The following is a 144179-nucleotide window of genomic DNA, read 5'->3' on the forward strand; positions in this document are numbered from 1 at the left end:
TGGATTAGGTGAAGAGGCAGGTGGTGACAACATGCTCTCCACCTCATTTAATAAAATAATACCTTGAATTCATTGAGAAAAATGCAACAATTTATGTTCACAATGCAGCAGGGCAGCTGCCTGGCAGAGAACCCAGAAGACAGCAATGATCGCTGTAGTAGTAGTGACCAATACAGTGATTTCCCCAGGTATCCCATATGTATGGCATATGCATACCTACATTGGTTTAAGCTGTAATGCTATAACTATGCAAAAAATCCATTCAGCTTTAATAGCATTTGTGCTTCTCCTAAAAACTTTGAGAATTGATTGATTAACAGTGCTCATGCCACAAAGGTCAGTGACTGCTTGTTTTAAAGTTCAATTACTGTTTGTTAAGGATACGAGAATACATCTTTTTTAATGGCCATAGCCCAACCACAGGTTTCAGCATATACTGTATCCTTCCTTGGCCTACATTACATGCTATCTAATGACCACTTATACTGCTAGGTTCAAATCCTTCCAAGGGTTTGTAATTGTTTTATTGTGTATGTTCTCTGGCAGGTCTCACTTCCCTGTCATGTCGGGATTAAACATGATAAATAACCATTGTAATTCTTAATGTGAAATCCATGAGAGCATTTTGAATCCCAATGCCTTATACTATGACACTCAAAATGTTGCTTTCCACTGCTATTAATTAAAGTGTAATTAATATTTTTTTCTGTTTTGGATAGAATCAAGAAGGTTAAGAGCACCTGTCAGATTTTATTGCTATCTGGAGCTCCGGTAGAGAGATTTTCCCCTGGTGGACAATATTTTACCATTTAGGAATAAGGGAAAACAAACATGGAACCCTTTACAGTGCCTGTTAGAGTCCTCAGGTGCAGAATCTTAACCACCTCAATATGGGAAACGTTTAACTCCTTCCTACCAAGGCCATTTTTAAAGCATTGTCACATTTTGAATTACATTTTTTTAAAAAACAGATAGAGCTTCCTTTTGGGCATATTTAATCACCACTTGCTATATAAATGAAAAAAAAAACTGGGAAAAAAAATGTTTTTTTTAGTTTCTGTTTTAAAATGTTGCAAATAAATCATCTTTCTATATTTTTTAGTCTGTGTGAAAGTTATATTATTGTATTGTATTGTAAAATTGTATTATAACTAATGTATTGTAATGGTCGCCCCGATACAAGTGGTCAGGGAACATACAGTACAATAGCTTAGTCATGTGTATCGTCACCTGTAGCAGTCCCTGTTTCTTTAAACCAAGCAAGCCTAGGCTACTGATATGGGAATGCCCATAAGAATGCCAGGGTTAATGGCAAGGAAGCTTAGGAGGCTAAAGAAAGAGAGAACAAAACAGTTCATGTGGTTTCAGGAGTAGAGTTGTGTGTGCAGGGAATGGCTGGGACTGGTGTCTTACAGGAACATAGTAAGTCGGACGAGGAGATCAGTCAGTTCAGGTGCAGGCAGAGACATGGTCAGCAAACAAGCAAAAGATCAGTCCAGGCAACAGGCAGAAAAAAAGTCAATAAACGGGTCAGGGTTAGTATAGGTGTCAGGCAAAAGGCAACATTCTAATGATGTGGTGGTGATCAGGAACATTGTTATTGGCTTACACTAGTCTAGCGACACTGGGGACTAGTGTGGCAGCAATCAGGAACACTTCTGCTGACTTACACTGGTCATATGACACTGGGACTCGTGTGGTGACAATCAAAGACACCATTGCTGGGTTACACTGGTTTGGTGACACTATGACTGGTGTGGTGGTGGTCAGGAAAACGGTTGCTTGCTGCACTGGTTTGGTGTGGTGGCAATCAGGAACACTGATACTAGCTACACTGGTCTGACAGCATTGTGGCTGATGTGGTGGTGATCTGAGACTGACTACACTATTAGGGCTCATTCACATGTTTAAAAGGGATCAATGTCTTTACCGAGAAACTATAGACCTGTTAGTTTAACTTCTATAGTTGGGAAGATACTAGAGAGTTTAAAAAAAGGCCACATAAATAAGTTATTGCTGGAAAAAAATATTTTAAGCAATGGATTAATGAAAGACAGAAGTTGTCAGACAAATCTTCTTCTTATGAGGAGATAAGTAAAACCTTACAGAGGGATGGCTGTGGACGTGGCATACTTGGATTTTGCAAAAGCGTTTGACACAGTTCCCCACACATGGCTAATGTGTAAGGTAAAGTCTGCAGGCTTGGAAAAATCAGTTTGTAAATGGATAGAAAACTGGCAAAAAGATAGAATTCAGAGACTAGTGGTTAATGATTCTTACTCTGAATGGTCTAGGGTTGTCGTCGGTGATGTTCCCCAAGGTTCAGTGTTGGGACACTTACTTTTAATATATTTATAAATGATTTAGGGCCTGGGATTAAGAGTACCATTTCAGTCTTTGCAGATGACCTAAGTATGCAGTGGAATAACGTCCTTCTAGAATGTCTCCAATTTACAAACTAATCACAATGCACTGGGCAACTATGTGTCAAATTAGGTTAAATGTTGATAAATGTATGCACTTGGGGGCTAAGAATATGCATGCATCATACATTCTAGGTGGAGTACAACTGGAGGAATCAATGGTGGACCTGGATCTGGGTGTTCTGGTAAATCATAACCTTAATAATAGCATGCAATGCCAAGCTGCAGTTTCCAAAGCAAGCATAATCCTTTTTTTGTATTAAGAGAGGTATGAACAGCAGAGAGAGAGAGATATATAATTTTGCCCCTGTACAAATCATTAGTGAGACCTCATCTGGAATATGCAGTTCAGTTTTGGGCATCAGTTCAAAAAAAAGATATCGGGGAACTGCAGAAAGTGCAGAGAAGGGCAAACAAACTGATAAGAGGCATGGAGGAGCTCAGCTATGAGGAAAAATTAGAGGAACTTAATGTGTTCTCTCTTGAGAAGGGGAGACTAAGGAGAAATATGATCAATATGTATAAATATTTAGGTGGTCCATATAGTGAACTCGGAGTTATTCACTTTAGGTCATCACAGAGTACAAGGGGGCACTCTATACATCCAGAGGAAAAAAATATTTAATCTCCAAATATGGAAAGGCTTCTTTACAGTAAGAAATGTGAAAATGTGGACTAGACTCCCTCAAGAGGTAGTTCTGTCCAGCTAAGTAGATTGCTTTAGAAATGGCCTGAATTCCTTCCTAAATGTAAATAACATAACTAGATACTAATATCTATAGGTAAAGTTGATTCAGGGAATATCTAAATGTCTCTTGGGAGATCAGGAAGGTTTTTTCTGCTGCTGGAGCAAATTGGATCATGCTTTGCTGTTTTTTTTTTCCCGCCTTCCTCTGGATTAACTGTGGGTATAGGATTGTGTATATAGAATTGTAAAATGTACTTTTTTCCCCTTTTATTGGTTGAACTAGATGGACTTGTGCCTTTTTTGAACTAGACTATCTATGTGACTATGTGAGGTTGGATTGAAAAAACCTTTAGCTGTAGAGGCAGTGGCTGGGGGTGTACACACGCCGCATGTGTCAGGAATTATATCTCCTATATGCCTGCCAATCATGACCCATTCCAGTGAATGAGGTTGCTTGTGTAGGGTCCAAGGGGCTAATGCAAGTGGTGAGGAGGCGATACAATGCCTCCACACTGCCTGTCTAATGCTCTCCGAAGAGCGATCTGATCATGAATGGCTCTTTAGAAATCATTGTACATGTGAAGAAGTCCTTATATTGACACTATGACTTCTGTGGCGATGATCAGGAACACTGTGGCGGTGATCAGGGACACTGTGCCTGGTGTGGCAGTCATCGAGGCCACTGTAACTGGTGTGGCAGTTATCAGGGACATTATGACTAGTGTGGCAGTGATCACGGACACTGTAACTGGTGTGGCAGTGATCAGTGACGCTGTAAATAGTGTGGCAGTGATCAGTGACACCTTAACTGGGGTGGCGGTGATCAGAGACACTGTAACTGGTGTGACGGTGATCAGTGACACTGTAACTGGTGTGACGTGATCAATGACACTGTAACTGGTGTGACGATGATTGAGGACACTGTAACTGGGGTGGCGGTGATCAGAGACACTGTAACTGGTGGGGCATTGATCAGTGACACTGTAACTGGTGTGGCAGTGATCAGTGACACTGTAACTGGTGTGGCGGTGATCAGTGACACTGTAACTAGTGTGGTGGTGATCAGTGACACTGTAACTGGAGTGGTGGTAATCAGTGACACTGTAACCGGATTGGGGTGATCAGTGACACTGTAACTGGAGTGGCGGTGATCAGTGACACTGTAACTGGAGTGGCGGTGATCAGTGACACTGTAACTGGTGTGGTGGTGATCAGTGACACTGTAACTGGAGTGGCGGTGATCAGTGACTCTGTAACTGGTGTGGTGGTGATCAGTGACACTGTAAATGGTGTGGCAGTGATCAGTGACACTGTAACTGGTGTGGCAGTGATCAGTGACACTGTAAATGGTGTGGCGGTGATCAGTGACTCTGTAACTGATGTGGGTAGTGATCAGAGACTCTGTAACTGTTGTGGCAATGATCAGTGAAACTGTAACTGGTGTGGCGGTAATCAGTGACACTGTAACTGGAGTGGTGGTGATCAGTGACACTGTAACTAGAGTGGTGGTGATCAGTGACACTGTATCTAATGTGACAGTGATCAGTGACACTGTAACTGGTGAGGTGGTGATTAGTGACACTGTATCTAATGTGACAGTGATCAGTGACACTGTAACTGGTGTGGTGGTGATCAGTGACACTGTAACTGGAGTGGTGGTGATCAGTGACACTATAACTGGTGTGGTGGTGATCAGTGACACTGTAACTGGTGTGGCGGTGATCAGTGACACTGTAACTGGAGTGGTGGTGATCATTGACACTGTAACTGGAGTGGTGGTGATCAGTGACACTGTATCTAATGTGACAGTGATCAGTGACACTGTAACTGGTGTGGTGGTGATTAGTGACACTGTATCTAATGTGACAGTGATTAGTGACACTGTAACTGGTGTGGTGGTGATCAGTGACACTGTAACTGGAGTGGTGGTGATCAGTGACACTATAACTGGTGTGGTGGTGATCAGTGACACTGTAACTGGTGTGGCGGTGATCAGTGACACTGTAAATGGTGTGGCGGTGATCAGTGACACTATAACTGGTGTGGCGGTGATCAGTGACACTGTAACTGGTTTGGCGGTGATCAGTGACACTGTAACTGGTTTGGCGGTGATCAGTGACACTGTAAATGGTGTGGCGGTGATCAGTGACTCTGTAACTGGTGTGGGCAGTGATCAGTGAAAATGTAACTGGTGTGGCGGTGATCAGTGACACTGTAACTTGAGTGGCGGTGATCAGTGACACTGTATCTAATGTGACAGTGATCAGTGACACTCTAACTTGTGTGGTGGTGATCAGTGAAACTGCAACTGGTGTGGTGGTGATCAGTGACACTGTAACTGGAGTGGCGGTGATCAGTGACACTGTAGCTAATGTGGCGGTGATCAGTGACACTGTAACTGGTGTGGTGGTGATCAGTGACACTGTAACTGGAGTGGCGGTGATCAGTGACACTGTAGCTAATGTGGCGGTGATCAGTGACACTGTAACTGGTGTGGCGGTGATCAGTGACACTGTAACTGCAGTGGCGGTGATCAGTGACACTGTAACTGGAGTGGCGGTGATCAGTGACACTGTAGCTAATGTGGCGGTGATCAGAGAAACTGTAACTGGTGTGGTGGTGATTAGTGACTCTGTAACTGGAGTGGTGGTGATCAGTGACACTATAACTGGTGTGGTGGTGATCAGTGACACTATAAATGGTGTGGTGGTGATCAGTGACACTGTAACTGGAGTGGTGGTGATCAGTGATACTGTAAATAGTGTGGCAGTGATCAGTGACTTTGTAACTGGTGTGGCAGTGATCAGTGACACTGTAACTGGTGTGACGGTGATCAGTGACACTGTAACTGGTGTGACGTGATCAATGACACTGTAACTGGTGTGACGATGATTGAGGACACTGTAACTGGGGTGGCGGTGATTGGGGATGGTTACCAAGGATCAATGTAGTGCCAGGAAAGGTCACACAATGAAGATCTTAGGGCTGGAACTGCAATATTTTCCCTTGGGAGTAGTGGGCTATCCATAAAGGACAACTTCACTAAACATGAAGCTGTCCGTTACTATGTACCTTTCTGATTACACAGCAAATATTTCTTTACAAACAACTCATCAACACTTTATTTTCCGTCCATTCTTAGTCACCACCCAGGCAATCTCTGGCCTCATTCCAGCAATTCTTATTGTAGATAAATATGCAAATCATTCTCAGCAATTCTCATCAGCAAACCAGTGATCACAGAATGCGGCACTTAGCCATATTGATGCGTAAAACATACAAGCCATTCAGCAGCAATCTCTCCACATTATTGTTCCACACAACGCCTAGTAACGTCAGCCCTCGGTTTTTATTTTCCACGTATTATCCAAGTTTGAAGATAAGTACAAATAAATCCGACACAGTTGCATTTTTCAGCAGCTGTGGAGCCCTTTTCATAATTCCTCTTCCGGCAATAATGTGAGTCGCCAGCAAAAGATCCTGAGTACAACTAATTGTCATTGGCTATATCCCTCATTCCAATGCCTTTATCTCCTTTCAGTTTAAGGGTATTCAATCTGCTTCTGCAGAAACAATTTGGATAAACAGGCAGTTATGTAGTCACTTCTGCGTGTTTCCTTTTTAATATCGAGTAAAAGCAGCTGAGCTAGAAGTTTGCAGTACACCCTTATGATAAAGGTTGTATTGGCCTAGCAGGAAGCAAGACAGTTTATGTGGAAAGCACTGACAGCCTAATTACCATCTGTTATGTGGAAATGTAAATAACCACAGCCCTTCTATTTAATTTAGAATAAAATATATATATATATAAAAAAAAAACTGTGCTGAAAACTCAATTACCTTAACCCCTTTAACCGCTTAAGCCCCGGAAGATTTTACCCCCTTCCTGACCATGGCCTATTTTGCGATTCGGCACTGCGTGACTTTAACGGAGAATTGCGTGGTCGTGCGACGCTGCACCTAAGCGAATTTGACGTCCTTTTTTTCCCACAAACACAGCTTTTTTTTGGTGGTATTTGATCACCTGTGCGATTTTTTGATCATGCGCTATAAACAAAAAAAGAGCGTCAATTTTGCAAAAATAACAATATTTTTCACATTTTTTTATATGAAATTCCCCAAAAAAAAATGTAAAAATCAAAATTTTTTAACATTTTCAGCCAATTTGTTTTATGCTACATATGTTTGGTAAAATAAATCACAAAAAGCGTATTTTGATTGGTTTGCGCAAAAGTTTACTAACAAAGGGAAAGATTTTTGTCATTTTTGTTGTTTTTTTTTTAACGCGTAATGGCAGCGATCTGCGATTTTTTTTTTTGCGGTACTGCGACATTGCGGCGGACAGATCAGACCCTTGACTGACATTTTTGGGGTTACCAGTGACATTTCTACAGTAATCAGTGCTATACATATGCACTGTTACTGTAAAATTACACTGGCAGTGAAGAGGTTAACTTTTTTTGAGAGGGCGGGGTTATGTGTGTCCCTAGGGGCGTGATTCTAACTGTGATTGGCTGTGGCTACTAGTGTAGGAACAGTGATCAATGGTCCTACATAGTAGAACCGTATGATCATTGTTTCTACACAGGGGAGAATGACAGGCGGCTTGTTTACATCAGCCGCCTGCCTTTCTCCCTCTGCACCGACGATCGCCAAGTGACCGGCGGACATCGGGTCCGCCGGTCAAACGCGCGGGGGGGGGGGGGTCCGTGACCGCGTGGGAGAGGGAGCGCGCCTCCGGGGGCGCGGGCTCGCTCCCTAGACCCTCACAGGCTAGCGACGTAGTACTACGTCGCTCTGCCTGTGAGGGGCTGACCGCCGCAGAAAATAGTCGTGCGGCGGTCGGCAAGCGGTTAACTTCGGATGAGGCCATTTTTTGCCACACGGCACTGCGCTACTTTAACTGACAATTGTGCAGTCGTGTGACGCTGTACCCAAATAAAATGTATGTCCTTTTTTTCCCCACAAATAGAGATTTCTTCTTTTGGTATTTGATCACCTCTACAGGTTTTATTTTTGGCGCTATAAGCAAAAAAAGACCAACAATTTAAAAAAAAAAAAACATTTTTTACTTTATGCTATAAAACCTATTCAATAAAAAAAATGTAAAAAAATCTAATTTCTTCATCAGTTTAGGCCAATATGTATTCTGCTACATGTCTTTGGAAAATAAAATCCCAATAAGCGTATACTGATTGGTTTGGGAAAAAGTTATAGCATCGACAAACTTTGGAATAGATTTATGGAATTTACATTTTTTTTTTTTTGTAATGGTGGCGATCAGCAATTTTTAGCAGGACTGCGACATTGCGGCGGACAAATCTGGCAATAAGTGACCCTTATGGGGAACCAGTGACACCAATATACAAAAAAATGCACTGTCACTGTACTAATGACACTGGCAGGGAAGGGGTTAACATCAGGGCGATCAAAGGGTTAAATGTGTCCCTAGGGAGTGTTTTCTAACTGTTGGGAAGATGCTTTGACTGGAGGAAGGCAGAGATGCATGTTCATCTTCCCCTGTGACAGAACGGCGATCTGCCTTGTTTACATAGGCAGAACATCGTCTTGCCTCTCTCAGAAACTATCGCCGGGTGCCGGATCTGCTGTGTCCAATCACAACGGAAGTGGGTCTCTGGAGGAAGAAAAAAAAGATGAACAGGTATGTGATATATATATGTGTGGGGCGGTTAAAGGAAACCCATGGTTAGGGACAAAGACTTTGACAAAGTCGGATGTAACTAAACACGTGTCAGGGCGCGGCTACATGGCATACCGGAAAATAGTGATCAGGTGAGCGGAGGCACTTTCTGAAGGTCCGTTGCGCCATCCTGGAGGTGCTGAGAGAGGAAGAGGTGACGCGCAAGAGCAGTCTGAGGAGGATTCCTTGATTTTGCTACATTGATTTATTATGCGCATTGGGCCCTAACCATGAGGATTGTGGGCAGTAGTATGGGGTGAGTGTGGATTCACAGCGGTGGTAGATTTTGCGGTGACCCATTACTCAGCACGGGACTCTAACACCAAAGATCACTTAATTCTCTGATTACACTGTGGACTTTTTGGCACTAATTGATTGATTTATTTCAGTGCACGTTTTTGGACTTTTGTTCATTTATACATAGTTATATGTTTATGACACTGATTCATTTATATTTTAATATGTTTGTTTTGGGTTAACCTCACTGGCAGGATGATTCTTTTGGATTTTTGGTGCTGAAAGCGGTACCATTATTTTGCATGTAATTCTTGTGAATGAGCAGCCCAAACCAACTGTATACATTTATTATATATATTATATATATATATGTATGTATACATATATTATGTATACATATTATATATATATATATACGTATATATATATATATATATATATATATATATATATATATATATATATATATATATATATATATATATATATATATATATATATATATATATATATATATATATATGTATATAATGTATACAGTTGGTTTGGGCTGCTCATTCACAAGAATTACGTATATATATATATATATGTATATATATATATATATATATACACATATATATAACGGAATTTTTGTAAAATCTTACCTGTAAAATTCCTTTCTCTGAGTCCTCCGACAGTCGCCGCCTCTTCATATTCGTCACATATGGGGTATTAGACTTTGCTCCGAAGGAGTAGCTAGGCAACAGAATATGTTAACAATAAAGCTTTAACATATCCCACCCTCAAGGGGTGGTCCCCTCAGTCAATACCCTCCTACTTCCTGCAACCATATCTCAGTTTTAGTGGAATAGCAGTAGAGTATACATTCAAACCCCAAAAGAGGGGCGGGGGCGGCGACTGTCGGAGGACTCAGAGAAAGGAATTTTACAGGTAAGATTTTACAAAAATTCAGTTTTCTCTTACGTCCTCCGACAGTCGCCGCCTCTTCATATTCGTCACATATGGGGACGTCCCAAAGCAGTGCAAACATGAGGGGTGGGAAACGCATCCGCGCCGAAAGGCAACGCAGTCTCCACATCAAAGAAAGGAACCTTACCAAAGGAAGGAAACCAGCTGGGCAACAGCAAAAATAAGTGCTCAACAGGAGCAACAACCCAGGAAAAGACAAAAAACCAGGGGATACAAAACTTATCCCAACAGCCAGGAGTCCCCAACAAGGGACCCTAGGGAACAGCCGCACTAAGAACCTTGCGGCCAAAGGAAGCATCCGCCGATGCCTGAACATCTACTTTGTAGAATTTTGTGAAAGTGTGTACGGTCGACCAAGTCGCCGCCTTACACACCTGGGCTACAGAAGCCCCATGACGACAGGCCCAAGACGTACTCAGAGATCTAGTAGAGTGCGCCTTCACAGGAACCTTCCCCTGCAAGGCATAGGCCTGTTCAATGGTCTGCCTGATCCATTTGGCAATGGTAGAGGCGGAAGCCGCCATGCCCTTCCGAGGACCCTCTGGAAGAACAAACAAGGAGTCCGTCTTTCGAAAAGACTCAGTCGATTTAAGGTAAACCCTAATCGCCCGAACAACATCCAGAGAATGCAATCTCACCTCCTTTGGATGTTTAGGCTTCGTGCACAACGAAGGCAAAACAATATCCTCGTTAAGATGGAATTCCGAAACTCGTTTCGGCAGAAAAGAAGGATTAGGTCGCAAGACCACCTTATCCAAATGAACAACCAGGTACGGAGACTTGCAGGACAAAGCCGCCAGTTCCGACACTCTGCGAGCCGAAGTGATCGCCACCAAAAAGGCGACCTTTTTGGACAACATAGACAACGAGATCTCCCTGATCTGTTCAAAAGGAGCACGTTGTAACACAGATAGGACTAGATTCAAGTCCCAAGGGGGCAAAGGATCCCTCCTAGGAGGAACCAGATGCCGCACACCCTGAATAAAAGTGCCAACCAAGGAGTTGGAAGCCACGGGACGTTGAAACAGAACGGCCAGCGCAGACACCTGACCCTTTATCGTAGCCAGCGCCAAACGCTGATCGACACCCGTCTGAAGGAAAGACAGCACACGGGAAACCGAGTACGTGCGGGGTGAAAACCCCCTGGACTCACACCAGGCAAAATAGGCCTTCCAAGTACGGTAATAAACCTTTCCCGAGGAAGACTTCCTCGCGTTGATCAAGGTATGAACAACCTCTGGAGAGAGACCCTTCTCCTTCAGGACCTCGGTCTCAACAGCCAGGCCGTCAAAGCCAGCGACTGTAAAGCAGGATGGTAAATCGGTCCTTGAGACAGTAGATCGTCCCGAAGAGGCAGACGCCAGGGGGCGTCGACCGCCAGATTCACGAGGTCTGCGTACCAGGACCGGCGAGGCCAGTCCGGTGCCACAAGAATCACCGTGCTGCGTTCCGAGTGTAACCTGCGAAGGAACCGGGACAGCAACTGAATCGGTGGAAACGCGTACATCAGCCTGTACTGATGCCACGGGGCCACTAACGCGTCCGACGCGTCTGCCCGAGGGTCGCGCATCCTTGCCACGAACCTCTTCACCTTGTAGTTGAGGCGAGACGCGAACAGGTCCACATCTGGAAGACCCCACTTCGCGCACAACATCTGGAAGACAGCCGGATGGAGAGACCATTCCCCCTGATCCAGGGTCTGGCGACTCAGATAGTCCGCCTGCCAGTTCTCCACTCCCGGAATGTGAACCGCCGTTATCGCCGGGACATGAGTCTCGGCCCAAGACAGAATGTCGGCCACTTCTCGAGCCGCTCGGGCACTCCTGGTGCCCCCTTGGTGGTTGATGTAGGCCACCGCCGTGGCATTGTCCGTCTGCACCCGAACCGGGCAGCCCTGCAGCCGGTCCGTCCAGCGATGAAGACAGAGCCTTATCACACGCAATTCCAGAATGTTGATCGGGAGGGAAGACTCCCCCTCCGACCAGGTCCCCTGGGCGGACAGAACGCCCAGAACACCACCCCAGCCCGACAGGCTGGCATCCGTGGTGATTATCGTCCACGAGATCGGACGAAACGACTTGCCCCCGGACACCAACGGGGACTGGAGCCACCACAGAAGGTTTTCCCTGGTGCGATGACTCAACGAGATCTGAAGATCCAGAGATTGAGGTCGCCCGTCCCACTTGGACAAGATCTCCGCCTGGAGACCCCGCGTGTGAAACTGCGCGAAAGGAATCGCCTCGAAAGCCGAGACCATCAATCCCAGACATCTCATACACGTCCGCAGAGACGAGTTCGGAACGTCCCTGAGGGACCTGACTTCCTCCTGAAGAGTCCTGAGTTTGTCTTCCGGCAGGAAGACCTTCGCCTGCACCGAGTCCAGTATCATTCCCAGATAGGGAAGACGAACCGACGGACTCAGTGTCGACTTTGGAACATTTATCGTCCAACCGAACTCCTGCAGAGTTTGCATCGTGACAGACAGGTCCTTCTCCAGACCCTGACTGGTCGCAGACCGAATCAGAATGTCGTCCAGATACCCCAGGACAGAAATGCCCTGGGCTCTCAATAATGCCAGAACCGGTGCAAGCACCTTGGTGAAGACCCGCGGAGCCGAGGCGAGCCCAAAGGGCAACGCCACGAACTGGTAGTGATCCTCCGCAATGGCAAATCGAAGGTATCTCTGATGACCCTCGAATATGGGGATGTGAAGATACGCATCCTTCAAATCGATGGAGGCCATGAATTCCCCCGGAACCAGGGCAGCCACCACCGAGCGCAGGGATTCCATGCGGAACTTGCGAACCCGCACAGAGCGGTTCAGAGCTTTCAAGTCCAGAATTGGACGAACCTTGCCCTCCTTTCTGGGCACGGTGAACAGATTGGAATAAAACCCCCGAAATCTGTCCCGATGAGGCACCGGAACCACCACTCCCTGAGCCCTCAGGTCCCGCACCGCCAGGTGCAGATCCCGCAGGCGCTCTGGAGACAGTTGTAGATTTGAGGGAAAAAATCTGCTCTCTGGCCGAGAGAGAAACTCGATCTTGTAACCAGATCGAACGATTTCCAGAACCCATCTGTCTCGCACACGGGCCAACCAGGGCTGAAGAAAACCGAGCAAGCGTCCCCCCACCCCAAAACTGGGTGAGGGCGCCCCTTCAGGCCGAACTGTTATGGGCCGCAGGTCCGGATTGGCCGGACTTCTGTTTCCCAGACCAGGGTTTCTTCTGAGAGCCCTGGCCCTTGAACGGTTTGCCCTTGTAGTGCGGCCGAAAGGCACAAAAGGACCCCTGAGGGGGCCGAAAATTCGCATGCTTCTTCCCAGAAGCCCCCTTAGCCTTGGGGAAATGGGGCAAGAGAGTGCTCTTACCCCCGGTGATCCCCTTAATCAACACATCCAGAGACTCCCCAAAAAGGCGAGACCCATCATAAGGCAGATTGGCTAAGGTTTTACGTGAAGATTGGTCCACCGACCAACATTTCAACCAAACCAGGCGGCGAGACAACACCGCCACGCTGTGCACACGTGCAGCCAACGGAATCAGGTCCAGGTCCGCATCACACAGATACATGACACCCTGGTGGATCTGATCCACCATGTCCAGGGTCGCCGCCGAGGCCGAATCGGCCACTAGGACGCGCCTAAGCATCTGCGTCCAACTTGCGATCGCCTGGGCCGCCATGAGAGAAGCAAATAGAGCTTTAAGCATAGAACCCGTAACAGAATAAGTATGACGGGCAAGAGACTCCAGTCTCCTATCCGTGGCATCACGGAAAACAGGGGATCCCTCTGCAGGAATCGCAGTGGCTTTGTTCAAAACCGCAATTGCATGATCCACTGGTGGAGGCACACACCACCGTTCATCAGTGGCAGGGGAGAAAGGATAACGCAGCTTGAATTTACTTGGTACCGCAAAAGGTTTGCGCAGATCGCGCCATTGATCCTTTACCGCGCGCTGAAAATCAGCATTGCAGGGAAAAACCTGCGGCGTCCTGCGTTTTCTCTGCGTCCCATAAGCCGCCAAGGCAGCGGGGGGACACACTTCGTCCTGCAAACGTAGCGTCTGCTTAATGGAAGCAATCAACTCATCCATGATTGCAAGCTCTTCAGGCGAGCCAGGGGGAGAATTATCAACCCCCTCAACCTCAGCCTCTACCTCAGACCCCACTAGATCAAGAGAGGAGCGGGACCCCGATAGGGAGGTCCCTGCCAGAACAGCCCCATCACCTTCACCCTCAGAATCGGAGGACAGAGTAACTCTGGGCCGTTTAGTAGATTGAGCAGCCACCAGCATTTGCACCTGGGCAGCAAGGCCAGCCACAATAGTGGCTAAATCCCCCCCTGGGGGGGAAACAGCGGTCCCCTGGCTTTCCACCAATACTGTGGGAAACTTGCCCTCCTGAGAATCCATTGCCCCTGTACGCCAGACAACCAAGGGTTAACTGTCCCCTTTCAGCAAGCGCGGTAAGCGCAGCCCACCGCACACACTCAGGCACAATGAGACCCCCACAGGGAATATACAGACTGAATACAGGCAATGGACAACAGGAATAGAAGGATAAAACCTGAGGAGACCCCGCTGCTGCTGCTGCCTCGACCGGTGTTCCAGGAAAAAGGAAGTGATGCAGCCAGGGCGCTCTATGTAAGCCTATGGAGGCTACAAGAAAATGGCCGCCGTGCATGTAAACCATGCGGCCGGAGCGGGCGCCGGTAAAATGGCGTCGTTTGGCGCCGAAACCGCCGCTCCACAGTGCATAAAAACACACACAATTTCATCCCATTATATGGATACATGTTAGATCGCTGTATATGCCCCAACATGCCATTAAAAACATGCCCCACAGCACACAGCTTCCCACACTGCCCAGCCTGACACACACAGTGTCATACAGCTCCCCCCCCCCTTGCAGCCCACAGCATGCAGCCGAGAGATAGGGAGACAAGCAGTGTGATTTAAAGGCAGGTTACACAGTCCCAGACTGAGACCCCCCCCAGACAGACAGGTCCCCACATAGACACACTTACCTCATATGGCGTGGGGAACCCGCACAGGCGAACAAGCCGCTGCACATGAGGCAGGGAGAGTCGCAATTCAAGACGCACACAATGGCGGTTAAGAAACCGCACAGCGTCCGGTGAGGTAGCCACCTCACCAAACATCCCTGCACCGAACAGGGATGGGTCGTTCACCGTGCCAGGAGCGTTACCTGGCTGAACGCTCGATGGCAGACTGGGAAGCCACTGACCCACGACCTGCGATCAGGGGGATCAGCCCGAGACCCAGTCCGCATGATCCTCTTCGTCCGAAGAACTAACTAATGCTGACAAAAACAACAGCTAAGTAAAGGTAGAGAAAAAACTCAAATAAAATATTAAAAAGAAGAAAGAGTCTGGGACAAAAAGTCCCAGCACAGAGAGAGCCAGCCACTCCTGACAAGCTAGACATTAAAACTGAGATATGGTTGCAGGAAGTAGGAGGGTATTGACTGAGGGGACCACCCCTTGAGGGTGGGATATGTTAAAGCTTTATTGTTAACATATTCTGTTGCCTAGCTACTCCTTCGGAGCAAAGTCTAATACCCCATATGTGACGAATATGAAGAGGCGGCGACTGTCGGAGGACGTAAGAGAAATATATATATATATATATATATATACATATATATGTATATATATATATATATATATATATATATATGTATGTGTGTGTATATATATATATATATATATATATATATATGTATATGTGTATATATACATATATTTACATAAAAAGTACAGTAAAACTGCAGGAAGGGGCACTGGGGGCAATGTAATGGGGTTTTTTTTTGAACGGTATCAGTGTGTTTGGTGCATTTTACATTTGAATTTGCCGCCGGTTCCACCCCCCGGCGGACGTCACGTCGCCGGAGACGGAAGCCGGGGCTCGCAGACGATCGGGAGGAAGCTCCGCCGCCGCACACCGCTCGCAGTCTTTGCTGGATCCCGGAGAAAAGGTAAGTAAAACCTCCTCCAGCATCCAGCGATCTTCTTAGCGCTACCCCGAGTGTGACTCGGGGTTACCGCTTTTGGCAATAAAATCTTACCCCGAGTCACACTCGGGAATACCGCTAGGAAGGTTAATGCACGGTTAGTGGGAATATAATTAATTAATTTAATTAATTGTTGATCTGGTTTAAAGCCGCAGCACTGTATGTGTGTGTTTATAATATTTGAGCACCATTTATTGGAGTACACTTTTTTTTCTCACTGTGGTGTCCTCATAATTATTAGCGCAAGAATTTTCCTTCTTTACATTTGTTTAATCATAAATAAATGTTTGATAAATAAAATGGCTGTTCCCTTTTCCCCCTCACCACTCACAAACAGTTAGGGCCCTTTCACACGGGCGCTCCGTATGTCCGCAAATCATCCTATTTTTTTGTGGATGATTTGCGGACATAATGTAAGTCTATGGCATTGCCGATGTCAGCGGAATACCATCCGCTGACATCCGATTTTCTTCCTTTCAGTTCTGTTCCGTTTTTTGGAACGGAACAGAACCCTATTTTTCCTCTATTCTAAAAACGGAAAGGAAGCAAAATCGGATGTCAGCGGTGTCATCCACTGATATCCGCAATGCCCATAGACTTACATTATGTCCGTATATCATCCGCAAACGGATGGGATGATATGCGGACATACGGAACAGATGACACAAGTGTCATCCGCTCCGTGAAAAAAAAAAAAAAGTGCCGGAGCGGATCGCAATGCGGTCCGCTCCATGTGAAAGAGCCCTTAGGGTCCGTTCACACGGCGGTCCGTATGTCCGTTATTCCTCCCATCCGTTTGCGGATGAAAAACTGCCATTATGCATGTCAATAGGATTGCAGATGTCAGCGGATGACCATCCGCTGACATCCGATTTGCATCCTTTCCGATCAGTTCAGTTTTTTCGAACGGAAGAGAACCCTATTTTTCTTCCGTTTAAAAAAACGTAACAGACGCAAAAACGGATGTCAGCGGTGTCATTCGCTGACATCCGCAATCCCATAGACATACATTATCTCCGTTTATCATCCGCAAATGGATGGGATGATAAACGGAAATACGGACCGGATGACACAAGCGTCATCCGTGTCCGTAAAAAAAAAAGGTGCCGGAGCGGATCAAAAAATGGTCCGCTCCATGTGAAAGGACCCTTAGAGTAACAAAGCTGTCAGTAGGGAAAATAAATTAAACAAAAAGTGGGACTTCTAGAAGAGGGTGTCAACTGTGCTAGAGTGGCATGTTTCTAAAGGGATAAAATTACTCTTGGCTATAGAGGTGGGAATGCAAAGGCACAAGTCTCAAACTTTGCAACTAATTCTAAATAGCCAAGAAGATTGCTCTAGGCCAATGATGGCAAACCTTGGCAACCCAGATGTTTTGGAACTACATTTCCCATGATGCTCAGCTACACCGCAGAATGCATGAGCATCATGGGAAATGTAGTTCCAAAACTTCTGGGGTGCCAAGGTTTGCCATCACTGCGGAGTCAAGGCTTTAGTGGGCTCTGCCAACTTCAGCCAAATTCTGGTAGGGCTCAGGGGATGTAAAAGCCCATATGTCTCAATAGCCTAAAACTCATGTCTTCCTATTCCTGGCTAGTCTAACTACAAAATATGTTTTTCTATTTTGTTTTTCTGTTCGGCACTCAGCACTCTATCACCTGAGTAGCTTTTCTTTGCTGAAAGAGGTTTCAAGATTCTTTGATTTCATCAAGCGACACAATCAATTCTGCCTGTGACCGTTTCTGTTTGTCCAGAATAAATTTCATTAGTTCCAGGAGAAAAAAGTACATTGTATCAGCTAAAACTTTCATTAAAACTCAGTTTCAACTTTAAATTTCCCTAAGTAAAAAAAACATAAAAAAAAAAAATCTTTGAGTTCACTGTAACAAAACCAAATATTTGTGTGCAAGCACTTGCAGCTTATATCTATTTTAAAAGCTTAATCAAAATTTACTTTTATAAAAATACCTTTGAGCCGGAGTTATATGGGAATTTGATTTTTATTTGAAAGCATATTTCCAGCAAAAACCTTTTTTACTTTTGGATAGAATTAGGAGGGATTAAAGCCCTTGCTGGGTTTATAATGCTGTTCGGGGCTTAGTCGGAGAGATTAAACATTAGAGAGAAAACTGTGCATGCTGTTTTTAAATATGTAATTATTGCTATATAATTGTACTATAGGAAAAAAAAATAAAAAGACAACTATAATGGTTGTGAGCTAACTAAAGACAAGTATCAAATACAGATACTATGTCATGCACAAGCCCAATAAAACAAACAAAAGTATGTACCCTCCCTGGCTGACCCAGACCCTCCTTTATTTGTGGCTCACATGCTCCCCCTCTCAGACACTGCAGCTCACAGTGGTTTCAACAACAGAAGTAATGCTGTCAATCTAGAAAGCGGTGAGCAGAATTCAATGTGGTTAGGTTCGGAATGACAAGCTACAGTATCTCACAAAAATGAGTACACCCCTCACATTTTTTTTTTTATATGCAGACCAATTTGATGCAGTGTGTGGCGTATGGTAAGCACTGACAGACTGACCCCCCACCCCTTCAACCTCCACAGCAATTTAACACACCTGCTCCCCATTCACACCTGAAACCTGGGAACACTAATGAGTCACATGACACCGGGGAGGGGAAATTGCTAATTGGGTATAATTTGGACATTTTCACTTAGGGGTGTACTCACTTTTGTTGCCAGTGGTTTAGACATTAATGGCTGTGTGTTGAGTTACGTTGAGGGGACATCACATTTACACTGCTATACAAGCCGCACACTCACTACTTTACATTGTAGCAAAGTGTTATTTCTTCAGTGTTGTCACATGAAAAGATATAATAAAATATTTACAAAAATGTGAGGGATGTACTCACTTTTGTGACATATTGTACAAGCTGGTAAATCAGCAGTGACATTGCTAATAGCCATGCGCTCTGCAACATTTTTTCATCAGACTGTACTGAAAGAAGGCACAGCTTACATGAGATTGGCAACTCCGGTCTGAATTCAGGAGCAGTGCAGCATTGTTGCCACTCCATCACAGGAAGCTGTATTGTGTGTGCTTCACTAGCAGGTATTTGTCGGACTTTGCAGGGGGGCTTAAAGCAAACTTTCCAAACATTACTATACTTGAAGTGCTACTAAACTCAGAACCTGCATTCACTATATCTGGTCTCCCATAGTACACAATGTGACAGGAGTCACTTGGATTGGGGGGCCCATGGAACCCAGACTACCTTAGAGAGGTTAGGAAATCCCTGTCTCCCCAGACCCCTCTTATGTGTAAGTCAACCTGTGTCTATTAGGGGCACAGGGTGACTGAGAAAATGATGGATAACTACTTAATGGACACTGAGAATATGGGACAGTAAAATATATGCACAAAATTCCCTTAAGAAATCTATGATACATTAATTCCACTGTATCAGAATGATGGCACATTGTATGAGCTTTGCCTCATTTACTATTGTAAGTAGGAGCTGGACAGTCTGCTACCGGGGTCTCCTGCTATTGTCTGTTTATAAGGTGTTCTGTGTTTATACTTATGATAATGTGTATTGTACTTTGAGTTTGATGCTGGCAAGTTTGACCTCGAATGAGATCCCTGTTTGTCCAGGTAGTTAGTTTAATTAACCTAATGTTTATATATTATATTCCTGTGTGCAGTTTGTATTGTTAGGGTAATATGATGAGAAGGGGGATGTCCTCCTGTAGGATATATATTCTGTGTGAGTTTGTTCAGTAAAGTGTTCCAGATCTCATACAAGCTATTTTTCGGCTAGTTTTGTATGTTATGCATCTATGATATCTGATATCTATGTTCAAGACTGGAGGAAGTGGTATATTGACGGAAGCACTCTGTAAGATTCTGGTACCTCTAGTACCCTTATTTACTACTTTCTTTTCAATGCGTCCCACCTTTCCCTTTAGGTGGTACGCATATACCTTTAAGAGCGATGAGGTCACTGCTGAGCGCCGCAGAGCGGCTATTTCAACCGCCGGCGGTCTCACTCACATCGTTCGTTCAACCTGCTTGGCTGTCCACATGCTTGCTAGTGTGTCTCACTGTCGGAACCTCCAGTTGCTTTCCTTTGCCTTGAACAGACCGGAACCTCGCTCCTGATCCCTGTATCTCGCTACCGGATCACTCCTCATTACCGGACCCCGCTACTAACCTACTCTCTAGTGATAAGTACCCCGCAGGGGAAACCTCCATAAAACCTACTTACACTATATCTATTGCTCACTAAAGACTGTCACTCTCTATGCAATACTAAACCTATCATCTGCACTGTTATTTAGATTGCTAGCTCTTGAGCCTACTAACATCTATCCTTGCACTGGGTTAGTCTCTCCTGTATGTCATCTGCTATCCTACCACCTACTACCATACATGATTGCTAACCTATCTGCATCCTACCTGTTACCATCTATACTCTCGTGAACATTTCTCTCAAGTGCTTGCCATCTACTGTCACTGTTCATACCTGTCCCTTCAGCACATCACCACTATACTGCTATATACATCTATCACTCCAGGAACATCTTATTGAGTGTGTATATTTGTATGCTGAATCAGGCAGGCCACAGTGATGAGTCTTGGGAGTTGGAATTGGTATTTCAACACATCTCTACATGACTGCTGAGTGGAGATTTCTGCAGCTGCAAATCCATCTTGTTACAAAAACGCAGGAGCGTTACACACTCAAGCACAGTGTGGATCTGTTCAGTCACACACAGAACATGGAAATGCAATTATTTTAGTAAATATAAACTGATAAATACCTTTTCTCGACTTTATAACTTAACTTCAAGCTCAAGCTTATGCGATGGAAACAATGTGTCATTATTATGCTGTTGATATGAATAAGATACGATACACACAATGTTGATGTATGTATTCTATGTTCTGCACATTCTGCTGAAATGTATGTATGTATTAAATGAAAACTTTAATAAAAAAATTGTATTGAGAAAAAAATGTATACCTTTTCTCATCAGCAGTATATAGCAGTATTGTGACATCTATCAGTTCCTAGTAAAGCTTGTAGGAGGAGTTTTCATCCTCCTCTGACCCTCTGTCTGGACAGTGCTGATTGGCCCTGTGCTGATTACATGCACTCCCCCAAGAAAAAAACAAAAACTCTTTAGCAACACATACCAAACTGAGCATGTGCAGCCTGACTCCTAATGCTTTATTCTATCACGAGATGGGTTGGAGTCAGTTAGAGGGTAACTTTATTTTTGTGGGGGAAAAAAATAGCAAATAAAGAAAAAATAATATAGTGAATACAATTGTGACACAAGTCATATTGAAATTGAATGTTATTAAAAACTACCTTTCCTTTTCAATCTGCAGCCGTTGTCATTTTCTGAAAATGCAATGCAATATGGCTACCTGGAGTTGTTCTGGACGCAGGATGTGTACTGACCACACCCCAGAGACATAATTTCCTGCTTGTGTGATTGGCTCACTGATTTTCCCAGAAGTGTGCACTAAGATCCAAGTTAGATTTCAGGCATCTCCTGCAACAAAAATTTTATTTTTGGTGAGATACACTCAAAAGAAACATGTCTAAAGGGAGCAGATTTCCTCATTAGTGCTCTGCAGGTGCTACAGCTGATTGATAATTATGAAACCACTCCCAATAGACCCACTCAGCACAGCGGCACAGAGGAACAAACAGTGATTTCTTCAGAATAACAAAAGGTAGGAATCTGCAATAAATGTTTGCAATGTACATAAATCACCCAGAGGGGAATATTGTTTTCTCAACAAAAGTGGAGTTACGCTTTAAAGAAGAGAAGGATCAGTGAGACAGGATCACACAGCCTTTACACAAAATGCAGAGGATTACCTCCTTAGGTTCCATAGTGAGTATACCATGCATGCTTTACTGCATATACAGACTGATATTACTGTTGTGGGCTTAGTAACACTGTAACTACTTCCAGCCCTGGCTGTTCTGACATTCCTCTCCTACATGTAAAAATCATAGTTTTTTTTTGCTAGGAAATTACTCAGAACCCCAAAACCTTGTATATATTTTTTTAGGAGAGACCTCGGGGGGATAAAATAGGGGTCGTTGCAATTTTTATGTCACGCAGTAATTGTGCACCAATTTTTCAAATGCATTTCGTTTGGAAAAAAAAAACACTTTCATGAATTGAAAAAAACATTTTTTGTATAATGTGAAAGATGATATGCTGAGTAAATAGATATTTAACATGTCACACTTTACAATTGGGCACATTCGTCTCCATAGTCTACGCTTTAAAACATTTCCAGGTTACCATTTGGAAGTTACAGAGGAGATCTTATGCTAAAATTGCTCTCACTCTAACGTTCACAGTGGTACCTCACATGTGTGATTTGAATGTCGTTTACATATGCGAGCAGGACCTATGTATGCGTTTGCTTCTACGTGAGAGCATGGGGGACGGGGGCACTTTCCTTTTTTTTTTTAATGTTTATTTTATTTTTTTATTTTGTTATTTTCCCTTTAAATCTTTTTGATCACTTTCATTCCTATTACAAGGAATGGGGACTTATAGACCCCAGATCTCTCCATAAAGAAGACCTTTCATGCCCTATTCCTATTACAAGAGATGTTTACATTCCTTGTATTAGGAATAAAATTGATAAAAAAAATGTAGAGGGAAAGTATCAAAATAAAAAAATTAAAATAAAATAAACAATAAAAAAATCTCTCCTCTATGCTAGAAAGTAGGGATCGACCGATTATCGGCAAAGCCGATATATTGAGGGCTGATATGCACTTTCCCCAATATATCGGAATCGGCCCAGAGGTTTCCGATATTGCCGATATTTTAGGAAAGTGCTTGTATCGGAGTGATGCCTGCAGCTATAGCTAAGGTTCGGCTGTCTTGTAATGACAACTGATGCGGCTGAGAAGCCGCTCGGCTGTCATTACAAGGAGCGGTAGGGGACATCCCCCCCTCCTGCCACCTTCCGCAGCTGGCCTGGGTCTCCCATCTCACCGGGAGACCTGGGCAACCAGCCTGCATGGCTCTGATCGGGTCTCTATGCAAAAACTCAGAAGTGATGTCATGACATCACTTCTGGGTACTGGCGCCAGATTAAAAAACAAAATTACAGCATTCAAAACAGCGTTTTGGCATTTTGAATGCTTGTAAGTGCAGAGGAGGGGTTTGGGGTCTTTTAGACCCCTAGATCCCTGATCCCTCCACAAGAGTACCTGTCAAGAAAATAAAATTTAAAAAAAAATGTAAATGTATAAAAATATTGGCGCATATCGGCCGATACTGATATGCATTGGCCAAAATATCGGTATCGGCAACGAAAAAACGATATCGGTCGATCACTACTAGAAAGCCTGAGATTTAAAAAAAAAAAAAAAGATCTCAGGCTTTCCAGCTAAAAAAAGGAATTGTGTGCATCTGCCGATGCCGGAAGTGACGTCATGATGTCGCTTGCGGCCTTTGAGTAATGGATCATAGAGATGGTCGGGGACCATCTGGTCCATGGTCAGCTTTAAGGTAAATGGCTGTGGCTGGCCGATTCATTCTCTGGTTCCCTGATCGCACGGACTAGCTGGAAGTAGCACCGGAGGTCGGCAGGAGGGGGGGGGGCATCCCCTTTCACCGCCTGTAAAATCAATCAAGTGGCTGAACAGCTGCAGGCATAATTCAGATATCTCCACTTCAACCTAAGGACGTCATATGACATCCACCTAAGGATAGGTGGATAAAAAGTGTCCATATATACAGTGATCTTGTGCTCCTGTTTTATCCCCTTCTGGTCCTCAGGCAATTAATAAAGCGACCGTGCAGTTCTTTCATGCAAAGTGTCTCTGCGTGTTATTCTTTAACTACCAAAAATATGATAGTGATTATGTGCTTCAATTATCATCCACCACAAACACAGAGAACTCACCAGAAATATATGATCACCCACTTCAGGTAAGTCATTCTACACTTTTGTATACAGGGTCTATTGGCACCATCCACTTCAAGGATACACCACTCAACAAACACATTTGATTTTATTTTTCTAAAATGATTTTAATCAACTAAAATGTACTGGATATTTTAGTCGACTAAAATACGACTAAAACAAAAATAATTGCAGATGACTAAAATTAGACTATGGCTAAAATGGATTTTTAGTCACAGACTGTCACTAAAACTAAATCAACATTTGATGTCAAAATGAACACTGGGGCTGTATATAGATTAGCAAAAAAATTGGGGGAGCAAACCCTGAACATGTATATCTAAAGCCTGTGCATCTATGGACCAAGCAACATGTATATTAAAAAAAATAGTGCACACATGCAAAAGAAATGACTATCAAATATGGAGACAATCCATAAATAAAAATGGGGATTTGGTCCCACCATATGGCCATATCGTGCTCAAGCCCACCACTGCGTCAAAGTACCCCATTTTCAGTGGGTCCTACACTATCCATAAAAAAGGGGTGAATCCAGCCTCTCTAACCCTTGGAGACAACACTCCTTGCTGGGATAGATGTGCTAATGCACTACAAAGGACTCCTCCTATATCTACTTGATAGTGGACTCTGATAGAGTACAGGTGTGTGTGGGGGGTGGGATGCTCAACCCCAGAAGTCTGGTCAGACCGAATACATAATAAACAAGCAAAAAAATTGGGGGAGCAAACCCTGAACATGTATATCTAAAGCCGGTGCAGCTATGGACCAAGCAACATGTATATTAAAAAAGAATAGCGCACACATGCAAAAGAAATGACTATCAAATATGGAAACAATCCATAAATAAAAATGGGGATTTAGTCCCACCATATGGCCATATCGTGCTCAAGCCCACCACTGCGTCAAAGTACCCCATTATCAGTGGGTCCCCTGTAGTGCATTTGCACATCTCTCCCAGCAAGGAGTATTATCTCCAAGGGTTAGAAAGGCTGGATTCATCTCTTTTTCATGGATAGTGTAGGACCCACTGATAATGGGGTACTTTGACGTAGTGGTGGGCTTGAGCACTATATGGCCATATGGTGGGACCAAATCCCCATTTTTATTTGTGGATTGTCTTCAAATTTGGTAATTTCTTTTGTATGTGTGCGCTATTCTTTTTTAATATACTGTATATAGATTGTTGTAAATAGTAGAGAGTGGTTGGGTATCACTTTGAACACAGCAGCTGTTATGGCACATTATATTTATATATATATATATATATATATTTTTTTTTTTTGCGTATACTTAGAATTAAGTGCTGCAACACATATTTTTATTGGGAGGCTACAGATCTACTTTAAAGTAATTGTAAAGGCAGAAGGTTTTTTTTATCTTAATGTACTCTATGCTCAGGCCTTATCAGTTCAAAAGTGGTGCCAGGGTACCAAACGAGCAGGAGGGCTAGCAGTACTGCCTTATTGCTGACACTTGTGCAGTACTGGTGACTTCTACTTTTCTTTTTTTCCTCCGGCTGCACTACAGGGAGATCGCTTCTAGTATCTGTGCCCCCTTCCCCCTGCTTACCCACAGTGGACCCCTGTGTGCCTCTTTCTGCCGCAGTGCTGGCGTTTTCCCTGAGGGCACACAAGTTCCTGAATTAACACAGTGAGTTATCAGTACTGATCAGTACACACTGAGGGGGTGCAGATATTGCCTCCCTGCACGCTATTCCCTTGAATGGGTCTAGTTTGACGGAGGTATAATTTCTGCCATTCCTGCAAAGTATAGAATTATAGACTGCATTTGAGCAAAAATATCATTTAAGTAGGGGAGCCCTATCAGGTATACTGTACGCGGGGCCTCATGATCTCTATCAACATCCCTGAGCATAGACAAGGGAGCATACAAAAAGGACACTGGAGCTCCATCTGGTTTGGAAATGTCAACATGTAATATCCCTATAAGGATGGGCCGAACACCAACATGGAGACAAGGTGCTTTGGGGTGGGGAGGCATGCGGGGCAGAGCACCCCCCTGCCTCAATCACCCCCCTTTTCTGACCTGCCAAGCTGCATGCCCAGATAAGGGTCTGGTACAGATTTTCGGGGGGACCACACCCCATTTTTTAAAAATATTTTGGAGTGGAGTTCCTCTCCAAATTAATTCCAGACCCAAAGGGCCTAGTATGGATGGGAGGGGGGCTTTATTTTTTATATGCCACTTTTTTTTTATTGTTCAGCTTTCAGTAGGGAAACCCATTGATAGCCGATGACTCATCGGTTGTTAAGGATGCCACGGCGGGCTTCCGCTGCCATAACAATCAGCGTACACTGCACCCTGAGTGGGCAAAGTTTTGCCCACTCGGGGTGCAGAATGCACAGTGCATTGCAGGGTGTCCAGAACTTATGCTCGGGCCGAATTGTTCACCAATCCCTATATATAAAGGTTTTTTTCAGCAGAAACGCGGGGGAACGCAGTTCAGGCACCTCCAGCTCTGAATGTATGTAATGACAAGGGGTTCATGGTCTACTGATGCTAGCTGCTGGGGGATCTATTGTTGCTGGAAGGGATCTATTTTTGGGGGGGGGCTATTGTTGCTAAGGGGGTCTATTGTTACTGGTAGGGGATCTACTGTTGCTGGGGATGAGTCTTATGTTACTGTAGGTCAGTTATTGCTTTGGAGGGATCTAGTGATGCTGGCTGAAGAGAAATCTGTTGTTGTTGCTGGGAGACTATTGTTACTGAAGGAGGGCATTTTGTCGCGGGTGATTGATTGTTGCTGGGGGGGGGGTCTATTGTTGCTTGCTGCTGGAGAGTCAGTTGGTGCTGGCTGCAGGGAGATCTGTTATTGCTGCTGGGAATCTTTTCTTGCTTGGGGAGGGGGTATTTTGTTGTGGGAGGGGGTATTTTGTTGTGGGTGGTCCATTGTTGCTGGGGGGATCTATTGTTGCTGGCTTCTTACTTGTTATTAACAAATTCCATACACATTAATTAGCACAACACTTGTTACTTGGTTCTGTATTCTGTAAAGGGGCAGTACTGGGAGATGGGTAAGGGGTGGAACCTAGGAATGGTATAAGAGGTGGGTAGGGGGTGGAGACAAGGGGGTGACTCGCAAAGGGGAAGTTCCTGTACCTATTGTCTGAGAAAAAAAGCCATGTATGTATGTATATATATATATATATATATATCCTATTTTATATTGACTTTTAATCATTTTTTTTTAGTCCTGGCTATAATAAATAAATAAAGCAAAAAAGTACATGCAAAACCATAGTATATTTTCATAAAAAAACATGACTAATAAATGACAACCATCTTCCCTTTGCACAAGAGAGGCCTAAAGAAATGGTTCCAGCTTTGTTCTATTAAAGCAGTGTATTTTAGGAAAACACAATAACTTTTTATTATTTTTGTTGTGAATCAGCATGCACAATGTAGGCTTTAAGTATTGTAACATTTCCATTGGGTTTGGCTGTAATCTTCATGGATTATAATAACCTTGTCATCCAGATGGCTCCACAGCACGTAACTCAGCATGGTAACAACTGTAAAAGAACAGACTTGATGAAACAATATTGTCACATATTGTTGTTGTATTAGTATCATGATTATTTTCCTTTTAAAACTTTGAAATGTGAATTGTACTTAATGTGAAAAAATAACATGTATTTAAACTTAAAAAAGATGTTGTATTTATCATAGGCTGGCAGATGGAAGAAAACAAGCTAGATAAATGCAGTCTTGGTTTGCTTGTTTTCTGCCTCTGGATTCATTCAATCCTCTTTTGAGCCTCTCAATAAATAAAGAATTTGGAGTTTTTTTTAGCTAGCCCTAAATCCTAAATCTGTATTATCACTTACATTTCAACTGTGAGCTGCGGCCCCCCTTCCCCCCAGTGAAGCAGGTATACCACCTAAAAAAAGTCTGGTCAGGTCATCGTTTCTTTTTGCCTCTTCTTCCTCAGGCAGTGATCAGGTCTTAAAGCAGAACTCCACTTTTGTTGAGAAAAAAAACATTCCCCTCTGGGTAATCTATGTACATTGCAGGCATTTTAACAAACGTTGTTGCAAATTCCTCCCTTTTGTTATTCAGAAGAAATCATTGTTTATTCCTCTGTGCCTCTGTGCTGAGTGGGTCAAATGGGAGTGTTTTCATAATTATCTATCTGCTGTGACAGCTGCAGGGCTCTAATGAGGAAATCTGCTGGGCCTGCATCCCTTTAGACGTGTTCCTATTTGGAGTCTCTCACCAAAAATGACATTTTTGCTGCAGGGATGCCAGAAATCTGACTTGTATCTTAGTGCAGACTTCTGTGAAAATTGGTGAGCCAATCACACAAGCAGGAAATTATGTTTCTGGGATGTGGTCAGTAGGGATGAACGAACTTTTGAAAAGTTCGGTTCGACCAGAACATCCGAATTTCCCGAAAGTTCGGTTCGGATTCCAGAACCCAATTGAAATCGATGGGACCCGAACTTTGGTAATAAAAAAACACAATTTTGAAGCTCTAAAACCCAATAAATGCCCCTAAAAAGTGCCTAGGGTTCTGGGTCATGCCCCAGGGACTATGAATCAGGCAAAAAAAAGTTCTTAAAAATTGTCGTTTTTGATAGAGAGTCAATTATTGAAAAAATTATTGAAAAAAAAAAAAAAAAGATTTTCAATTTGGATTTAGAGATTTCTTTGGATTTAGTGTCTGGGGGGTCTAAAAAGAGTACCTGTGAAGTTTCACCTCTCTAGCATGTCCAGAACCAGAAAAAAAAAAAAAAGATTGTTACAGGTGTTACCCTCCTTTCACACCTGGGCATTTTTGTTTCAGGTGTTTTTCAGGCATTTTTTGGGTGTTTGGAGGCAGGCATGACATCTAAACTTCTGTATAGGGGTATATATATATATATATATATATATATATATATATATATATTATATATATATATATATATACATACATATGTATATATATATATATATATATACTGTATATGTGTGTGTATGTGTATATATATACATATATATATATGTATATGTATACCCCTAACCCAAAATCTGCATAGTGGGGTCATCCTGACATGGAAGAGTTCGGTCACCCTGGTATGGCATTGGCAGGCAGAGTCAGCTAAACTACACTACGGGGTCACCCTGACATGGAAGAGTTCGGTCACTCTGGCATGGCAGGCAGAGTCAGCTAAAATACACTACGGTCACCCTGACATGGCAGAGTTCGGTCACCCAGGCATGGCAGAGTTAGGTCAACCTAAACTCCGGTCACCCTGACACTTAAAAGTATCCCTACAGAAACTAAATTATTGAATCTAACTATAGTGGTATATAGTACCCTAACTACATTGCATATCCCTTTCCTCACACTAAAAGAACAGCTCCATACAGCAGAAGAAACACACAACCACTCTCTTCAAAAGCCTCTGTATTACAGTGCTAGAGGTTAGGCGGGGCTATATTATATACTGGGGGGCTTATTTACTCCTGATTTGCCTCTGGACCCCGTAGTCACTCCAATCACATTCCTAGCAGACTCCTGCCCCCTTCATTGGCTTTTACTCACGTTTCTGGTCCATTCACGGGCTTTTAAAGCCCGATTCCTGTCCCATTGCATTTTGGGTGGTTCTGGTGCCAAATACCGAACTTTTACCGCAAAAAGTTCGGAATTCGGCCGATTTTCAAACAGCCAATGTTCGGGTTGAACCAGTGTTTGACCCGAGCCGTTCGATCATCCCTACCCGCCAGCAGTACCAGCCAGCAGTACCCACCAGTAGTACCCACCAGTAGTACCAGCCCTGGAGGACAGCCAGCAGCAGCCACCAGCCATATCCGCCTGGGGGACAGCGATACCTGCAGCAATCCTGAGGAAGAAGTGAAGATTGAGGTCAGTTAAGGTGCAGGTAAACTGCAGTGCATCCATGTGAAAGCAGCCTTAGGCCCCTTTCACACAATCGGTCCCATCGGGTCCCTCTGTCTGTTTTTTAGGTAGACCCAATCGGACCCTCCATTCACCTCTAAAGAACGGCAGATGTAAAAGAACTTGTGTCTGTTTACACCTACCTATCTCCAATCCGATCCACTTAAAAAAACAGAAGGGGATCCGCCCCTTCTGTCTGGGTGGATCTGTTGAGAGGGTCCATAGAGTCTGCTCTGCATATGCTGGGTGAACACGGACCTGTCATCTGCCGGCTCCACTCATTGTGGCCCACAACCAGTTTCCAAGTCGCTCACTCCTCAAAAGGTTGGGCACCCCTGCAGTACGGGCATGAGTCCTGGGTGGAGAAGTGCGCTGTAGCAGCCTTTCCCCTTGGTTTTAACGCGGTGTGTGGCGGAGGGAAGGAGTCCTGGATGGAGGGGTGTGCTGTACTGTAGCGCATCAGGAGACCCGCGGGGAAATCATAAAGATCTCCCATGAAGTTGATAAAAGTGTTAAGACCGCCGCCACTGTCATGGCTGGCCCTAACACTTTCATCACTGTGGCTGGAAAGTCTCACTATTCTTCCCTACCTCCTCCATGCTGAGAGCATGGCATCAATACTAGACTTTCTTATATGTATGGGTGGTTCCTGCGCTATCCGAGGTCGTATATGTTTCCCTTCCTGCTGCTGCACCACAATACTGGTACCAGGAACCAGTCAATACAATAGTGCAATTTGGGTGGGTGGTGCGCTTCAGAAGTGGAAATGTAACTTATAAGGGTGTGGCTTAAAACATGGCTTAAAATGGTGAATATATAAAATAAAGACGTGTTCCTGTGATAAAATTGTGTATTCGTTAAATTATGCCGTGGTGATCAAACAAATTAAAATGTAAATAAACCATTACAATATATCTTCTATACAAAAAAAGTGCTGAGTACTTCAATTTCATAAAAAATCAGTAAATAAATAATCCGTTAATAAAGTATAAATATATAGATGGAGTTTCAAAACCAATTAAAGGTGCTTTGTGCTTTCTGAAATAAATAAATAAAGTGCACTGTTCAAGGTGTCCATTTATAAAAATCCAAAAATCAGGTACAATTCCCTTCAATAGCTTCAAAGAATAGTAAACGTGCTCTCATGCAAGAAATAAGGGTGTTGTGACTTGCTGCCTCCACCAGGTGTCACATCTAGGTGTTCTATATTCTCACCTCAATAAGGTGTATATTGCGCCTGTATGTAAAGCTTAGCCTCCGGGTAACATGTAGGCTTTTGCTAATTCCAGTCTCCTGTTTCGACCTCCGGGTGTTTTCCTGTCCTGTCCTTTCAGCTTTTGGGGTGTAATCTGTAATCTGGCTATCCCGGGCCGGATTTACATTTTAATTTGTTTGATCACCACGGCATAATTTAACGAATACACAATTTTATCACAGGAACACGTCTTTATTTTATATATTCACCATTTTAAGCCATGTTTTAAGCCACACCCTTATAAGTTACATTTCCACTTCTGAAGCGCACCACCCACCCAAATTGCACAATACTAGACTTTATTACTGCGTAAACTGGCACCAATACTGTGGTAGGAGTCACTTCGGGTGGAGGGCTTGTGGGACCCAGATTACTTTAGAGAGGTCGGGAAACTCCTTATCCAGTTTCCCCAGCCCCTCTTGTGTAAGTCACCCTGTGTCTATTAGGGGCACAGGGAGACCAAGAACCCCAGTCGGGTCTGCACTAATCAGACTTGCTGTACAACCACACCGCATTTTGTGTTACCCCGGTTATCCTGGCTTCTATATGTGTGGTTTGTATTGAAAGAATGAAGAGCCTCTTTCACTTTGGGACAATAATATTTCTGAACAATATCTCTCAAGAAATATATAAATATAAACAATTTGACTTTTCAGATTGCTTGAATATTGTTGGAGTCTCTCATAGACCCTTGCTGGATAGTGAGGTGGGGTGGGGTTTGTTATCGGTAAGTGCCTGTGTCCAATTGTCCTATTGTTCCTGTCTGCCTTAAGATCAACCTATTATGGGATGTATATGTGGATTGGCTGCTAAGGGGGGGGGGGGGTTATCCCACAGTGTATATCTCTTTGTGCCTGTGTTTGAATAAACAGTTCTTTTTCTGGAAGGTTCCAAAACTTATACAAGCTAAGTTGTCGGCTAGCTTTGCATGGGGGCGGCTGGGAAAATCTGATATCTACAGTATGTTCACGACTGGGAGGAAGCTGTATACTGACGGAAGTCCACAAGTACAGTGTGGGTTGCGGTTTCATTACAAAGTCTAGGCTTTATTACTGCAGAAACTGGCACCAATAATAGGGGTTATTTTTGCATAAACTGGCACCAGTACTAGGGACTATTACTGCCTAAACTGACACCAATACTATGGACTATTACTGCATAAACTGGCACCAATACTAGGGGTTGATACTGCATAAAATGCCACCAATTTTAGGGGCTATTACTGCTTAAACTGCCATCATTAGTAGGGGTTATAACTACATAAACTCGCACCATTACTAGGGGCTAATACTGTGCAAACTGGCACCAATACTAGGGGTTATTACTGCAAAAACTGGCACCAATACTAGGGGTTATTACTGCATAAACTGGCACAAATACTAGGGGCTATTACTGCATCAACTGGCACCATTACTAGGTGTTAATACTGTGTAAACTGGCACCAATACTATGGGCTATTACTGTGTAAACTGGCACCAATACTATGGGCTATTACTGTGTAAACAGGCAGCAATACTATGGGCTATTGCTGTGTAAACTGGAACCAATATTAGGGGCTAGAAATGCATAAACTGGCACCAATACTAGGGGTTATTACTGGGTAAACTGTTTGCTGAAATTGCTTTAAACTATAAAGATAAGCTTTTAAGGGTTTTCCTCTTTTTCAGGTCTGAAGCAATACCTGAGGAAGAAAGGGAAACTCTTGAAAGCTTCTATTTAAGGTGATAGGTTAGTACAATAAAAATGTATAATTGCATAATGAATTGCTCTCGTATGTTCACGACTGGGAGGAAGCTGTATACTAATGGAAGTCCACAAGTACAGTGTGGGTTGCAGTTTTGTTACAACGTCTAGGCTTTATTACTACAGAAACCGGCACCAATAATAGGGGTTATTTTTGCGTAAACTGGCACCAGTACTAGGGACTATTACTGCCTAAACTGGCACCAATACTGCATAAACTGGCACCAATACTAGGGGTTGGTACTGCATAAAATGCCACCAATACTAGGGGCTATTACTGCTTAAACTGCCATCATTAGTAGGGGTTATAACTACATAAACTGGCACCATTACTAGGGGCTAATACTGTGTAAACTGGCACCAATACTAGGGGTTATTACTGCAAAAACTGGAACCAATACTAGGGGTTATTACTGCATAAACTGGCACAAATACTAGGGGCTATTACTGCATAAACTGGCACCCTTACTAGGTGTTATTACGGTGTAAACTGGCACCAATACTAGGGGCTATTACTGCATAAACTGGCACCAATACTAGGGTATATTACGACATCAACTGGCACCATTACTAGGTGTTAATACTGTGTAAACTGGCACCAATACTATGGGCTATTACTGTGTAAACTGGCACCAATACTATGGGCTATTGCTGTGTAAACTGGAACCAATACTGGGGGCTATAAATGCATAAACTGGCACCAATACTAGGGGTTTTTACTGGGTAAACTGTTTGCTGAAATTGCTTTAAACTATAAAGATAAGCTTTTAAGAGTTTTCCTCTTTTTCAGGTCTGAAGCAATACCTGAGGAAGAAAGGAAAACTCTTGAAAGCTTCTATTTAAGGTGATAGGTAGTACAATAAAAATGTATCATCGCATAACCATATTTATATATACCTATTTAGTTTTTGTCAGTGCTATGATTGATATAGTGGTGAAAATTATGAGTGCCCCCCTAGTTTTGACTGTGGTATTTCATGTGCCCCCCCCCTATATATTGTTCCTAGAGTTGCCACTGGTCTCCAGTGAGTTTGTCTATAACTGGCTGCCTCAAGAGCAGTAAACCGATAGAGGAAGTTAGATGCTTGCTGAATTTGAGTTCTGAAATCTGAATGGGGGGAATGAAAGTGTTGCAAAATGCAAGGGGTTCTGTGAATGGACAAGGGAAAAGGATTTTATTATAACTTTTATTATACAGTAGTATAATGGTTGTATTATCCAGCATATACTAATGAATGAATTATATAGTAGATGAAACAGATCTGAACATTTAACATAACTGACAAGATAAAACTTTTTCTCGTAAGAATTCATGTCTAAGCTGAGGTTCCACTTCAAGTTATATGAGTATTTATGAATATTAGCATACATTTATGGACATGGACTTTCAAAAAATAGCAATAATCTCTTTTCTGCAGCAAACATACATTTTCTGTCTAGAATATAAGGTTAAATTTCAGCTAGAAAAGGTCCTAGTAAAAATAAATAACTATATTTCAGTGATCCAATTCCATTTCTCTATCACCATCGAAAGTGAAGACACTTGATGAAAAGCTGACAGGTGGCTACATAGCAATTTATTTTTTAGAACAGAAATGCCCCATTTTTGACAGATTATCATCCAGCAAGCAATAATACCTATTTCATTTAGAGAACCATCTAAATCTGCAAGTGTATAACCTGATGACATACTGATGATGTCACATGACATTAAAAACCATTATTGTGATGGTTATTTAACATGAGCCTGTTATAAAGGAAATATGTTCATTGTGAACGTCTTCTTCAATTCTGTGTTTGAAATGATTATGACATTCTTACATTAATTCCTATCTTAACATTTAACTGTCTTAACAATGGCATTGCTTGGTAAGTGTTGCCAGTGGCATTAAATGATATTCTAGGAGAATTTCAGAGCTCTGGCTGGGATTCTTTTGACAATACAATTCACCTAAAATATTAAAGGGAACCTGTCATAAAGAAATGACACATGTGAGATTAATATAACAACAGGTAGAAGTAGCTATTTTTAATAGTATTTTTATTATATGTTGCTGTTGGGCCAAAGGGGCAAATTTGAATGTTTGCCTAAATGTTAATATTGGTTCATGTACAAATGGAAAACAAATGCTGTTAGATAACATCTCATAGGCAGTCAGTGATACCTGAAAATTTAATTAGTCCTTTTTGCGAGATACTTGGTGGTCAAATGTCCTTAGATGTTTGCCAGATTTGCATGACAGGTCTGCATGACAAAGGGGGCCACTATCATTCATCAGTTGGGTGAATGTTCTTTGATATTTAATGATATTCAATGATTCAGAAATGTAATAATTAGGACATACATCGTTGAATGTTTTCAGATTTTATATGGTGTACATTACTGTTTCTATTGTACAATTCTTGAATTTTGGGTAATCCTGTTTAAGAAGGTCACAAATCCAATTAGGGTATGCTTTGTTTTTAGGATATTTTCTATTAGAAAAAATGTTTTTCGAATAAGTTGCATCCTGTACCGCTTATATTTGAAGAGAACTCATACAATAGCATGCCTAATAAATGATGGCAAACAGGATGCACCACACAACTGTTACATTTGCCTGTTTAAAAGAACACTTAGAAACATTAAAAAAAGATGGCAGAAAATGACCGAGTAGTCCATTGAGTCTGGCCATTTTTGTTTTGTTTTTTTCATTAACTTTATTGTCTAAAGATTTAAAGGTATGTTTGTCCCAAGAATGTTTGAGGCCATTTACTGTTGACTGTCTCACTACCTCTGCTGGTAGTTTATTCTAAGCATTACCTACCCTTTCACTAAAATAATACTTTCCAAGATTAGTTTTGAACTTTCATCCAGTTAGTTTGAGGTTATGTCCCCGTGATCTTGATTTTGGTTTCATATTGAAAAAACTGCCCTCCTGAACCTTATTCACCCCCTTGATGTATTTAAAGGTTTCAATCATGTCTTCCCTGTGCCTTCTTTCTTCCCGACTGTACCTATTAAGTTCCTAAAGTCGTTCCAAATATGTTTTATCCCCCAGACCTTTCACTATTTTTGTTATACTTCTCTGGACTTGTTCTATCTTATCAATATCTTTCTGTAAGTGAGGTCTCCAGAACTGGACACAGTATTCTAAATGAGGTCTCACTAAAGATCTATATAGGAGAATCAGGACCTCCTTCTTTCTGTTGGTGACCCCTCTATTTAAATATCAAATATAACATTTTGCACATAATAAAAACATTAGTAATAGAGTAATTATTTGTGATTTTTTTTATGAATTATGATGCATTTGTACAGCCAGTATTAAAGCCTGGGCTTAAAGTATATAAAATGTATATACAGTACAAATAAGATAGCAGGGTAGCATGGAGATGACACATCCCAACTCCAAATGTAGCCGAAAACAATGAAAATAGTACTGGTTGAATGCCCCCCAAACCTGTGCCAGTGGGATACATGTTTTGTGGATCTCTCAAGTAGGCGAGGGATAAGAATAATACAAAGCACGATATATTATGTTTCACGTAGACAGTCTATAAGGGTAGGGAAGGGAAAAGGGGGAGGGGAAAGACCGTGTTGGTCAAGAGAGATAGGTTAATCACTACATTAGTTTTTGGAGGGAGCAATTCCGGGCATTATTTTTAATTTTCACTAGTAATGGCGGCGATATGCAATTTTTAGCAGGACTGCGACATTGCGGCGGACAGATTGGACCCCTAACTGACATTTTTGACACTTTTGGGGGGACCAGTGACATTACTATAGTAATCAGTGCTAAAAATATGCACTGTTACTGTAATATTGACACTGGCAGGGAAGGTGTTAACCTAGGGGTGATCAAAGAGTTAATTGTGAGCCTAGGGGGTGTATTCTAACTGTATGGGGGATGGGCTTGTGAAATGACCATAGAGACCTGTGATCCTTTATAGAAGGATCACAGGCGCTCTGTGATCATTTCAGAGGACAACGGTCTGCTGTGTTTACAACAGCTGACCTGTGTTCCCTGTCAGCGGGGAGCGATCGCGGGTGCCTGACGGCAATCGTGGCTGCAGGCCCTGTGAATCAGCTTTCCCGCTGGCGAATGGGAGCACGCGCCAAGCCAGCCTGCCGCAGTATATATGCGGCGGGCAGTCGGCAAGTGGTTAAATATAATAAGGGTGTGAATATAATTTAGGAGGACAGTATTTTCAAAACGGTCTGCAGTGTTTACAACAGCTGACCGGTGTTCTCTCTCAGCGGGGAGCGATCGCAGGTGCCCGGCGGCAATCGTGGATCAGCATCCTCGCTGCCTAGTGGGGGCAGGAGCGCACTGGCGGCGGTGCGTGCTCACCCCCAACACCGCTCCTGCGGACTGATGTAGCCATATGTCGATTCGCGCAGCCGAGCCAGCCTGCCGCAGTATATATGGGGCGGGCAGGGGGCAAGTGTTTAAAGTATCTCTGTCACAAAAGTCAAACTTTGAATAAAGGCCTTCTTTATAAATAAGATAGCAAATACTTACCTGTCCTGCTGCCCATGCGGCCAAACACTGCTCTAATCAAGATAACTCATTGCCTGAAGTCTGTTCAGAAACCAATACTTCCAGGAGCATTGATCGTTTTTTTGCAATATAAACAACACCATGAAGAATAAGTTTGTCTTACATTTTGTTCTCTTTCCCAACATGGTGCTGCCATAGGGAGCGGATGGCTCACAAACACTTCCTAACACTCTGCAGCATAATCGAACAAAACCCTTTGATTTCCCAAATCAGCCACCCAGCATGTTATTTGTCATTTAAGTTAAAAGTGAAAATGTATGTGGGCACCAATTTGAACCCGCTGGCCCTTATCAATCCCACAGGTTGAAAACTATCCTCAATACTTCCAATAATTTCAAAAAAGAACTGTCTTTTACACATTGTATATGATGAATAGATATTTCTCCACGATGCATTACTGCAACCAATTTACTATCTGATGAGAAAATTTAAGCATTTGGTAAATTTGATCCATGCTTCACGCAGAGTTATCTAGGTAACTCTGACTTGTATTGACAGAAACTAGCAACCTGTGAAATCAGTGAGTCTCTGAATGATTTCTGCACGACCAGTGAATGACATTTTCATGAATTTCTGGCTCAAAAGCAAAAGCCAGATAAGAACTTAAAGCATATTATGTTCCTCCAGAGGATTGAACTGCATTGGTTCAATATCATTGCTGTTTTAGACATTTAATTATCTTTTAAAATAGAAGGGCTGCTGCACAGATCAGTAAAGAATTGATTAAATTATTGTGTTTCGTTCATGTCTTTTGCCAGTGCGAGGAATATATTAAACCTAAAATTTTATTCAAATAAGAAAGTAAAGGTTGAGTTGAATCTGATTGTTTATTTAGAAGAAAGTTATATAGCAGTCGCCTTTGATATTTTATTTGCAATGCATTGCATTATGGCGATGTTATTACATATAAAATCTCTTTGCTGTTTTGGCAAAATATGACTAGGAAATAAATATATTTATCTGTATCTTGTCTGGACAATAAATGTTGTAAGTCATAAAAATGCACATTAGGTATACCCATGGGCTGCTACTATAACATATTTAGAGGCATCAACAACGCAGCATTTAAAGAGGGGAAGAAAGTTAGACACTCCAACAGAGCTGGCAGGGCAGCTACTAATAAAAAAGAAATATAGAATATATCATAAATAAAAAAATGATTAATGGACAAAAAAAGTACTGCTGATCATTTAAAAAACCCAGTGAGCTCTGGTACTGACAGAGGCGCCGCTCCCCCATCCATGAATCCGGCCTCCTAATCTACATGCAAGGCGCCAAATGCATGGATTCCAATGTTTTGGTTTTTTTTTTAACACCTGATTAGAGCAAGAGGCTCTAATAGGCTTCAAAAAAGGGTGGGCTTGGGGCACAAAGCACTGTGCTCCCAGCCCACCCAGTTGTATGACAATAGCAAATGATTATTCGCTATTATCACACTGACTCTCCTCCAAGCAGTGCTGTATTTTGGCCTAGGCCGACAAGGCCCAGGCCTAGGGCGGCACTTTGCAGGGGGGCAGCAAAAAAGCAGCCCCCCCTCCACCTGAGACTCTATTGGCCACTGGTTGCTAGAGCCGCCTCTCTCACCCCTCTCTCTCTCTCACCCCCCCTCCTCTCTCTCCCGCTCACCCCCCCTCTCTCTCACCCCCCTCTCTCTCTCCCTCCTTTACCCACCCCCTCTCTCTCTCTCTCTCACAACCCCCCCCCCTCTCGTGAGATCTCAGGGGTTCATGCTGGGACTTGACTTCAATTTTGGAGGGAGTCACATCCCTTAAGGAAGGAGTGGGGCAAATTTACTTTGGAGGGGGAGGGGGCGCCCGATTTTAGTCTTGCCTAGGGCAGCACAAAACCAAAATACACCACGGCCTCCAAGCCAATCAGGAAGGGGGTCGTGAGACCCCTTTCCCGCTTGGCTGAAAAGAGAAGCGATTTTACTGGCCATTGGCCAGGAAGAGGTAGGAGACACACGGCCGGCCAGAGGAGAATCACAGCCACTCAGCCATCCGGGAAGGAGGTAAGAATGCTGGCTGTCCAGCTGGCCGTCTGTCCGCCCCGCGGGGGTGTGGGTTTTGCCGCCTCCCCCAAATTATCATGCACCAGTCGCCACTGGGTAGGGAGTGGACAGCGCTGCACCTTCTGCACTGAAATATCAAGCAGTATTGTCAGCCTGCTCTGACCGCTGCCCTCTGGACTACAGAACAATTTTCCTTTATGTTTTGAAGATGAAGAAAAGGGGAGGTGTTCTACAGTCCAGCAGGAGAGAACTTCAGCAAGGCTGATTTCTTTTCTGATTTGAAAGCGGTGTTCCAGCCTCTCCTCTCCCCCTCCAAAAATTTATATACACAGACAGATCTATCTGTGTATGTACTCCAGATATATCTTCTGTATGATGTATATGTATATTACTTACTTGTTTTCTGTACTATGCATGCAGATGTGCGTTAAAGGAGCTGCGGACCAATATACCCGCTGAGGAAGATTTTATTAAGTTGAAACGCGTAGGGTTTGGGGTCCTATACAAAATTTACTCCTTGCCTTTACATATATGTTTATGTGATATCTGCCTTCTCACCTCTTTTTTGACCGTGTACTGAGGTTTTTTACTAATATATGTTGTTTTTAAAAAAGTTGTGTTTGGAAGTCATATATAAGATTATTTTTGTAATTGTGAAATAAAGTTATTTTTTATATATATGTTTTGCTTCATACATTTCATACAGATTTCCACTTTCCAGACATCTAAAACATCCCCTTTCCCCCGTCTTCTTGGGGAAATCCCTTAGAGGGATTTATTTCCTGTTTTTCTATAAATAATTTGGGATAGATGCCACCAGTAATTATACCATATTTTTTGTGAGTGTAATTGAGCAGTTTTTCATATTAAAGAATATATTCTGCGCTTATCCCCCTCTTAGTATCCAAAATTTGGGTGACCAATTACCATATCGAATGACATAAATATCTCTTATTATGAGAGCCGCACACAATGAGTCCGAACACAAGACCAATGCTGCATCTCTTGGATACATACACTATGTTGCCAAAAGTATTGGGACGCCTGCCTTTACACGCACATGAATTTTAGTGGCATCCCGATCTTAGTCCATAGGGTTCAATATTGAGTTGGCCCACCCTTTGCAGCTATAACAGCTTCAAATCTTCTGTCAAGGCTGTCCACAAGGTTTAAGAGAATGTCTATGGGAATGTTTGACCATTCTTGCAGAAGCGCATTTGTGAGGTCAGGCACTGATGTTGGACGAGAAGGCCTGTTTCGCAGTTTCCACTCTAATTTATCCCAAAGGTGTTCTATCCCGCAAACTCTCTCATCCATGTCTTTATTGACATTGATTTGTGCACTGGTGCCTAGTCATGTTGGAACAGGAAGGGTCTATCTCCAAACTGTTCCCACAAAATTGGGCACAGGAAATTGTCCAAAATGTTTTGGTATGCTGACACCTAAAACATTTTCTTTACTGGAACTAAGGGGTCAAGCCAAACCCTTAAAAAACAACCCCACACCATAATCCCCCCTCCACCAAATAACTTAGACCAGTGCACAAAGCAAGGTCCATAAAGACATGAATGAGCAATATGGGGTGGGGGAACTTGACTGGTCTGCACAGAGACCTGACCTCACCCCCAAAGAACACCTTTGGGATGAATTAGAGCGGAGACTGCGAGCTAGGCCTTATTGTCCAACATCAGTGCCTGACCTCACAAGTGCGCTTCTGGAGGAATGGTCAAAAGTTCCCATAGACACACTCCTAAACCTTGTGGACTGCCTTCCCAGAAGAACTGAAGCTGCAAAAGGGGGGGGGAACTCGATATTGAACCTTACAGCTAAGACTGGGGTGCCATCAAAGTTCATGTGAGTGTAAAGGCAGGAGGCATCACAAAACTTTCGACAATGTAGTGTATATATATATATATATATATATATACCTATTTTAAAGCCAATGACCCTTTAAAAAGTCAGAAGAAAAAACTCTAGCTTGAGACTTATTCCTTCGAAGCAAAGTAACATTGTTTGTTTAAAGCTGCTTTTCATCCTACTGATACCTTTCGAGCAATCCCCTTTCTCTGTAATAGCTGGTGCAAAATAAGGCAGTCATATTGGATAGTTTCCTCTTATGAAAAACCTTGGAGGCCTTGGATCACCCACTACCTGCCTCCTGATCTTGATATGACTCACTCTTACTACCATGATTTGCTAGTTACACTGGCCATGGTCCTCTCTAGACAAGAGAAGATAGGAGCCCCATAGGGATTTTTTAGGTATAGGCCAACCAGATAGAGTAGACAGAAGAGTAACAACAGTACAAAATCAACAATTTTATTAAGAAAATATATTTCCAACAATCGTAAAAGGTGAAAAATTCACCAAGGGTAATATAAAAATAGCAAAGGAATATGGTTACAAGTACAGTGTATAACGTATAAATTGTCAGATATGCTCTAATTCTGGAACATAGGTCTTTGCACAGTAGAAGGCCAACCTAGTTCATAGTGTACATACATCCCAACATGTTTCGAAATTTACAATAATTTCTTCTTCAGGAGAAGGAGGAAGGTACAGAATAGTCTCTTTTCTACAAATGTAATGTAAATATATGTTAACATACAATAAAATATATATATATATATATATATATATATATATATATATATATATAGCATCCAATAGAGATAGAGTCAGTCTGCCATACTCCCACTGTACGGATATCTCAAATGCGTAGCTGTATATGATAGCTTGCAGTACCTAGATGTACCTCTATTTATATTGAGGGGGCAGGGGATGCCCAGGCTTTTTTTGTTGGATACCACTGGGCCGATCAGGTAGATTATGCAAGATATAGGCACACCGTATGGTCCCAAAAGTGCACCAACTAGAAAGAAGGGGAGAGGAGACCCACAAAGGGGGTTATCTATTATACTAGTAGATTTATATTCATTCTGGTGGCTCCTCCTCCCTTTTTTTTTTCTCCCCAGGACAGCTCACCCTTTGTGGTGATCCATGTGAGCAGCCTCCCCTCCCCTCCTTTCTAGTTGGTACGCTTTTGGGACCATACGGTGTGCCTATATCTTGTATAATCTACCTAATCACCCCACTGGTATACAACAAAAAAATCCTCGGCATTCCCCTGCCCCCTCAAAATAGAGGTACATCTACATTTACATCTACATTTGTAGAAAAGAGACTTTGGTCTACCTTTCTCCTACTCCTGAAGAAGAAATTATTGTACATTTCGAAAACATGTTGTGATGTATGTACACTATGAACTAGGTTAACCTTCTACTGTACAAAGACCAATCCTATGCTCCAGAATCAGAGCATATCTGACAATTTATACTTATATACTGTACTTGTAACCATATTTATTTGATGTTTTAATATTACCTTTGGTGAATGTTTCACATTTTACGATTGTTGGAAATATATTTTCTTCAAAATTTTTTTGATTTTATACTGTTGCTACTCTTCTGTCTACTCTATCTGGTTGGCCTATACCTAAAAAATCCCTATGGGGCTCCTATCTTCTCTTGTCTTCTGAATAGTTTTGGGATGTGCTACTGTGCCTACAGTAATTCATGACACCCACCTCAGTGTAACTATTTCATGTTCCTCTCTAGGGGTCCCTTACCCCTCTGTTCTCCCCTCCCTACTCTATACCCCCTCTCCCGCCACCCCTCTTGATGTTCCTAGGTCCCCTTGCCTTATTTCCTTTTCCCTATTTGTTACTGTCTTCTACTTCTTTTTCCTCCAAACTACTGTGCACTCTTTCTGTATTTGGCCTAGATATAATAAGGCCACATCCTTCCCCCCCTTTCTCCTTTTTGGGACTGATCTTAGTACCAATCCACTGGTATTTCCCTCCTGCATTATCGAAAAATCAGTCTGGAGAAACACACAGAATTATATCTCCATCATCATATGCTGAGACTCCTATCTGAACCATTGTTTGTGAATGTCCCTCCCCAACTGGTTTATTTGATGTCAATTTAAATATGAAGCCTCGTCTGTAACCTACGGTACTTCTTCTGTGTGGGGTCTGTTCTCTTTTGTCATATATTTTATAGCTCTGCATATCTGGAAACCGCTTCTTCTTTGGTGTTTTTCCAGTAAGGTATATGTTGATAGCTTGTACTCTGAATTTCCTTGACTTGGTTTTTTGTCAATTACTTTGTCATGTACTTTTTTATACTTCAATAAAACATTTGAACAGGAAAATAACAGGTGCTTCTGGGTATGGGGAAGCATGTGGCCTTCTCCCATGATACGGTTTTTACACCTACTGGCCTATCACTCAGCCGGGCACTATTTCTAGAATCTGTCACCATCCAGACAGTGCTCTGGGACCTTGTTGATAGAGGACACACAGAAAACAAGTTTAACTCTCTATTGTTTTCAGTTTTGCTTCTTGACTAACTAACAGACCTAAATGTACAAAATGCAACTGGCTCTAAATAATTGTAAGCATAGGCATGTGCAGGGGTTATGCCAAGTGTGCCTGAGTACATCCTCAATCTGTGTGATGCCAACTCCCTGTACTGCCGAGGCTTCCCCCCATGTTAAACCCCCCCCCCCCCCCACAGTGATGCTTCCCTTCTCTTCACTCTTTTTTTCTCCCAATTATTACAAAACACCATAGTCTGACTCATTCTGTGTCCAGGAATCCTGTGTTTAGAGTTACTACATTTATGGAAATATATTGTATTAATTAGCACTCACATTTCAGAAGCCAACAATCTGAATGCAGTTTAATAGAATTTTCAGAAAAATCCCTTGAAGAAAAATATTAAAGCATAGAACAGCGGGAATCTGCTCAGGAAAGGTCACCATTAGCTTGCTAATCAATAATAGTACACAACACATAATCCACACTTGAACTTATTCTTGTCATATATTTTAGCCCTGAGTGTTGTCATGCTTAATTACTAATCCATATTCATCTGAAGAGTACAAATGAGGACACAGAGTAGATTATTCCTGCAATGTAAGTTTTTTTTTTCTTGTCTGTATTTTCTTTGAACTAATAATGTTCTTCTTTGAACTTTGTATTGTTAACAGTACTGTTTTAACAGTGAAATAATTAGATGAGCTATTGCAGTTTTAAGGTGTTTATTTCTCACAGAAATATAGGGACAAAAAAGACAGTTGGTGCCTTGAATATGAGAAGCTGGTTTTTGGACTTTTGAGGTGCCTGCATCAGTTAGAGATGTAAAATAAGGGGTGCTGTTCGATACAAGTTCTAGTCATAACATATACGAACATTTAATGATCCAGGCAACAGCCGGGGGAGATGGTAAGAGAGAAGACAAAAACTGGAGGATATGGTAAGAGAGAGGCAAACCGCTGGAGAAGATGATAAAAGATAAGACAACAGCTGGAAGGGATGGTAAGAGAGAAAACAACACTTGGAGGAGATCATAAGAAGGAAAGAAACAGTTGAAGGAGATGTTTGGAGAGAAGAAAACAGTTGGAGGAGATGGTAAGAAGGAAGACAACAGTTGGAGGAGATGGTAAGAGAGAAGGAAAGAAAAGAGAAGACAACAGTTGGAGGAGATGGTAAGAGAGAAGGAAACAGTTGGAGATGTTTGGAGAAAAGAAAACAGTTGGAAGAGATGGTAAGAGAGAAGAAAAGAAAAGAGAAGACAACAGTTGGAGAAGATGGTAATGCCATGTGCACACGTTCCGATAATCGTGCGATAAAACTCGCTTTCGACCTGATCGTACGATAATCTGATCGTTAGTACACAGCTTTCGACAGCCGATCACGACAGTTTATCCAGCAAAATCTGAAGGGACAAACAGGAAAACTTCTGTTGTACGATAGCCCCACAAACGACAATCGTTTCATCAGTACACTATGCGTCCGCTAAAAATCGTTCGACAAAGACCGTGCATGATCAAAAACACTGAAATAGCACGGAAAAAGCCTGGCTGCCATTGTTTTTGTTTTGCACCATCTGATACGTAGCTAAGCAACCAGGAAGCTTATCCCGAATCGTACGACAAAAATCTTACGGTTTGTACGCATTGTTGAATTTGATGTTAGTATCATGCAACAAAATGCGAATGATAAGTAGTCCGATTATCTGAACGTGTGTACGGGGCTTAAGAGAGAGGGAAACAGTTGGAAGAGATGTTTGGAGAGAAGAAAACAGTTGGAGATGGTAAGAGAGAATGAAACAGTTGGAGGAGATGGTAAGAGAGAAGGAAACAGTTGGAGGAGATGGTAAGAGAGAAGGAAACAGTTGGAAGAGATGTTTGGAGAGAAGAAAAGTTGGAGGAGATGGTAAGAGAGAAGATAACAACTGAAGGAGATGATTGGAGAGAAGACAATAGCCACAGAAGAATAAAGTTTATTACCCCAATATGTTTTTTTAGTCTCTAAAGCCCAAAAAAGTCACCAGATTTCTGTGTTTTGTGATCCTTTGTGACAATGACATCCACCCCTCATCATGATTTATTGTTGAAATGCTTTAGGACTCAGTGACTGACACTTTTGGCAGTCAATAAGCAGTGTTAATGTCACCAAAAAGGGAAGAAAGAAGATCAGGGACCCAGTTTCTCACGTAACAGTTTATTGGACAATTTAAAGGGGTTGTAAGGTCAGAAGTTTTTTTAACCACTTACCGACCGCCCACTGCAGTTTTACATCGGTCCTTTGACGCTAAATACTGGGGTTATGGCTGCAGATAGCTGCCATAACCCTAGTATTTTTTAAAACGGTAGGCGATCGGCTTTCAGGTAAGGGTGGTCCCAGCGATGGACTCACTGCGGGATCACACTTATGGTGTGATGGAAAAGGTGCCCCCCCTCCCGCCACGTCCCAGCCATTTTCCCCACTTACCGGACCTGCCGTCAGTGGGGAAAATGATCCCGTCCCGGATCCTCTGAAACAGGAAGTCGAGTAAGGGGAAGATGGCCCTCACTCAACTCTATGGAGGACCGGAGCGACGTCAAACGTTGTTGCCTAGCAACCGGTTTAAAGGGTTGATTTTTTTTTTCAATGTTTTTTTTTTTTCTTTTTTAGTGTAGTTGTGAGGACTTTTTGACCCCAGATCTTACAATAAAGGGTACCTGTCATGCCTATTGCTATTACTAGGGATGTTTACATTCCTTGTAATAGGAATAAAAATGATCAATGATCAGTTCCACATCACTGCTATGCGCCATCCCTCCTTCCAGTTCCTTTACCCAATGCATTCCATCCTGTGCTAAGGGTTTTGGCAGCACTGTGTGTGGCAACCATTAGCTACAATTTCTTTATTACCTCTATCAATTACCTATTGAGGGTATGGCTCCAGTTCTTCTATAGGAGGTTGTCCGGAGGTCAAGCACCAGGACTTTTTTGGTTGTTTTCAGATAGATAGATAGATAAAGAAAAAATAAACCTAAACAAAATTAAACTACTCTGAACCAAACCCTTCAATGGGACCAAATTATTTTTGTGCATTTACGTCCTTCTTCTTATTGGTTCTCCTTGGGAGTCACAGTTTTGTAGTCGATTTACCATAAGATTTTGACAGTTGGCAGTATTGCAAGTAAGATCCAAAACTGCACACATGTCAAGGATGACCAGGAACTGCTCTGTGTGCAGAAGCCCCCTCAGCCTCCCTTAGGCCCATGCACACTGGATGTTATTAAAACACCAATAGCTTTATCTCTGGAATGTAAAGGTAAAAACATGGCTTTGCCACATTATACAGTGCTTTTTTTTAGCAAAACCATATACCCACAAATGCCCATGGCTCAAAAACTCTCATAAAAGGAGACTAGCCATGTTTTTCAGAGTTAGAGCATTCTTAGAGCTGAAAAACTCCTCTTCAAATCCCCTAGTTCTGACGTTTTTTTCAGCCACAAAATGCACCTACCAAAAAACACTGATAAAAGCCTATGTGTGCACGGACACATATGATAACATGCTAGAGATTTTCCTGGCAGCAGAAAAAAAAATGCCTGCAGCCAAAAACAGCAGCTGTAAAAATGTCCAGAGTGCATGAGGCCTAATACTTACCTGAGCCTTATCTCGCTTTAGCGTCATCCTTGGCTGTCTGGGACTCTCCCTCCTCATTGGCTGAGACAGCAGCGGGTGCCATTGTCTCCTGTTGCTGTCAATCAAAGTCAGTGAGCTAATGAGAAGAGGGAAAGGATGGAAGGGCTGTGGGGGCACTCGGCAGGAGGGATGGAGCACAGGCGAGGGACCCGAGAAGAGGAGGATCTGGGCTTCTCTGTGCAAAACCACTGCACAGAGCAGGTAAGTATAAAGTTTGTTATTTAAAAAAAAAAACAGAAAAAGCCTTTACCAGTTTTTCCAGTCTTTGAACTATTTCAAGCACTGGAAAAGAAAGATTGTTTTGGTCATTGGTTTCAAAATCTTAAAAATTGGAAACTAATTAAAAAAAAAGCATTTGCAGCTGTTGTAAAAAAGAAGAGGCTTGTAAGATATGAGGAATATCAGATCACGGCTGAATATATTCAAGAAATAATGAATTCACAGTCCTGAGGAGCAGTAGCAAAAATTAACTTGCTGAATTGCAATTATCTTGACTGCAACTTGAATTGAAATATTATTTTTCCCGTAATTGCGCACACCTGTTTGTTAGCCAGGAATGCGCCCTGCATTCAATATCTTAAAGCTAAAAGTACCTTTCTTATGTTTGCCTTAACATTATTTCTAGATGTTAAAGTGTAAATGAGGGAACTCATTATATTTTATGTAGCAAATCAACATTTACAAAAAAAAGTTATTATTCTTAGAGTCTGTGCACCTTATCCTTTACTCCCCCCATACCATTCAATTTATAATGAGGGAGATAAATAATTCAGTACTGTAAGTATCCTGGCTGTTGATTTGGAGGTAGACTAGGTCCAGTAGACTAAGTAGAGGATATTCGGTGCAGGGGACCCAGTCTCTTGGCAATATACAGTCTCTAAAAGTTTCTTATTTTCAACAGAACCCCTGATGGCAGGGCTTGAGATGTTAGTGGAGTGATCAGCCACAGAGGTTAGTCATTGTGAAGGCCTCAACTGGGGAAACTGTCAGCTAGACCAGACCTAAGCAGACTACCAGTTGTTGGCCAAGTTAGTATTTGGAATCTTCAAGGGTTGAGACTGGGGTCATCAAGCGTCATTTACAGCTGGATGGTGGCAGTACCATACGGTTTAAGCATAGTCAGGGAGTGAACAGTTTACATATTAAAGGGATCAGTTTTGGCCAGTGGTTCGAGAAACAGTCATGGATATATACTGCAGCTATATCTTAACATCCTAACAGTTTGTGAAAATTCTAGTTTTAGTGAATTAATTCACTCATATTTTTTTAAAACATAGGCATTTTGGGTACCTGAATTTTATTCATGAGTGGTAGAAAGAAGGGAGATTGACATCAAAGGATAAAAAAACCCAGGACAAAAATGTTACATATTGCAGCTTACTAGTCATTAGATGTGATGGCTGCATTCATTTTATTAAGGCCAAGAACATTTTCAGCAAGTAAAGAAATTAGCTGCAGAATGAAAAATAATGCAGCCACATCTAGGGACTGGTTAGCTGCAATATGCAGTAATAAATGTTAGTTTTGGGGGTTTACACTTTAAGGGGATCTTCCCTTGCCACACCGTCCCCTCCTTCCCACTTAGCAAGTTGTCTATTGCTTCCATAACCGATACTCACACGTCCAAAGGATCCAGCGTTGTACAGCTTAGACCCTCTGGCTCCCTGCTGCCTCTCGGTCCAGCGATGCCATATTGATTATGACATTATTAAAAGTCCATCTGGCTCTTCCTGGTTCAGTTGGTTGGTACCCCCCCCCCCCACACTCCTCCTTTGTGAATGAAGCTCTTTGCTTCTGGGATATATGACATACAGTGCATATTCCAAAAAGCAGAGGTAGGACATTGCCCGTCCTTTGCCCCGACGTGCAAAGGGGTCGGGTTCTGCATTTTGTAATTTAAAAAAAATTCTAAATACAGCTCTAATCAGAAATCAAAGGGTTGAATAGGATGGAAGTATTTTTTTTTTCCATTAAATTTTTATTAAAAAGGTTTTCAAGGTACAACATCAGTATAACAGAACAGATTTTCTGGGCCATGAAGAAGTGCTGTAATTGCCGCGGTTGTCCGCCTTCCTTCTTATTTTTAGCCATCGTGGGGGTAGCAGGGAGTGAGAGAGGTGCCGTTGGGGAAAAAATATCTGTGACAAGCTGTGCTGGGGTGTCGATGGATTCGGATGTACTCCCTGGTCTGGCGGAGCTGTGAGCTTGAGCATCCATGCGGCTACGCGGCGACCATGCCCTCCTCCCTCCCCCGGAAGTCCTTTTTAAGGGTGAAGATCTGCATTAGGTTAAGTAGTCTCGGATATTGTACAAGTATTTGGAGGTGTGAGCTGAAGGGAAAAACTAAAGTTTAGAACAAGAATGCCAAATACAAATACCATAATCAAAATAAGGAACAAATATATTGTAAGGAAACTCAGTAAGTGTCAGGTAGAGCTAATATGAGTTCAGGACAAACAAGGTAAATTAAGCCAATCTTAAACTCAATAAAGACCATTAAAAAAACAACTGTCAATTTGAGAGAGGAACAAGTTGCTTTGAACAGTGAGCTTGAATAATCAGTTATACCCAGCTTGTGTTTGTGGCCTACCACACTTCAGAAGGACAGAATATATAAGGGCATAAAGGGAATGCTGAAACAGCTATCTGGAATCTGAGTAGGAGTCTGCAATGAAGGAGAACACAGCAGGAGAACCTGAAGAGACTAGTACATTGATGAGGGGGAAAGAGCGCATAGGAAGTAAAGAGGAGGCATCTGGAGGATAAAGTGGAGTAACTGAACTCACTGTTATCTGATCAACACCAGTAACAGCAAAGAGGCTGACTGCAACATAGACAACCAACATAGACTGCAACATAGACAACCATCTACTGTATAATCCTGATGGATGGCCCACAGTAGGCAAGTTCATGACAAATACTATATTATTATGCACAAAATTGCACTACAATAGTGTATAGTTATCATGTAAAATTAGCATTCCTTAAGAATCCTTCCTCCTTTAGGGCAAAGTTATTTGCATAAATCATTGTCTAAAGTACTTTTACATTCTATTCATATGTTGATCCCTTTGTGGTGTATCATTGCTGTCTAGAACCAACATCCCTGTACTAATAGGGCTAAAAGGCTAAATGGTGCTGTATAGGTATTCCAGTCCAGCAAAGGTCATGGATCGCATTAAAAAGCTAGGGTATTGATTATTTACCTACAATGTTATGTGTATATGGTTCAATGTGTTCCTTCTTCTTTTGGAGATGATCTTTGCAAAGTATTATTACTAGTAGTAGTAGTAGCCAGTGCTGGGAGGGACAAGGTCATCTAGAGCCCAGGGCGAACATGCCAAACTGTGCACCCCTCCCAAGCTGTATTATGTGTCAGCAAAATTTCTCCCCAGAAAAACACTAAACACTAATCTGAATGCTTATTCTCTAAGCAGAAACCCTCCCTCCCCCCCAGTACAAACCCGCCCCCCTGCTGAAATCCCCCCTCTAAGCACAAATATTTGCCCCCCATCCCTCAAATCCCCCCAGCTCAAATGTCCCCACCCCCAAAATAAAAATTCACCCCTCCTAGCACAAATCCTCTACCCCTAAAATTTTACCCTCAAGTAAACATCTTCACCCCCTCACTTCAAATCCCTTCCTAGCACAAATTCCCTCTCCTACCAGAAATATTCTCCCCCTCAATCTACTTGTGCCCAGGGCAGCCGCCCCTCCTGCCGTCCCCTTGGTCCTGGCCCTGGTGGTAGTTTTACTATTAGCAGTGCACTGCTGATCATGATGAAGAGCATCAAAGAACTTAACAACAGCAAAAAAAGGCAACAAACCCCAGCATCTCTTATACGAGTCCTGGGTAGGTGGAATAATTCTATCATGTACCTGGTGGAGATCAAGCTGTAAAGGGGGCTTCTCTTGCACCTCCTGTCCAACACCCCTGATAGAGATGACAGGGGGTGTGGGGCACAGAGTGGCACGAGGGCAGTTATAGCAGGTGGCACTGGCTGCGCCTTGGCAGGAGACTGGTGGCCGTGGATCACCGGATGAGCACCTGGAGCTGGAACTCTGTAATGCTGGATGAGAAGGCAGGAGCGTAGCCAGAACACAAGACAAGGAGTCATCAACAGCCGGGCAGTATGGGTACAAGAAAATGAGACAGAAGTGGAGTCAAGATACAAGCCGAAGTCGGTACGCAGTCTGGCAGCGAGGTACAAAGTCATAAGACAGGAGCAGGGTCAATCACAGGCCGGGGTCACAGGTAGGCAGGTATGAATCCAAAAGAGAGTCAAAGACAAGCCGAGTCAGCACAGGTAAACCAGAAGCAGGTCAGGGCACAGGTGAACAGGAACAAGCTGAAAGACCACTCACCAATGTGCTCCTGTCATTGCTTAGTTTAAATAGGCCGTTTAGCGTCAATGCATGCGCGTGTGCATTTCTTCCGGTGCACACACTAATGTGCCTGGGTATGTGCGCCAACACCTGTTTGGGTCCAGCTGAACGTCTCTTACAAATTCCATTTGTGAGCAGCAGAATTATGGGAAACATTCCACTGGTCAGGATACTTAGTACTAGGTTGTTTTGTCTTTTTTGTGTTTATATTCCATTAGTTATGGTGGCCTCTACATTTAGAAGCCTATAATACTTATGCCACACAGGATAATTTGTTCTCTCAGCATTGGATGATTCTGTTTCGATCCTTTGGTCACATTTATGGACATTTTAATGTGGATATCTGTTTCATACTTTTTTATAGGAAAGAATTCATACATTCATACAACATAAGAACATATTATACTTCACATTGAGGTATAATTATTTCAGCATAATTATTTCAGATTATATCACAAACTGCAGGTGCAAGATAATCAGATGATCAAAAGCAAAGTTCCTCCAAACCAGCAACTGTTTCACATTGTAGCATCCTTCATCAGGGAATTTAAACATGCAACATTGATTATCTATATAGTATTACCATGGTTGGAGATGAATAAATTATTCAAAGTGTAAGCCACCTGTGATCTGTTCTTGCATTCCAATCCCCTGGTGAATATACGTCAATCTACCAAAATTTATTTGTACATAAAAAAAAACACTTTTCCACCCAATTTGAATTATTATTGGGTTTCTTTGGACCTCTGATTTTGTTGATATGTTGCCTAAGGGATTTATTTTCTTAAGTGTAAACTAAGTGAATTCGCTTTCTGGTCAGAATTTGAAAGACCATTTCATTATTTTGTTTGAGAATTTGTTAATAAATTCAGAAGGGTTGCAGTATTCATAATTAAAAAAAGGAATTCAACTAAAGGGCTGTCAGGAGCTCTCATCAAGAGAGCTTGACTATGCCCACCATTTCCTGCCAAATAGTAAAAGGCTATTGTGATAGACTCACCCGGGAAAAAGGCTTTAGGAGGGGACTGCAGGCTAGCCTCTTGCCGAATGACTATGGGCCCTGGCTTTTAAAGGGACACTACTCTTTTTTAGGTGTATGCTGGGGGGGGGGGGGCCTTGGAGTAATGTTATTTTGGATTTAAGTCCATGTCTCCCCAAGACACATAGACTCTGGGAGTCTAGGCCAGGGGTCCCTGTTAAGGCCTAGCTTCCCATTACCAATAAGGACGGCTCCACACAGTTAGGTTCATATCAGATGCTAATATCTTCAGCTCAACCACCTGTCTTCCACACATTGTTAATTACCTCACCTTTTGCCTGCTAGGGGATGTGTTTACACTTATAATAATGCATATTGTTCTTTGGGAGCTTGATGCCGGCAAGTCTGACCTGGAATGAGATCCCTGATTGCCCAGGTGGTTAATTGTGTCAACTATTGTTTGCCTGCTAGTATTCTGTGTACTCCACCTAGGCTGGTTTGAGTGCTGAGTTAGTTAGCCTGTTAATTATATCATTGTCAGCTAGTAGTTGCTAGAGGGGGATTAGCCATGAGTCAGCCCTACCTTGTTATCTAAACCATTATCTGATGTTTTGGGTGAACATTTGGGTGGTCAGTGACATTCTTTTCAAGTGTATAAAAAGCCTGTATTCTTGTTCAATAAAGAGTTCCAGATTTGCAGCTTTTTTGAATATGGTTATTATTCAGTTTCACTGTGCTACATCCTTTCCTATCTATAATATGTGCTAGAAGACATGGATAACTTCCTTTAGAGCTCTATAAAGTTCTTTATAGTTGATACTCATTCCTATGAAATGAATTCTTAGATTCACAGTATCTTGCACAGCTACTACTGGCAGGAGTACTGTGATTTCTGCTCGTTATTATGGCATAAGTCGCTTCTACTACTGTATATTTTTTAGTGATTATTAACTTGTGGTTTTCTGTACCTTCCTAGGTTGTTCCGTGCGTCCTCAATTTGTTACCCTCGGTGGCCTCTCCCTTTCAGAGACTACTGACGGTAGCTATTTAGCCTTTGTTGGGGGATTTCCATCTCCCATCAACGGCATACGTTCCTATTGGTTGTGCCTTAACTATTTGTTTTATATATTACCTTCTATGCTAAGCACACAATTGTCCCTTCTGTTTAGTTCTTCCTTTTTCTCTATACATTTCCTCCCCCTTCCCACATCGAGTATGAAACAATCAACAAATTCCACAATGGTAGGGTATGCTAGACATCGTTTATATACAATCTTATGGCCCCCCTAAACATAATGTCCTTGAATGTTCAGGGACTAAATAACCCAAACAAAAGTACTAAAGCTTTTCGCAACTTTGCATCATTAAAAGCACACATTTTGTGTCTTCCAGAGACACACTTCACCTTACAATCCACTCCCAAATATTTTAGTCCTAAATATCCTCAAATTTCACTGCCTCTGCCTCTACAAAACAACGAGGTGTGCTAGTGGCCTTTCATCGGTCTACTCCATTTACTCTTGTACATGAAATCAAGGACCCTGAGGGCAGGTATCTGATTCTCACGGGATACCTTATTGACTCCGCTATCACTATAGTGTCATATTATGCTCCCAACAAAAATCCTATTCCATTTCTTTCGCATCTTTTTCAGGTTGTGGATTCTCAGAGAATGGGTGTAGTTATGATTTGTGGTGATTCAAATCAAGTTATTTTCCCATTTCTGGATAAATCCCCTATATCTTCTTCGAGCAGCCCTAATAAACTCTCATTCTCACAACTGCTTGCAAAACATAATATGGTAGATTCTTGGAGAGAGGTGAATCCAAACAAGCGTAGATACACATATTATTCACACCCTCATAAAAATTTCTCCCGCATAGACCATATATTTCTCACTATAGGTCTCATACCTGAAACGATTGCATCTATGGTCATACCAATCACATGGTCTGACCATAATGCAGCATGCACAGTTATTGCTTCAATTATTCCTAAAGCACATGACACTACGTGGTGCCTTAATGACTCTTCATTAAAAAATACATCTCACTGTCTGGATATTAAAAATGCTCTCTCTGAATATCTATTACATAATTCAACGCCAGATGTGTCTCCCCTTACTTTATGGGAGGCACACAAACCAGTTATTCGTGGTATTTGTTTGAGACAGGCTGCACTCTTTAGACGTGAACGTAAAACACTTAGCCAGAAATTAGAAACAAACTGTAATACATGCTACACAGTATATCAAAATAATCCTACTTCTTCTAATAAAACCAATCTTGATAAAGTTAGGCTTGAATTTGATCTATTTCTTACAGAATCTGCAGATAAGAGACTTCGGAGATCGCGTCACAATTTTTACATTAAAGCAAATAAACCAGATTCACCCATGGCCCGTATGCTCGCGTCACTCCATAAACCATTTAAGCCCATACGTCTTAAAATCTCGAGAGATACATTTTCCAACAACCCTATAAAAATTCTTAAGAAATTTAAAACACACCTAGCTACTCTATATTCATCTGAAAACAATTTGAATTTTTCTGCGGCAAATTAATTTTTTGCTCAACTATCACTACCGACTCTTTCTCAGTCTCAGATGGAAATTATGGAAAAATCAATAACACCAGATGAAGTGTCCCAAGTTATAAAATCACTAAAATTAAATAAAAGACCAGGCCCTGATGTTTTTTCGGCATTATACTACCGGGTTTTTCCGATTCCCTTTCGCCTATCCTAGCTAATGCTTTCAATACACTTCTTAATGGCCAATCCTTTAAACAGGAAACTTTAACAGCAATCATCTGTATGCTCCCGAAGCCTCAAACTGATGAGACGATTTGGTCGAACTATCGACCCATTTCCTTATTAAATTTAGATATTAAAATTTTAGCCAAAATTATAGCTTCCAGACTAAATAACTTCATAGGACAACTCATTCATAGGGATCAAGTAGGTTTCATACCTATTCGCCAAGCTATTGGCAACATCAGACGTGCAACTCTGTTATCTCATATAGCTAAAACACGCAGCATCCCCTCGTGCTTCCTATCACTAGACATTAAAAAAGCCTTTGATACCATATCCTGGCCATATATGCAATATACTCTTAGTAAATGGGGTTTTGGCCCAAATTTTTTAAAATGGATCTCTGCGCTTTATAACAAACCTAAAGCATATATTAAATATGCAGGCTATAAATCAGACTTGTTTAACATAGAGAGAGGCACGCGTAAGGGGTGCCCTCTCTCCCCTCTCTTATTTGCCCTTCTCATAGAACCTCTAGCACACAGTATTAGAAGTAATCCCTCAATTTCTGGTATAGAACTAGGTGGTCACCATCATAAGTTGTGTTTATTTGCAGATGACATTCTTCTTTTTCTATCATCTCCCCATATATCAGCCCCTAATCTCATTGCTACCCTTAATAAATTTGCTGCTATTTCAGGACTAAATATAAATTTTCAAAAATCCACGGCCCTTAATATCTCATTGAGTGAATTTGAGTTAAATTTAGCACAGAATGCGTTACCATTTTCATGGTCTTTGAAGCACATTCCATATTTGGGTATAAAATTTACTCCCAACCATTCTGATCTTTATGCAGCCAATTTTACTCCATTATTGAAAAAAGTTACTGAACTACTGACGAAATGGGCATCGCTTCCATTGTCGTGGTTTGGGAAGATAAATGCAATCAAAATGGTTATTCTACCCAAATTTTTATATTTATTTAGGGTCCTGCCAATTCATATACCTGCACATTTTCTTCGAATCTTACAACGTAAAATAATTAAATTCACCTGGGGTTCAATCAAACCTAGATTGCCCGAATCCACATTGATTCTCCCCGAAACAAGGGGTGGACTGGGTCTCCCCAATTTTGCCACATATTACAAAGCTGCGCAATTGGCACAATTAACTAAGTATCATGCCACTACTGAAATTTCCTTATGGGTCACGATAGAATCTGTCGAATGTGACCCCATCTCAATTTCCAATCTCTTATGGTTACAACCATCAGATCGAAAACATATTACTAATCCAATTACAAAGCATTCTCTCTCTTTATGGGATAGACTAAAGACTAATTATAATTTACAGTCTAAACACAATCCACTACAATCTTTTCTGAGAAATCCAGCCTTTTATCCAGCTTGGGAATTCCCAAATTCATTTCGGGCATGGTCTAGGTCAGGCCTGTCAAGGCTATTTAATCTGGTCTCTAGCTCTTCTATCTTAAGTTTTCCTGAACTTTGTGAATCACATCATTTACCACATTCAGAACTTTTTCGATATCTCCAAATTAAAAATTTCTATACCCCATTTATAACAAATGGTACCATTCTGAATCAGCTCTCTCAATCTGAGCGTATCTGTATCAACAACCCACACTCCAGAGGTCTAATTTCTAGCCTATATTCTCAATTGCTTAACAATCCAGACGTAGAGATACCCCAAACTATGTCAGGAAATGGGAAACAGACCTTGGCCGTACACTTAACCAATCAGAATGGTCTGAAATCTGGTCTGTAACAAAATCTTCTTCAAATATTATCGCAATTGAATCATCATACAAGGTTCTTTCATGATGGTACTTGGTACCAGCTAGAATCGCCAAGTTCACACCAAACTATCCGGCCTTTTGTTTTAGAGGTTGTACGGAAATAGGTACGCATGTTCATATATGGTGGAATTGCTCAATTGCTACAGTTTTTTGGAAATAAATAGTCTCTCTAGCATCTAAAATGTTTGAAATAGATATTACTCCAGATCCGGTAATTGCCATTTTAAATTTACAACCTGCATGCCTGACACGAAAACAATTCAAATTATTCCTTCAGCTTCTTAATGCCGCTAAACAAACCATAGCCAAAGCTTGGAAGACTACAACTTTGAATCTTGTAGAAGTTAAACATAGGATGAATAATGCATTATTACATGCAAAAATGGAAGCCATGGATTGCGATAAATTTTGTACTTTTGTAAGCATTTGGGACCCTTGGATTAAACATGGCCTATCACCGGGTTTTGAGGAACAGGTTCTGAATGCTTGGTAGTTAAGACTTATATTTTATTTACTTTGTATTAACTTTTGTGGTACAAGTTCTATTCTCGATGCCCTCTCCTTTACCCACTTTACCCTACCCACACCCTGCTGACTTCTTCCTTTTCCCTTTTTTTTTTTTCCCCCACAGCCATGTTCTGAAAACCTTCTCAAAATCTTAATATCTCAGAATATCATATTAATAATTCTACCTTTTTCTTTTGTTCCTTCCTTTTGTGCAAACTTCACTATACAGTATAACATTTATAATACTTCTGTAACAATAACAGTATTTCTGCTTCTGTTTTTGTTTTGTTACTTGCTTTATGGCTGTTTTATAAAACTCAATAAAAGTATTGAACGAGAAATAACAAGATTAGACCACCATAATATTCAGTGGGGTTCACTGCAATGTTTGTGAACTTCAAGCAAGATTTACCAAACTGTTCTACAAACATCCCTAGCCTTCATACTATTCATTTACATATTTACAAAATAAGGAGATAAGTTTACCCAGTCAACAGAGACTATACTTTCTGTTAAAATGAGCTTAGCAATTTGAAGGTAAACAGCCTGTGCTTTGAAGTCAAGAGCAACCAGGTGAGATGGCTAGAGAATTTTATTTGAACTTCATCTCAAAATCTGCATCTGGGGCTGTTCTTGGCATATCCAAATAAGAAGAAGCTCAGTTGAAGAACAAAATCAACGCTCAAATGCACCAGTAAGCCCTTTCAGGAAGTTCTGTTTCTTGCTGATATGCTTTTTTTGTACATTTAGAAACACATTCAGCCTCTTTTTGAAGCAATTGACTTAGTTGGCAGGAAAAGGCTTCTTAAGAGCATTATAGGCCCCCGGGCAATGCAGTGCACTGGGGCCCTGCCTACAGAATCACCCACGAGAATAAAAATGCAAATCATCGATAAGGCGATATTTATTGGTACAGCAGTGTCAGGCTAATGAGAGCTTCCAAGTTGGGCGGCTGGGTCTGGTGAACACGCACACGGACGGGGGTCAGACTCGACTGTCCTCTGTGTGCCTGTTCCCGTGGAGGTGGACAGGCATTTCTGTAGTTGTGGGCTCCCCCTCCACGGGCCAAGTGGCCTGGCAGCAGCACATGGCCGACAGGCGCTTGCCACCTGCTAAGTTTGGTGGCGGAATGCACACAGGAATCGGGAATAAATGCTTGACTGGGGCTGGGCCCCCCGGGCAAGTGGGGCCCCCGTGCAACTGCCCAGCATGCCCATTCGGTAAGATGGCCCTGAATCAAACACCGCTGATCGATTAGTTCTTTCTCTCCACAACACAGGTACTCACTCTCACAAGCCTTCCTATGTTTACTTCCTTGAAACACCACGTGACAATCAACATCAAAGGGGTTTGTGCAATCACTCTCATTATCAGCTGAAAGATGGCTACAGCGTGGTCTTCCTTTGCCGGGAGGACGTCCTCCCGTGATGCCGCTGCATGCTCTGTGATCGTGGAGTACTTCAAACTCAGATGACCATAGATCGGGGTAAAGGGCCAATCACAGTAGCCCCTTACCACGTGATCAGCTGTCAGCCAATGACAGCTGATCATGGAAGTAAACACAAGGCGGTTATCTGCTTTATTTTCTCCTTACGCTGTCAGAAGAAGACAAAGAAGAAAGCCGATAACCGGCTTCTGTTACAGGGACATCAGTCCCAACAGTGCCCACCAGTGCTGCCAGTCAGTGCCCACCAGTGCTGCCAGTCAGTGCCACCTATCATTGCCCTGGCTGTTTCCCATTCCTTGTGTATATTAGGCGGCCGGCCGAACGGTTTGGCCATCCGCCTGCTGTTCCTGCGGGTCCCCACACATACACTGGCGTGACTTTGGGTGCACTACTGCCGGCGGCCTTGGCGAATACGGGACACATTTGCACTGGAGTCTGGGATTTACTTCTCTGGTATTGCCTTCTTACTACTTCCACTCTGGTTACCCTTAGTGCACATCTTTTTTCATTATAGCTTACACCATCTGGTAATATTCCTGCCATTGCGGTCATTTGGATGCATGTATCTACCTTCTTTTCTTTCTGAGGTATTATTCACTTGGTTTACCTTTCCACCATCATGATTTCTCCACACTTGGCTTTCAAGCCTACCTTCTTTATTTCCCTCATTCTTCACTCCCCTCATCTCTCAGTCACTTGGATTAATTAGAATACTTTATCCTCTCACTTTCCACTTATACCATTTCAGTAGTACGATGTTTTTCCATATACTACATACTCATTTACTACTTAATATTACTTATCTTTTATAGATACCTTTCTATGGTGCTATCAGTACTACTCCAATCACTCCAACCCCCACTCTCTTTTGTGTGTGGCATCTTTGGCCAAATCCGTGGGCCTTCTGCGCCCTCAGCTCCCGTGGGAGACATCTGGGCCCCTGCCTCTACCTCCGTTACCAGTTACTGCCAGAGTTCTATGTAAGTCTTGGGATGTGGTATTCTGTCTCCCCTTCCCTCCCCTGTCCAGTTCTTATTTACCAACATTATTGCAATTCCTTATACGTATGTTTTTTATCAGACACAGATCATACATCTACTCTTGAAGAAGTGGCGAGATTTAGTCCACGAAATGCGTCAGTTTATGGATGTTATGACCTTACTGAATCATTTTCTTACTCATGTTGATTGCCATGCTGGTCTTTATTAACTTAGATTGGGTCCATGTATTGACTTTTAAATCTTCCTTTCTACACTATTGAATATCATGTTTGTAATCATTTCATCATGTTTGGATTTTTGTTGTATCAATAAATACGGTATTTTTGTCCTGTCAGTTTTGGGTTGTCGTGTCTCTCATGCTAAGTCCCAAACCTTTTCTTTATTTTCAGTGCCACCTATCATTGCCTAGCCGTGCCTCACCAGTGTCACTCATCGGTGATGCCTACCAGTGCCACCCATCAGTGCCCATAAGTGCCACCTATCAGTGCAGCTTCATCAGTGAAGGAGAAAAAAATTACCTGTTTTTTATAAGAAACTCTGAAATTGTTTGTTTTTCAAAATGTTCAGTCTTTTTTTTTTTAGCAAACAATAAAAAACCCAGTAGTGATTAACCGCTTTCTGACCAGCCGCCGCAGATGTACTGCGCTCGCTCTGGGGAGAATAGGGGGTGAGCGCGTCCCGCACCCGCTCCTCAGCCGGGAAGCCAGTGCATGTGTCAAGCGGCTCCGATTGCCGCCTGACACCGGCGATCTCTCCCTGCTGACAGAGAAGGACGGTCGGCTGATGTAAACAAAGCCGTCCGTCCTTCTTCCTGGGATGATCACAGAGACCATGTGATCCTGTTATATAGGATCACATGTCTCTGTGATCATCTCACAAGCCCCGCCCCCCACAGTTAGAATCACTCCCCTAGGCTTACATTTAACCCCTTGACAACCAACAGTATTAACCCCTTCCCTGCCAGTGTCATTATTACAGTAACAGTGCATATTTTTAGCACTGATTACTGTAGTAATGTCACTGGTCCCCCCAAAAGTGTCAAAAATGTCAGTAAGGTGTCTGATCTGCCCGCCGCAATGTCGCAGTCCCGCACAATTTCGCAGTAAAAAAAAAACAATAAAAATTACATAAATCTTTCCCGTAGTTAGTAGATGCAATAACTTTTGCGCAAACCAATCAAAATACGCTTATTGCGATTTTTTTTTTTTTTACCAAAATATGTAGCAGAAAACAAATTGTCCTAAAATGTTAAAACATTTTGATTTTTACATTTATTTTTTTGAGAATGTCATTTAAAAGAATGTGAAAAATATTGGTTTTTTTTTTTTTTTTCAAAATTGTCACTCATTTTTTGTTAATAGCGCATAAAAAAAAAAAAAAAAAAAAAAAAAAAAAATCGCACAGGTGATTAAATACCACCAAAAGAAAGCTCTATTTTTAGAAAAAAAGGATGGAAATTTCGTTTGGGTACAGCGTCGCACGGCTGCACAATTGTCCGTTAAAGTAATGCAGTGCCGAATCACAAAATAGGTCCTGGTTATTAAGGGGGAAAATCCTTCCGGGGCTGAAGTAGTTAAATGCCACTAAAAGAAAGTTCTATTTGTGTGAGAAAAATGATAAACATTTTGTTTGGGTACAGAGTTGCACAACTGTGCAATTGTCATTCAAAGTGTGACAATGCTGAAAGTTGAAAATTGGCCTGGGCAGGAAGGGGGTAAAAGTGCCCAGCAGACAAGTGGTTAAAGCGGTATTAAACTCTTTAAAAAAAATTCCAAGCAGCCCCCTGCAGGTTTATACCATAATGTAGTGTATGCATTGCACATGTATACAGGGGTCCTTTATGACAGAAGAGACCGATAACATCTCTTCTCTCATTAATAATCTGACTGTCAGTTTTTATTATAAATAAATGTGAGATAAATAGAAGTTTAATTAGCGCCTCCTTTCTGTATTTGCAGTGCTGGATATAAAGTGTAATGCTGGAGGGATCAGCCGGTGAAAAGAAGAAAAAATCCGGCACTTCCGCCGAGCAGCACGAGGGTTGTCGGTTCAAATCCCAACCACTGCACTACCTGCCTGGAGTTTCCATGTTCTCCCTGTGCCTGCGTGCGTTTCCTCCGGGTCTCCGGTTTCCTCCAACACTCCAAAGACATGCTGGTAGGTTGATTGGTTCATGTCTTAGTTGGCCCTAATATGTGTTTGTATGAATGGGAATTAGATTGTAAGCTCTTTGAGGGCAGGGACTGATGTGAATGTAGAATATGTAAAGCGCTGTGTAAAGTGATGGCGATCTATAAGCACCTGCAGTAAATAACCACTTCAGCTCCGGGAGGTTTTACCCCCTTAATGACCAGGCCATTTTTTGCGATTCGGCACTGCGTTACTTTGAAAATTGTGCGGTCGTGCGACGCTGTACCCAAATACAATTCATGCCCTTTTTTTCCCACAAATAGAGATTTATTTTGGTGATATTTGATCACCTCTGCGGTTTTTAGATTTTGCGCTATAAACAAAAAAAGAGCGATAATTTTGAAAAAAAAAAAGCCATATTTTTTACTTTCTGCTATAAAACATGCCCAATAAAATATATTTTTTAAAAATTAAATTTTTTTATCAGTTTAGGCCAATTTGTTTTCTGCTACATATTTTTGGTAAAAAAAATCCCAAAAAGCGTATTTTGATTGGTTTGCGCAAAAGTTATAGCGTTTACAAACTGCGGGATAGATTTTTGGACTTTTTATTTATTTATTTATTTTTTTAATTAGTAATGACAGCGATCAGCGATTTTTATCGGGACTGCAACATCGCGGCGGATAGATTGAACCCCTAACTGACATTTTTGACACTTTTTGGGGACCAGTGACACTAATACAGTGATCAGTGCTAAATATTATGCACTGTTACTGTATAAATGACACTGGCAGGGAAGGGGTTAATACTGGGGGTGATCGAAGGGGTTAAATGTATGCCTAAAGTGCTTGCTCACTGTGGGGGGGGGGGGGGGTTCAGTGACAGGCACAGAGAGATTAGGGTTTCAGCTTAGCTCTCCCTGCCTGTCTGACAGAAGATCCGCCTGCATTGTTTACATAAGCAGACGGATCTTCTCTCAGTTTCTCCGACGATCGCAGGAGGGCAGCGGCAATGGCCACCGTTCCTCCCGCGGCCCGCCTCCCGCTGTGTCTAAACACAGCAGGAGCGAGGCCCCCAGCGGCGTGCGCCACTGAAACCACGTGCACATAGTCATGTAGTACTACGTGACTGAGCACCATGAGTAATATTACGGCGGCGGTCAGCAAGTGGTTAAATAAAAAAGCCCAACATGAAATGTAATGCAGCCACCAGATGTGAGGATCGGCGATAATCTAAAGGTTGGGATTGCCGTTCACTATTAGGGCTTCCAGCCACCTCTTATCCAGCAAGTGGCACATGAGAGTCAGGAAAGGAGAGCAATGCATACAATCATTACCCCAGCAGAGCGTTCCTCCGCTCTTCATAAACTCCTCTGTGTAATTCATTCAATCACCTTAAAAATATAAAATAAAACAACAATAATGACCAAATAGTTTCAAAGTTCTGCAGAATAATCCGATTCACATCAAAGTGCTCCAACTTGTATCAGCCCCGGTTCACACTGATGAGGTGCAATTTCTATGCGTCTTCTTCTGTGATTTCAGGAGCACTTGCCGTGCGATTCTGTAGCAATTCTGATGCAAATTTAAACAGCTGCGATTTCTGTTCTAGCCAATTATGTGACATTACAAATCGGTGCATCTTGCACTGATTCATTGCGGATTCCATGTAGGTCTATGGGGTTTAAAAATCGCACAGCACCCATTTAAAAAAATCGCATTGCGTTTGGAGTGCATAGCTGTGAACGACCTCCATAGAAAGCCATGTTATCTCCCTTGACAGGCAAATCTGTGCGTTCTGGAACGCATCAGAACCGCATCAGTGTGAAAAAGGGGTTAACGTGCTCCAATATTCAGACTTCAATCCATAAACAAAGTGCTGCACAACACTCTTCCCTTGTCCTGTACCCCCCTGTGCTCACCAGCCTGGAGCCGGCGTCTGTACACCAAGTGCCGCTTCCCACCGCCCCCGCAGCTCTGCGTTCCTGTGCGGCTCTGTGCCAGACATTTCAAACCCATTCACTTTGATTGGGCTACAACTGCACTGCGCCAAAAGTACTGCATGCACTCCATACTGCGACCAAATCGCATGGTACAAAAGTATTATGTGATCTGGTGTGGGCAGCTATGGGAAAACGCACTGCGTATGTGACCTGTGTTTGGGGTGTCGTTTAATTCTTAGGACACTCGCTGCAGATCACAAATCTGTGTGTTTTGCATGCGGGATGAATCGCAGAGGAACGCATGGCACATTTCTGTGCGATTCAGATGCTGGCATGGTGTGAGCGGCCCTAAAGGCACCGACTAATGTGCGGGAAATTGCTTTAAGCTGTCTCCATAAAAAGGTTTCCCGCTATGACCCCCCTCTGTTTTCTGGGTAGGAGAGAATAAAGGAGGCGGTTGTTGTAGTGGCGGGGAGGAACGGAGGTCATCACTGCGGGGACATTAGTTAGGGGGGGTCACACCCACATGAAATAAAGGCCTTTAATATGTGGGGGGGTTCCTCTGCATTGGGGAGAGGTTCCTTCACCAACACGTGTGAGGTACAGGACAAGGGAAGAGTGTTGTGGAGCGCTTTGTTTATGGATGAAACCCTTCTGGAAGAAGTGTGAATATTGGAGCCAGTGACGGCTGGAGCCCGGGGGGGTTTAGCATCAGACGGACCACACCAGCCCGCACATCATACACCACCAAACCCCCCCCCCCCCCCCGGTCCCTGGCTCACTCACCCTGGACATGTGGTGGACAGTTGGCAGCAGCGGGGGCTTCCCCATCGGTCTCCTGCGTCTCCTCGGACAATGGCATGGCTTCTCCTTTTGGCCAATTGGGAAAAGGGTCTCAGGACCCGCTTCCTGATTGGCCAGGAGAAGAATCCATGTGACAATAGTGAATATCCATTCATATATATATATTTTTTTTTTTTTTTTAGCAGAGGCCCTCTAGAATAAAATAGTGGGTGTTGAAATTCTTTATGTCACAAAGTATTCGCGCAGCATTTTTTTAAACACAATGTTTTGGGTTAAAAAACATATTTTCATGAATTGAAAAAAAAAAAAAAAGTCAGCCCAATATTTAGTATGATGGGAAAGATGAAGTCACGCTGGATAAATAGATACCTAACATGTCACACTTTACTATTCTGTCTGCCTGTGGAATGGCGGAAAACTCCGGTGCTTAGAATTCTCCATAGGTGACACTTAAATGCCCTGACAGGTTACCAGTGTGGAGTTACACAGGAAGTACTGGGAAATGGGGGCACATGGGGGGGGGGGGATCAGTGCTGGAGAAGAAATTACCGGAACGATGCCCTATGTCTGTCTCTCTTCTCCCGCAGCAGCTGAAAGTTGGCAGGAGGGGGAGAAACTGGCTTTCAGCTGCTGCAGAGAGCTGCACAGGGTTTCCTTCTGTAATTTCCCCGGCCGACCGCACCGATTCCCCGTGTTATTGGGGTCACCCCGGTCAGATTATTTTCTGTGTCCCATAATTCCCTTCACTTCCTGTCCCCATAGCCAAAACAGGAAGAGGAAATCCCTGCAAATAAGGGGATTCCTTAGGGACCCCCCAGGTGACCAGAACTAGTGTCCCCATTGGACGATTTCTCCTCTATGACTTTTCTGGGGACACTTTGGATGATAATGGTAAACAGGATAAATAGAGGATGAATCCCCCTCACGGGGACACAGACAGCGATAAAAACCTGACAGAGGCTCCAATCCTCTCTACTCCGTCCAAAGATAAAAAATACGTTTTTCCTTTAGAGCCGCTTCACACAACATGCGGTCCAGTGCGCTTCTTTTTCTGCATCAAAAACGCATGTAAAGTAGATTCTATGGTTTTCAATGGCATGGATCTCACCAGTGCATTCCAGTTCCAGAAAATAAAGTAGAACATGCGGCATTTTGTCTGCACTAAACTGGAAAGCAGTAAAACGCATCGGAATACACAATGTCCTTATTTAAGGTGAAGGGAAAAAATGCACCAGAATGCATCAAAAACGCATCCGGAACGCATCCAGACTGCATTTCTATGGTGAGAACCGGCCCGGAGTTATCATTTTATTCTTCAGGCCCCGGTCACACCCGGCTGTCTGCGATCCGGGGAAGAATCACCGCAATTCTGCCGCCATTCCAAACACGCTCTGCAAAGCTGACAAATCTTTTTTTTTTTTTACAAATTCGTTTTCAATGTCACCTAAACATGGGCGCGGTTCTGCCGCCATTGTTGTGTGATAAATCGTGCGAAGCGCGTCACTGAGAAAGGGGCAGGGCTTTTTCTGGGTGTCAAACCTTGCATGATGCGGATTTGCAGAATGTTTTGGGGTGGCGGAAGAACTGCGGCGATTCTGCCTGCGATTGCAAACGCCCGGATGTGACCTCACTGATTGGATGACACGGATCACAATCTGAGCAGTGGGGGATGGGGGGGGGGGTCATTATTGTATATACAGGGGGGGGGGGTCATTATTGTATATACAGGAGGGGAGGGGATTATTATATATACAGGAGGGGGGGATTATTGTATAAATAGGGGGGGGGGTTATTGTATATATATATATATGGAGGGAGGGGGTTGGCAGATGAGAGAACAATAAGGGAGGGGGGGTAATAGGGGGGTCCAGACATCACCTCTCTATCTATCAGGCCTTTCTATACCCCCCCCCCCCCCAGTCTTTCCATAAAGCCCCCGACCTCCATCACCCTTCTCCTTCCCTCTCCTCCTCACCTGCTCAGCTCTGCTCCCCCCGGCTGCCATTTTCTCCCCCCTCACAATCTTTCATCCGACCTCCTCACATCCACATGTCTGATAGAAATAACACATCGTTCTCTATTCTCTCTGATTTCTATTCAGGTAATCAGGAAGGGTGACCTCTATGGCGAGGATCGGTATTACATTGTAGAATGACATCGCCATCTTCTGGCCGATTTGAAAAATAACCATTCAAATAACCCATTACTGTATAATTCAATGTAAAATCTATAAAATGATATAAAATTTATATGGTTACTGTGTTGTATGACCGACATATCGCCAATCAAAATATAGGCCTGAAATGTAGGCCTGAAAGTGACAGTTGGTGTGAGGCTCTGTTGTTTACCTGCAGCCTGAGGTGGCTCAGGTCACTTCTCCATAGCGAGTTGCCGAGGTGACATCGTCAGGGCCTAGCTCCAGCGATTCACTGCTATTCATTGCTATTCACTGCTATTTACTGCTATTTACTGCGAATATTATAACTTTTATTTATATTTACAGCTCTTACCATCGTACTATTATAGTTTGTATTGTATATTAGTATTAATATTCAGTTTTTTTAGCCGTTTTCAGGTACACAGGCATCCAATACCATCAGGATGCCTCGTCCTTCACGTCCCAGATTCCGGCAAAGACGCTCCCGTCAGGAAGGCGAAGAGTCACCAATCGCCCACCGGACGAGGTCCAGAGTGCAACGTCGGCGGAGACAGGAGGACGAGCCAATCAACAGGAGCCGTTCACCAAGAGACCGCAACATGGCTGCTGAACACCACCCAGCACCACCACCGCCCATGGAGCCACGCGGCGAGGAGCAGGTAAACTGTCCCATTTGTCTTTCAGGATATGAAGATGGCGAAGACACCAGGACTCTGACCTGCGCTCACCAATTCCACACCGGCTGCATCCAACAATGGCTTCAGCAGAGCGCAACGTGTCCAGTGTGCCGGGCTGCTGTTCCCAACCCACAACGGCAGCGCATCAGAGTGAGACTGGTCAGGATGGAGGAAATCACCAATCAAGACCTGATCAACAACTTCTATTCCATATGGGTTGATCAAAATGGTGTTCGGTATGTGCTATTATCCTCGAGGAGGTTTACAATTGTGTTTTAATAGCTAATGATTTTAAAAAAATGTATATTATAACAATTTTTTCTTTTTATACAGGATGTGTATACTTATATATATAGTTGTAGTTGATGTTTCCCAAAAAAAAAAAAAAAAAAAAAAAAAAAAAAGCCCCCCCCCCCTTAAAAAAATGTATAACTATATAAGTGTAAATGTATTGTTTAATCAATCTTTTCTTTTTATACAGGATGTGTATATTAGTTGTAGTTGATGTTTCCCTAAAAAAGAAAGAAAGCCCCCCCCCCTTAAGCACTTACCGACCGCCCACCGCCATTATACGTCGCTCCTTTAATGCTAAATACCCGGTATTTTTTTAAACGGCGGGCGATCTGCTTTCAGATAACAGTGGTCCCAGCGGGGGATTCGCCGTAGGATCACCCTTACGGTGCACCCCCACCCCCCCCTAATGATTTAAAAAAAAATGTATAGTATAACAATTTTTTCTTTTTATACAGGATGTGTATACTTATATATATAGTTGTAGTTGATGTTTCCCAAAAAAAAAAAAAAAAAAAAAGCCCCCCCCCCTTAAAAAAATGTATAACTATATAAGTGTAAATGTATAGTTTAATCAATCTTTTCTTTTTATACAGGATGTGTATATTAGTTGTAGTTGATGTTTCCCTAAAAAAGAAAGAAAGCCCCTCCCCCTTTAGCACTTACCGACCGCCCACCGCCATTATACGCCGCTCCTTTAACGCTAAATACCCGGTATTTTTTTAAACGGCGTTTTTTTAAACGGCGGGCGTTCTGCTTTCAGATAACAGTGGTCCCAGCGGGGGATTCGACTCTATGGTCTTGGTGGACCAGAGCGACGTCAAACATCGTTGCCTAGCATCCAGATTTTTTTCAGCAATTTTTTTTAGTCTTTTTGACCCCAGATCTCACAATAAAGAGGTTCTGTCATGCTTATTTATATTACAAGGGATATTTACATTTCTTGTAATAGGAATAAAAATGATCAACATTTTTTTTTTTTAAACTGTGTAAAAATAAAAAATAATAAATAAAATAAATAGGAAAAAAAAAAATTAAAGCGCCCTGTCCCCGTTAGCTCGAGCACAGAAGCGAACGCATACACAAGTCCCGCCCACATATGTAAACGGTGTCCAAACCACACACGTGAGGTATCGCCGCGATTGTTAGAGTGAGAGAAATAATTTGAGCCCTAGACCTCCTCTGTAACTCTAAGCTGGTAACCTGTAGACATTTTTAAAATGTTGCCTATGGGGATTTTTAAGTACCAATGTTTGTCACCATTCCACAACCCCAGAAGTGGAGCCCCCCCATGTAGCCGATGTTCACATGCACAGTAGGATACAGGAACATGTTTCCAAGCTTCTTCCTCAGCCTGTCTACATTAAAAAATGATGACTAGCATCAAGTAGGGTAGCTTAGTGTAGTTAGTGTAGGTCCTGCCCTAGAAGAGTCTACCTTGTCGTGGTGGGCAGGCTTGGAATCTCTTGGTCAAAGCGTGCCAGTGACTGGGAGTGATCACTACTCTCTAGAGAGCTTCACTTTTGGCCAATTGATTTCACCAAAGGACTCTTGGTTTAATCAGAGTACATGAAAATAGTTACCCGGCAGCACCCGCAATGCTGTTCCAGGTTTCCCAATGGGTGCAGGGCTTGGAAATCAGGTGGAAGATGACACAAGCCTACCAGCGGGGGAGGTTCAGGGGCACTCTGTACAATGCCAATGCAGAGAGAAGGGAAGTAGAACATGTTTGTTATTTTCATCTGAAAAAAGAATTCCAACTGTCAAACAGGAAAAGGAGAGAAGAAATAGACATTTGCTGATCCTCCAGTGGCATCTTAAGAGCATTATAGGCCCCCAGGCAATGCAGTACACTGGGGCCCTGCCTACACAATCACCCACAAGAATAAAAATGCAAACTATCGATAAGGCGATATTTATTGGTACAGCAGTGCAAGGCTAATGACAGCTACCAAGTTTGGCGGCTGGGTCCGGTGAACACACACACGGACGGGAGACAAACTCGACTGTCCTGTGTGTGCCTGTTCCCGTGGAGGCGGACAGGCATTCCTGCAGTTGTGGGCTCCCCCTCCACAGCCCAATTGGCCTGACAGTAGCACAGGGCGACAGGCGCTTGCCACCTAAGTTTGGAGGCGGGAATGCACACGGGAATCGGGACTAATGCTTGGCCCGGGCTGAGCCACTGGTAAGGTGGGGCCCCCCGGGAAAGTGGGGCCCCTGGGCAACTGCCCAGTGTGCCCATTCGGTAAGATGGCCCTGTGATCCTCTTTCCCTCCCCCCAGTGGAAACCTTCATGCAGGATCTCGGTTCACCGATGAGAACACGAAGCCCAGAAACCAATTGTGACAGAGCATTTGGAAGGGGACCGGCATTTTCCAGGGTATGTTGTAGTAATACAGCGGAAGAGCTAGGGTGTATACCCACCGGACACTTTATTAGGTACACCTTGCTAGTACCGGGTTGGACCCCCTTTTGCCTTCAGAACTGCCCTAATTCTTTGTGGCATAGATACAACAAGGTGTTGGAAATATTCCTCAGAGATTTTGGTCCATATTGAAATGATAGCATCATGCAGTTGCTTCAGATTTCTCGGCTGCACATCCATGATGCAAATCTCCCATTCCACCACATCCCAAAGGTGCTCTATTGGATTGAGATCTGGTGAGTGTGGAGGCCATTGGAGTACAGTGACCTCATTGTCATGTTGAAGAAACCAGTGGTGAGATGATTGGAGCGTTGTGACATGGTGCATTATCCTGCTGGAAGGAGCCATCAGAAGATGGGGACACTGTAGTCATAAAGGGATGGACATGGTCAGCAACAATACTCAGGTTGGCCGTGGCGTTTAAACGATGCTCAATTGGTACTAAAGGGCCCAAAGTGTGCCAAGAAAATATCCCCCACACCATTACACCACCACCACCAGCCTGAACCGGTGACAAAAGACAGGATGGATCCATACTTTCATGTTGTTTACACCAAATTCTAACCCTATCATCTGAATGTCGCAGCTGAAATTGAGACCCATCAGACCAGGCAACGTTTTTCCAATATTCTATCGTCCATTTCTGGTGAGCCTGTGAAAAGTGTAGCCTCAGTTTCCTGTTCTTAGCTGACAGGAGGGGCACCCAGTATGGTCTTCTGCTGCTGTAGCCCATCTGCTTCAAGGTTCGGTGTGTTGTGCGTTCAGAGATGGTATTCTGCATACCTTGGTTGTGACGAGTGGTTATTTGAGTTACTGTTGCCTTTCTTGAATCAGTCTGCCCATTCTCCTCTGACCTCTGACATCAACAAGGCATTTTCATCCACACAACTGCCGCTCACTGGATATTTTCTCTTTTTTGGACCATTCTCTGCAAACCCGCGAGATGGGTTTGCATCAAAAATACCAGCAGATCAGCAGTTTTTGAAATACTCAGACCAGCTCGTCTGGCACCAACTACCATGCTTCGTTCAAAGTCACTTAAATCCTCTTTCTTCCCCATTCTGATGTTCGGTTTGAACTTCAGCAAGCTGTCTTCACCACGTCTAGATGCCTAAATGCATTGAGTTGCTGTCATGTGATTGGCTGATTAGCAATTTGTGTTACCAAGCAATTGAAAAAATGTACCTAATAAAGTGTCCGGTGAGTGTATATACAGCCTATGGGCTCAGAGTCATTCCACAACAAAATAAACACTGGGGTTCTATGCCATGTCCACCAGAGCCTTGGTTTTCCAGGGACTCGCACTCCTGATTGGCTTTTGGCAGCCGCTGGAGCCATTGGCTCTCGCTGCTGTCAATCACTGCCAGTGAGCCAGAGAGGAGATGGAGGAGGCGGGCCAAGCTATGGCTCTGTGTGTGAATGGACACACAGAGCTGCGGTTCGGGAGTGCGCCAGCTTGGGTGCCCCCAAAGCACGCTGCTTGCTGTAGGGGCACCCGGCAGGAGGGAGGGGCCAGGAGTGCTGGCGTGGGACCTGAGAAGAGGATGATCCGGGCTTCTCTGTGCAAAACCACTGCACAGGGCAGGTAAGTATGACATGTTTGTTATTTAAAAAACAAAACTTTAATATCGCTTTAATATACATTACAATAAAAGGAGCACAATTACTCCCTAACTACAGAGGATCCGGCCTACTACCAAGTCAATTGGATTCAAGCCCGGGTTATCCATCCAAGGAGTACAGAGTTTTTTATTCCATTTTATTGGGCCAGCCCCTATGTTTGTAAATGTATTTTTCCATTCTAAGTGTGTTGCCCATGCACAGTAGTGATTATTTTATATGTGTGCGGGGTTCTCTGATCTCCAAGTGCCTCAGAATAACTCTGCATGCCTGAAACAGTGCCCTTGTTATAGCCCCTAATGGTTAGGTTTAGTGTGAGTGTGTTAGTTCACCTTTACAGATGTAGCACTGCCCCCTAGGGGGCTGCTGAGTGTGGATTCCCCTGGGTTACCCATAGCAACAGTCTGTAGAACTGATCACTTTAAGACTTGGCTCAGACAATGAACAATCCAGGGGATTTGTTTTTTTTTTTTTTGTGTTTTATTTTAGAACTTGGATGGGAGAAGGGATGAGTGGGATACTGCAACTTGAACTATGCACAATTTCTGAGGACAACTGACTGTAGTGTGTGCGGCAAGGCCGCTGCTTCACCTTGCCACTGAAGTGAAGTAGAAGATATAGTTACATAGTTCGTGAGGTTATAAAAAGACATCAGTCCATCCAGTTCAACCTATGATGTGTGTGTGTGTGTTTGCTGTTAACCATACATTGTATACCCCTGTATGTTGTGGTCTTTAAGGTGCCCATCTAATAGTTTTTTGATGCTCCCTGCTGATACCACTGCTTGTGGAAGAGAATTTCACATCCTTACTGCTCTGACAGTGAAGAACCCCTTACGTATTTTAAGGTTAAACCGTTTTTCCTCTAGTTTTAGTGAGTGGCCACGCGTCTTATTGTATTCCCTTTCTCTGAATAGTTTGTTCCTTATGCTAGGGTCATCACCAGTACAGTATTTGTACATTGATATCATATCCCCCCTTAATCGTCTCTTCTCCAGAGAGAATAAGTTCAGTGCTTGTAGTCTTTCCTCATAGCTGATGTCCTCCATTCCCCTAATTATTTTTGTTGCCCTTCTCTGGACTCTCTCCAGTTCCAGCACATCCTTCCTGAGGACCGGTGCCCAGAACTGGACAGCATACTCCAGATGTGGCCGGACCAGAGTCTTGTAGAGTGGGAGAATAATTCCTTTATTTCTGGAGTGAATCCCCTTTTTTCTACATGCCAGTATTTTGTTGGCTTTGCTTGCAGCGGCTTGGCATTGCATGCCACTGTCAAGCCTGTTGTCCACTAGGACCCCCAGGTCCTTTTCCATCTTAGATTCACCCAGAGGTTTCCCCCCTAGTGAGAAGCTTTTTCCTGAATGGATTCCTTTTCAGAGTCCTAACCTGGCACCCCCTTTCTCACTTGCTGTGTATGCTAGCCCTTGTTCACTGACTCTCCGCTGGAGTGGTCCCCTTCCTGGGAAGACCCCTGGCAAGCTTCCGGTACTCACGGATACGGTTTTTCCCTGGGTTGCTCTGCCTTCAGCTCCACTCGTCAGTATCCTGGACCGCCTGACTCAGCATCACACACTTGTTCCACTAGACCACCTTCCTTGCTGACAGGAGGAGAGACAGCCGACACCCTCCTCCTGGGACCTGGCTTCCCACCCAAAGACGTCCTGTCAAATGTGCCCCTGGATTTTATGACCTATCCCATAATGCACCGCTGTTGTGCCAACCCACTGGGGCAGCCACAAAAGCCTGTGTGTCACTAGCTGGGTTTCCTCCACTGTCCAACTGGCTCTCCCATTGGATACAGTGGGGACACTCTCTCAGCCCAGATGAATCACACCCTGGACACATGCAACAGGTAGAACTAACAATCAGGCTCCCCTGATAAGCAGATAGAGCTGCTAAGCTTTTACCAACCTAGGAGGGTGCTACACAGAATAAATGTAAAGGTGAACTAACATTGTACAATCCCTACCTCATTCCCTGCTGTATACACCCTCTGTCTATTCTGAGCTGTCAGGGCTCCTGTAGCCGATCCAGCGATCTGGGGATTTGAAATTCCCGCTCTTCTCCTCCTCCTCCCTGCAGGAATTCAGGGACAAGAGCAATTATGATTGATCACCGCCATCACAGTGAATTGATCTGGTCTGTCCTGGAAGTGCTATACATAGAAGAGTGAGGATTTCACATCTCTGGATCACTGGACCTGCTCAGGATTGCCGGAGATAGGCAGAGAAGGGACTGGAGGGTTGGGAAGGGTGTACGGTGTTAGTTCATAGTTACATCATTGTTTGGTTGAAAAAAGACAAGTCCATCCAGTTCAACCAAGGGACATTTTTTTCTGTAGAGGTGAATTTACCCTTTAAAGGAAAAGTATAGCCAAAGCTTGTTTGGTTCTACATCTCCTGTGGATCATTGTAGTGCAGTTCATTCTGCACTCATGTGACCAATTTTCAGCTGAAGCTCGCTGTCTCCTGATGTCACTTAGCCAGCTGGCTCAGCATCTCAGCAGTCTGCTTAGAGCCTGAACCATCCGTTCCTACCCCCTCCACAGCCCGGTGCTCCAGTGAGAACTGGAGGGGCAGAGCAGAGAGCCAGTGACTGACAGCCACCAGCTCTCTGTTAACAAAACAGTGAGAACTGAGTGACCAGCGGTGTTTGATCGCTCATTTCTCAGTCTTACAGCCAGGCAGGGGACAGGTGCACCATACTTCTCTTTTAAGTAGAAAAAGAAAAAAACAAAATGACTTACCCCATTGGGTGACTGCAACCTCATCAGATGTAAGACAACCCTCTGTGATCGCAGGTGGAGATAACTTCTGTCTTCACACAGGATGAGCTCCCTCCCAATTCTCTGGGGGTCCCAATCCTGTGTCCTCTGGAGGGCTGTCAAGCAGGTGGGGAAAGACAAAAAGCCCTTCAGTATTCTGATCGACAAAGGCCTCTGTTGGAGTGTGTAGTAAGGTTTGACATTTGTGTAGTGAAAATTTGACATGAGGGCAGAAGCGAGTGCACGGATCTGAATGCAGGCACTGTGCTTTCAGATCTGTGCACCCATAGTTGCCAACATTTGAAAAAAATTCCAGGGACACTTTGCAGCACAGCTATCAATTATTTACCACACCCACTTCCATGAAGCCCCACCCACTCCACATAATTAACCTTCGCCTACTTATCATCAGATTATAGGGTCTACTCAATATAGAGAGAATTACAGGAAATTAAAAAGGGAATTTTAAAATTAAGGCCAAAGTAGCAGAGTTGGAATAATTCTCCCATTCAGGTGCACTACCTCTGCATAACATTTACGGGCAGCCTGATTAACGGGTGCTTCCAGGGACAATATAAATTACCTGGGACAGGCTCCTATTTGCCGTGACTATCCCAGCAAAAACAAAACAGTTGGCAAGTATGTGCACCCCAAATGTTGACATGTGACTCTCTCCATGCAGCCGCTGAGTCTGCATCCACTTCTATACAGACTGCCTGCACGCAGCTTCGAGGTGGATGCACACACAGAAAAAAGCAAGTTAGCACAGAGGACAGGTCTCAGCACACCTCTAAATGAACCCTTAGCCTATCTTAAGCATTTATTTGCAAATGTGTGAAAACTAAACTGTTGGACAGGGTAATTCATTTTGTTGCAGGCTGGCTGGTAAGTGAGGGGGGAATAGGAATTTGTGCTGTCCTTTGGACATAGCTGTAGAGAGAGAGAGTTCTCTGTTCCAGTCCCCACAGGAATTGGAAGAGGGGGTATAAATGGGCCTCCTGTAGGGGCCCGGGTCCCATCAATTTAAGAGAGGGGCCCAGAAAGCAGCTTTAACTTTCATGAAGCCTCATGTAAATGCAGCTGCAGGATGGTAGCCACAGATTTCTCTCTGAAGACAAGTGATGGTGTCATCAGAAGGGGCGGGCTGTAAGAGTGTGCATGTGCTTCTAGAAGTAGCCTGTACTTTCTCCTGAAGATCAGGGCCAGGCAGCCTGCTTACTCAGACAGGTGAGGGGATGACAAGCTCCGGCACTGGCTCTGTTACATGTCATCAGTGCGCAGGCATCCCAACCTGCAAAAACTAATTTCAGGGAGGTGGCACTCCGCGTCGCTGGTGGGTACTGCTGGCACTGCTGGCGGGTAATGCTAGTACTGCTGGAGGAAGCAGCGGCTGCAGTAGATAGCAGAGCCGCTGCTTCCTGTATGGCTCTGGTCACAGGCGAAGTGCATTTCATATCAGTCCGCCTGTGACAGAGCCAAAACTATACAGGAAGCAGCAGTTCTGTCACTGACTGCAGACATCCTAAGTTTCCGGTGGCAGCCGGGAGATCGCATGGCACATGCGGGTGTCCGAGAGCCGCCGGCCAAAGGCGGGAGACTCCCGTAAGTCGCCGGAGACTTGGGATGTCTGAGTGTGTCCGTACAGGGAGGAGCTGTGTGCAGGGAGGAGCTGTGTGCAGGCACTGATAGTGGGCAGGGAGGAGCTGTGTGCAGGCACTGATAGTGTGCAGGGAGGAGCTGTGTACAGGCAATGATAGTGTGCAGGGAGGAGCTGTGTACAGGCACTGATAGTGTGCAGGGAGGAGCTGTGTGCAGGCACTGATAGTGTGCAGGGAGGAGCTGTGTGCAGGCACTGATAGTGGGCAGCTGTGCGCAGGCACTGATAGTGGGCAGGGAGGAGCTGTGTGCAGGCACTGATAGTGGGCAGGGAGGAGCTGTGTGCAGGCACTGATAGTGTGCAGGGAGGAGCTGTGTGCAGGCACTGATAGTGGGCAGCTGTGCGCAGGCACTGATAGTGGGCAGGGAGGAGCTGTGTGCAGGCACTGATAGTGGGCAGGGAGGAGCTGTGTGCAGGCACTGATAGGGGGCAGGGAGGAGCTGTGTGCAGGCACTGATAGGGGGCAGGGAGGAACTGTGTGCAGGCACTGATAGTGGGCAGGGAGGAGCTGTGCGCAGGCACTGATAGTGGGCAGTGAGGAGCTGTGTGCAGGCACTGATAGTGGGCAGGGAGGAGCTGTGTGCAGGCACTGATAGTGTGCATGGAGGAGCTGTGTACAGGCACTGATAGTGTGCAGGGAGGAGCTGTGTGCAGGCACTGATAGTGTGCAGGGAGGAGCTGTGTGCATGTATTGATAGTGTGCAGAGAGGAGCTGGGGGAAGGCACTGATAGTGTGCAGGGAGGAGCTGTGTGCAGGCACTGATAGTGGGCAGGGAGGAGCTGTGTGCAGGCACTGATAGTGGGCAGGGAGGAGCTGTGTGCAGGCATTGATAGTGGGAAAGGAGGAGCTGTGTGAAGGCACTGATAGTGTGCAGGGAGGAGCTGTGTGCAGGCACTGATAGGGGGCAGGGAGGAGCTGTGTGCAGGCACTGATAGTGTGCAGGGAGGAGCTGTGTACAGGCACTGATAGTGTGCAGGGAGGAGCTGTGTGCAGGCACTGATAGTGTGCAGGGAGGAGCTGTGTGCAAGCACTGATAGTGGGAAGGGAGGAGCTGTGTGCAGGCACTGATAGTGGGCAGCCGAATGCACATGTCCTGTTTGGTGAATGGAAGAATCATGAACTGGATAGAGAACAGCAGGGAGAAGTTATGGCTCTGCCTGTATTTGAGAACTAAGTAAACCCTCTCTGTGTCTCCCCCATCCAGTATTAGAGCTGCAAATGCATGTTGAAAGTGGTACTCCCATAAGCTAAACTAAATGATTGTTCATGTTAGGTAATATAGTCTGCATGGCTGTGGAGGGTGGGGGTGATGTGGTCACTATATGGCTGCGGTGGGTGGATATGATGTGGCCAATACATAGCTGCGGAGGGTGGGGGCTGATATGGTCACTATATGGCTGCTGAGGGTGGGGGTGATATGGTCGCTATATGGCTGCTGAGGGTGGGGGCTGATATGGTCACTATATGGCTGCTGAGGGTGGGGGTGATATGGTCGCTATATGGCTGCAGAGGGTGGGGGTGATATGGTCACTATATGGCTGCTGAGGGTGGGGGTGATGTGGTCACTATATGGCTGCTGAGGGTGGGGGTGATGTGGTCACTATATGGCTGCTGAAGGTGGGGGTGATGTGGTCACTACATAGCTGCGGAGGGTAGGGGTGATATAGTTACTATATGGCTGCTGAGGGTGGGGGTGATATGGTCACTATATGGCTGCTGAAGGTGGGGGTGATGTGGCCACTATATGGCTTCTGAGGGTGGGGGTGATGTGGTCACTACATAGCTGCGGAGGGTAGGGGTGATATAGTTACTATATGGCTGCTGAGGGTGGGGGTGATATGGTCACTATATGGCTGCTGATGGTGGGGGGGGGGATGTGGCCACTATATGGCTGCTGATGGTGGGGCTGATATGGTCACTATATGGCCGCTGATGGTGGGGGTGATGTGGTCACTATATGGCTACTGAGGGTGGAGGTAATATGGTAACTATATGGCTGCTGAGGGTGGGGGTGATGTGGTCACTAAATGGCTGCTGATGGTGGGGGTGATATGGTCACTATATGGCTGCTGATGGTGATGCTGATATAGTCACTATATGGCTACTGATGGTGGGGGTAATGTGGTCACTATATGGCTGCTGTGGGTGGGGGTGATGTGGTCAGTATATGGCTTCTGAGGGGGGGGGGGGTGATGTGGTAACTACATGGCTGCTGAGGGTGGGGGTGAATTTGGTCACTATATGGCTGCGGAGGGTGGGGCTGTAATGGTCACTATATGGCTGTGGAGGGTGGGGCTGTAATGGTCACTACATGGCTGCTGATGGTGGGGGCTGATGTGGTCACTATATGGCTTCTGAGGGTGGGGGTGAATTTGGTCACTATATGGCTGCTGAGGGTGGGGGTAATATGGTCACTATATGGCTGCTGATGGTGGGGGTAATGTGGTCACTATATGGCTGCTGAGGGTGGGGGTGATATGGTCACTACATGGCTGCTGTGGGTGGGGGTGATGTGGTCACTATATGGCTGCTGATGGTGGGGCTGATATGGTCACTATATGGCTGCTGTGGGTTGGGGTGATGTGGTCACTATATGGCTTCTGAGGGTGGTGGTGAATGTGGTCACTACATGGCTGCTGAGGGTGGGGGTGAATTTGGTCACTATATGGCTACGGAGGGTGGGGCTGATATGGTCACTACATGGCTGCTGATGGTGGGGGGTGATATGGTCACTACATGGCTGCTGATGGTGGGGGGTGATGTGGTCACTATATGGCTGCTGAGGGTGTGGGTAATATGGTCACTACATGGCTGCTGATGGTGGGGGTGATGTGGTCACTATATATGACGTCATAAGACGGCCTCCTGTGACCGCGCCCGCTGCCACGCACAGGTGGCGCGCTCCGTGATTACAGTGTCCGGAGGACACTGCTGATCACAGTTTGGGGCAAACAGCCAAACAGTGGTTCTTTACCACATGATCAGTTGTGTCCAATCACATTGTATGTAAATAGAAGACGGTTATCAGTATTCCTTTCCTCATGCTGACATGCATGAGAGGAGAAGGTAGCCAATACCCGGCTTTGCTAAAAGGGACATGTACACTGATAATCGGGGCAGTGATTATCAGTGCAGTCAAAAAAGTGCCCACCAGTGCTGCCAATCAGTGCCCATCAGTGCTGCCAATCGGTGCCCACCAGTGTCTCCACATCAGTGTGATCTATCACTGCTGCCTACCAGTGCCCATCAGTGTCACCTATCAGTGCCCATCAGTGCTGCCTATCATTGCCCATCAGTGTCACCTATCAGTGACCATCTGCCACATATCAGTGCCCATTAGTGCCACCTATCGGTGCCCATCAGTGTCACCTATCAGTGCCCATCTGCCACATATCAGTGCCCATTAGTGCCATCTATCAGTGCAGCCTATCAGTGCCGTCTCATCAGTGCCCATCAGTGCAGTCTCATCAGCACATGTCATTGAAGGAGACAAATTTCCTTTTTCCAAAATTTTATAACGGACTATGAAAAAGTTTTTTTTATATTCAAAATTTTCGTTCTTTTTTGTTTATTTAGCAAATTATAAAAAATAAATTCAGCGGTGATTGAATACCACCAAAAAAAAAGCTCTATTTGTGTGAAAAAAAATTATAAATATTTCATATGGGTACAGTGTTGTATGACTGTGCAACTCTCATTCAAAGCGTGTCAGCGCAGTAGACAAGTGGTTAATCTAATGGTACAGCTACAACATTGTACTGTGTGATTATCAGGATGATAATGATGATGAACATAGAAGGACAGTGAAATGCGTCTTTAGGCCTCATTTAGGATCCATTTACACGGATACATATCCCTGAACGCATACAGAGTGTGTTTGGGGACTCGCACCCGCATGTTATACTGTGACACATGTGTCCCTGCAGCTGCGTGTCCCAATGCAAATGAATAGGACACTGACATGGGGATGCATGCACAACACCTGTGCATCCCATATCAGTAAAAGAGGGCCGTGCACGGGAGACACATCTACTCCCTGTGCCAATTGGCCCTTACACTTGTGTTTGGGGAGGTGGGGAGTGGTAAAAACGTGTGGCTCATCTGTGGCTCATCTGCCAAGGAGCCGCGCGGTGAGGAGCAGGTAAACTGTCCCATTTGTCTTTCAGGATATGAAGATGGCGAAGACACCAGGATTCTGACCTGCGCTCACCAATTCCACACCGGCTGCATCCAACAATGGCTTCAGCAAAGCGCAACGTGTCCACTGTGCCGGGCTGCTGTTCCCAACCCACAACCGTACCGGAGACTATACAGGGAGGAGGCATTCAGCATTCAAGACCTGCTCAACTACAGGTTTGCCATTGAGGCTGATGAAAACGATGTTCCGTATCTGCTATTAATCCCTATAGTGGAACAGATTTTTTCTTTTTAGCCCCGGTTCACACTTATGCAATGCGGGAAGGCTGCGAATTCGCAGCCTGTTCCCGCATCGCAAACGCACCCCTGGCAGTTCACACTGCCATATGCGGTACGCTGGGGGTGTCAATGTAATCTTAACGACACCCCCAGTTTGATCGCATATCGCAGTGCGATCTTGCAGTTCGCACAGGATCGGATCGCACAAGTGTGAACCGATGTGCGATCCGATCCTGATGCGGCTGCCAAAAAGGGTCCTGTGCGTCTTTGCTGCGGGTGCGGTGCGAATTGAGCCATACAAAGTGTATGGCTAAACTCGCACCGCACAGCCGATCGCATGTAATGAAGGAGCAGTGCGCTCCGACATTACATGCGATCGCCGCAGCCGCATCAGTGTGAACCGGCTCTTATACAGGATGTTTATTATTGTGTTTTAATAGCTAATGATTTAAAAAAAATGTATAGTATAACAATTTTACACAGAAGCAAACGCATACCCAAGTCCCGCCCACATATGTAAACGGTGTCCAAACCACACATGTGAGGTATCGCCGCGATCGTTAGAGCGAGAGCAATAATTTGAGCCCTAGACCTCCTCTGTAACTCTAAGCTGGTAACCTGTAGAAAATGTTTAAAGTGTTGCCTATGGGGATTTTTAAGTACCAATGTTTGTCGCCATTCCACGTGCGTGCGCAATTTTGAAGCATGACATGCTGGGTACCTATTTACTCAGCGTAACATCGTCTTTCACATTATAGAAAAAAATTCGGCTAACTTTACTGTTTTCTTATTTTTTAATTAAAAAAATTGAATTTTTTTCCCCAAAAAATTACGTTTGGAAGACCTCTGCGCAAATATGGTGTGATAAAAAATATTGCAACAATCCTTATTTTATTCTCTAAGGTCTCTGCTAAAAAAATATATATATATATATATATATATATATATATATATATATAATGTTTGGGGATTCTAAGGAGTGTTCCAGCAAAAAAATATGATTTTAGCTTGCAAACAACAAGTGTCAGAAATAGGCCCGGTCCTTAAGTGGTTAATAGTTAATGATCTGAATGAAAAAAAAAGGTCTATAAATGTAAAATGTATTAATGTACAGTATAACACTTTTTTTCTTTTTATACAGGATGTGTGTAGTAGTTGTAGTTGATGTTTCCAAAAAAAACAAAAAAAAAAAAACAACCTCCAAGCCCCTTCCCCCCCCCCCCCCCAAAAAAAAAGTATAGATGTTTAAATGGAAATGTATAGTTTAATGGATCTTTTCTTTTTATACATGATGTGTGTAGTAGTTGTTTCCCAACCTCCCCCCCCCCCCCAAAAAAAAAAATATATATATTAATATATAAATATGTTACATGTAAATTTGTTATATGTTATTTTAATAAAAAAAAAAAAAATTTGCAGCCGTTTAACAGGAAAGAGAGATGACCAAACAGCTGTTCGTTGTATTTCTTCCCCTCTACACTTGGGATTCCCAAACGTTTTTAGGCCCGAGACCCCCTTCTGAATACAGTTATTTTTCGGGACGCACTTGCAGCCATTTTCCCGTTATAGTTCCCCTTTACACATCACAGTGTTATACTAGTGCGGTATGACTTAACTGGTTCCCGACTGCACGTCGCAGTTTTTGTTTGGAAATGACTTTACTACTGCTTTAGGCCTGGTTCACATGTCTGCGGGTTGGCGGCCCACATTTGCACAGGCATAGCAGCTGATTGAAAAAAGGTGCATGCAGCATTTAAAAAAATGCAGTGGCTGTGAAATCCATTCTGCTTTTGCACCATGCGACTTACCTGCAGTTCCTGCACTGGCAAGTTTTCTGCTTTTTTATATACGCGGCCCCAGCATTTAAAAACACAGTTTGCATGTGCAGGAACTGCAGGTAAGTTGCATGGTGCAAAAGCAGGATGGATTTCAAGGCCACTGCATTTTTTTAAATTCTGCATGCACCTTTTTTCAGCGGAAAACGCAGGCATAGCAACCTATTCCAATCAATGGGCTGCTATGCCTGTGCAAATGTGGGTCGCCAACCAGGCCTAAAATAAGCCATCAAGGCTTATGGTCCTGGTGCTCAGCTCCGATGCACTGCACTCTGATAACGGCTCCACTCAGTCAGACTCCTACCCCAAGGCACCACCTCCCGTACAGAACAGCGCACACGGCAAGAGGCGGGGCCGGAGTATCAGTAGAGCTCATGGCCCCGTCTGCCTGCTCGTAACACAGTGTGCTGGCGATGTCTGGGCAGCTCTGGCACAAAATCCGCCGGCGACCCACTGAAATGCAGCTCACGACCCACAGTTTGGGAAATCCTGCTCTAGACAGTGGAACCCACAATGAAGGTTCTGGGTATACCAATGGGCACATAAAGAAGAAAAAAAAATAGTCATGGAGCATGTGAGGGGGGGACTGGCATTATCTGGCATTTGCTGGCTGTAAGGGGAGGAGGAGGCCGGATTTTTTTCTTTTTTAAAAATCTTGCAAAACAGAAAAAAGGAGTGTGATTGGCCGGCTGTAAGAGTAGCAGGAAGCCGGATTTTCTTTTCTGAATATCTTACAAAACAGAAAAAGGAGCGTGATTGGCTGGCTGTAAAGGGAGAAAGAGGCCAGATTTTTTTTTTGTAACATCTTGCAAAAGAGAAAAAAGGAGCATGATTGGCTGGCTGTATGTGGAGGAGGCCGGATTTCTTTTTAAACATCCTAAAAAACAGAAAAAGGAGCGTGATTGGCCAGCAGTAAAGGGAGAAAGAAGCCAGATTTTTTTTTTTTAACATCTTGCAAAAGAGAAAAAGGAGCGGGATTGGCCGGCTGTAAGGAGAGTAGGAGGCCGGATTGTTATTTCTTTTTTTTTAAACATCTCGCAAAAGAGAAAAAGGAGCTCTCGCACTGACGTTCGCGAAAATACCTCAGATGTGTGGTGTGGGCACCATTTACATAAGCATGCCGGAGTAAAATATTTGTGTGTAGGCACAGTGGGACCGTGGTGCTTTAAATTTTTTTTTTTTTACTGTTATTTATTTTATACAACATTTTTTTTTTTTTTACACTTCTTTTTGTACGAACTTTAATGTTATCACAAGGGATGTTGTTCACATCAGCATAAGCCGTGACAGGTCCTCTTTATAGAGAGATTTGGGGTCTATTAGACCCCATATCTCTCCTCTGGCCCCCCCATGCAGCCGATCAGAATGAGATCGGTCCGATCGGTTGCTTCTCTGGCCGCTGGTGGTCAGGTAAATAAAGAGGCGAAATCAGAAGTGACAAACTCCTCATTGCTCCCGGTTTCCAGGGTTACTGAGGGGAATGACGTCAGTTCCTCTCTCTGTACAGGGCAGCAATCACCGCAGGCTGGGAGAAGTGACGGCGGGACAAGGGTGGGACCTGCTTCCGCCACCCTCAGAAGTGACCGAGTGTCTAATTAGCCACTCAGATCACTTTTGCCTTACTCAGAGTTGCCGGCTGAAAAGAATGATATCGGGATGATGCCTGTAGGTGCCGGTTATCATCCCGGTGTAACTGAAAACCAAGGACATCCTGGAACGTCCATTTGGCTGCAGTAGTTAAAAAAAAAACACACACACACGGCTTTATTTGTGATATTTATTCCAGGGTCTCGCGTATGTCATCATGCTGGGGGTTGTTTTTTTTTTTTTTTAGAAAAGAATAAAAATATACCTCTTCTATAGCTCGTTAGCTGATTCCTTCAGTTATTTAAAGTGGTTTAAAGTGGTTGACTGAAGGATTTTTACCTATGCAAGAAGGTAAAAAAACTTCTCTATGCAGCTCCGCACACAGCCCGTCTCGTATACTCTCCTGAGCCCCCTCCCGAGCCAACAATGTGCATGGGAGCCTTGGCTGTCCCCGGTCCCTCTCTCCTCATTGGCTGAGACAGCAGTCAGTAAGCCAATGAGGAGAGTGGGGGGGGTCTTGCTATTGGGAGCATTTGTCAAGGGGGTGGAGTCAGGAGGGACAGCGGGGGACCGGAGGAGATCGGGGGCGTTCTGTGCAAAACCATTACACAGAGCAGGTAAGTATGACATGTTGGTTAACCGCTTGCCAACCGCCGCATGACTATTTACTGCGGCGGTCAGCCCCTCACAGGCAAAGCGATGTAGTACTACGTCGCTAGCCTGTGAGGCTCTAGGGAACGAGCGCGCGCCGCCTGAGGCACGCTCCCGCGCGGTCACGGACCCCCCGCGCATGTGCCCGGCGGACCCCCCCCCCCCGCGAGTGTGCCCCTATGCCTTTAACCACTTCCAGATCGGAAGGTTTTACCCCCTTAATGACCAGGCCATTTTTTGCGATACGGCACTGCGTTACTTTAACTGAGAATTGCACGGTCGTCTGGGAAAGGAGATACAAGGTTTTCCCTCTAATGTTATTCTTTTTAGGCACTGGACCCTGGGATCCGGACCCTTGGTAAAACCAACTCCCAAAGGCGCTCTGGCAGGGTGCTCTACAGGTCCAAGGGAGTGGCCCCTCAAAAGCAAGGGGACCCAGTCCTTAAAGGTCGGAAAATGACAGAAACTCACCGTGATGGGTAAAGATTGGATAATTGTTATAGAATCCTGCGGCAGGACTGGTAAGTCCATTTAAAAAATTTGTAAAAATATTTTTATGCACTGTTCCCTTTAACCGCTTGCCGACCCTCCGCTGCATATATACTGCTGGCTCGGGTATGCAAAAGCTTGCATAAGTTATTGCGTCTACAAACTAGGGTAAAGATTTATGTCATTTTTATTTATTTTTTTTATTTGTACTAGTAATAGCGGTGATCAGCGGTTTCTAGCGGGACTTCGACATTGCGGCGGACAGATCGGACACCTTTTGCCACTTTTGGGGGGACCAGCAACATTACTACAGTAATCAGTGCTAAAAATATGCACCGTTACTGCACTAATGACACTGGCAGGGAAGGGGTTAACACCAGGGGCGATGACAGGTGTTAAATGTGTCCCTATGGGGTTCTTTCTAACTGTGTGGGGGTTGGACTTGCTGGATGAACACAGAGACCTGTATTCCTAAATAGGAAGAACACAGGATTCCTGTGTTCATCACTAACAGAACAGCGGTCTGCTGTGTTTACATTGGCCGACTGCCGTTCTGTCTTCATGGGAAGCAATCACAGGTCCCCGGCGGACATTGCGTCCCGTGGACCCACTGATTGGCTCCCCCTGTGGCCAATGGGCATGCACCTGCCCCCACTAGCTGTCCCACGAAACTACGTAATTTCAGGGGACAGAACCGACCTGCCGCTGTATAAGTATGGCGGCCGGTCGGCAAGTGGTTAAAGTGATACTAAAGTCTTGTTTCTATTTTTTGTATAAAAATAACAAACTTGTCATACTTACCTGCTCTATGCAGTTGGTTTTGCACAGAACAGCCCTGATCCTCCTATTCTCGGGTCCCTCTTCAGCGCTCCTGGCCCCTCCCTCCTGCTGAGTACCCCCACAGCAAGCAGCTTGCTATTGGTGCACCCAAGTAGAGCTCCATGTGTCCATTCAGACACGGAGCCCCCAACTCGCCCCCCCCCTTTCTCCTCATTCGCTCACTGAGTTTGATTGACAGCAGTGGGGGCCAATGGCACCCACTGCTGTGTCTCAGATCGAGATGGGCTCAGGTAAGTATTAGGGGACTGAGGGGGGCTACTGCACACAGAAGGTTTTTTTTTTAAACTAATGCATAGAATGCCTTCTGCCTTTACAACCACTTTTTCCCTCCAGGCTCACCTGCCCTCTATCTATCCATTGGAATGAAAGTGCTTTTACTATGGAGGCTCTCATAAATTTACAAAAGTAATTCGGTTTGGTAGCAGACTGGTAGGGGAGTTGAGTTGGGAGTTTTATTTGGTTTTGTTTTACATGCGTGGCGCTTGTGCTCCTTGATGTGAAGGCCAGTTATAGGTGGGGGCAAGGGCCATTTGTTGGTTTCTCCTGTGGATGACAGGAGTACAATTCGCACTGCATTACTGTGACCCGTTTTCAGTGGACAGCAGGCCAAATCCCACTATTGGCTGACATCACTTAGCCGGTCCAGGCTGGAAAAAAATCCCAACTTTAAAGCGGTAGTATCCCGCTTTTTTTGACTTTTAACTACAAGTAAGCCTATAATAAGGCTTACCTGTAGGTACAATTAATATCTCCTAAACTTGCACGGTTTAGGAGATATTACCACTGCATGCAGCCGCTGACAAGAGCTCCTTGCCGGGAATTGCCGGAAAATTACTCCCGCGCGCATGCGTGGGAGTGATGCCATCGCGGCTCTGGGCACTCACAGCGCCGGAGCCGCGGAACCCAGAAGAGACGCCGAGGGATCATGTCCGCTCCCACAGCGGTGTCCGGGGGTCCGTGTCAGGGCTTCGTTCTAAGGTAAGTAATTCATAATGAGGTAGTATGCGATGCATACTAGCTCATTATGCCTTTGTCTTGCAGGTTTTTTTTTTTATACTACCGCTTTAAAGTCCCCATCCACCTAGATTCCGGGACTGGGAGTTGGCTCAACCTCTCAGTGCACTACTGAGAGTCTGAGCCAGCCGCTCCCGCCCCCTCCACAGCCCAGCATTCCAGTGAGCACTGGAGGGGCAGAGTAGAGAGCTGCAACTGACAGTCAATGACTGTCAGCCCAGTGAGAACTGAGTGATCAGCGGTTTTGGATGGCTCAGTTCTGACTTAGAAGCAGTGGGGGAGCACTGGATGGATGCTGCATCCTCCTAGGTAAATATGATTTTATAAAAACAAAACAAAACCCATACTTCTCTTTTAATTAATCCTTAATTGATTTTAAAGAAACATTTTATTAAAAAAAAAAACATGTCATACCTGCTCTGTGAAGTGGTTTTGCACAGAGCAGCCCCGATCCTCCTCTTCTCAGGTCCCTCGCCAGCGCTCTAGGCCCCTCCCCCTTGCCGAATTCCCTAAAAGCAACCTGCTTGTTATGGCGGCACACAAGCATGCTTGCTCCCGAGCCGGCTCTCTGTGTCCATAAGACACATAGAGCACAATTCAACCCCACCTCACGGGCTGTGATTGACAGAAACGGGAGCCAATGGGTCCTGCTGCTGCATCCCAGCCAATCAGCAGGGAGAGGCTTGGGAGAGCCTCAGCTCTCCCTGGCACATTACTGGATCAGGATTATGCTCAGGTAAGTATTGGGGGGGCTTAGGGGGGAGATGCACACTGAAGGTTTTTTACCTTCAATCATAGAATGTATAAAGGTAAAAAAAAAAAAACTTTCAGACTTTACAACCACTTTAACAATGATATATTTTTCAAACCTGTTGAAAAATTAAAAAATACAGCGCTCACCTTAAAGCGGAGTTCCGGGCACAAAAACAACCTTTTTTTGTGTGCCCGTCCGCTTGGTCTTCTTAACCTGAAAAGGAATTGGATAGTTAGGTTTTTTTTTTTTTTTTTACACTCACCTTGTAATTTTAGATAGAATATACTCACCTATTCTTCACTTCCTCCCTCAGCGCCGCGGCTCCGCCGTCACTTCCTGTCTTGCGATGATTCCTGGGAGCTCAACGTCATCGCTCCCAGGAATCAATGCGACGGCACCGGCCCCGCTCGTCACTTCTGGGGCGACGCCATTACCAGTAAAAAAAAAAAATAAAAAAAAAATGACATAAATCTTTCCCGTAGTTAGTAAACGCAATAACTTTTGTGCAAACCAATAAAAATACGCTTATTGCGTTTTTTTTTTTTTTTTACCAAAAATATGTAGCAGAAAAGAAATTGGCCTAAAATGTTAAAAAAATTAGATTTTTACTTTTTTTTTTTGAGAATTTCAAATAAAAGAATTTGAAAAATATTGTTATTCTTTCAGGCGATGAACGAAAAAAAAAAAAACAGCTCAGGTCGGAGCTGCTGTACTAACAATGAGATGTTAGTATGGCGATCTCCCCCCCCCCCCCCCCTCCCCACTGAGATATTCTGCTCTGACAGGGGGACGTCCCTCTCGTCAGAGCACTCCGGTCTGTGCTCTCTGCTATTGGCTAAGAGCGCTGATTGGGAGCCAATCGGCTGCTAGTTTTCCAACATTTCTACCGACAGAAGCTGGTTGAACGCCTGGATTTTGTCGGACCAGCTGCCATACAAAACGGGCCGAATGTCAGCCGGTTTTTATTGAATCAGCCGATGTTGCCCAGCAATCTGCCGGTGTGTACTATGCTTTAGCCAAGCCTATGCGGGACATGGCACAACCAACTCAAAGCAAGACTTGTAATTTCTTCTCTCAGATTCCTGTGAATAAATGACGTGTTGTGTGGGCGTAGTCCTGCAGAGCTGTGCACAATTCAAAATGTGACAAAATTTGACTGGTTTGCGCAAAAACAGTTTTTCTTTTACTAGTAATGGTGGCGATCTGCGATTTTTTGCAGGACTGCGACATTGCAGAGGACAGATCGGACCTCTAACTGCCATTTTTGACACTTTTGGGGGGGGGACCAGAGACATTACTACAATAATCAGTACTAAACATATGCACTGTTACTGTAATAATGCCATTGGCAAGGAAGAGGTAATCAAGGGGTTAAAATGAAGCCTAGGGTAGTGATTCTAAATGGGGGGCGTGGCTTGTGAAATGATCACAGAGACATGGGATCCTATATAGCAGGATCACATGGTCTCTGTGATCATCCCAGGGAGAAGGACGGACGGCTGGGTTTACAACAGCCGACCATCCTTTTCTCTCAGCGGGGAGAGATCCCCAGTGTCAGGTGGCAATTGGAGCCGCTTGACACACGCATCGGCTTCCCGCCTGACGAACGGGGGGGGCGGGGGGCGGGACTCCCCAGAGCGAGCGCCGTACATGTACGGCGATTTGCCTGTAGGAGCCAGCCTGCCGTAGTACATCTGCGGCGTGTTGTCGGGAAGCGGTTAAACACCACCAAAAGAAAGCTCTATCTGTGTGATAACAATGTAATTTGGGTGCAATGTTGCACGGCCGTTCAACTGTCATTCAAAGTGCGACAGCGCTAAAAACTAAAAATTGTCCTGGGCAGGAAGGGGTAAGGTAAGGTAGGTAAGGGGTTAAGTTATCATGAATGTGAACCCCCAACAATGAACTTTGTTTTCTCCCTTTTGGTCTGGTGAATATCACTGAAAGTTTTTTATATGCTCAATAAGTGTGAAAAAAACATCTGATGATCCCGCCAGAAATCCAGTGCTATCCTCCTCACTCTGCATACTTATCTCCAGCCGGGGTATTATTCCTATCCAGGTCTCCCCAGACTTCACAACCCCTCCCCCACTGTTATAAGATGGGGAGAAGAGAATGTGTTCGGTAATTCTAGAGTGACAACGCGGCTTTTTCATAACTTACAATGAAAAACGTGGAGCTGCACACCAGTCAGCCTGGTAATGAAAGTATACAGAGCAGCTTTATCTAGTCTCCTCCCAGGCCACACCCTCTGGGAGGAGACTAGCTGAAGTCCATCTTTATTCGGTCATTACTGGGCTGACTGATTATGTGCGGCTTCACGGTTTTCATTAGAAGTTAGTGATATTGGGCTGCACCAGCCCTCTGGATGCCTGCCTTTCGTCAGGAGGATATACACATTGTCACCCTAAGATTGGAGGGGTCGTATGGGCAGGTTAAAGCGGTTGGAAACCTCTGGGTGCCTTTTTTTATTTTTATTCTGACCTACAAGGTAAAGCCATAATGTGCTAGTATGAATCGCATGCTACATTATGTGAAACTTACCTGAAAACAAAGCATTCCAGAGATGCCATCGCTGGAGGCCGCTTCCATCGTCACCCGTCTTACTTCCGGGTTTGCGGGATCCAGCGTGTGACTGGCCGGAGCCGTGATGATGTCACACCCACGCATGCGCCGGGGAGCCGCCGTTTACAGCACAGGATTCGGAAGTAACAGCACGGGTGGCCGTTCCTTCAGAGCGCATGTACTGATGGCGTCATCGGCTGCATATATAATAAATATCTCCTAAACGGTGCACATATAGGAGATATTTACAGTACCGATAGGTGAGACTTATTATAGGCCTACCTATAGGTACAAGTATGAGATAGAAGTTTACAACCACTTGAAGGTGAAAATAATGACAGGAAAAAAATAAAACTAACGTATTTCCTGCATGTAAGGACGGGGAAGAGTTAATATTTTCATTTCCTGTTCTTGGAAATAAAGGACATCAAATCCCAAGAACAAAACGACTCCATACTCCTTCCTGCTGTTATTCTCACCTTCCAAAGACTTTGTTAGAAGAGAAGTACGGACTTACAAAAGAAGATTGAGGCCGGGATCACATATGTGCGGCCGTGGTTTACAGCCCCGTGTCCGGTGCGTTTCTGTTCACCCGTTCAGGTGCGAATCAGGTCCGAATTTTTGCATGAATTTGAACCTGAATTGGTCCCAAAAACGCACAGGACCCTTTTAGAAACCACACCGCGGCCGCCCCGGACATGTGTGAACCAACTCCATTGAGAGCCGGTCACATTCACATGGCAAGCGAATTGGATGCGGTTAAAACCACATCCACACTCACACATATGTGAACCCGGCCTATACTCACCTAGGTGGATGCAGCATGGATCCGATGATGCATCTATACCCCGCTGGCTCTGCAGTGAGAACGGAGCAATCAAACACCGCTGATCGATTAGTTCTCTCTCTCCACAACATAGGTACTCACTCTCACAAGCCTTCCTATATTTACTTCCTCTAAACACCACATGACAACCAACATCACAGGGGTTTGTGCGATCACTTAACTGCTTCCCGCCCACGCTATAGCTGAAAGATGGCTACAGCGTGGTCTTCCTTTGCCGGGAGGGCGTCCTCCCGTGATGCCGCGGCATGCTCTGTGATCGTGGAGTGCTTCAAACTCAGATGACCATAGATCGGGGTAAAGGGCCAATCACAGTAGCCCCTTACCACGTGATCAGCTGTCAGCCAATGACAGCTGATCATGGAAGTAAACACAAGGCGGTTATCTGCTTTATTTTCTCCTTACGCTGTCAGAAGAAGACAAAGAAGAAAGCCGATAACCGGCTTCTGTTACAAGGACATCAGTCCCAACAGTGCCCACCAGTTCTGCCAGTCAGTGCCCACCAGTGCTGCCAGTCAGTGCCCACAAGTGCTGCCAATCAGTGCCACCTATCATTGCCCTGGCTGTTTCCCATTCCTTGTGTATATTAGGCGGCCCGCCGAACGGTTTGGCCATCCGCCTGCTGTTCCTGCGGGTCCCCACACATACACTGGCGTGACGTTGGGTGCACTACTGCCGGCGGCCTTGGCGAATACGGGACACATTTGCACTGGAGTCTGGGATTTACTTCTCTGGTATTGCCTTCTTACTACTTCCACTCTGGTTACCCTTAGTGCACATCTTTTTTCATTATAGCTTACACCATCTGGTAATATTCCTGCCATTGTGGTCATTTGGATGCATGTATCTACCTTCTTTTCTTTCTGAGTTATTATTCACTTGGTTTACCTTTCCACTATCATGATTTCTCCACACTTGGCTTTCAAGCCTACCTTCTTTATTTCCCTCATTCTTCACTCCCCTCATCTCTCAGTCACTTGGATTAATTAGAATACTTTATCCTCTCACTTTCCACTTATAGCATTTCAGTAGTACGATGTTTTTCCATATACTACATACTCATTTACTACTTAATATTACTTATCTTTTATAGATACCTTTCTATGGTGCTATCAGTACTACTCCAATCACTCCAACCCCCACTCTCCTTGTGTGTGGCATCTTTGGCCAAATCCGTGGGCCTTCTGCGCCCTCAGCTCCCGTGGGAGACGTCTGGGCCCCTGCCTCTTCCTCCGTTACCAGTTACTGCCAGAGTTCTATGTAAGTCTTGGGGTGTGGTATTCTGTCTCCCCTTCCCTCCCCTGCCCAGTATTTATTTACCAACATTATTGCAATTCCTTATACGTATGTTTTTTATCAGACACAGATCATACATCTACTCTTGAAGAAGTGGCGAGATTTAGTCCACGAAATGCGTCAGTTTATGGATGTTATGACCTTACTGAATCATTTTCTTACTCATGTTGATTGCCATGCTGGTCTTTATTAACTTAGATTGGGGCCATGTATTGACTTTTAAATCTTCCTTTCTACACTATTGTATATCATGTTTGTAATCATTTCATCATGTTTGGATTTTTGTTGTATCAATAAATACGGTATTTTTATCCTGTCAGTTTTGGGTTGTCGTGTCTCTGATGCTAAGTCCCAAACCTTTTCTTTATTTTCAGTGCCACCTATCATTGCCCAGCCGTGCATCACCATCAGTGTCACTTATCAGTGCTGCCTACCAGTGCCACCCATCAGTGCCACCTATCAGTGCAGCCCATCAATGCAGCTTCATCAGTGCACATCAGTGAAGGAGAAAAAAATTACCTGTTTTTTATAAGAAACTCTGAAATTGTTTGTTTTTCAAAATTTTCAGTCTTTTTTTTTTAGCAAACAATAAAAAACCCAGTAGTGATTAACCGCTTTCTGACCAGCCGCCGCAGATGTACTGCGCTCGCTCTGGGGAGAATAGGGGGTGAGCGCGTCCCGCACCCGCTCCTCAGCCGGGAAGCCAGTGCGTGTGTCAGGAGGCTCCGATTGCCGCCTGACACCGGCGATCTCTCCCTGCTGACAGAGGATGGTCGGCTGATGTAAACAAAGCCGTCCGTCCTTCTTCCTGGGATGATCACAGAGACCATGTGATCCTGTTATATAGGATCACATGTCTCTGTGATCATCTCACAAGCCCCGCCCCCCACAGTTAGAATCACTCCCCTAGGCTTACATTTAACCCCTTGACAACCAACAGTATTAACCCCTTCCCTGCCAGTGTCATTATTACAGTAACAGTGCATATTTTTAGCACTGATTACTGTAGTAATGTCACTGGTCCCCCCAAAAGTGTCAAAAATGTCAGTAAGGTGTCCGATCTGCCCGCCGCAATGTCGCAGTCCCGCACAATTTCGCAGTAAAAAAAAAACAATAAAAATTACATAAATCTTTCCCGTAGTTAGTAGATGCAATAACTTTTGCGCAAACCAATCAAAATACGCTTATTGCGATTTTTTTTTTTTTACCAAAATATGTAGCAGAAAACAAATTGTCCTAAAATGTTAAAAAATTTTGATTTTTACATTTATTTTTTTTGAGAATGTCATTTAAAAGAATGTGAAAAATATTGTTTTTTTTTTCAGAATTGTCACTCATTTTTTGTTTATAGCGCATTAAAAAAATAAATAAAAAAAAAATAAAAAAAAAAAAAAAATGGCACAGGTGATCAAATACCACCAAAAGAAAGCTCTGTTTGTAGGAAAAAAAGGATGGAAATTTTATTTGGGTACAGCGTCACACGGCTGCACAATTGTCCGTTAAAGTAATGCAGTGCCGAATCACAAAATAGGGTCTGGTCATTAAGGGGGAAAATCCTTCCGGGGCTGAAGTGGTTAAATGCCACTAAAAGAAAGTTCTATTTGTGTGAGAAAAATTATAAACATTTTGTTTGGGTACAGAGTTGCACGACTGTGCAATTGTCATTCAAAGTGTGACAACGCTGAAAGTTGAAAATTGGCCTGGACAGGAAGGGGGTAAAAGTGCCCAGCAGACAAGTGGTTAAAGCGGTATTAAACTCTTTAAAAATATATTCCAAGCAGCCCCCTGCAGGTTTATACCATAATGTAGTGCATGCATTGCACATGTATACAGGGGTGCTTTATGACAGAAGAGACCGATAACATCTCTTCTCTCATTAAAATCTGACTGTCAGTTTTTATTTAATAAATGTGAGATAAATAGAAGTTTAATTAGCGCCTCCTTTCTGTATTTGCAGTGCTGGATATAAAGTGTAATGCTGGAGGGATCAGCCGGTGAAAAGAAGAAAAAAGCCGGCACTTCCGCCGAGCAGCACGAGGGTTGTCGGTTCAAATCCCAACCCCTGCGCTACCTGCCTGGAGTTTCCATGTTCTCCCTGTGCCTGCGTGCGTTTCCTCCGGATCTCCGGTTTCCTCCCTCTCTCCAAAGACATGCTGGTAGGTTGATTGGTTCATGTCTTAGTTGGCCCCAATATGTGTTTGTATGAATGTGAATTAGATTGTAAGCTCTTTGAGGGCAGGGACTGATGTGAATGTAGAATATGTAAAGCGCTGTGTAAAGTGACGGCGATATATAAGCACCTGCAGTAAATAACCACTTCAGCTCCGGAAGGTTTTACCCCCTTAATGACCAGGCCAGTTTTTGCGATTCGGCACTGCGTTACTTTGAAAATTGTGCGGTCGTGCGACGCTGTACCCAAATACAATTCATGCCCTTTTTTTCCCACAAATGGGGTTTTATTTTGGTGGTATTTGATCACCTCTGCGGTTTTTAGATTTTGCGCTATAAACAAAAAAAGAGCGACAATTTAAAAAAAAAAAAAAGCCATATTTTTTACTTTCTGCTATAAAACATTCCCAATAAAATATATTTTTTAAAAATTACATTTTTTTATCAGTTTAGGCCAATTTGCTTTCTGCTACATATTTTTGGTAAAAAAAATCCCAAAAAGCGTATTTTGATTGGTTTGCGCAAAAGTTATAGCGTTTACAAACTGCGGGATAGATTTTTGGACTTTTTATTTATTTATTTATTTTTTTAATTAGTAATGACAGCGATCAGCGATTTTTAGCGGGACTGCGACATCACGGCGGACAGATTGGACCCCTATCTGACATTTTTGACACTTTTTGGGGACCAGTGACACTAATACAGTAATCAGTGCTAAATAATATGCACTGCTACTGTATAAATGACACTGGCAGAGAAGGGGTTAATACTGGGGGTGATCGAAGGGGTTAAATGTATGCCTAAAGTGCTTGCTCACTGTGGGGGGGGGGGGGGATTCTGTGACAGGCAGAGAGAGATTAGGGTTTCAGCTTAGCTCTCCCTGCCTGTCTGACAGAAGATCCGCCTGCTTTGTTTACATAAGCAGACGGATCTTCTCTCAGTTTCTCCGACGATCGCAGGAGGGCAGCGGCAATGGAGGCCACTCCTCCCGCAGCCCGCCTCCCGCTGTGTCTAAACACAGCAGGAGCGAGGCCACGGCGGCGTGCGCCACTGAAACCACGTGCACAAAGTCACATAGTACTACGTGACTGAGCGCCATGAGTAATATTACGGCGGTGGTCAGCAAGTGATTAATTAAAAAAGCCCAACATGAAATGTAATGCAGCCACCAGATGTGAGGATCGGCGATAATCTAAAGGTTGGCATTGCCATTCACTATTAGGGCCGGATCATCAGACTTCCAGCCACCTCTTATCCAGCAAGTGGCACTGAGAGTCAGGAAAGGAGAGCAATGCATACAATCATTACCCCAGCAGAGCGTTCCTCCGCTCTTCATAAACTCCTCTGTGTAATTCATTCGATCACCTTAAAAAAATAAAAATAAATCAACAATAATGACCAAATAGTTTCAAAGTTCTGCAGAATAATCCAATTCACATCAAAGTGCTCCAACTTGTATCAGCCCTGGTTCACACTGATGAGGTGCAATTTCTATGCGTCTTCTTCTGCGATTTCAGGAGCACTTCCCCTGCGATTCTGTAGCAATTCTGACGCAAATTTAAACAGCTGCGATTTCTGTTCTAGCCAATTATGTGACATTACAAATCGGTGCATCTTGCACTGATTCATTGCGGATTCCATGTATGTCTATGGGGTTTAAAAATCGCACAGCACCCATTTGGAAATCGCATTGCGTATGGAGTGCATAGCTGTGAACGACCTCCATAGAAAGCCATGTTATCTCCCTTGACAGGCAAATCTGTGCGTTCTGGAACGCATCGGAACCGCATCAGTGTGAAAAAGGGGTTAACGTGCTCCAATATTCAGACTTCAATCCATAAACAAAGTGCTGCACAACACTCTTCCCTTGTCCTGTACCCCCCTGTGCTCACCAGCCTGGAGCCGGCGTCTGTACACCGAGTGCCGCTTCCCACCACCCCCGCAGCTCTGCGTTCCTGTGCGGCTCTGTGCCAGCCATTTCAAACCCATTCACTTTGATTGGGCTACAACTGCACTGCGCCAAAACTACTGCATGCACTCCATTCTAAAATGCACTGCGACCAAATCGCATGGTACAAAAGTATAATGTGATCTGGTGTGGGCAGCTATGGGAAAACGCACTGCGTTTGTGACCTGTGTTTGGGGTGTGGTTTAATTCTTAGGACACTCGCTGCAGATCACAAATCTGCGTGTTTTGCATGCGGGATGAATTGCAGAGGAACGCATGGCACATTTCTGTGCGATTCAGATGCGGGCATGGTGTGAGCGGCCCTAAAGACACCGACTAATGTGCGGGAAATTGCTATAACCACTTGCCGACCAGTCACTGGGACTGTACTGTGGCAAAGTGGCTCGATTCTGTCCAGCGACGTAGACCTACGCTGGACTCCTTCCCTTGTTGACGGCGCTCGCTCCTGCTGTTTTCAGTCACAGCGGGAGTCGGGCCAGGGGAGGAGCAGCAGCGATCACCGCCGCTCTTCCCCGATCATCGGGGAATCGAGTGTGGAGATCCGCCCGCTTGTGTAAACAGAGCGGGCGGATCTCCTAAGTGACAGGCAGGGTCAGATTGCAGGGTTCAGCATAGCTGAACCTGCCATCTGTCCCTGTGTCACTCAGTCACCTCCCCCCACACACGTCAGTAAGCACCAGGCATACATTAACCCCTCCCTCTCCAATAAAATTAACCCCTTCCCTGCCAGTGTAATTTTTACAGTAACAGCGCATATGTATAGCACTGATTACTGTAGTAATGTCACTGGTACCCCCAAAAGTGTCAAAAATGTCAGTCAAGGGTCCGATCTGTCCACTGAAATGTCGCAGTCCCGCAAAAAAAAAAAAAAAAAAAAAAAATCGCAGATCGCCGCCATTACTTGTTAAAAAAAAAAAAGACCAAAAATGACAGAAATCTTTCCCTTAGTTAGTAATGCAATAACTTTTGCGCAAACCAATCAAAATACGCTTATTATGATTTTTTTTTACCAAACATAGGTAGCAGAAAACAAATTGTCCAAAAATTTTAAAAAAATTTTGATTTTTACATTTTTTTGGGGGGGAATTTCATATAAAAAAGTGAAAAATCTGGTTATTTTTTCAAAATTGACGCTCTTTTTTTGTTTATAGAGCAAAAAGTAAAAAATCGCACAGGTGATCAAATACCACCAAAAGAAAGCTCTGTTTGTGGGAAAAAAAGGACGTAATTTTTGTTTGGGTACGGCGTTGCACGACCGCGCAATTGTCAGTTAAGGTCACACAGCGCCGAATCGCAAAAAGTGGCTCAGACGTAAGACAGCAAAATCCTCCGGTGGTAAAGTGGTTAAGCTGTCTCCATAGAAAGGTTTCCCGCTATGACCCCCCCCCTTGGTTTTCTGGGTAGGAGAGAATAAAGGAGGCGGTTGTTGTAGTGGTGGGGAGGAACGGAGGTCATCACTGCGGGGACATTAGTTAGGGGTGTCACACCCACATGAAATAAAGGCCTTTAATATGTGGGGGGGTTCCTCTGCATTGGGGAGAGGTTCCTTCACCAACACGTGTGAGGTACAGGACAAGGGAAGAGTGTTGTGGAGCGCTTTGTTTATGGATGAAACCCTTCTGGAAGAAGTGTGAATATTGGAGCGCTGCCATACAAGCTGAGACACTTTCACACCAACTGGATTGTTGTGCAGCACTGGGAAACTATCCGGACATTTCTGTTCTCCTCTTCCTATCCGGGCCGATTCTGACACTTCACTCCAACTTCTGCTACAACCCCCAAACATTATATATATATATATTTATAGCAGAGGCCCTCTAGAATAAAATGCTGGGTGTTGGAATTTTTATGTCCCAAGGTATTTGCGCAGCGGTTTTTCAAACGCAATTTTTTGGGGGAAAATACAATTTTCATGAATTAACCAGTTGCTGACCAGTTCCTGTATATTTACTGCGGCAGGCTGGCTCATACAGGCAAGACGACGTACATCTACGTCACTCGTCTGGGAGGAGCTAGGGGACGCGCTCCCACCCCCGATCATCAGCGGGTAAGCCGACACGTGTGTCAGGTGGCTCCGATTGCCACCTGACACCCGCGATCGTTCCCCGCAGAGAGAGAAGGACGGTCGGCTGTTGTAAACACAGCTGACCGTCCTTCTCCCTGAAATGATCACAGAGCCCCTGTGATCCTTCTATATAGGAACATGTCTCTATGGTCTTCTCAGAAGCCACGCCCCCCCACAGTTAGAATCACTCCCCTAGGGTCCCATTTAACCGCTTGATCACCTATACTGTTAACCCCTTCCCTCCCACTGTCATTATTACAGTAACAGTACATATTTTTAGCACTGATTACTGTAGTAATGTCACTGGTCTCCCCAAAAGTGTCAAAATGTTAGTGAGGGGTCCGATCTGTCAGCCGCAATGTCGCAGTCCCGCAAAAGAAAAAAAATGCAGATCACCGCCATTACTAGTAAAAAAAATAAATAAAAATGACATAAATCTTTCCCGTAGTTAGTAGACGCGAAAACTTTAGCGCAACCCAACCAAAATACGCTTATTGTGATTTTTTTTACCAAAAATATTTAGCAGAAAACAAATTGGCCTAAAATGTTAAAAAAAAAAATTGGATTTTTAATTTTTTTTATTTTTTTTGATAATGTCATATAGCAGAATGTGAAAAATGTTGTTTTTTTTTCCAAAATTGTCGCTCCTTTTTTGTTTAAAGCGCAAAAAATAAAAAAAAATAAAAAAATCGCAGATCGCTGCCATTACTTGTTAAAAAAAAAAAAAAACACCAAAAATGACAGAAATCTTTCCCTTAGTTAGTAATGCAATAACTTTTGCGCAAACCAATCAAAATACGCTTATTATGATTTTTTTTACCAAACATAGGTAGCAGAAAACAAATTGGCCAAAAATTTTAAAAAAATTTTGATTTTTACATTTTTTTGGGGGGGAATTTCATATAAAAAAGTGAAAAATATTGTTATTTTTTCAAAATTTACGCTCTTATTTTTGTTTATAGCGCAAAAAGTAAAAATCGCACAGGTGATCAAATACCACCAAAAGAAAGCTCTGTTTGTGAGAAAAAAAAGACATAAATTTCGTTTGGGTACGGCGTCGCACGACCGCGCTATTGTCAGTTAAAGTCACACAGCGCCGAATCGCAAAAAGTGGCTCAGACGAAAGACAGCAAAATCCTCCGGTGGTAAAGTGGTTAAGCTGTCTCCATAAAAAGGTTTCCCGCTATGACCCCCCTCTGTTTTCTGGGTAGGAGAGAATAAAGGAGGCGGTTGTTGTAGTGGCGGGGAGGAACGGAGGTCATCACTGCGGGGACATTAGTTAGGGGTGTCACACCCACATGAAATAAAGGCCTTTAATATGTGGGGGGGTTCCTCTGCATTGGGGAGAGGTTCCTTCACCAACACGTGTGAGGTACAGGACAAGGGAAGAGTGTTGTGGAGCGCTTTGTTTATGGATGAAACCCTTCTGGAAGAAGTGTGAATATTGGAGCCAGTGGCGGCTGGAGCCGGGGGGGTTTAGCATCAGACTGACCACACCAGCCCGCACATCATACACCACCAAACCTCCCCCCCCCCCCCCTGGTTGCTGGCTCACTCACCCTGGACATGTGGTGGACAGTTGGCAGCAGCGGCGGCTTCCCCATCGGTCTCCTGCGTAATATATTAATATTATTACTTTTTTTTTAGCAGAGCCCTCTAGAATAAAATAGTGGGTGTTGAAATTCTTTATGTCACAAAGTATTCGCGCAGCATTTTTTTAAACACAATGTTTTGGGTTAAAAAACATATTTTCATGAATTGAAAAAAAAAAAATAATTATCCCAATATTTAGTATGATGGGAAAGATGAAGTCACGCTGAGTAAATAGATACCTAACATGTCACACTTTACACTTCTGTCTGCCTGTGGAATGGCGGAAAATTCTCCATAGGTGACACTTCAATGCCCTGACAGGTTACCAGTGTGGAGTTACACAGGAGGTACTGGGAAATGGGGGCACATGGGGGGGATCAGAAGCAGGCAGAACAGGAAGGGGGGGAGGGGGATCAGTGCTGGAGAAGAAATTACCGGATCGATGCCCTATGTCTGTCTCTCTTTTCCCGCAGCAGCTGAAAGTTGGCAGGAGGGGGAGAAACTGGCTTTCAGCTGCTGCAGAGAGCTGCACAGGGTTTCCTTCTGTAATTTCCCCGGCTGACCGCACCGATTCCCCGTGCTATTGGGGTCACCCCGGTCAGATTATTTTCTGTGTCCCAGAATTCCCTTCACTTCCTGTCCCCATAGCCAAAACAGGAAGAGGAAATCCCTGCAAATAAGGGGATTCCTTAGGGACCCCCCAGGTGACCAGAACTAGTGTCCCCATTGGACGATTTCTCCTCTATGACTTTTCTGGGGACACTTTGGATGATAATGGTAAACAGGATAAATAGAGGATGAATCCCCCTCACGGGGACACAGACAGCGATAAAAACCTGACAGGGGCTCCAATCCTCTCTACTCCGTCCAAAGATAAAAAATACGTTTTTCCTTTAGAGCCGCTTCACACAACATGCGGTCCAGTGCGCTTCTTTATCTGCATCAAAAACGCATGTAAAGTAGATTCTATGGTTTTCAATGGCATGGATCTCACCAGTGCATTCCAGTTCCAGAAAATAAAGTAGAACATGCGGCATTTTGTCTGCACTAAACTGGAAAGCAGTAAAACGCATCAAAAACGCATCCAGACTGCATTTCTATGGTGTGACCCGGCCCGGAGTTATCATTTTATTCTTCAGGCCCCGGTCACACCCGGCTGTCTGCGATCCGGGGAAGAATCACCGCAATTCTGCCGCCATTCCAAACACGCTCTGCAAAGCTGACAAATCTTTTTTTTTTTTTACAAATTCGTTTTCAATGTCACCTAAACATGGGCGCGGTTCTGCCGCCATTGTTGTGTGATAAATCGTGCGAAGCGCGTCACTGAGAAAGGGGCAGGGCTTTTTCTGGGTGTCAAACCTTGCATGATGCGGATTTGCAGAATGTTTTGGGGTGGCGGAGGAACTGCGGCGATTCTGCCTGCGATTGCAAACGCCCGGATGTGACCTCACTGATTGGATGACACGGATCACAATCTGAGCAGTGGGGGATGGGGGGGTCATTATTGTATATACAGGAGGGGGGGTCATTGAATATATACAACATATATATATATTGTATATATAGGAGGAGGGGATTATTGTATATATATATGGGGGGGAGGGGGTTGGCAGATGAGAGAACAATAAGGGGGGGGGGTAATAGGGGGGTCCACTTTCTCCAGACATCACCTCTCTATCTATCAGGCCTTTCTATCCCCCCCCAGTCTCTCCATAAAGCCCCCGACCTCCATCACCCTTCTCCTTCCCTCTCCTCCTCACCTGCTCAGCTCTGCTCCCCCCGGCCGCCATTTTCTCCCCCCCCCCCCCTCACAATCTTTCATCCGACCTCCTCACATCCACATGTCTGAAAGAAATAACACATCGTTCTCTATTCTCTCTGATTTCTATTCAGGTAATCAGGAAGGGTGACCTCTATGGCGAGAATCGGTATTACATTGTAGAATGACATCGCCATCTTCTGGCCGATTTGAAAAATAACCATTCAAATAACCCATTACTGTATAATTCAATGTAAAATCTATAAAATGATATAAAATTTATATGGTTACTGTGTTGTATGACCGACATATCGCCAATCAAAATATAGGCCTGAAATGTAGGCCTGAAAAGTGACAGTTGGTGTGAGGCTCTGTTGTTTACCTGCAGCCTGAGGTGTCTCAGGTCACTTCTCCATAGCGAGTTGCCGAGGTGACATCGTCAGGGCCTAGCTCCAGCGATTCACTGCTATTTACTGCTATTTACTGCTATTTACTGCGAATATTATAACTTTTATTTATATTTACAGCTCTTACCATCGTACTATTATAGTTTGTATTGTATATTAGTATTAATATTCAGTTTTTTTAGCCGTTTTCAGGTACACAGGCATCCAATACCATCAGGATGCCTCGTCCTTCACGTCCCCGATTCCGGCAAAGACGCTCCCGTCAGGAAGGCGAAGAGTCACCAATCGCCCACCGGACGAGGTCCAGAGTGCAACGTCGGCGGAGACAGGAGGACGAGCCAATCAACAGGAGCCGTTCACCAAGAGACCGCAACAGGGCTGCTGAACACCACCCAGCACCACCACCGCCCATGGAGCCACGCGGCGAGGAGCAGGTAAACTGTCCCATTTGTCTTTCAGGATATGAAGATGGCGAAGACTCCAGGACTCTGACCTGCGCTCACCAATTCCACACCGGCTGCATCCAACAATGGCTTCAGCAGAGCGCAACGTGTCCAGTGTGCCGGGCTGCTGTTCCCAACCCACAACGGCAGCGCATCAGAGTGAGACTGGTCAGGATGGAGGAAATCACCAATCAAGACCTGATCAACAACTTCTATTCCATATGGGTTGATCAAAATGGTGTTCGGTATGTGCTATTATCCTCCAGGAGGTTTACAATTGTGTTTTAATAGCTAATGATTTTAAAAAAATGTATAGTATAATAATTTTTTCTTTTTATACAGGATGTGTATACTTATATATATAGTTGTAGTTGATGTTTCCCAATAAAAAAAAAAAAAAAAAACAAACAAAAAAAAGCCCCCCCCTATAACTATATAAGTGTAAATGTATAGTTTAATCATTTTTTTCTTTTTATACAGGATGTGTATACTTATATATATATATATATAGTTGTAGTTGATGTTTCCCAAAAAAAAAAAAAAAAAAAAAAAAAGCCCCCCCCCCTTAAAAAAATGTATAACTATATAAGTGTAAATGTATAGTTTAATCAATCTTTTCTTTTTATACAGGATGTGTATATTAGTTGTAGTTGATGTTTCCCTAAAAAAGAAAGAAAGCCCCCCCCCCCCTTAAGCACTTACCGACCGCCCACCGTCATTATACGCCGCTCCTTTAATGCTAAATACCCGGTATTTTTTTAAACGGCGGGCGATCTGCTTTCAGATAACAGTGGTCCCAGCGGAGGATTCGCCGTGGGATCACCCTTACGGTGCGCTGCCCCCCCCCCTCCCGCCGCATCCCGGCCGTTTTCCCAGCTTACCGGATCCGCCGGCAGCGAGGAAAACAATCCGGTCCCCGCTCCTCACAGACAGAAGGTGGAGTGATGGCCCCCACTCGACTCTATGGTCTTGGAGGACCGAAGCGATGTCAAACATCGTTGCCTAGCAACCAGATTTTTTTTCAGCAATTTTTTTTAGTCTTTTTGACCCCAGAACTCACAATAAAGAGGTCCTGTCATGCTTATTTATATTACAAAGGATATTTACATTCCTTGTAATAGGAATAAAAATGATCAACATTTTTTTTTTTAAACTGTGTAAAAATAAAAAATAATAAATAAAGTAAATAGGAAAAAAAAAAAGTAAAGCGCCCCGTCCCCGTTAGCTCGAGCACAGAAGCGAACGCATACACAAGTCCCGCCCACATATGTAAACGGTGTCCAAACCACACACGTGAGGTATCGCCGCGATCGTTAGAGCGAGAGAAATAATTTGAGCCCTAGACCTTCTCTGTAACTCTAAGCTGGTAACCTGTAGACATTTTTAAAATGTTGCCTATGGGGATTTTTAAGTACCAATGTTTGTCACCAATCCACAACCCCAGAAGTGGAGGCCCCCCCCCCCCCATGTAGCCGATGTTCACATGCACAGTAGGATACAGGAACATGTTTCCAAGCTTCTTCCTCAGCCTGTCTACATTAAAAAATGATGACTAGCATCAAGTAGGGTAGCTTAGTGTAGTTAGTGTAGGTCCTGCCCTAGAAGAGTCTACCTTGTCGTGGTGGGCAGGCTTGGAATCTCTTGGTCAAAGCGTGCCAGTGACTGGGAGTGATCACTACTCTCTACAGAGATTCACTTTTGGCCAATTGATTTCACCAAAGGACTCTTGGTTTAATCAGAGTACATGAAAATAGTTACCCGGCAGCACCCGCAATGCTGTTCCAGGTTTCCCAATGGGTGGCTTGGAAATCAGGTGGAAGATGACACAAGCCTACCAGCGGGGGAGGTTCAGGGGCACTCTGTACAATGCCAATGCAGAGAGAAGGGAAGTATAACATGTTTATTATTTTCATTTGAAAAATAAATTCCAACCGTCAAACAGGAAAAGGAGAGAAGAAATAGAGATTTGCTGATCCTCTTCCCCTCCCCCCAGTGGAAACCTTCATGCAGGATCTCGGTTCACCGATGAGAACACGAAGCCCAGAAACCAATGGTGACAGAGCATTTGGAAGGGGACCGGCATTTTCCAGGGTATGTTGTAGTAATACAGCGGAAGAGCTAGGGTGTATACCCACCGGACACTTTATTAGGGAACACCTTGCTAGTACCGGGTTGGACCCCCTTTTGCCTTCAGAACTGCCCTAATTCTTTGTGGCATAGATACAACAAGGTGTTGGAAACATTCCTCAGAGATTTTGGTCCATATTGAAATGATAGCATCATGCAGTTGCTTCAGATTTCTCGGCTGCACATCCATGATGCAAATCTCCCATTCCACCACATCCCAAAGGTGCTCTATTGGATTGAGATCTGGTGAGTGTGGAGGCCATTGGAGTACAGTGACCTCATTGTCATGTTGAAGAAACCAGTGGTGAGATGATTGGAGCATTGTGACATGGTGCATTATCCTGCTGGAAGGAGCCATCAGAAGATGGGGACACTGTAGTCATAAAGGGATGGACATGGTCAGCAACAATACTCAGGTTGGCCGTGACGTTTAAACGATGCTCAATTGGTACTAAAGGGCCCAAAGTGTGCCAAGAAAATATCCCCCACACCATTACACCGCCACCACCAGCCTGAACCGGTGACAAAAGACAGGATGGATCCAGGCTTTCATGTTGTTTACACCAAATTCTAACCCTATCACCTGAATGTCGCAGCTGAAATTGAGACCCATCAGACCAGGCAACGTTTTTCCAATATTCTATCGTCCATTTCTGGTGAGCCTGTGAAAAGTGTAGCCTCAGTTTCCTGTTCTTAGCTGACAGGAGGGGCACCCAGTATGGTCTTCTGCTGCTGTAGCCCATCTGCTTCAAGGTTCGGTGTGTTGTGCGTTCAGAGATGGTATTCTGCATACCTTGGTTGTGACGAGTGGTTATTTGAGTTACTGTTGCCTTTCTTGAATCAGTCTGCCCATTCTCCTCTGACCTCTGACATCAACAAGGCATTTTCATCCACACAACTGCCGCTCACTGGATATTTTCTCTTTTTTGGACCATTCTCTGCAAGCCCGCGAGATGGGTTTGCGTCAAAAATACCAGCAGATCAGCAGTTTTTGAAATACTCAGACCAGCTTGTCTGGCACCAACTACCATGCTTCGTTCAAAGTCACTTAAATCCTCTTTCTTCTCCATTCTGATGTTCGGTTTGAACTTCAGCAAGCTGTCTTCACCACCTCTAGATGCCTAAATGCATTGAGTTGCTGTCATGTGATTGGCTGATTATGTGTTACCAAGCAATTGAAAAAATGTACCTAATAAAGTGTCCGGTGAGTGTATATACAGCCTATGGGCTCAGAGTCATTCCACAACAAAATAAACACTGGGGTTCTATGCCATGTCCACCAGAGCCTTGGTTTTCCAGGGACTCGCACTCCTGATTGGCTTTTGGCAGCCGCTGGAGCCATTGGCTCTCGCTGCTGTCAATCACTGCCAGTGAGCCAGAGAGGAGATGGAGGAGGCGGGCCAAGCTATGGCTCTGTGTGTGAATGGACACGCAGAGCTGCGGTTCGGGAGTGCGCCAGCTTGGGTGCCCCCAAAGCACGCTGCTTGCTGTAGGGGCACCCGGCAGGAGGGAGGGGCCAGGAGTGCTGGCGTGGGACCTGAGAAGAGGATGATCCGGGCTTCTCTGTGCAAAACCACTGCACAGAGCAGGTAAGTATGACATGTTTGTTATTTAAAAAATAAAACTTTAATATCGCTTTAATATACATTACAATAAAAGGAGCACAATTACTCCCTAACTACAGAGGATCCGGCCTACTACCAAGTCAATTGGATTCAAGCCCGGGTTATCCATCCAAGGAGTACAGAGTTTTTTATTCCATTTTATTGGGCCAGCCCCTATGTTTGTAAATGTATTTTTCCATTCTAAGTGTGTTGCCCATGCACAGTAGTGATTATTTTATATGTGTGCGGGGTTCTCTGATCTCCAAGTGCCTCAGAATAACTCTGCATGCCTGAAACAGTGCCCTTGTTATAGCCCCTAATGGTTAGGTTTAGTGTGAGTGTGTTAGTTCACCTTTACAGATGTAGCACTGCCCCCTAGGGGGCTGCTGAGTGTGGATTCCCCTGGGTTACCCATAGCAACAGTCTGTAGAACTTATCACTTTAAGACTTGGCTCAGACAATGAACAATCCAGGGGATTTCTTTTTTTTTTTTGTGTTTTTTTTTAGAACTTGGATGGGAGAGGGGATGAGTGGGATACTGCAACTAGAACTATGCACAATTTCTGAGGACAACTGACTGTAGTGTGTGCGGCAAGGCCGCTGCTTCACCTTGCCACTGAAGTGAAGTAGAAGATATAGTTACATAGTTCGTGAGGTTATAAAAAGACATCAGTCCATCCAGTTCAACCTATGATGTGTGTGTGTGTTTGCTGTTAACCATACATTGTATACCCCTGTATGTTGTGGTCTTTAAGGTGCCCATCTAATAGTTTTTTGATGCTCCCTGCTGATACCACTGCTTGTGGAAGAGAATTTCACATCCTTACTGCTCTGACAGTGAAGAACCCCTTAAGTATTTTAAGGTTAAACCGTTTTTCCTCTAGTTTTAGTGAGTGGCCACGCGTCTTATTGTATTCCCTTTCTCTGAATAGTTTGTTCCTTATGCTAGGGTCATCACCAGTACAGTATTTGTACATTGATATCATATCCCCCCTTAATCGTATCTTCTCCAGAGAGAATAGGTTCAGTGCTTGTAGTCTTTCCTCATAGCTGATGTTCTCCATCCCCCTAATTATTTTTGTTGCCCTTCTCTGGACTCTCTCCAGTTCCAGCACATCCTTTCTGAGGACCAGTGCCCAGAACTGGACGGAATACTCCAGATGTGGCCGGACCAGAGTCTTGTAGAGTGGGAGAATAATTCCTTTATTTCTGGAGTGAATCCCCTTTTTTCTACATGCCAGTATTTTGTTGGCTTTGCTTGCAGCGGCTTGGCATTGCATGCCACTGTCAAGCCTGTTGTCCACTAGGACCCCCAGGTCCTTTTCCATCTTAGATTCACCCAGAGGTTTCCCCCCTAGTGAGAAGCTTTTTCCTGAATGAATTCCTTTTCAGAGTCCTAACCTGGCACCCCCTTTCTCACTTGCTGTGTGTGCTAGCCCTTATTCACTGACTCTCCGCTGGAGTGGTCCCCTTCCTGGGAAGACCCCTGGCAAGCTTCCGGTACCCACGGATACGGTTTTTCCCTGGGTTGCTCTGCCTTCAGCTCCACTCGCCAGTATCCTGGACCTCCTGACTCAGCATCACACACTTGTTCCACTAGACCGACCGCCTGTGACCACCTTCCTTGCTGACAGGAGGAGAGACAGCCGACACCCTCCTCCTGGGACCTGGCTTCCCACCCAAAGACGTCCTGTCAAATGTGCCCCTGGATTTTATGACCTATCCCACAATGCACCGCTGTTGTGCCAACCCACTGGGGCAGCCACAAAAGCCTGTGTGTCACTAGCTGGGTTTCCTCCACTGTCCAACTGGCTCTCCCATTGGATACAGTGGGGACACTCTCTCAGCCCAGATGAATCACACCCTGGACACATGCAACAGGTAGAACTAACAATCAGGCTCCCCTGATAAGCAGATAGAGCTGCTAAGCTTTTACCAACCTAGGAGGGTGCTACACAGAATAAATGTAAAGGTGAACTAACATTGTACAATCCCTACCTCATTCCCTGCTGTATACACCCTCTGTCTATTCTGAGCTGTCAGGGCTCCTGTAGCCGATCCAGCGATCTGGGGATTTGAAATTCCCGCTCTTCTCCTCCTCCTCCCTGCAGGAATTCAGGGACAAGAGCAATTATGATTGATCACCGCCATCACAGTGAATTGATCTGGTCTGTCCTGGAAGTGCTATACATAGAAGAGTGAGGATTTCACATCTCTGGATCACTGGACCTGCTCAGGATTGCCGGAGATAGGCAGAGAAGGGACTGGAGGGTTGGGAAGGGTGTACGGTGTTAGTTCATAGTTACATCATTGTTTGGTTGAAAAAAGACAAGTCCATCCAGTTCAACCAAGGGACATTTTTTTCTATAGGAGGTGAATTTACCCTTTAAAGGAAAAGTATAGCCAAAGCTTGTTTGGTTCTACATCTCCTGTGGATCATTGTAGTGCAGTTCTTTCTGCACTCATGTGACCAATTTTCAGCTGAAGCTCGCTGTCTCCTGATGTCACTTAGCCAGCTGGCTCAGCATCTCAGCAGTCTGCTAAGAGCCTGAACCATCCGTTCCTACCCCATCCACAGCCCGGTGCTCCAATGAGAACTGGAGGGGCAGAGCAGAGAGCCAGTGACTGACAGCCACCAGCTCTCTGTTAACAAAACAGTGAGAACTGAGTGACCAGCGGTGTTTGATCGCTCATTTCTCAGTCTTACAGCCAGGCAGGGGACAGGTGCAGCATACTTCTCTTTTAAGTAGAAAAAGAAAAAAACAAAATGACTTACCACATGGGGTGACTGCAACCTCATCAGATGTAAGACAACCCTCTGTGATCGCAGGTGGAGATAACTTCTGTCTTCACACAGGATGAGCTCCCTCCCAATTCTCTGGGGGTCCCAATCCTGTGTCCTCTGGAGGGCTGTCAAGCAGGTGGGGAAAGACAAAAAGCCCGTCAGTATTCTGATCGACAAAGGCCTCTGTTGGAGTGTTTAGTAAAATTTGACATTTGTGTAGTGAAAATTTGACATGAGGGCAGAAGCGAGTGCACGGATCTGAATGCAGGCACTGTGCGTTCAGATCTGTGCACCCATAGTTGCCAACATTTGAAAAAAATTCCAGGGATACTTTGCAGCACAGCTATCAATTATTTACCACACCCACTTCCATGAAGCCCCACCCACTCCACATAATTAACCTTCACCTACTTATCATCAGATTATAGGGTCTACTCAATATAGAGAGAATTACAGGAAATTAAAAAGGGAATTTTAAAATTAAGGCCAAGGTAGCAGAGTTGGAATAATTCTCCCATTCAGGTGCACTACCTCTGCGTAACATTTACGGGCAGCCTGATTAACGGGCGCTTCCAAGGACAATATAAATTACCTGGGACAGGCTCCTATTTGCCGTGACTATCCTGGCAAAAACAAGACAGTTGGCAAGTATGTGCACCCCAAATGTTGACATGAGACTCTCTCCATGCAGCCGCTGAGTCTGCATCCACTTCTATACAGACTGCCTGCACGCAGCTTCGAGGTGGATGCACACACAGAAAAAAGCAAGTTAGCACAGAGGACAGGTCTCAGCACACCTCTAAATGAGCCCTTAGCCTATCTTAAGCATTTATTTGCAAATGTGTGAAAACTAAACTGTTGGACAGGGTAATTCATTTTGTTGCAGGCTGGCTGGTAAGTGAGGAGGGAATAGGAATTTGTGCTGTCCTTTGGACATAGTTGTAGAGAGAGAGTACTCTGTTCCAGTCCCCACAGGAATTGGAAGAGGGGGTATAAATGGGCCTCCTGTATTGGCCCGGGTCCCATCAATTTAAGAGAGGGGCCCAGAAAGCAGCTTTAACTTTCATGAAGTCTCATGTAAATGCAGCTGCAGGATGGTAACCACAGATTTCTCTCTGAAGACAAGTGATGGTGTCATCAGAAGGGGCTGTAAGAGTGTGCATGTGCTTCTAGAAGTAGCCTGTACTTTCTCCTGAAGATCAGGGCCAGGCAGCCTGCTTACTCAGACAGGAAGGAGAGGGGATGACAATTTCCAGCACTGGCTCTGTTACATGTCCTCAGTGCGCAGGCATCCCAACCTGCAAAAACTAATTTCAGGGAGGTGGCACTCCGCGTCGCTGGTGGGTACTGCTGGCACTGCTGGCGGGTAATGCTGGTACTGTTGGAGGAAGCAGCGGCTGCAGTAGATAGCAGAGCCGCTGCTTCCTGTATGGCTCCTGTCACAGGCAAAGTGCATTTCATATCAGTCCACCTGTGACAGAGCCAAAACGATACAGTAAGCAGCAGTTCTGTCACTGACTGCAGACATCCTAAGTTTCTGGCGGCAGCCGGGAGATCGCATGGCACATGCGGGTGTCCGAGAGCCGCCGGCCAAAGGTGGGAGACTCCCGAAAGTCGCGGGAGACTTGGGATGTTGGAGTGTGTCCGTACAGGGAGGAGCTGTGTGCAGGCACTGATAGTGGGCAGGGAGGAGCTGTGTGCAGGCACTGATAGTGTGCAGGGAGGAGCTGTGTGCAGGCACTGATAGGGGGCAGGGAGGAGCTGTGTGCAGGTACTGATAGTGTGCAGGGAGGAGCTGTGTGCAGGCACTGATAGGGGGCAGGAAGGAGCTGTGTACAGGCACTGATAGTGTGCAGGGAGGAGCTGTGTACAGGCACTGATAGTGGGCAGGGAGGAGCTGTGTGCAGGCACTGATAGTGTGCAGGGAGGAGCTGTGTGCAGGCACTGATAGTGTGCAGGGAAGAGCTGTGTGCAGGCACTGATAGTGTGCAGGGAGGAGCTGTGTGCAGGCACTGATAGTGTGCAGGGAGGAGCTGTGTGCAGGCATTGATAGTGGGAAAGGAGGAGCTGTGTGCAGGCACTGATAGTGGGCAGGGAGGAGCTGTGTGCAGGCACTGATAGGGGGGCAGGGAGGAGCTGTGTGCAGGCACTGATAGTGGACAGGGAGGAGCTGTGTGCAGGCACTGATAGGGGGGCAGGGATGAGCTGTGTGCAGGCACTGATAGTGTGCAGGGAGGAGCTGTGTGCAGGCATTGATAGTGGGAAAGGAGGAGCTGTGTGCAGGCACTGATAGTGAGAAAGGAGGAGCTGTGTGCAGGCATTGATTGTGGGCAGGGAGGAGCTGTGTGCAGGCATTGATAGTGGGCAGGGAGGAGCTGTGTGCAGGCACTGATAGTGGGAAGGGATGAGCTGTGTGCAGACACTGATAGTGTGCAGGGAGGAGCTGTGTACAGGCACTGATAGTGGGCAGGGAGGAGCTGTGTGCAGACACTGATAGTGTGCAGGGAGGAGCTGTGTGCAGGCACTGATAGGGGGCAGGGAGGAGCTGTGTGCAGGCACTGATAGTGTGCAGGGAGGAGCTGTGTGCAGGCACTGATAGGGGGCAGGAAGGAGCTGTGTACAGGCACTGATAGTGTGCAGGGAGGAGCTGTGTACAGGCACTGATAGTGGGCAGGGAGGAGCTGTGTGCAGGCACTGATAGTGTGCAGGGAGGAGCTGTGTGCAGGCACTGATAGTGTGCAGGGAAGAGCTGTGTGCAGGCACTGATAGTGTGCAGGGAGGAGCTGTGTGCAGGCACTGATAGTGTGCAGGGAGGAGCTGTGTGCAGGCATTGATAGTGGGAAAGGAGGAGCTGTGTGCAGGCACTGATAGTGGGCAGGGAGGAGCTGTGTGCAGGCACTGATAGGGGGGCAGGGAGGAGCTGTGTGCAGGCACTGATAGTGGGCAGGGAGGAGCTGTGTGCAGGCACTGATAGGGGGGCAGGGATAAGCTGTGTGCAGGCACTGATAGTGTGCAGGGAGGAGCTGTGTGCAGGCATTGATAGTGGGAAAGGAGGAGCTGTGTGCAGGCACTGATAGTGAGAAAGGAGGAGCTGTGTGCAGGCATTGATAGTGGGCAGGGAGGAGCTGTGTGCAGGCATTGATAGTGGGCAGGGAGGAGCTGTGTGCAGGCACTGATAGGGGGGCAGGGAGGAGCTGTGTGCAGGCACTGATAGTGGGCAGGGAGGAGCTGTGTGCAGGCACTGATAGTGGGAAAGGAGGAGCTGTGTGCAGGCACTGATAGTGGGCAGGGAGGAGCTGTGTGCAGGCACTGATAGGGGGGCAGCGATGAGCTGTGTGCAGGCACTGATAGGGGGCAGGGAGGAGCTGTGTGCAGGCACTGATAGTGGGAAGGGAGGAGCTGTGTGCAGGCATTGATAGTGGGAAAGGAGGAGCTGTTTGGTGAATGGAAGAATCATGAACTGGATAGAGAACAGCAGGGAGAAGTTATGGCTCTGCCTGTATTTGAGAACTAAGTAAACCCTCTCTGTGTCTCCCCCATCCAGTATTAGAGCTGTAAATGCATGTTGGAAGTTTTACTCCCATAAGCTAAACTAAATGATTGTTCATGTTAGGTACTGATTGGTGGGGGTAATGTGGTCACTACATGGCTGCTGATGGTGGGGGTGATGTGGTCACTTCATGGCTGATATGATCACTATATGGCTGCTGAGGGTGGGGGTGATGTGGTCACTATATGGCTGCTGAGGGTGGAGGTAATATGGTCACTACATGGCTGCTGTGGGTGGGGGTGATGTGGTCACTATATGGCTGCTGAGGGTGGGGGTGAATTTGGTCACTATATGGCTGCTGATGGTGGGGGTAATGTGGTCACTATATGGCTGCTGATGGTGGGGCTGATATGGTCACTACATGGCTGCTGTGGGTTGGGGTGATATGGTCACTACATGGCTGCTGTGGGTGGGGGGTAATGTGGTCACTATATGGCTGCTGTGGGTGGGGGTGATGTGGTCACTATATGGCTTCTGAGGGTGGGGTTGAATGTGGTCACTACATGGCTGCTGAGGGTGGGGGTAATATGGCCACTACAAGGCTGCTGATGGTGGGGGGGGGTGATGTGGTCATTATATGGCTGCTGAGGGTGGGGGTAATATGGTCACTATATGGCTGCTGATGGTGGGGGTGATGTGGTCACTATATATGACTCATAAGACGGCCTCCTGTGACCGCGCCCGCACGGGTGGTGCGCTCCATGATTACAATGTCCGGAGGACACTGCTGATCACAGTTTGGGGCAAACAGCCAATCAGCGGTTCTTTACCACATGATCAGTTGTGTCCAATCACAATGTATGTAAATAGAAGACGGTTATCAGTATTCCTTTCCTCATGCTGACATGCATGAGAGGAGAAGGTAGCCAATACCCGGCTTTGCTAAAAGGGACATGTACACTGATAATCGGGGCAGTGATTATCAGTGCAGTCCAAACAGTGCCCACCAGTGCTGCCAATCAGTGCCCACCAGTGCTGCCAATCAGTGCCCACCAGTGTCTCCTCATCAGTGTCATCTATCACTGCTGCCTACCAGTGCCCATCAGTGTCACCTATCAGTGCCCATCAGTGCTGCCTATCATTGCCCATCAGTGTCACCTATCAGTGACCATCTGCCACATATCAGTGCCCATTAGTGCCACCTATCAGTGCCCATCAGTGTCACCTATCAGTGCCCATCTGCCACATATCAGTGCCCATCAGTGTCACCTATCAGTGCCTATTTGCCACCTATCAGTGCCCATTAGTGCCACCTATCAGTGCCGTCTCATCAGTGCCCATCAGTGCAGTCTCATCAGCACATGTCAGTGAAGGAGACAAATTTCCTTTTTCCAAAATTTTATAACGGACTATGAAAAAGTTTTTTTTATATTCAAAATTTTCGTTCTTTTTTGTTTATTTAGCAAATTATAAAAAATAAATTCAGCGGTGATTGAATACCACCAAAAAAAAGCTCTATTTGTGTGAAAAAAAATTATAAATATTTCATATGGGTACAGTGTTGTATGACCGCGCAATTGTCATTCAAAGCGCGTCAGAGCAGTAGACAAGTGGTTAATCTAATGGTACAGCTACAACATTGTACTGTGTGATTATCAGGATGATAATGATGATGACCATAGAAGGACAGTGAAATGCGTCTTTAGGCCTCATTTAGGATCCATTTACACGGATACATATCCCTGAACGCATACAGAGTGTGTTTGGGGACTCGCACCCGCATGTTATATTGTGACACATGTGTCCCTGCAGCTGCGTGTCCCAATGCAAATGAATAGGACACTGACATGGGGATGCATGCACAACACCTGTGCATCCCATGTCAGTAAAAGAGGGCCGTGCACGGGAGACACATCTACTCCCTGTGCCAATTGGCCCTTACACTTGTGTTTGGGGAGGTGGGGAGTGGTAAAAACGTGTGGCTCATCTGTGGCTCATCTGCCCAGGAGCGACGCGGCGAGGAGCAGGTGATTTGTACCATTTGTCTTTCAGGATATGAAGATGGCGAAGACTCCAGGATTCTGACCTCGCTCACCAATTCCACACCGCCTGCATCCAACAATGGCTTCAGCAAAGCGCAACGTGTCCACTGTGCCGGGCTGCTGTTCCCAACCCACAACCGTACCGGAGACCATACAGGGAGGAGGCATTCAGCATTCAAGACCTGCTCAACTACAGGTTTACCATTGAGGCTGATGAAAACGACGTTCCGTATCTGCTATTAATCCCTATAGTGGAACAGATTTTTTCTTTTTATACAGGATCTTTATTATTGTGTTTTAATAGCTAATGATTTAAAAAAATGTATAGTATAACAATTTTACACAGAAGCAAACGCATACACAAGTCCCGCCCACATATGTAAACGGTGTCCAAACCACACATGTGAGGTATCGCCGCGATCGTTAGAGCGAGAGCAATAATTTGAGCCCTAGACCTTCTCTGTAACTCTAAGCTGGTAACCTGTAAAAAAATTTTAAAGTGTCGCCTATGGGGATTTTTAAGTACCAATGTTTGTCGCCATTCCACGTGCGTGCGCAATTTTGAAGCATGACATGTTGGGTACCTATTTACTCGGCGTAACATCGTCTTTCACATTATAGAAAAAAATTGGGCTAACTTTACTGTTTTCTTATTTTTAATTCAAAAAATTGAATTTTTTTCCCCAAAAAATTACGTTTGGAAGACCTCTGCGCAAATATGGTGTGATAAAAAATATTGCAACAATCTCCATTTTATTCTCTAAGGTCTCTGCTAAAAAAAAAATATATATATATATAATGTTTTGGGATTCTAAGGAGTTTTCCAGCAAAAAAAAATGATTTTAGCTTGCAAACAACCAGTGTCAGAAATAGGCCCGGTCCTTAAGTAGTTAATAGTCAATGATCTGAAAGAAAAAAAAATGTCTATAAATGTAAATGTATTAATGTATAGTATAACACGTTTTTTCTTTTTATACAGGATGTGTGTAGTAGTTGTAGTTGATGTTTCCAAAAAAACAAAAAAAAACCAACCTCCAAGCCCCTTCCCCTTCCCCCTCCCCCCCCCCCCCCAAAAAAAAAGTATAGATGTTTAAATGGAAATGTATAGTTTAATGGATCTTTTCTTTTTATACATGATGTGTGTAGTAGTTGTTTCCCAACCTCCCTCTCCCCCCCCCCCAAAAAAAAAAAAAATATATATATATATATTAATATATAAATATGTTACATGTAAATATGTTATATGTTATTTTAATTAAAAAAAAAAAAAAAAAAAAATTGCAGCCGTTTAACAGGAAAGAGAGATGACCAAACAGCTGTTTGTTGTATTTCTTCCCCTCTAGACTTGGGATTCCCAAACATTTTTAGGCCCCTTCTAAATACAGTTATTTTTCGGGACCCACTTGCAGCCATTTTCCCGTTATAGTGCTCCTTTACACATCGCAGCGTCCCATTACACTGTAGCCATTTTCACGTCATAGTGCTCCTTTACACATCACAGTGTTATACTAGTGCGGTATGACTTAACTGGTCCCCGACTGCACGTCGCAGTTTTTGTTCGTAAATTACTTTACTAATGCTTTAGGCCTGGTTCACATGTCTGCGGGTTGGCGGCCCACATTTGCACAGGCATAGCAGCTGATTGAAAAAAGGTGCATGCAGCATTTAAAAAAATGCAGGGGCTGTGAAATCCATTCTGCTTTTGCACCATGCGACTTACCTGCAGTTCCTGCACTGGCAAGTTTTCTGCTTTTTTATATACGCGGCCCCAGCATTTAAAAACACAGTTTGCATGTGCAGGAACTGCAGGTAAGTTGCATGGTGCAAAAGCAGGATGGATTTCAAGGCCACTGGAATTTTTTTAAATTCTGCATGCACCTTTTTTCAGCGGAAAACGCAGGCAAAGCAACCTATTCGAATCAATGGGCTGCTATACCTGTGCAAATGTGGGTCGCCAACCAGGCCTAAAATAAGCCATCAAGGCTTATGGTCCTGGTGCTCAGCTCCGATGCGATGCACTGCACTCTGATAACGGCTCCACTCAGTCAGACTCCTACCCCGAGGCGCCACCTCCCGTACAGAACAGCGCGCACGGCAAGAGGCGGGGCCGGAGTATCAGTAGAGCTCATGGCCCCGTCTGCCTGCTCGTAACACAGTGTGCTGGCGATGTCTGGGCAGCTCTGGCACAAAATCTGCCGGCGACCCACTGAAATGCAGCTCACGACCAACAGTTTGGGAAATCCTGCTCTAGACAGTGGAACCCACAATGAAGGTTCTGGGTATACCAATGGGCACATAAAGAAGAAAAAAAAATAGTCATGGAGCATGTGAGGGGGGGACTGGCATTTTCCGCGGTGCATGGAAGCGATCCAACAGAAGCTACAGAGTGCAGATTGCACCAGGACCCGGAAGGGACGTTTATATGTCACTTCTGGGTTATTAACAGAAAGGGAAGATCAGCAAACAGAAGTTTGCTGATCTCCCTTCCATCTACCCGGCAGCACTCGCAATGCTGTTCCAGGTTTCCCAATGGGTGCAGGGCTGCTGTCACTGAAGGAACACTGTCACCATTCCACAACCCCAGAAGTGGAGGCCCCCCCATGTAGCCGATGTTCACATGCACAGTAGGATACATGAACATGTTTCCAAGCTTCTTCCTCAGCCTGTCTACATTAAAAAATGATGACTAGCATCAAGTAGGGTAGCTTAGTGTAGTTAGTGTAGGTCCTGCCCTAGAAGAGTCTACCTTGTCGTGGTGGGCAGGCTTGGAATCTCTTGGTCAAAGCGTGCCAGTGACTGGGAGTGATCACTACTCTCTACAGAGCTTCACTTTTGGCCAATTGATTTCACCAAAGGACTCTTGGTTTAATCAGAGTACATGAAAATAGTTACCCGGCAGCACCCGCAATGCTGTTCCAGGTTTCCCAATGGGTGCAGGGCTTGGAAATCAGGTGGAAGATGACACAAGCCTACCAGCGGGGGACACAAGAAGAGGAGGTTCAGGGGCACTCTGTACAATGCCAATGCAGAGAGAAGGGAAGTATAACATGTTTCTTATTTTCATTTAAAAAAAGAAAATTCCAACCGTCAAACAGGAAAAGGAGAGAAGAAATAGACATTTTCTGATCCTCTTCCCCTCCCCCCAGTGGAAACCTTCATGCAGGATCTCGGTTCACCGATGAGAACACGAAGCCCAGAAACCAATGGTGACAGAGCATTTGGAAGGGGGACCGGCATTTTCCAGGGTATGTTGTAGTAATACAGCGGAAGAGCTAGGGTGTAACCAGTGGTGTATTTAGGGTTTGTGCTGCCCTAGGCCTGACTAAACATGGGCATCCCCTAATTTAAATATGACAAACCCATTTCTGTAAAGGCCACACCCCTTCCTGTTTATGACCTGCCCTGTCATCTGTAAACCACAGACCACAACCACAGTCTACCAGTGCCCATAATTTCAGCCTCATCAGCGCCCATCAGTGCAGCCTCATTACTGCCCATCAGTACAGCCCCATCAGTGGCCACCAGTGCATCATATCAGTGCCCATCAGTGCTGACTTACCAGTGCAGCTTCTCAGTGCCATCTCATCAGTAGCCATCAATGTGCCCATCAGTAAAACAGATCAGTGCCCATCAGGGCAGCATATCAGTGCTGCCCTATCATTGCTGCCTCATTAGTGCCCAGCAGTGCAGTTCATCACTCAGTACGCACCACTGCTGTCTCATCAGTGCCTATCAGTGCAGCATATCAGTGCTGCCTTATCATTGCTGCCTCATTAGTGCCCAGCAGTGCAGTTCATCACTCAGTACGCACCACTGCTGCCTCATCAGTGGCCATCAGAGCAGCATACTAGTGCCCATCAGTGCAGCCTATTAACGCACATCAGTGCAGCATATCAGTGCCCTTCAGTGCAGCATATCAGTGCCCTTCAGTGCAGCATATCAGTGCAGCACCATCAGTGCAGCTTATTAGGGCTACCTCATCAGTGGGCATCAGTGCAGCCTTATCAGTGCCCATTAGTACAGCCTCATGTCACTGGATTAGTAAGATTACTCCTTTCTTTTAAGAAAATTTGGACTTGTGTTTGCTGCCACTGATTTTAATTTCGTGTGGCGACCTCGGAGCGGCCGCCACGGACTTCATAACATTGAAGTCTATGGCGGTCGCCTCCGGGTCGCCCCAAAGAAGCTCCGGACCCTTTTTCTAGGTCGGAGCGACTTGTGTCGCTCCTATTAGAACACAGCAGCTTCCCTATGGGAGGCGACCTGTGAGGCGACCAGGTCGCTTTACAGGTCGCCCTAGTGTGAACCGGCACTCATAGGACTATTTCACTTATTTGTATAATGACTAGGAAGTCCACAGTCATTATATAAATAAGTGAAATAATCAATGGCTGCAAACACAAGTCCAAATATCCTAAAAGAAAGGAGTAATCTTACTAATCCAGTGACATATTGCGATAGCACATATGGAGGTGAGCAGGTCCAAAATATTATTGCCATCATATACAATTAAAAGTCTTAATTGTATATGATGCAATTCAATATGCTCGCTCAAGGACAAGGATGTTTAAAGAAATTAAATTATATTATTGAGATAATGCCTGCCATACTTGGGGGCGGAGGAGGGTAGGTGGAGCATTAGGCTGCAGTGCCACACTTATTAGTATTGGCTGCTGTCGGGCCAGTTGTATTAGGTGTGGTCGGCGGCCTGCGGTCTGTCCGAATGTCCTCACTGGCCGGTATTATCATACCGGCAGGTAGCAGTGTGACCGCTTTATAGGGCTGCCAGACTGACTTGCCTCCTGGACCCTGCCCTCTGGCCCAATTCGCCCCATAAGAGTGGCACTATACTAAAGGTGTAGAGCAAGCCGGCAGGGACCCTTTTTGTGCGGGAGCCAGGAGGAGGCTGTTGTTTTGTGTGCGGGTTGCAGCTTTTTTGCTGCCCCCTGCAAAGTGCCGCCCTAGACCTGGGCCTTGTCGGCCTAGGGCAAGATACAGCACTGGGTGTAACTTACATTTTATTTTCGAAACGTTTTCTTTCTCCATTATATGGGTTCAAAAGGTCCTCTATGTGATGCATTTTTGGTGACCGGTTCTCTTTAATGAGACATTAGGGGGGTCTTTTAGACCCCTAAAGTCTCACCTGCCCTTCAATGAAACTAAGAGTGTAGATCGAACTCCATTAGACACCAGGACCCAGAAGTCACATTTAAATGTCACTTACAGGGAATTAACAGGAAGAGGAGATCAGCAATTGGACTTTCACTGATCTCCCTCCCATCTACCTGGTGGCACCCACCATGATGGTCCCAGGTTTTCCAATGGGCAGGGAGCCTGGAAATCTGGTGGAAGAGGAGCCAAGATCGCTGGCAGGGATCCCACTGCACAGAGAAGGTTAAGTATACCATGTTTATTATTTTAATTAAAAACAAATAGGGTTCACACTTGAGTTGACAGGTAAGGGAGATAAGCAAACAATCGTTTGCTAATCTCCTTCCCCCACCCTTTACCCGGTGGCACCTACAATATATGTCCTGGGTTTGCTGATGGGGTGCATTTTTTGGTAAATGGTTCCCTTTAATGAGACGCGACGAAGTCGGAAATGACAAAACGCGTTGGGGCGTGGCTATATGGCATCCACAATCTTTAATCCAAGGTAGGGAGAGGACTGTCTGGAGACCGCTGAGTCGGGTTCTTGCCACGGACAACTGTACAGGTTACCAGCGCCCTTATCCCTATACATAAAGCCATGTGTATTTGTTCTGTATAAAAGTGAGTGTGATACTTGAAGATTTTGAATAAATTTGTAATTTTAGTGTTTCTGTTTATATCTTCCACATATACTTTATGAGAGGAGTGTCTGCAGCACAGGGCAGGGATCTGGATGAATCTTGCTTATTTGTCTAATGCTGTGGTAGCCTATTCCATGAGAGTGGATAGGCACTGATTTTCGGTGAGTGTGTATTTTAGACATTTATCCCGGCACTGAAGGTAGTGGCAAGCAATGGTGGTCTTTTAATCCACACTAATGATCCTGCATGTTTGCACTCTGCACTTTGGACTCCTCATGATTGCACCTTAAAATATGCTTTATGCACCTTATTAATGGTCTTTATGGACTTTTATGGATGTCAATTTATGTGATTTTATGTATTTATTTCATATTTATGCATCTTGTCAGTATTTTAGTCATCACATTGGATTGGCAGTGTGATTTAGTGGGAGGTCATCACCATCCCTGCGCTACTAAAACTCCAGTCAAAGAGCCGGTTCCTTTTTTTTTTGGTGAATTTTATTTTACATTTATATTCATTTAAGTAGCAGCAACATATTCATTTATCTATTTATTTATATATCACCTTTCTTTAAGGTGTTTTTGTTTTCCATTTATCCTGAAGCGCAGTGGATCACAATATTAACTATTTATTTGGTTTTCATTTAGTGATATTTCTATATATGTAGAAAAAGAAGCATGATTTGCTGGCTGTAAGGGGAGGAGGAGGCCGGATTTTTTTCTTTTTTAAAAATCTTGCAAAATAGAAAAAAGGAGTGTGATTGGCCGGCTGTAAGAGTAGCAGGAAGCCGGATTTTTTTTCGGAATATCTTACAAAACAGAAAAAGGAGCGTGATTGGCAGGCGGTAAAGGGAGAAAGAGGCCAGATTTTTTTTTTGTAACATCTTGCAAAAGAGAAAAAAGGAGCATGATTGGCTGGCTGTATGTGGAGGAGGCCGGATTTCTTTTTAAACATCCTAAAAAACAGAAAAAGGAGCGTGATTGGCCAGCAGTAAAGGGAGAAAGAAGCCAGATTTTTTTTTTTTAACATCTTGCAAAAGAGAAAAAGGAGCGGGATTGGCCGGCTGTAAGGAGAGGAGGAGGCCATATTTTTATTTCTTTTTTTTTAAACATCTCGCAAAAGAGAAAAAGGAGCTCTCGCACTGACGTTCGCGAAAATACCTCAGATGTGTGGTGTGGGCACCATTTACATAAGCATGCCGGAGTAAAATATTTGTGTGTAGGCACAGTGGGACCGTGGTGCTTTAAATTTTTTTTTTTTTTACTGTTATTTATTTTATACAACATTTTTTTTTTTTACACTTCTTTTTGTACGAACTTTAATGTTATCACAAGGGATGTTATTCATATCAGCATAAGCCGTTACAGGTCCTCTTTATAGAGAGATTTGGGGTCTATTAGACCCCATATCTCTCCTCTGGCCCCCCCCATGCAGCCGATCAGAATGAGATCGGTCCGATCGGTTGCTTCTCTGGCCGCTGGTGGTCAGGTAAATAAAGAGCCGAAATCAGAAGTGACAAACTCCTCGTTGCTCCCGGTTTCCAGGTTTACTGAGGGGAATGACGTCAGTTCCTCTCTCTGTACAGGGCAGCAATCACCGCAGGCTGGGAGAAGTGACGGCGGGACAAGGGTGGGACCTGCTTCCGCCACCCTCAGAAGTGACCGAGTGTCTAATTAGCCACTCAGATCACTTTTGCCTTACTCAGAATTGCCGGCTGAAAAGAGTGATATCGGGATGATGCCTGTAGGTGCCGGTTATAATCCCAGTATAACAACTGAAAACCAAGGACATCCAGGAACGTCCATTTGGCTGCAGTAGTTAAAAAAAAAAAAAAAAACACACACACACGGCTTTATTTGTGATATTTATTCCAGGGTCTCGCGTATGTCATCATGCTGGGGGTTGTTTTTTTTTTTTTTTAGAAAAGAATAAAAATATACCTCTTCTATAGCTCGTTAGCTGATTCCTTCAGTTATTCAAAGTGGTTTAAAGTGGTTGACTGAAGGATTTTTACCTATGCAAGAAGGTAAAAAAACTTCTCTATGCAGCTCCGCACACAGCCCGTCTCGTATAATCTCCTGAGCCCCCTCCCGAGCCAACAATGTGCATGGGAGCCTTGGCTGTCCCCGGTCCCTCTCTCCTCATTGGCTGAGACAGCAGTCAGTAAGCCAATGAGGAGAGAGTGGGGGAGGTCTTGCTATTGGGAGCATTTGTCAAGGGGGTGGAGCCAGGAGGGACAGCGGGGGACCGGAGGAGATCGGGGGCGTTCTGTGCAAAACCATTACACAGAGCAGGTAAGTATGACATGTTGGTTAACCGCTTGCCGACCGGCGCATGACTATTTACTGCGGCGGTCAGCCCCTCACAGGCAAAGCTACGTAGTACTACGTCGCTAGCCTGTGAGGCTCTAGGGAACGAGCGCGCGCCACCTGAGGCACGCTCCCGCGCGGTCACGGACCCCCCGCGCGTGTGCCCAGCGGACCCCCCCGCGAGTGTGCCCCTATGCCTTTAACCACTTCCAGATCGGAAGGTTTTACCCCCTTAATGACCAGGCCATTTTTTGCGATACGGCACTGCGTTACTTTAACTGAGAATTGCGCGGTCGTCTGGGAAAGGAGATACAAGGTTTTCCCTCTAATGTTATTCTTTTTAGGCACTGGACCCTGGGATCCGAACCCTTAGTAAAACCAACTCCCAAAGGCGCTCTGGCAGGGTGCTCTACAGGTCCAAGGGAGTGGCCCCTCAAAAGCAAGGGGACCCAGTCCTTAAAGGTCGGAAAATGACAGAAACTCACCGTGATGGGTAAAGATTGGATAATTGTTATAGAATCCTGCGGCAGGACTGGTAAGTCCATTTAAAAAATATTTGTAAAAATATTTTTATGCACTGTTCCCTTTAACCGCTTGCCGACCCTCCGCTGCATATATACTGCTGGCTCGGGTACGCAAAAGCTTGCATAAGTTATTGCGTCTACAAACTAGGGTAAAGATTTATATCATTTTTATTTATTTTTACTAGTAATAGCGGTGATCAGCGGTTTCTAGCGGGACTTCGACATTGCGGCGGACAGATCGGACACCTTTTGCCACTTTTGGGGGGACCAGCAACATTACTACAGTAATCAGTGCTAAAAATATGCACCGTTACTGCACTAATGACACTGGCAGGGAAGGGGTTAACACCAGGGGCGATGACAGGTGTTAAATGTGTCCCTATGGGGTTCTTTCTAACTGTGTGGGGGATGGACTTGCTGGATGAACACAGAGACCTGTATTCCTAAATAGGAAGAACACAGGATTCCTGTGTTCATCACTAACAGAACAGCGGTCTGCTGTGTTTACATTGGCCGACTGCCGTTCTGTCTTCATGGGAAGCAATCACAGGTCCCCGGCGGACATTGCGTCCCGTGGACCCACTGATTGGCTCCCCCTGTGGCCAATGGGCATGCACCTGCCCCCACTAGCTGTCCCACGAAACTACGTAATTTCAGGGGACAGAACCGACCTGCCGCTGTATAAGTATGGCGGCCGGTCGGCAAGTGGTTAAAGTGATACTAAAGTCTTGTTTCTTTTTTTTGTATAAAAATAACAAACTTGTCATACTTACCTGCTCTATGCAGTTGGTTTTGCACAGAACAGCCCTGATCCTCCTATTCTCGGGTCCCTCTTCAGCGCTCCTGGCCCCTCCCTCCTGCTGAGTACCCCCACAGCAAGCAGCTTGCTATTGGTGCACCCAAGTAGAGCTCCATGTGTCCATTCAGACACGGAGCTCCCAACTCGCCCCCCCCTTCTCCTCATTCGCTCACTGAGTTTGATTGACAGCAGTGGGGGCCAATGGCACCCACTGCTATGTCTCAGCCAATCAGAAGGGAGAGTCCCGAACAGCAAAGTCTCTAAACATTGCTGGATCGAGATGGGCTCAGGTAAGTATTAGGGGACTGAGGGGGGCTACTGCACACAGAAGGTTTTTTTTTTAAACTAATGCATAGAATGCCTTCTGCCTTTACAACCACTTTTTCCCTCCAGGCTCACCTGCCCTCTATCTATCCATTGGAATGAAAGTGCTTTTACTATGGAGGCTCTCATAAATTTACAAAAGTAATTTGGTTGGTAGCAGACTGGTAGGGGAGTTGAGTTGGGAGTTTTATTTGGTTTTGTTTTACATGCGTGGCGCTTGTGCTCCTTGATGTGAAGGCCAGTTATAGGTGGGGGCAAGGGCCATTTGTTGGTTTCTCCTGTGGATGACAGGAGTACAATTCGCACTGCATTACTGTGACCCGTTTTCAGTGGACAGCAGGCCAAATCCCACTATTGGCTGACATCACTCAGCCGGTCCAGGCTGGAAAAAAATCCCAACTTTAAAGCGGAAGTATACCGCTTTTTTTGACTTTTAACTACAAGTAAGCCTATAATAAGGCTGACCTGTAGGTACAATTAATATCTCCTAAACTTGCACGGTTTAGGAGATATTACCACTGCATGCAGCCGCTGACAAGAGCTCCTTGCCGGGAATTGCCGGAAAATTATTCCCGCGCGCAATGCGTGGGAGTGACGTCATCGCGGCTCTGGCCACTCACAGCGTCGGAGCCGCGGAACGCAGAAGAGACGCCGAGGGATCATGTCCGCTCCCACAGCGGTGTCCGGGGGTCCGTGTTAGGGCTTCGTTCTAAGGTAAGTAATTCATAATGAGGTAGTATGCGATGCATACTAGCTCATTATGCCTTTGTCTTGCAGGTTTTTTTTTTTATACTACCGCTTTAAAGTCCCCATCCACCTAGATTCCGGGACTGGGAGTTGGCTCAACCTCTCAGTGCACTACTGAGAGTCTGAGCCAGCCGCTCCCGCCCCCTCCACAGCCCAGCATTCCAGTGAGCACTGGAGGGGCAGAGTAGAGAGCTGCAACTGACAGTCAATGACTGTCAGCCCAGTGAAAAACTGAGTGATCAGCGGTTTTGGATGGCTCAGTTCTGACTTAGAAGCAGTGGGGGAGCACAGGGTCAATGCTGCATCCTCCTAGGTAAATATGATTTTATAAAAACAAAACAAAACCCATACTTCTCTTTTAATTAATCCTTAATTGATTTTAAAGAAACATTTTATAAAAAAAAAAAAAAAACATGTCATACCTGCTCTGTGAAGTGGTTTTGCACAGAGCAGCCCCCATCCTCCTCTTCTCAGGTCCCTCGCCAGCGCTCTAGGCCCCTCCCCCTTGCCGAATTCCCTAAAAGCAACCTGCTTGTTATGGCGGCACACAAGCATGCTTGCTCCCAAGCCGGCTCTCTGTGTCCATAAGACACATAGAGCACAATTCAACCCCACCTCACGGGCTGTGATTGACAGAAGCGGGAGCCAATGGGTCCTGCTGCTGCATCCCAGCCAATCAGCAGGGAGAGGCTTGGGAGAGCCTCAGCTCTCCCTGGCACATTACTGGATCAGGATTATGCTCAGGTAAGTATTGGGGGGGCTTAGGGGGGGAGATGCACACTGAAGGTTTTTTACCTTCAATCATAGAATGTATAAAGGTAAAAAAAAAAAAAAAAAAAAAAAAAAAAAAAACCTTTCAGACTTTACAACCACTTTAACAATGATATATTTTTCAAACCTGTTGAAAAATTAAAAAATATAGCGCTCACCTTAAAGCGGAGTTCCGGGCACAAAAACAACCTTTTTTTGTGTGCCCGTCCGCTTGGTCTTCTTAACCTGAAAAGGAATTGGATAGTTAGGTTTTTTTTTTTTTTTTTACACTCACCTTGTAATTTTAGATAGAATATACTCACCTATTCTTCACTTCCTCCCTCAGCGCCGCGGCTCCGCCGTCACTTCCTGTCTTGCGATGATTCCTGGGAGCTGAACGTCATCGCTCCCAGGAATCAATGCGACGGCACCGGCCCCGCTCGTCACTTCTGGGGCGACGCCATTACCAGTAAAAAAAAAATTTAAAAAATGACATAAATCTTTCCCGTAGTTAGTAAACGCAATAACTTTTGTGCAAACCAATAAAAATACGCTTATTGCGCAAAAATATGTAGCAGAAAAGAAATTGGCCTAAAATGTTAAAAAAATTAGATTTTTACTTTTTTTTTTTTTGAGAATTTCAAATAAAAGAATTTGAAAAGTATTGTTATTCTTTCAGGCGATGAACGAAAAAAAAAAAAACAGCTCAGGTCGGAGCTGCTGTACATTGCGGATCGGATGGACAGATTATTGGGTGGGGCTGGGGAAGACCCAGCTGTCATAGTACACGTGGGTACCAATGACATAGGCAGAGGAAGACGGAGAGTCCTAAACGATTTCAGGGACTTAGGCGCTAAGTTGAGGACTAGGACCTCCAAGGTAGTATTTTCCGAAATACTACCTGTACCTCGAGCCACACCAGAGAGGCAGCGGGAGATTAGGGAAGTTAACAAGTGGCTGAGGAGCTGGTGTAGTAAGGAGGGTTTCGGGTTCCTGGAGAACTGGGCTGACTTCTCAGTCAGTCACCAGCTCTTTGGTAGGGACGGATTGCACCTAAATGGGGTGGGTGCAGCCGTACTGGGTGCGAAGATGGCCAAAAAGTTAGAGGGGCTTTAAAACTAGGGAATGGGGGGGAGGGTACAGATGTAGAATTAGCCAGTGGAAAGCAAGTTTCAGAGGGCAGAAATGGGGGGTTTAGCGGTAGGGTGAAGAAGCCTGAAGCTTTAGCAGAAGCCTGGCAAACAAGATGGGAGAGCTGGAGCTGCTGATGTTTGAGGAAGACTTAGATTTTGTGGGGATAACTGAGACTTGGTTTGACAGCTCTCATGATTGGATGGCGACCATTCAGGGGTATTCCCTTTATCGCAGAGATAGAGAGGGTAAAAAAGGGGGAGGGGTATGTCTGTATATTAAGAACAGTATACAGGTAAATATGAGGGATGATATTAATAATGGAGCTATGGATGAGGCAGAATCCCTATGGGTAGAGCTTCAAAGGGATGGCACGGCGGGGAAGGTAATATTGGGCGTATGCTATAGGCCCCCCAACCAGAGGGAGGAGGGTGAGGCGGACCTCCTTTTACAGATAGGATTAGCAGCAAGGATGGGAAATGTCATTATAATGGGGGACTTTAATTATCCGGATATAGACTGGGCAGAAGGAACCACACACTCAGCCAAGGCTAGGCACTTCCTAAATGTTTTGCAGGACAATTTCATGGGTCAGATGGTGAATGCACCGACAAGAAACAATGCGGTACTTGACCTACTGATTACCAACGATACAGACCTGCTCACGGATATAGAGATACGGGACAACTTAGGAAACAGTGACCATAGGTCAATAAGTTTCAGTATTAATTACAGTAATAGGAAGCAGAGGGGTAATATAAGGACACTGAATTTCAAAAGAGCCAATTTCCCTAAACTGCGCTTGCTGCTAGAAAATATCAATTGGGATAGAACCCTGGAAACAAAGAACACTGAGGAAAAATGGGAGTGCTTCAAGAGCATACTAAACAGGGGGATTGGCCAGTGCATTCCAAAGGGAAATAAATTTAAAAGAGCAAAAATAAACCCTGGGTGGCTAAACTCCAACATAAAAATGTATATTAGTGCTAAAGAAAAGGCCTTCAAAAAATACAAGACTGAGGGGTCATTGGCAGCATTTAAGCACTACAAAGAGTGTAATAAGAAATGTAAAGATGAAATCAGGGCGGCTAAAATAGAACACGAGAAACATATAGCGGAGGAGAGTAAATAGAACCCCAAGAAGTTCTTTAAGTATATAAACAGTAAGAAAGCGAGGCCAGAACACATTGGCCCCATAAAAGATGATAAAGGAAATATGGCCACTGAGGACAGAGAAAAGGCGGAAGTGTTAAATAATTTCTTCTCTTCAGTCTACACAAAAGAATCGGGGGGCTACACGAACCCAGCTTGTAAGGCCGAACTAAATAATACACCTCAGGAAGTGCCGCCATGGTTAACAGAAGATAGACTTAGAGCTAAACTAGAGAAACTTAACATAAATAAATCCCCAGGACCGGATGGCTTGCACCCGAGGGTTCTTAATGAGCTCAGCCAGGTGATTGCCAGACCATTATTCTTGATCTTTAAGGATAGTTTACAGACGGGTATGGTGCCAGCTGATTGGAAAAAAGCCAACGTGGTACCAATATTTAAGAAGGGGCCGAGATATATCCTGGGTAACTATAGGCCGGTCAGCCTAACATCGGTAGTCTGCAAAATTTTGGAGGGGATGTTAAGGGACCACATACAAGACTTTAGTAATAAAAAAGGTATTATAAGTAGTAATCAGCATGGATTCATGAAAAATCGTTCTTGCCAAACCAATCTATTAACCTTCTACGATGAAGTGAGCAGCCACCTAGATAAAGGTAAGCCTGTGGATGTGGTGTATCTGGACTTTGCAAAGGCCTTTGACACCGTTCCCCACAAACGATTACTGTACAAACTAAGGAAGGTAGGTATGGATCATAAGGTGAGTATCTGGATAGAGAACTGGCTCCAGGGGAGAGTACAGAGGGTGGTGATTAATGGGGAGTACTCGGATTGGGCGGGTGTGGAAAGTGGGGTCCCCCAGGGTTCTGTCCTGGGACCAATCCTGTTTAGTTTGTTCATAAATGATCTAGAGGAGGGGATATCGAGTACAATCTCAGTATTTGCAGATGATACTAAACTAGGCATGCCAATATCTTCTATGCAGGATGTGGAAACCTTGCAAGCAGAGCTGAACAAAATAACGGGGTGGGCAACTACATGGCAGATGAGGTTTAATGTTGATAAATGTAAAGTAATGCACTTGGGGGCCAGAAACCAGAAAGCAAGCTACTCACTAGGGGGGGAACCTCTGGGTGAGTCTAGGATGGAAAAGGACTTGGGGGTACTGGTAGACAACAAGCTTGGCAGTGGCATGCAATGCCAAGCCGCCGCAAGCAAAGCCAACAGAATACTGGGTTGTATAAAAAAGGGGATTCACTCCAGAAATAAAGAGATTATTCTCCCACTCTACAAGACTCTGGTCCGGCCACATCTGGAGTATGCTGTCCAGTTCTGGGCACCGGTCCTCAGGAAAGATGTGCTGGAATTGGAGAAAGTCCAGAGAAGGGCAACAAAAATAATTAGGGGAATGGAGGACATCAGCTATGAGGAAAGACTACAAGCACTAAACCTTTTCTCTCTGGAGAAAAGACGATTGAGGGGGGATATGATATCAATGTACAAATACTGTACTGGTGACCCGAGCATAAGGAATAAACTATTCAGAGAAAGGCAATACAATAAGACACGTGGCCACTCACTAAAACTAGAGGAAAAGAGGTTTAACCTTAAAAGTGCATAAGGGGTTCTTCACTGAAAGAGCGGTAAGGATGTGGAATTCTCTTCCACAAGCAGTCGTATCAGCAGGGAGCATTGATAGTTTCAAAAAACTATTAGATGGACACCTTAAAGACCACAACATACAGGGGTATACAATGTACGGTTAAAAGCAAACACACACACGCATCATAGGTTGAACTGGATGGACTGATGTCTTTTTTCAACCTAACTAACTATGCAACAATGAGATGTTAGTATGGCGATCTCCCCCCACTGAGATATTGCGCTCTGACAGGGGGACGTCCCTCTCGTCAGAACACTCCGGTCTGTGCTCTCTGCTACTGGCTGAGAGCGCTGATTGGGAGCCAATCGGCTGCTAGTTTTCCAACATTTCTACCGACAGAAGCTGGTTGAACGCCTGGATTTTGTCGGACCAGCTGCCATACAAAACGGGCCGAATGTCAGCCGGTTTTTATTGAATCAGCCGATGTTGCCCAGCAATCTGCCCGTGTGTACTAGGCTTTAGCCATGCCTATGCGGGACATGGCACAACTAATTTGAAGCAAGACTTGTAATTTCTTCTCTCAGATTCCTGTGAATAAATGACGTGGTTGTGTGGACGGAGTCCTGCAGAGCTGCGCTCAATTCAAAATGTGACAAAATTTGACTGGTTTGCGCAAAAACTGTTTTTCTTTTTTTTTTTACTAGTAATGGCGGCGATCTGCAATTTTTTGCGGGACTGCGACATTGCAGAGGACAGATCGGACCTCTAACTGCCATTTTTTACACTTTTGGGGGGACCAGTCACATTACTACAGTAATCAGTTCTAAACATATGCACTATTACTGTAATAATGCTATTGGCAGGGAAGAGGTTAACAGTGTTGGTGATCAAGGGGTTAAAATTAAGCCTAGGGTAGTGATTCTAACTGTGGGGGGGTTGGGCTTGTGAAATGATCACAGACATGTGATCCTATATAGCAGGGTCACATGGTCTCTGATCATCCCAGGGAGAAGGACGGACGGCTGGGTTTACAACAGCCGACCATCCTTTTCTCTCAGCGGGGAGAGATCGCCGGTGTCAGGCGGCAATCGGAGCCGCCTGACACACGCACTGGCTTCCCGCCTGACAAAAGGGGGCGGGACTCCCCAGAGTGAGCGCCGTACATGTACGGCGATTTGCCTGTAGGAGCCAGCCTGCCGCAGTACATCTGCGGCGTGTGGTCAGGAAGCGGTTAAACACCACCAAAAGAAAGCTCTATTTGTGTGATAAAAATGTAATTTGGGTACAATGTTGCACGGCCGTTCAACTGTCATTCAAAGTGCGACAGCGCTAAAAACTAAAAATTGTCCTGGGCAGGAAGGGGGTATAAGTGCTCAGTAGGTAAGGGGTTAAGTTATCATGAATGTCAACCCCCAACAATGAACTTTGTTTTCTCCCTTTTGGTCTGGTGAATATCACTGAAAGTTTTTTATATGCTCAATAAGTGTGAGAAAAACATCTGATGATCCTGCCAGAAATCCAGTGCTATCCCGCTCACTCTGCATACTTATCTCCAGCCGGGGTATTATTCCTATCCAGGTCTCCCCAGACTTCACAACCCCTCCCCCACTGTTATAAGATAGGGAGAAGAGAAGGTGTTCGGTAATTCTAGAGTGACAACGCGGCTTTTTCATAACTTACAATGAAAAACGTGGAGCTGCACACCAGTCAGCCTGGTAATGAAAGTATACAGAGCAGCTTTATCTAGTCTCCTCCCAGGCCACACCCCCTGGGAGGAGACTAGCTGAAGTCCATCTTTATCCGGTCATTACTGGGCTGACTGATTATGTGCGGCTTCACGGTTTTCATTAGAAGTTAGTGATATTGGGCTGCACCGGCCCTCTGGATGCCTGCCTGTCGTCAGGAGGATATACACATTGTCACCCTAAGATTGGAGGGGTCGTATGGGCAGGTTAAAGCGGTTGGAAACCGCTGGGTGCCTTTTTTTATTTTTATTCTGACCTGCAAGGTAAAGCCATAATGTGCTAGTATGGATCGCATGCTACATTATGTGAAACTTACCTGAAAACGAAGCATTCCAGAGATGCCATCGCTGGAGGCCGCTTCCATCGTCACCCGTCTTACTTCTGGGTTCACGGGATCCAGCTGTGTGACTGGCCGGAGCCGTGATGATGTCACACCCACGCATGCGATGGGGAGCCGCCGTTTACAGCACAGGATTCGGAAGTAACAGCACGGGTGGCCGTTCCTTCAGAGCGCATGTAATGATGGCGTCATCGGCTGCATATATAATAAATATCTCCTAAACGGTGCACATATAGGAGATATTTACAGTACCGATAGGTGAGACTTATTATAGGCCTACCTATAGGTACAAGTATGAGATAGAAGTTTACAACCACTTGAAGGTGAAAATAATGACAGAAAAAAGAAAACGAACGCATTTCCTGCATGTAAGGACAGGGAAGAGTTAATATTTTCATTTCCTGTTCTTGGAAATAAAGGACATCAAATCCCAAGAACAAAACGACTCCATACTCCTTCCTGCTGTTATTCTCACCTTCCAAAGACTTTGTTAGAAGAGAAGTACGGACTTACAAAAGAACATTGAGGCCGGGATCACATATGTGCGGCCGTAGTTTACAGCCCGGGGTCCGGTGCGTTTCTCTTCACCCGTTCAGGTGCGAATCAGGTCCGAATTTTTGCATGAATCTGAACCTGAATTGGCCCCAAAAACGCACAGGACCCTTTTAGAAACAACACCGCGGCCGCCCCGGACATGTGTGAACCGGTGCCATTGAGAGCCGGTCACATTCACATGGCAAGCGAATTGGATGCGGTTAAAACCATATCCACACTCACACATATGTGAACCCGGCCTATACTCACCTAGGTGGATGCAGCATGGATCCGATGATGCATCTATACCCCGCTGGCTCTGCAGTGAGAACGGAGCAATCAACACCGCTGATCAATTAGTTCTCTCTCTCCACAACATAGGTACTCACTCTCACAAGCCTTCCTATGTTTACTTCCTTCAAACACCACGTGACAACCAACATCACAGGGGTTTGTGCAATCACTTAACTGCTTCCCGCCCATGCTATAGCTGAAAGATGGCTACAGCGTGGTCTTCCTTTGCCGGGAGGGCGTCCTCCCGTGATGCCGCAGCATGCTCTGTGATCGTGGAGTACTTCAAACTCAGATGACCATAGATCGGGGTAAAGGGCCAATCACAGTAGCCCCTTACCACGTGATCAGCTGTCAGCCAATGACAGCTGATCATGGAAGTAAACACAAGGCGGTTATCTGCTTTATTTTCTCCTTACGCTGTCAGAAGAAGACAAAGAAGAAAGCCGATAACCGGCTTCTGTTACAGGGACATCAGTCCCAACAGTGCCCACCAGTGCTGCCAGTCAGTGCCCACCAGTGCTGCCAATCAGTGCCACCTATCATTGCCCTGGCTGTTTCCCATTCCTTGTGTATATTAGGCGGCTCGCCGAACGGTTCGGCCATCCGCCTGCTGTTCCTGCGGGTCCCCACACATACACTGGCGTGACGTTGGGTGCACTACTGCCGGCGGCCTTGGGGAATACGGGACACATTGGCACTGGAATCTGGGATTTACTTCTCTGGTATTGCCTTCTTACTACTTCCACTCTGGTTACCCTTAGTGCACATCTTATTTCATTATAGCTTACACCATCTGGTAATATTCCTGCCATTGCTGTCATTTGGATGCATGTATCCACCTTCTTTTCTTTCTGAGTGATTATTCACTTGGTTTACCTCTCCACCATCATGATTTCTCCACACTTGGCTTTCAAGCCTACCTTCTTTATTTCCCTCATTCTTCACTCCCCTCATCTCTCAGTCACTTGGATTCATTAGAATACTTTATCCTCTCACTTTCCACTTATAGCATTTCAGTAGTACGATGTTTTTCCATATACTACATACTCATTTACTGCTTAATATTACTTATCTTTTATAGATACCTTTCTATGGTGCTATCAGTACTACTCCAATCACTCCAACCCACACTCTCCTTGTGTGTGGCGTCTTTGGCCAAATCCGTGGGCCTTCTGCGCCCTCAGCTCCCGTGGGAGACGTCTGGGCCCCTGCCTCTACCTCCGTTACCAGTTACTGCCAGAGTTCTATGTAAGTCTTGGGATGTGGTATTCTGTCTCCCCTTCCCTCCCCTGTCCAGTTCTTATTTACCAACATTATTGCAATTCCTTATACGTATGTTTTTTATCAGACACAGATCATACATCTACTCTTGAAGAAGTGGCGAGATTTAGTCCACGAAATGCGTCAGTTTATGGATGTTATGACCTTACTCAATCATTTTCTTACTCATGTTGATTGCCATGCTGGTCTTTATTAACTTAGATTGGGTCCATGTATTGACTTTTAAATCTTCCTTTCTACACTATTGTATATCATGTTTGTAATCATTTCATCATATTTGGATTTTTGTTGTATCAATAAATACGGTATTTTTGTCCTGTCAGTTTTGGGTTGTCGTGTCTCTCATGTAAAGTCCCAAACCTTTTCTTTATTTTCAGTGCCACCTATCATTGCCCAGCCGTGCCTCACCAGTGTCACTTATCAGTGCTGCCTACCAGTGCCACCCATCAGTGCCACCCATCAGTGCCACCCATCAATGCAGCTTCATCAGCGCACATCAGTGAAGGAGAAAAAAATTACCTGTTTTTTATAAGAAACTCTGAAATTGTTTGTTTTTCAAAATGTTCAGTCTTTTTTTTTTAGCAAACAATAAAAAACCCAGTAGTGATTAACCGCTTTCTGACCAGCCGTCGCAGATGTACTGCGCTTGCTCTGGGGAGAATAGGGGGTGAGCGCGTCCCGCACCCGCTCCTCAGCCGGGAAGCCAGTGCATGTGTCAGGAGGCTCCGATTGCCGCCTGACACTGGCGATCGTTCCCTGCTGACAGAGAAGGGCGGTCGGCTGATGTAAACAAAGCCGTCCGTCCTTCTTCCTGGGATGATCACAGAGACCATGTGATCCTGTTATATAGGATCACATGTCTCTGATCATCTCACAAGCCCCGCCCCCCACAGTTCGAATCACTCCCCTAGGCTTACCTTTAACCCCTTGACAACCAACAGCATTAACCCCTTTCCTGCCAGTGTCATTATTACAGTAACAGTGCATATTTTTAGCACTGATTACTGTAGTAATGTCACTGGTCCCCCCAAAAGTGTCAAAAATGTCAGTAAGGTGTCCGATCTGTCTGCTGCAATGTCGCAGTCCCGCACAAATTCGCAGTAAAAAAAAACAATAAAAATTACATAAATCTTTCCCGTAGTTAGTAGACAGGATAACTTTTGCGCAAACCAATCAAAATACGCTTATTGCGATTTTTTTTTTTTACCAAAATATGTAGCAGAAAACAAATTGTCCTAAAATGTTAAAACATTTTGATTTTTACATTTATTTTTTTGAGAATGTCAATTAAAAGAATGTGAAAAATATTGTTTTTTTTTTTTTCAAAATTGTCACTCATTTTTTGTTTATAGCGCATAAAAAAAAAAAAAAAAAAAAAAAAAAAAAAAATGGCACAGGTGATTAAATACCACCAAAAGAAAGCTATTTGTAGAAAAAAAAAGACGGAAATTTCATTTGGGTACAGCGTCACACAGCTGCACAATTGTCCGTTAAAGTAATGCAGTGCCGAATCACAAAATAGGGCCTGGTCATTAAGGGGCAAATCCTTCCGGGGCTGAAGTGGTTAAATGCCACTAAAAGAAAGTTCTATTTGTGTGAGAAAAATGATAAACATTTTGTTTGGGTACAGAGTTGCACGACTGTGCAATTGTCATTCAAAGTGCGACAACGCTGGAAGTTGAAAATTGGCCTGGGCAGGAAGGGGGTAAAAGTACCCAGCAGACAAGTGGTTAAAGTGGTATTAAACTCTTTAAAAAAATATTCCAAGCAGCCCCCTGCCGGTTTATACCATAATGTAGTGTATGCATTGCACATGTATACAGGGGTGCTTTATGACAGAAGAGACCGATAACATCTCTTCTCTCATTAATCTGACTGTCAGTTTTTATTATAAATAAATGTGAGATAAATAGAAGTTTAATTAGCGCCTCCTTTCTGTATTTGCAGTGCTGGATATAAAGTGTAATGCTGGAGGGATCAGCCGGTGAAAAGAAGAAAAAAGCCGGCACTTCCGCCGAGCAGCACGAGGGTTGTCGGTTCAAATCCCAACCCCTGCACTACCTGCCTGGAGTTTCCATGTTCTCCCTGTGCCTGCGTGCGTTTCCTCCGGGTACTCCGGTTTCCTCCCACTCTCCAAAGACATGCTGGTAGGTTGATTGGTTCATGTCTTAGTTGGCCCCAATATGTGTTTGTATGAATGTGAATTAGATTGTAAGCTCTTTGAGGGCAGGGACTGATGTGAATGTAGAATATGTAAAGCGCTGTGTAAAGTGACGGCGATATATAAGCACCTGCAGTAAATAACCACTTCAGCTCCGGAAGGTTTTATCCCCTTAATGACCAGGCCAGTTTTTGCGATTCGGCACTGCGTTACTTTGAAAATTGTGCGGTCGTGCGACGCTGTACCTAAATACAATTCATGCCTTTTTTTCCCACAAATAGAGATTTATTTTGGTGATATTTGATCACCTCTGCGGTTTTTAGATTTTGCGCTATAAACAAAAAAAGAGCGATAATTTAAAAAAAAAAAAAGCCATATTTTTTACTTTCTGCTATAAAACATTCCCAATAAAATATATTTTTTAAAAATTACATTTTTTTATCAGTTTAGGCCAATTTGTTTTCTGCTACATATTTTTGGTAAAAAAAATCCCAAAAAGCGTATTTTGATTGGTTTGCGCAAAAGTTATAGCGTTTACAAACTGCGGGATAGATTTTTGGACTTTTTATTTATTTTTTTAATTAGTAATGACGGCGATCAGCGATTTTTATCGGGACTGCGACATCGCGGCGGACAGATCGGACCCCTAACTGACATTTTTGACACTTTTTGGGGACCAGTGACACTAATACAGTGATCAGTGCTAAATAATATGCACTGCTACTGTATAAATGACACTGGCAGGGAAGGGGTTAATACTGGGGGTGATCGAAGGGGTTAAATGTATGCCTAAAGTGCTTGATCACTGTGGGGGGGGGGGGATTCTGTGACAGGCACAGAGAGATTAGGGTTTCAGCTTAGCTCTCCCTGCCTGTCTGACAGAAGATCCGCCTGCTTTGTTTACATAAGCAGACGGGTCTTCTCTCAGTTTCTCCGACGATCGCAGGAGGGCAGCGGCAATGGCCACCGCTCCTCCCGCAGCCCGCCTCCTGCTGTGTCTAAACACAGCAGGAGCGAGGCCCCGGCGGCGTGCGCCACTGAAACCGCGTGCACAAAGTCACATAGTACTACGTGACTGAGCGCTGTAATATTACAGCGGCGGTCAGCAAGTGGTTAATTAAAAAAGCCCAACATGAAATGTAATGCAGCCACCAGATGTGAGGATCGGCGATAATCTAAAGGTTGGGATTGCCATTCACTATTAGGACTTCCAGCCACCTCTTATCCAGCAAGTGGCACATGAGAGTCAGGAAAGGAGAGCAATGCATACAATCATTACCCCAGCAGAGCGTTCCTCCGCTCTTCATAAACTCCTCTGTGTAATTCATTCAATCACCTTAAAAATATAAAATAAAACAACAATAATGACCAAATAGTTTCAAAGTTCTGCAGAATAATCCAATTCACATCAAAGTGCTCCAACTTGTATCAGCCCCGGTTCACACTGATGAGGTGCAATTTCTATGCGTCTTCATCTGTGATTTCAGGAGCACTTGCCGTGCGATTCTGTAGCAATTCTGACGCAAATTTAAACAGCTGCGATTTCTGTTCTAGCCAATTATGTGACATTACAAATCGGTGCATCTTGCACTGATTCATTGCGGTTTCCATATATGTCTATGGGGTTTAAAAATCGCACAGCACCCATTTAAAAAAATCGCATTGCGTTTGGAGTGCATAGCTGTGAACGACCTCCATAGAAAGCCATGTTATCTCCCTTGACAGGCAAATCTGTGCGTTCTGGAACGCATCAGAACCGCATCAGTGTGAAAAAGGGGTTAACGTGCTCCAATATTCAGACTTCAATCCATAAACAAAGTGCTGCACAACACTCTTCCCTTGTCCTGTACCCCCCTGTGCTCACCAGCCTGGAGCCGGCGTCTGTACACCGAGTGCCGCTTCCCACCACCCCCGCAGCTCTGCGTTCCTGTGCGGCTCTGTGCCAGACATTTCAAACCCATTCACTTTGATTGGCCTACAACTGCACTGCGCCAAAACTACTGCATGCACTCCATACTGCGACCAAATCGCATGGTACAAAAGTATTATGTGATCTGGTGTGGGCAGCTATGGGAAAACGCACTGCGTTTGTGACCTGTGTTTGGGGTGTCGTTTAATTCTTAGGACACTCGCTGCAAATCACAAATCTGTGTGTTTTGCATGCGGGATGAATCGCAGAGGAACGCATGGCACATTTCTGTGCGATTCAGATGCGGGCATGGTGTGAGCGGCCCTAAAGGCACCGACTAATGTGCGGGAAATTGCTTTAAGCTGTCTCCATAAAAAGGTTTCCCGCTATGACCCCCCTCTGTTTTCTGGGTAGGAGAGAATAAAGGAGGCGGTTGTTGTAGTGGCGGGGAGGAACGGAGGTCATCACTGCGGGGACATTAGTTAGGGGGGTCACACCCACATGAAATAAAGGCCTTTAATATGTGGGGGGGTTCCTCTGCATTGGGGAGAGGTTCCTTCACCAACACGTGTGAGGTACAGGACAAGGGAAGAGTGTTGTGGAGCGCTTTGTTTATGGATGAAACCCTTCTGGAAGAAGTGTGAATATTGGAGCCAGTGACGGCTGGAGCCCGGGGGGGGTTTAGCATCAGACGGACCACACCAGCCCGCACATCATACACCACCAAACCCCCCCCCCGGTCCCTGGCTCACTCACCATGGACATGTGGTGGACAGTTGGCAGCAGCGGCGGCTTCCCCATCGGTCTCCTGCGTCTCCTCGGACAATGGCATGGCTTCTCCTTTTGGCCAATCGGGAAAAGGGTCTTAGGACCCGCTTCCTGATTGGCCAGGAGAAGAATCCATGTGACAATAGTGAATATCCATTCATATATATATTTTTTTTTTTTAGCAGAGGCCCTCTAGAATAAAATAGTGGGTGTTGAAATTCTTTATGTCACAAAGTATTCGTGCAGCATTTTTTTAAACACAATGTTTTGGGTTAAAAAACATATTTTCATGAATTGAAAAAAAAAAAAATAATTATCCCAATATTTAGTATGATGGGAAAGATGAAGTCACGCTGAGTAAATAGATACCTAACATGTCACACTTTACACTTCTGTCTGCCTGTAGAATGGAAGAAAATTCTCCATAGGTGACACTTCAATGCCCTGACAGGTTACCAGTGTGGAGTTACACAGGAGGTACTGGGAAATGGGGACACATGGGGGGGGGGGGGATCAGAAGCAGGCAGAACAGGGAGGGGGGATCAGTGCTGGAGAAGAAATTATCGGAACGATGCCCTATGTCTGTCTCTCTTTTCCCGCAGCAGCTGAAAGTTGGCAGGAGGGGGAGAAACTGGCTTTCAGCTGCTGCAGAGAGCTGCACAGGGTTTCCTTCTGTAATTTCCCCGGCCGACCGCACCGATTCCCCGTGTTATTGGGGTCACCCCGGTCAGATTATTTTCTGCTCTCTGTGTCCCAGAATTCCCTTCACTTCCTGTCCCCATAGCCAAAACAGGAAGAGGAAATCCCTGCAAATAAGGGGATTCCTTAGGGACCCCCCAGGTGACAGAACTAGTGTCCCCATTGGACGATTTCTCCTCTATGACTTTTCTGGGGACACTTTGGATGATAATGGTAAACAGGATAAATAGAGGATGAATCCCCCTCACGGGGACACAGACAGCGATAAAAACCTGACAGGGGCTCCAATCCTCTCTACTCCGTCCAAAGATAAAAAATACGTTTTTCCTTTAGAGCCGCTTCACACAACATGCGGTCCAGTGCGCTTCTTTATCTGCATCAAAAACGCATGTAAAGTAGATTCTATGGTTTTCAATGGCATGGATCTCACCAGTGCATTCCAGTTCCAGAAAATAAAGTAGAACATGCGGCATTTTGTCTGCACTAAACTGGAAAGCAGTAAAACGCATCAAAAACGCATCGGAATACACAATGTCCTTATTTAAGGTGAAGGGAAAAAATGCACCAGAATGCATCGAAAACGCGCCCGGAACGCATCCAGACTGCATTTCTATGGTGAGAACAGGCCCTGAGTTATCATTTTATTCTTCAGGCCCCGGTCACACCCAGCTGTCTGCGATCCGGGGAAGAATCACCGCAATTCTGCCGCCATTCCAAACACGCTCTGCAAAGCTGACAAATCTTTTTTTTTTTTTTTTTTACAAATTCGTTTTCAATGTCACCTAAACATGGGCGCGGTTCTGCCGCCATTGTTGTGTGATAAATCGTGCGAAGCGCGTCACTGAGAAAGGGGCGGGGCTTCTTCTGGGTGTCAAACCTTGCATGATGCGGTTTTGCAGAATGTTTTGGGATGGCGGGAAGAACTGCGGCGATTCTGCCTGCGATTGCAAACGCCCGGATGTGACCTCACTGATTGGATGACACCGATCACAATCTGAGCAGTGGGGGGATGGAGGGGGGGGGGGGTCATTGAATATATACAACATATATATATATATATATATATATATATATATATATTATATATATAGGAGGAGGGGATTATTGTATATATATATATATATATATATATATATATATGGGGGGGAGGGGGTTGGCAGATGAGAGAACAATAAGGGGGGGGGGGTAATAGGGGGGTCCCCTTTCTCCAGACATCACCTCTCTATCTATCAGGCCTTTCTATACCCCCCCCCCCCAGTCTTTCCATAAAGCCCCCGACCTCCATCACCCTTCTCCTTCCCTCTCCTCCTCACCTGCTCAGCTCTGCTCCCCCCGGCCGCCATTTTCTCCCCCCCCCCCCCTCACAATCTTTCATCCGACCTCCTCACATCCACATGTCTGATAGAAATAACACATTGTTCTCTATTCTCTCTGATTTCTATTCAGGTAATCAGGAAGGGTGACCTCTATGGCGAGAATCGGTATTACATTGTAGAATGACATCGCCATCTTCTGGCAGATTTGAAAAATAACCATTCAAATAACCCATTACTGTATAATTCAATGTAAAATCTATAAAATGATATAAAATTTATATGGTTACTGTGTTGTATGACCGACATATCGCCAATCAAAATATAGGCCTGAAATGTAGGCCTGAAAAGTGACAGTTGGTGTGAGGCTCTGTTGTTTACCTGCAGCCTGAGGTGGCTCAGGTCACTTCTCCATAGCGAGTTGCCGAGGTGACATCGTCAGGGCCTAGCTCCAGCGATTCACTGCTATTCATTGCTATTTACTGCTATTTACTGCTATTTACTGCGAATATTATAACTTTTATTTATATTTACAGCTCTTACCATCGTATTATTATAGTTTATATTGTATATTAGTATTAATATTCAGTTTTTTTAGCCGTTTTCAGGTACACAGGCATCCAATACCATCAGGATGCCTCGTCCTTCACGTCCCCGATTCCGGCAAAGACGCTCCCGTCAGGAAGGCGAAGAGTCACCAATCGCCCACCGGACGAGGTCCAGAGTGCAACATCGGCGGAGACAGGAGGACGAGCCAATCAACAGGAGCCGTTCACCAAGAGACCGCAACATGGCTGCTGAACACCACCCAGCACCACCACCGCCCATGGAGCCACGCGGCGAGGAGCAGGTAAACTGTCCCATTTGTCTTTCAGGATATGAAGATGGCGAAGACACCAGGACTCTGACCTGCGCTCACCGATTCCACACCGGCTGCATCCAACAATGGCTTCAGCAGAGCGCAACGTGTCCAGTGTGCCGGGCTGCTGTTCCCAACCCACAACGGCAGCGCATCAGAGTGAGACTGGTCAGGATGGAGGAAATCACCAATCAAGACCTGATCAACAACTTCTATTCCATATGGGTTGATCAAAATGGTGTTCGGTATGTGCTATTATCCTCGAGGAGGTTTACAATTGTGTTTTAATAGCTAATGATTTTAAAAAAATGTATATTATAACAATTTTTTCTTTTTATACAGGATGTGTATACTTATATATATAGTTGTAGTTGATGTTTCCCAAAAAAAAAAAAAAAAAAAAAAAAGCCCCCCCCCCCCCCCTTAAAAAAATGTATAACTATATAAGTGTAAATGTATTGTTTAATCAATCTTTTCTTTTTATACAGGATGTGTATATTAGTTGTAGTTGATGTTTCCCTAAAAAAGAAAGAAAGCCCCCCCCCCTTAAGCACTTACCGACCGCCCACCGCCATTATACGCCGGTCCTTTAATGCTAAATACCCGGAATTTTTTTAAACGGCGGGCGATCTGCTTTCAGATAACAGTGGTCCCAGCGGGGGATTCGCCGTAGGATCACCCTTACGGTGCACCCCCACCCCCCCCCCTAATGATTTAAAAAAAAATGTATAGTATAACAATTTTTTCTTTTTATACAGGATGTGTATACTTATATATATAGTTGTAGTTGATGTTTCCCAAAAAAAAAAAAAAAAAAAAAGCCCCCCCCTTAAAAAAATGTATAACTATATAAGTGTAAATGTATTGTTTAATCAATCTTTTCTTTTTATACAGGATGTGTATACTTATATATATATAGTTGTAGTTGATGTTTCCCAAAAAAAAAAAAAAAAAAGCCCCCCCCCTTAAAAAAATGTATAACTATATAAGTGTAAATGTATAGTTTAATCAATCTTTTCTTTTTATACAGGATGTGTATATTAGTTGTAGTTGATGTTTCCCTAAAAAAGAAAGAAAGCCCCCCCCCCTTTAGCACTTACCGACCGCCCACCGCCATTATACGCCGCTCCTTTAACGCTAAATACCCGGTATTTTTTTAAACGGCGGGCGTTCTGCTTTCAGATAACAGTGGTCCCAGCGGGGGATTCGCCGTGGGATCACCCTTACGGTGCGCCCCCCCCCGCCGCATCCCGGCCGTTTTCCCAGCTTACCGGATCCGCCGGCAGCGAGGAAAACGATCCGGTCCCCGCTCCTCACAGACAGAAGGTGGAGTGAGGGCAAGATGGCCCCCACTCGACTCTATGGTCTTGGTGGACCGGAGCGACGTCAAACATCGTTGCCTAGCAACAAGATTTTTTTCAGCAATTTTTTTTAGTCTTTTTGACCCCAGAACTCACAATAAAGAGGTCCTGTCATGCTTATTTATATTACAAGGGATGTTTACATTCCTTGTAATAGGAATAAAAATGATCAACATTTTTTTTTTTAAACTGTGTAAAAATAAAAAAT

This window comes from Pelophylax lessonae, assembly GCF_965119305.1.
Source record: "Pelophylax lessonae genome assembly, chromosome: 10".
NCBI lineage: Eukaryota > Metazoa > Chordata > Amphibia > Anura > Ranidae > Pelophylax > Pelophylax lessonae.